Source organism: Mandrillus leucophaeus, unplaced genomic scaffold (assembly GCF_000951045.1).
Source record: "Mandrillus leucophaeus isolate KB7577 unplaced genomic scaffold, Mleu.le_1.0 Scaffold1176, whole genome shotgun sequence".
Taxonomy (NCBI): Eukaryota; Metazoa; Chordata; class Mammalia; order Primates; family Cercopithecidae; genus Mandrillus; species Mandrillus leucophaeus.
The window spans coordinates 555,041-662,455 of record NW_012100054.1 but is presented as its reverse complement, the minus strand read 5'-3'; the positions used below and the strand labels follow the sequence as shown (position 1 = coordinate 662,455).

Here is a 107,415-nt window from a genome sequence, read left to right as displayed (position 1 = left end):
TTTGCACAGTTTCTAAATGTGTGCGGCTGGGTGCAGTGGCTCACACCTGTAATCCCAGCACTTTGGGAGGCTGAGGTGGGTGGTGAGGAGTTTGAAACCAGCCTGGGCAACATAGTGAGACGCCATTCTCTACAATAAAAAAAAAAAAAAAAAAAAGAATAGCCAGGCATGGTGGCGTGCACCTGTAGTCCAACCTATTTGGGAGGCTGAGTCACAAGAATCACTTGAACCCAGGTGACAGAGGCTGCAGTGAGCCGAGATTGTGCCACTGCACACCAGCCTGAGTGACAGAGCGAGACTCCATCTCAATTAAAAAATAAAAATAAAAAATAAACAAAAATAAATAAATAAATGTGTGCAACCCCCTGAGCTTCAACCACTGCAAGTTCAAATGGCATCTGCTCTGCCTAGCTAGTGGGGAAGTGGAGGGGGATGCTGCAGATCTCGGCTCAGCCCCCACACCCAGTGTGGCTCTGTAATTTCTATTCTATACAGTGCGTTCATAACTCATTCTACTGGGCCAAAGCACGAAGAACTAACTCTTCAGAGAGTTTCTACAATTTGCGTTAGCATTTTTCAAAATTATTCCTAGACGAGACACAACTTTATTACCATCTCTAGCTGCCCTTTAGAATTCTAATATTCTCATATTCTGTGCATCCCATGAGGCCCCTTTCCTGACAAAGATATTTACCTTAGATGTGTGTAACTTCCAGGAGTCTAAAATATGATCATAAAGCTATTAGCTAACACAGCGGCTTTTAGCTTCTTGAAAGCAGAATTCACATCATTAATGTCTTTTAGAATATTCGTCTTCGCACGGCTTTTCTTTATCCCCCTATGTGGGGAGAACTTATAGACTATATCATGTATCCACCAGGGTACCCACAGAAATGAGGCCTAAGTGACATTTTATTAGCCCCATAGATTACATTCATGATGGAGGGGGAGAAAGAGCAGGTTAACATTCTCAGGAGGCTCGTAATGGTCCAAAGCTTTTCCTTCAGACGCCTTGGCCTGGGCAAGAGAAAAGTCAGGCTCCTTAGTGTCTTCTCGTAGGGCTCACTTCTGCCTTGAGAGGCCAGAAGACTGTTGCTCTTCTAGAAACCAACCCTGAGAGGTCCCTCTTGGATTCAGGGTTGGTCTAGACAGTGGCTCTGAAGCTTGAGTGCCTGTCGGAATCATCCAGAGGGCTTGCCTGTTGAAACACAGATTGCTGGGCCCTGCCAGAATTTCTGGTTCTGTAGGTCTGTGGGCCCGAGAATCTGCATTTCTAACCAGTTTCTGGGGATGCTGATGCCACTGGTTTGGGGACCACACTCTAGAACCATTGGGGCACTGCTTCAGGACACTCTAAGGTGGCCAATATACAAAGGTTCCTACTGGCCCCCCAGTCCAGCTGCTCACTGGGTCTATGGCCCTCAGACCCCAGCTGGGTGCACTGAGCGCCCCCTCCTTAGGAGCCCAACTTTCCCAAGACTTCAAGCCAACTGTGGTCCATGTGGCTCCTCCCTCACCACAAGGACAAGAACTCATTGGCCCCACCCCGGTTTTCCTCCTGCGGAGATCAGCGATGTAATTTGTGAGACCCAGTGTAACATGAAAACATGGGGCCTCTCTTTGTAACAATAAGAATTTCAATACAGTGACAGTGGAGCATTAGATCAAGCATGGCCCTTCTCCCCAGGGCCTGGCCCCTGGGCCCCTGCAATTCAGAGCAGTGAGTTCTGATTCTTTCTGGGCCCCAGCCTCCCATCTCCCTCAAGTTTTCAAACAAGAATCCATCCTCCCTCTGCTCCAAGCCCCTCCTTGACTCTACAACTTCTGCCCCTCAAGAAAGGGGCATTGGTATGATAGTTTAGGAGGAAATGTTAAATAGCTGTTAAAATTGTAAAATGTTCCTACTCTTTTATGCAGCAATTTCACTCCAAGAGATTTATTCTTCCGTGGATAGAGTCCCCAAGGTGCTCTCCCAGAGCTCAAAGCCTATTCACTGTTATGGTGCTTGTAATAAGAAAAAATAAAAATAACAACAGCTTAAATGTCTCTCAATAGTAATTAAAGAATGAGGCAGATTTATAGGTAATGATCAGGAAGTATAGCCAAGATCTCATAAGTATTAAAGGCAAGTTGAAAACGTTGAGGCGGGTGGGCATGTGTGTACATGAATAGGAAAAAAATTCAGGAAACCTGAACGAAAAATTGTTAGCCATCGCCACTGGGAATTTTCACTTTACAGTTTATGCACTCTACATTTTAAACATTCTTATTACCTCATATTATTTCTGAGTATGTGTAGAATTGAAAAATACTTCAGACCTTAACCAAAGCTGTTTTCCTCCAGAAACATCGACCACCAGTGAGGGCTGCCCCAAACCCCTGCCCTGTTCCTCCAGTCCTACCCCTCTTACACCATCATGGTCTCATTCCTGCCGTTTTCCACCCTCACTGCCGCAGAGCCTCTCGGGTACCTGATCTAAGACTGACTGCAGATGAATTTGTTGCATCTAAAATATGTTGTTCTCCCCAGAAATCGGCTCCTATGAAAACCTAATTTAAAAATAGAAAAGAGGAGAAACATTTATGAAATTTCTTTTAGATCTATTGCCTTATTAATTTTTTCACTCTGAGGTAGCAGATGTATTCTTACTTTCACATTTGGACTTTGGATATGGACTGGGATGCCCACCCGACACCTCAAAGGCAAAGGGTTCCAAGGGAGACTCCAAGCCTAATCTTTATCTTGACTAAACAGCAGCTTAACACAGAGGCTTATTCTCCACTGAACGAGGCCCAGTGTCTATGTTCCTCAGTGGTATTTTTAAATTCTGCACATACTTAATAAGAGATAATAAGAATGTTAAAAATTTAGAGTGTATAAACTGTAAAGTGAAAATTTCCGGTTGTGAATGACCAGTCTTCTGCTTGGTCATCCAGGGCCCCGGACACCCCCTTTTTTTTTTTTTTTGGCTCTGCTTCCCCTCTGGGTCCTCAGCACAGAGAAAAGGAAAGATAAGGGAGATCGTGTGGGCCAGGCCTGAAAAAGAGGTCCTTATTCCTCTGGCCAGACTGGTAACAGTGGTGTAATAGACAAAATAAGGGCTCTCAAAAATGTCCATGTCCTCATCCCCATGTGAATCTGTGAGCATGTTGCCTTAAGTACCAAAGAGACTTTGCAGGAGTGATTAAGGTCAGAGTCTTTGTCAGGCCTCTGAGCCCAAGCTAAGCCATCATACCCCCAGTGAACTGCAGGTATACATCCAGATGGCCTGAAGCAAGTGAAGAATCACAAAAGAAGTGAAAATGGCCGGTTCCTGCCTTAACTGATGACATTCCACCATTGTGATTTGTTTCTGCCCCATCTTCACTGAGCGATTAACCTTGTGAAATTCCTTCTGGCTCAGAAGCTCCCCCACTGAGCACCTTGTGACCCCCGCCCCTGCCCGCAAGAGAACAACCCCCCTTTGACTGTAATTTTCCACTACCCACCCAAATCCTGTAAAAGGGCCCCACCCCTATCTCCCTTCGCTGACTCTTTTTGGACTCAGCCTGCCTGTACCCAGGTGATTAAAAAGCTTTATTGCTCACACAAAGCTTGTTTAGTGGTCTCTTCACACAAACGCGCATGACACTCTCAATATGAGATGATCCTGGGTTATACAGGTGGGCAGAGGGCCAAAACAAAACAAAAACAAGGAAACATGAAGATAGAAACAGGTTGGAGTTGTTCCGGGGTGGGGGCCCCCACAGAGCTCTTAAGATGTTGGCCAGCTGCTTCCAAGATGGTGGCAAGCCTCGTGTTCTCTGACCTGGGGTTCTTGGCCTCAGAGATTCCAAGGAATGGAATCTTGGGCCATGTGGTGAGTGTTATAGCTCTATTAGGAGCCGTGGGTGATGGAAGAGAACCATGGAACCCAGTGACTAGTGTTCAGCTCGATTAGGATGAACCCAGGCACTTAGCGGTGCAGGAACAATGCCAAGCCTTTAGCCTGATGGGGAGCGGCAATGGGCGCCTCCATGGATCAGGAGCACAGTGGACACCCTGCCATAGAGGGATGGGAGTCAGCCGCGGGTCTGCGATGGCGGCACAACAGTGGTGGAGGTGGGGCAAAAGCTCAGCTCCAGCGGTAACAAACACGGACCAGCAGAGTGCAGTTGGAAGATTTAATAGAGTGAAATAGAGTGAAAACAGACCTCCCATACAAAGGCGGGAGGACCCAAAGGGGGTTGCCCTTACCGGTTCGAATGCCTGGTTTTCTATCCTGATCCTTGTCCCTCCCGCTGTCCTCTCAGGCAACAGATGATTGGCTATTTCTTTACCTCCTGTTTTTGCCTAATTAGCATTTTAGTGAGCTCTCTGATTGGTCAGGTGTAAGCTAAGTTACAAGCCCCCTGTTTAAGGGTGGATGTGGTCACCTTCCCAGCTAGGCTTAGGGATTCTTAGTTGGCCTAGGAAATCCAGCTAGTCCTGTCTCTCAGAGTGACTATCCTTCAAAGCAGAAGGAGCTACACTCCAGGCAATGCAAATGGCCTCTTGAAGGTGGAAATAGCAAAGAAAAGGATTCTCTCCTGAAGCCCCCGTGAGAAAGCAGCTCTGCCAGCATTTTCAGACTTCAGACCTCCAGAACTGTAAGAAAACAAATGTATGTTCTTTCAAGCCACTAAGTTTGTGGTTGTTACAGCAGTCATAGGACAAGTGGTCCAGCCACGTGCCAAGGAGGAAAAGGCAACAGAATTTGGTAACCAACAGCAGCCTTTTCCTCCATGGGTGACTCCACCCCATTCTTTCTGCTGCAGCCAGTTCTGTCACTTTCATCCTGGGATATTACTACCATATTACTACCTACGGCCTTTTATCTGGCCTGGCTTTGGCGCCCTCACACTTGTTTCACCTCACGCCAACCTCTTCCCCATTCTACACCAGCGTGGTTCTCCTAATTTATCCGCCAGACCACATCACTCCTTTGCTTTAAAGTTCCTGTGGCTCTTACAGAAGAAAGTCCAAATTTCTTAGCTCGGCATTCCATGTCCTCTGTAATGTGGCTCCTGTCTGCCTTTCCTCAAGCATCATCTCTCCTGTGAGGGTGAAATGCTAGGGTGATAAGCGGAGTAGATGCCAGCAGATGGGTTCAAGGGGACCTGGGTGGGTGCTAGCAGTCCCAGGGCTTCTCTCTCCCCTTCCTCCCACTCAGCTTCACCTCAGGCACCACCTCCTGTCAAGAGAGAGAAATCCAGGCAAAGGCTTCCAGATGTGAGAAAGGATTTGAGAAAAGTTGCCTCATATACCAATAAATACAATCCAAAGGAGCTTGCTCAAAGTCTAGATCATTAAAAGTACAAGCTCAAACAAATTGTTATTGATTCCAGTGGTTACCAAATTCCTTAGCATGCCAGGCCGGACAGTCATCATCCCCAGCAAGCTGCATTTGTTGATGTTCTTGGTGTGAAAACGAATCCACAGTACTCCCCAGTGGGGAAATGTCTGGGATGTCCAAGAGAGAGACTAAGGAACTTTCAGATTCCAAGGCCCTGCTCCTAGCTGAAGAGTTGATGAGCACTGATGAGCATAACAAAGACAGGGAAAACTGCAGGGGAGGCAGAGTCCTGTCCGCTGTCACGCCCACCAGTCTTTCTCAGCCCGGCACTTCCTCCTCCAGTCCTAATACTCCCCAGGTATTGCCCCAGACTTTGAGCTGTGACTTGTACTCTGTGACCCCTCCTTTCCTAAGCCCTGTTCTTTCTAATTGACAAAGGACTGCAAGTCAGTTAATCATGTAATATTAGACTTACAGAATCTTAAAGTACATGTTTTAAGTAATTTTTGGAAAAATTGTGGAAAAGGACAGAGTGTAGGGAGTAATAATCTGTAAAGTCTACTAACCTACTACTATCGTTTTGATGTATTCCATCTTAAACTTTATTCGTATGCATATTTTAACATATCATAAATACAATTTTGCAACCGGCTACATAGTCCTCCCAGGCATCCTTTAATGACTTCATAATATTCCTTGCAGTAAATTCTTAGCAATCTTACAAACTGCTCCCCATTTTTGGATGTTAGAGCTATGTCTAATGTTTACAATTTGCAAATAAGCTCTGATGCATGCCTCTTTTTCTATATCTTAAAAATTGTTTTCTGCCAGGTGCGGTGGCTCACGCCTATAATCCTAGCACTTTGGGAGGCTGAGGCGGGAGGATTGCTTGAGCCCAGTAGTTCAAGAGCAGCCTGGGCAACATAAGCAGACCCTGTCTCTACAAACAAACAAACAAAACAAATACAAAAATTAGCCAGGTGTGGTGGTACATGCCTTGTAGTCCCAGCTACTCAGGATGCTGAGGTGGGAGAATCATCCCAGTCAGGGGAGGTCGAGGCTGCAGCGAGCCGTGTGTGCCACTGCACTCCAGCCTGGGCAAGAGTGTGAGACCCTGTCTCCAAAAAAAAAAAAAAAAAGTCCTTAGACCAGATTTCTAAAAGTAGAATTTCTGGGTCAAAGTGTATGAAAATATTTAAAGAATATCACATTTGGTCAAACTGCATTTAAAACATTGTACCAATTTAAAGCGCAATGCACAAAAGAATGTCACTGAAGTATTTTTTTATTTCATATTAGTGTTTAACAATCATTTCAAATATGTTTGCTACTTTAATTAACAAGAGGAAAAAACAAAACAGTGTTTTGGAGTTGGAAGAACCTCAGATGCCTAGCAGTTCCCAAACGTGGCTGCACATCAGAGTTACCTGAAGAGTCTTTTAATCTAATATGAGTTTCCGAAAGCTCCTTGGAGAAATGGTTGTTTTAGGTGTGGAGTAAAAAATGTACAAGATGAGCCTGGAGAATTTGTCATTTCAGAAAACAAGCTATGAAAGAGTAATGTCATGTGTCAAAGGGACTTCAGGAGCCAACTTGAAGAGGCTCTCATTGGCCAAAGAGGGGAATTCTAAGGATAAAAATTGTGATGGATTGCCGGGCACGGTGGCTCACACCTATGTAATCCCAGTACTTTGGGAGGCCAAGGCGGGCGGATCACCTGAGGTTGGGAGTTCAAGACTAGCCTGACTGACACGGAGAAACCCCGTCTCTACTAAAAATACAAAATAAGTAGGGCATGATGGCGCATGCCTGTAATTCCAGCTATTCGAGAGGCTGAGGCAGCAGAATCGCTTGAACCCAGGAGGCGGAGTTTGCAGTGAGCCAAGATTGCACCATTGCCCTCCAGCCTGGGCAACAAAAGTGAAACTCCGTCTCAAAAAAAAAAAAAAGAATTGTGATGGATTAAAGCACATCAAATACATTAAAATCCATGAGGTTATAATAATACTAAACATAATAATAAAACTTTAGTGGTCACTTTAGAGAATGGTAATAATATCCCAGCATGAAAGTGATGTTGAAAACTGGAAAATAAAGGAAAAAAGCATTGAGGCTGCCTTTCTTATATGAACTGTACTGTGGAGTAAGTCAATAGTAGGTGAGGAAGTTTCTCTGTATTATCTCAAGTAATAAGTGAAAAAGAAATGATAAATTTAGGAATCACCAGTTGTGACCCTAATGAATTGGGAAACTCAGGCAATGATGATCCATGGCTGCAAATGTCACAAAGAGACACGAGCAGACATTATGTGGCCCTGAAAGTGCGCATCATCTATAAAGTAGACGTGACAAAATTTTTGAAGTAAATCTGATCAAACCTCTAGATTAAATTACTGATCTACAGAAAATAAACTTGGGGAGCAGGGTGGTGGGTGTGGTGTTCAGCAAAAATCCAGACTGTGGGAAAGTCTCATGGACAAACTACTGAGTCTCGTAACAAGTTTAAAGGGCAAAAATGAAACTGAGGAACATCAGTAGGTTAAAAGTCACTTAAGAGATATATTAACCAATCATAATGCATGAACTTCATTTGAAAGACTTCAAGCAAACTGAAAAAAAAAAAAAAAACTTGTAAGACAGTTGTGGATTTCAGAACACTGATAGGATTTTTGATGATATTAAGTAGCCACTGTTAATTTTTTTTCTGGTGTCTAATGGTACTTTTAAAGTCCATGTCTTGTACAGAAACATACAAAATATGTACAATTAAAATTATGTATGGAATTTTAGCACAAATTAGAGTGGCTGTGAATGTCATGTTATACCAGTCTTTCTACTTTTGTATATGTTTGAATTTTCCATAATTAAAAGACACTATACATACATCAGGTCCTAGGCCCCACCCCAGACCGGCTAAACCAGAATCTCAGAGGTAGGGACTGAGTTCTGAGAGCATCCCATAAGATTCTGATGTAGCTGGTCGATGGACTGGTGTCTGGGAAACAGTGATTTGACTCAAGGAAACTGAGGTACAAGGACAATAAATTGCCCAAGCTCAGTCAGTTCATGCAAGAAGCCAAGTTGCCTGACTCTGATCCAGGGTTGTTCTCGAGATAATAGGTTGCCCTTTGAATGCAAATGCATTAGCTTCTGAATGTATTCCTGTTAGGTAACATGATGCTTTGACCCAGTTTAAATGCATGTGTCCAGAAAATGCCCTGGAAGTTGTCTAGGATCTTTCATCACCCTTGAAATCATAGTCGCATGGGGCTGCCTGATCCATGAAGACCTCAATGTCTACCACAGAAAGGGAGGGAGCCCTTTAGCTGCACCTGCACATGGGAACTCAAACGTAAAACTTCCAAACGAGATAATACATAGAGGTCACAAACCTTCCCCAGTTGTCCTCCAAAATTCAGAGTCCAGATATCACACCAGAAGGTAATAGGAACATTCAGAAAGGATGAAGATACAGAGACTTTTGCTAAGAACAGGACATGAGAATGTCGGAGGTGAGGTGTAACCTTTGAGTCTGGGCTTCTCGTGGTAACTGGCATGACCTGGGATAAAGGACTGGGTTCATTCTTGGTCAAATGTAGGAAAATGACATAGGAGAGGTTCTGAGAAGCTGAGGAGGGAAAGGAGAGGAGGGAGGGCTAGGTGTCGTGGTTTTCTCATGATCAGTTTTTAATTAGTGAAGGTCTCTCTTCTTGACCTTTGGTGACGGAAGCAGAGGCTTAAGGGAGGTTCACTCCTAACCTGACCCTTGTTGGGAAAGGGGCACACCCACACCAAAAGCCCTGGCTCCTCCTTGGCCCAGAAGGTGGGAGGTGTCTCATCACCCATAAGAATGGGGGTGGGAAGCTTAGGAGAGGTATGATTCACAAGATAAGATTTAGAGGACAAGAACATTAAGGTCCAGTTTCGGATTAACTTCCAGTGCAGGAGGATCCCACAGCATTCCAGCTCAAGAGTCACAGGGGAGAAGAAGGTTCCCCATGACCATATCATATACCAGCAAACAAACCCTAACCTGGTAAAATTACACATAAAAACTGAAAACAGATGAAGATACCCAAAGACTTACATTTAAGTTTATATTATACAATTTCTCTTTTCTAAAAATAGCATAGAGACTTATTTAAAAAAAAAAAAAACTCAGTTACAATAGCTTCATACTGGGAGTCTTTGGCCTTCTATCTTGGTTGTCAAAAGGAATCTATGATCTAGGGACAAGGCTGCCACACAGTATGGCATATGCAGGTGGAATTGCTTTAGACCTACCAATTTCTTCAGACGACTAGACCAGTTACTTCAGTCATCTTTATAGCCTGCCAAAATTTGCCTGTTTTATAGATCCCAGAAACCTTCCCAGCTGGGAGCAAGTAATTGCATCCAATTTGAATTACTTTTTAAAATGACATGTCACAAATTCCCAGTGCTGGCAAAGGTGCAGCAAAGCACCCATTCCTCAACATCAGAGGAAGTCAGAAATGGTGCGTTTTTGGAAGGCAAGTTGGCAACATGCATCACATGAGCTTTGAAATGTTTATATTCTTTGACCCAACAATTCCAATAATTTTTAAATGAATGAAAACAAAAATGTTATGCATAATGATGTTCATCACGGCATTCCTTAGAAAAGAAAAAAATGGAAACAACCCAGTTTCTAACAACAGGGTCTTGGCAAAGTAACCTACAGTAAATGATCATTTGTAGTCATTAAAGTTACATTTTCTAAAAATTTATAACATGAAAGGCTAGGTCCATCAAGTGCCCCCTTCCTAGAACTGGAACCTCCAGATGGACAGAGAGGCTGAAGGCTGAAGCCTGGCCAGACTGCTCCCATCTGTGTTTCTAGCTTCCTTGTCCTGCCACTGTCTCCTGTCCTGCTGATTCCTACATCTGGCTTTCCAGATGCACTGTCAATTCTCTGAGCCTCCATAGGCTTCCAACGAATCCTTTTTTCTTGATTTAGCTACAGATGGTCTCTGTTGTTTGTACCCAAAGATCCTGACACACCTAGCCAACCCATTAATTACATCATCAGACTGAAAAACAAAGTTGCCCAATCCCAGTTCTAAAGTGTTTTCGAAAGTGTTTGTGGAACCTTAGACCTCTGAGATCAGTTACGTTTGGAAAATACGTAATGTCTCCTGCCTGGGGATACACAGTACATACTCAAGGTGCTGAGAGTACTGCTATAAAGAAGCCTATTTAGTCCAGGATTTCCCAACTTAGTTTATCACACAACTCCCTTTTCCAAGTAACATCTATTAACACTCCACAGTGCAGTAGGTAGTTGTGCCAGTGACTACAGAAGCATTAAAGACTGCTTCTGCAGTCTACACAATTTATAATTTCCTCCTATACCAGCCTAAGAACAACAGGAGTGCTACGTCCTGATCATCCACTGGTTTGATTTCTGTATAACAGCACTCAAGTGAAGTTAATCTTAGGGTGAATACAACCTCTGTTGCAGGGAAAGGAATCACAAGATCCAAGGAAATGAGGAGTTAAATTATTAGAGAGCTGCTATGTGCTTGGGACATGTTAGATACTGTATTTATATAATCCCATGTAATCTTCACAGTCAAGAATCTCCTAACTTGTTTCCCTGTTTCTCTTGTCCTTCTCCCATTCTGTCTCTATACAGCAGCTGACGTGTCTTTTGAAATTACATCAGGTCACTCACTCCCTTGCTTAAAACTGTCAAGCCCTACCTAACCTCATCTGATATCAAACCGTCCTTTCCTCACTGCACTTGAACTCCATTGACTACTTTCCATTTCTCAGCACGCCAACATGGTCTCCCTCTAAATGTGCTTACTTCCAGCACCTTCGGCCTGGAACACTTGGTGCCCTATCTTCACACAGCCAGCTCTACCTTCTTACTCAACCTCACCACCAGTGTTTCTCCTTGACCATCCTAAGAAAGGTACCCCTCCTTCACTTTCTATCCTACCACCCTGTTGTTTTTCAGTACATTTTACCATCTGAAATTATCTTGTTCAAATTTTCGTCTGGTTCCTCCCCATTTGTATGTAAGTCACAAGACAGTAAGGACTTTGTCTGTTCTATTCATCACTATATATTTCCCCAGTGCCTGGTGCATAGTAGATGCTCAACTTGTTGAAGAATCCTGTAAAGTAGATGGCACACTCATGCTGCAAATGAGGGAACGGGCTCAAAAGACCTTGGTTAAACATCTTGACTGAGACCACACAGCTGGGAAGTGATTGCCTTGCAATGGCTGAAGGCTGAAGGGAGTCTTTGGGTCTCTGGAGTCCAGGTATTTTATTGTTGGGCAAGTCCCGCTGGGCCACGCAACACAAAAAGCCAGGTTTTCAAGAAGGCACTCTGGTTCTGTGAACCTTGTCTTTTCAAGCCCTGTATGAGCTCATCTAGATTCATTAAAGATGATCAAGGTCCAAAATTATCTACAGAAATCACATTCCACAAAAATATCCGAAGAACTCAAAGATCCTGAGGTTTGGCAACTAGATTTATTTACATATAAGATTATGAAAGTAATTATATCTAATACTTCATCTCTTTGCCCCAGTCTTTCTTTTTCTGGTGGGCAGTGTTTCAGTCAAACGTAAGAATCTGCACAAATTTAACAGACAGAAATACCATCTTACTCAAGACCAGGCAGCTGATCACGTTCACCTTGTCTCCAACACTCTGCAAGGAAAAAACTAAAGGTTGCAGAGAAAGTGGGGAGAATAAATGCATTGCAAGGCAATCAGAAGAGGCAAGTAGGGCACAGCAAGTCCTCTTATTTTCTTCAGAAGTTTATTACATCCTCCTCTGTTTTCATCCAAAGGGTCTGTTTCACCAGAGGTAAACCATCTTCCATACAGTCATAAGCTTTGCAAGACCCTCAAGGGTCCTTAGATGCTCAGTAGGTGCTATGCAAGGACACCTGACAAAGGGTCCAAGTGTGGAATAAAGAAGGGTAGGTATGAGTACACTTGGACACTAAAATAGCTTGAAGGCTTTTTCCCTATAATCTAAGTTATATACGGACATACGAGATACAAAGCTACGAAGTGGTGATCTGTGTAGCTAATATTTTGAATTTCACTATGGCACTTGAAGAGAGTCATTCACTGGGAAGACAATATCAGTATATACACTGATTATTAGTCATGAAGATAAACTATTCTAGAAATACACTAAACTGATCTAGACAGTTGAGTTCTGCAACTTATAAATGGCATGACAGGCTCTGAAATACACATTGGACAGTAATTCTTTATCTTAACACCAAACTGTTCTCTCATTCTTCATAAATTATTAGTCATGGTTTTATTATATAATATAGACAAAATAAATAATATACTTATTACAAAATACATGCAAATAAAGAATATTCTGACTTTTTACAAGTTCCATGTCATGTCAGTCATGAGAACAAACAAGTACAAAGATCATTCCCTGCTTAAAGACTTTCTCTAACATAGCTGCTATTTAAGTCAAATTACACATGCTTTCAGGGCAATCAATTCAGAATTAAAACAGTATTTTTAGATGTAAATGTCTCTGTAGAAATACTTGATATTTTTGCTTTGTGGAACTTACACATATATAGTATTTGGCACAGAATTAGACATGCTGCATATTTTTCTGGGGAGAACACATTCTTAAAATAAGATAGGATGTATCCAAAGTTGAGGAAAGCATCCTATGAAATATGTAAGCTATACATAATAGGTAACTTTGAAATTTACAGTTTAAGTTCATGTTAGCCAAAAGTTATTGTGATTAGAAAATATAAAATAGCTACTTAGAATGTTTTTTGGTTTTTGATACCTTTCTACATCCTGTGAGAGAGAGTGCTTACTTTTCTAGAAGTGAAGGATATGACAGATCCTTTATTAAAATGTTAGCACAGCCAAAAGCCATCTGAAAAGCATTTTCCTAAATGTTCTTAATAAACCACTCACATCCAGTAGCTATTGCACAGTGCAATAAAACAAAATATGCTGAAACAAAAATAATTTTACTAGGTAATTTTGCATCTCTCTAAAGAAATACCCAAGGCTGAGCAAATTATAAAGAAAGAGGTTTATTTTGGCTCACGGTTTTGCATGCTGTATGGGAAGCATGGTGCTGGCATCTGCTTCTGGTGAGGGCCTCAGGAAGCTTACAGTCATAGTGGAAGGTAAAGGGAGAACAGGCATACTGTATGGGAAGAGCAGGAACAAGAGGTGGGGGAGGTGCCACATTCCCCCCAGACCTCATGAACTACCACACCAAGCCAATCATGAGGGATCTGCTTCAATGATCCAAACACCTCCCACCAGGCCCCACCTCCAACACTGGGAATATTACATTTCAACATGAGATTTGGAGGGAATAAACAACCAAACCATATCAATCATCTAATACCACCCTCATGTAGTAAGAATATTTAGTGGCCTAGGTAGCCAAACTATATAGCAAGGCGCTTATTCTTTCCAAAGTCAATGTTTCAGCTATTTGGAGGACAAAATAATATTTCTAATCAAAGTTGTGCTCTTCTAGATTTACGTTTGTGCAGTTGTGAGAACTCCAAAGAACTTCACATGTCCTGAGGACGTTACTACAAAGCGGTTAATTTCTGAATTGAATTTAAACTGTAATTTCCTTTCCAAATTCCATATGGTTTGAACTCTATTCTAAAAGTAATTTTAGGGTACATTTCTTATTCTTGGATAATCTGAAAATACAAACTGTAACTTGCAAATATACAAAAACACAGGAGTTCAATTGTACTCACAATACTAGCCCTCTTCTTAATTCTCTTACAGGATACTGTTTTCTATCCACCCATTTTGTGAAAACTGCACACTGCTGCTCTGCGCTGAAAATCTGTAGATTTTTCTTTTACTTTGAACTTGGACAAAGAATCCAGTGCTTCATCATCCTTTATACTATTCTCCAGGCTTTTTCCACATATCCCCTATTTCAGCTGTTTACATTTAGATTTTCCTTTATGGGATTCCTCCTTCCAGGAACTTTGGTTAGGGGAATTCACAGTAATAAATGACAACTAATAAAAAGTATATTTTAAAATCTATTTAATAGTTTTTCTCATAGGAGATCAAGAATTAAATGCCATCTAAAACACTGGGAAAGCAGATTATGAAGTGGTACTCCATATGCAATAAATATGCCAACATATCACTAACTTTATTTATAAAATCCGTTAACTGAATACAAATCAAGTACAAGGAAATCTTTTTTTTTTTTTTGAGACGGAGTCTTGCTCTGTCGCCCAGGCTGGAGTGCAGTGGCCGGATCTCAGCTCACTGCAAGCTCTGCCTCCCGGGTTTACACCACACTCCTGCCTCAGCCTCCCGAGTAGCTGGGACTACAGGCGCCCGCCACCTCACCCAGCTAGTTTTTTGTATTTTTTAGTAGAGACGGGGTTTCACCATGTTAGCCAGGATGGTCTCGATCTCCTGACCTCGTGATCTGCCTGTCTCGGCCTCCCAAAGTGCTGGGATTACAGGCTTGAGCCACCGCGCCCGGCCAAGGAAATCTTTTAAAGGTATCAGTGCTATGGAATTATAGTGTTATTCTTTATCTTGTTTTCGTTATAAGATGTTCCCACCATTAGTTTTCAGGAATAATGAATATTTATTTAAGCGCCACTGTATGACAACCCTGTGCCAGTGATGTACATGTGATTTCATCCTTTCAATAACCATTCAAGGTTAATATCCCCTCTTTCCAGGTGATAAAAGGGAATGGCTGATATACAAATTCAAATATGACTCCACAGCCCAGGCCTTTCCTCTTCCTTCCCCACTGTGCCATGCCACATCTCGTTTGAAAATCAAAAAGTAAGTTATTTATTCTAAAACAGTTTGACACACTGTTTCCTAAGGATGGGAGAAAATAACTTGAAAAAAACCGAAAACGCTATTTTTCCTTTCTCTGTGAAAAAAATGAATAATCTAATCAGCGAGTTTACTACATGTCAAAATTTTAAGTTTTCTTTTCGTCATGCAATATATAAAACTAAAAAAGCATTCAAGTATGGTCATTAATAGTATTAATCCACTAAAATTTCACAATCAGTTTGTTTCAAGTGTATTTTGTACCCCATTATATGAAGTGTTATCAAAGTACATCATATGTAACCATTAAAGAGAACAGAGAGCACAAAAAGTTGTGAAAATGGTTAAAAAATAAAGAAAGTGGAGTAGTTGGCATATACACTTGGTATTACATGTTCTCTTTTGAAGTTTTTGATCAAAAATAGAAAATACTAACGAACCATTTGGGCTAAATCATTTTCAAATTCCATAATATGGAAGCAAAGAAAAAGTGGGCTTTGTAAAGGAAAACAATATACATGCAATAATATGGATGAACCTCGAGGATATTATGCTAAGTGAAATAAAGCACTCTCAAAAAAAGACAAATACTGTATGATTTCACTTATATGTTGTACCTAGAGTAGTCAAATTCAGAAACAGAAAGTGGAATGATGATACTGAGAGAGAGGGGAGGAAGAGGGAAATGAGTTGTTTAATGGGTACAGAGTTTCAAATTTTGCAAGACAAAAAACGTTTTGGAAATCAGCTGCGTAATCATATGAGTATACCTAACACCATGTTGTTAAGAGGTAAATTTTGTTATGAGCCTCTTCTCACAATTAAAATAACTGTCATTTTTTAAAAGGACCCAATGATTTGTTAATGTGACAGTGACATTGCAGGCATGTTTTAAAAACAAAGTATTTAGAGATACATATAAGTTGTTATCTGCATGTTGATGGTATGTAAGGTTCACTGTACTATTTACTTTTGTAGAATGTTTAAAATTTTCCTCAATGAAATAAACAGAATAAAAACTTTTAAAAAAGGCAGCAATAAGGAAATGAAATTTCCTAACCAAGAGAACCACTAGCATGAAAATACTTGATTATAGTTTAAACATGTAAAATGTAACATTTTAGCCATAACTGATAAACATGTCACATCACTTATTTCACTTGAGAGAAAGCTGCTGAAAAACTAATTATTAACTGGGCTTGCATCTGAAAAACAATATGGAGAAAATTACATGGACAGTCTAAGTTTGCTATGAAAACAATGTACTTTTATTAATTAAAAGTCAAAAACAACAAAAGGGAAATTTCACAACCTTTGTTTGCAACTATATAATCTTTATGTAGAAAAACTATAAAGTGACAGTCTGATCTGGAAAGCAGCTCAACAATAAACCTAATCCTTACATCAAAAGAAAGTAAATTATAGAATCAGTTCACCCAAAAGAAATTGTCTTGCTGTAGAATATTTTAGCCCAACTGATTTCAACTATATTATTCTCATTTCTGACAAACTGTCTTTCCTGATATTTCAAATCACCGGAGATGTAACAGACAAGAACCCGTTGAAGTAAAATAATAAAACACAAATACTCCAAGCACAATTACATGTGACATGATGAGTGCATTTAATCTATAATCTACAAAACTATACAAATTACCAATTATACATATAATCCATTTACATTGAAGCTCCATGAGGTGGTACTGAATAAACACTGAGGCATCAAATTTTCAACAATGGAACAAGGCTCACGGAACAGCAGCACATTCCCACCTTTTAGTCTATCATCTCAACACTTCCCCTGGAATTTGCACTTATTTATATATTATCTAAGTCCTACGAAGTTGGTAACAAAAATTTTAAAAGTCAAAAGGATAATGAATTAAAACACTCCCTAAAATCTATTCTAAAACATGCGTGTGAAATATGAAGACACCAAGCACTTTGTAAATGTGAGATTTTACAGTCACATGTTCCTTTAAACTTATACTAGTATCCTCACTAGTATCTGCACAATTTTCTGTAATAAAGCTTTTCACTAAAACTTAATAGAAGAGGAAAACAACAAAAAAACCTTATTTTTAAACTGTACAGTCTTAGAAAAGTGGTACTATTTATTTTTAAAACCAACTTTTTCTGCTAAAGAAATCACACTGTGTGGTCAGAACAGTTTAAGTCACTTTGGCAATACAGAGATTTATTTACCCTTATTTTGAATAACAATGATGATGATAAACTATTGTCATGGTCATATTTTTCAAAACTTATGCCACCATGGAGGCAAATGTGTACAGAATATTTCTAATAAACCTAAATTTAATCACAGTTAAAATTTCTCAAAAGTATTTTCAAGTGCTCAAGAATATTAAAGTATGGGAGGATATACATAAGTCATAAATAAGCAAGTATTCCCTCCAAGATTCATTAATTGGGATAAAGTCTCAGGGTAAGCCCACAAGAATGGTCTGCAATAAAGAAAAATCAGGTCTGTATAGAGTAACGTCTGCCACCTTTAGCAGAAAAGCCAATAATATTCTGAGCCAAATAAAAGCATCTTTTGATTCAGCACTTTCTGTTGTGTTAGTTTTAATTTCTAACTTCTCAACATGTTATAGCTCAGAAATTCCCATATGCTTACTATCTATAACAAGGAACTATATCGTTAAAGAAAAAACTCAGAGACATGATCATTTTCCATCATAGGTCTGTCTCTCTTTGGTAAGAAACAGACCAACACTTACTTATTTTCTCTCACCTACAGAAGAGAGGGGAGTTAAATGTCATTAACCTAGTAAACAATTCCTGTGTATAAACATTAAGTTGGAGGGTAAAGAGCCTAAATCATGCCCTAAACAACTCTAGCATGTAGCTGTGGTAGAGGACAATAGGTGTCCACAGATAGAACATGATCTTTCCCGTAACTGGAAGACCATGCCTATGAACATTCTAGTGAACCTATAGAAATTTTGCTCTGTAACTTGAGTGTCCTTCGGACAAGAAACATGAATAATGTGATTATAAAAATATGGTAGAATATCTTCCCCCTTATAAGTCACCAACTTCTGATCCCATTAAACTTTCATAGAATCCATGGGGGTATTAAGTAGGTTTACTCTAGATATTCTGTCATGAAGTAAAACTGGAAATAACCTATCTAATAATACCACTAAAAATTCAAGAAAAAAAAATCCAATACAATCTAATACATACATTAACAAATTTCACAGAATATATATTCTATCAGGCCTAAGAAATCCTCACCCACCCAACCAAAAGAAAGTCAGTTTCACCCACTGTAAGATAAACTATGATACTGGTATGTGGATCCAGAAAAAAAGAACTGCTAAACTCCAATGTAGTAGGAAAAATATTACAAATAAGCACCCAAAACTGACCTAAAATTTTCTACTCAATCCTGCAGGATGTCTTTTTTTAAAGAGAGAGAAATAAGCATCCCTTGCAACTTGACTGGAAAGATTATTACCTGACCAATTATTTCTAAGCCTATACTAGAAACCAGTGTAAGATGGAATGCCAAAATCACCACCAACTCGACACTACCGTTATTTTTGCAAAGAAAGGTAGTTATATAAAATTCCATTCTCCCAGGCAATGAACAGGAGAGAAAAACATGTTATTTTTTAAATGGCTACATTTATAGGTTTTTGAGTATCAGCACCAAATGTTCACTTTTAATTATTCTGAACAAATTTTTAGGAATTAATGTTTCCTAACAAAATGGACTAACAAAACAGTGAATAAGGAAATTACTTTCAAGCAATATTTGCATGCTGATAAGAACCATCAAGTAAAACAGCGATTGGTTCATTTCCAAAGCTACTGTGGGTGTGCACCGTTTGGAAATAGTGTATCTCACTGCTCAGCTAATATAGCTACTCTCCAAACCATGGGTACAGCATATCTTATTTTGTGACTAGGCAAGATTAAGTAAAACAAGTTGAAAAGATTTTTTAAAAAAGCAAGTTAAATCAAAATAATCCATTGTTAGAATAGTTTTCTACTTTCTCTTTTAGGGAGGAAAAAACCCATCAAACCACTGTATAAAGTGTCTACATAAAAAATTGAAATCAAGATTCACAAATAATAGTGTCAGTTCAATTCTACATAACCCTTTATTATATTTATAGCAGTATTATGACCAACATTACACAAGTTTTATTTCTTCCTCATATCGTAGCAAATTTATTTTCATAAGAGTTCAACTCTGCAAATGGTTTAAATCAACTTTTTGCACCTTGAATTTACAAACCATTAGATACTAAGTTTCCTGAAATACATTTTATTTTTAAATTTTACTTAAAGCTACAACTAAACCCAAGTCTCTTGGGGGCAGGGGTGGGGGGAGTAGGCGGGGAACCAACTAAGCTGTTTAAACAGAAACTTGTAAAAAATATTCTGATGCCAGTGTTTGAAAGATAGCCTACAGAAGATTATAAAAGGTCAACGATCATACAAGAGAATTCTATGGCCAAACCTTGTTAGAAAATTTGTTTGACAAATAAACTTTTTTCATAATAGAAGAGGAATTGAAAAGATATTTAATTTCCCCCTAAAAGTAAGTAGTTGCTCAGAACATAGGTTGGATATATGGAAATCATATTGCTTCTGTGAAAAAATGTTTCATCCAGGCATTCCACTAACAAAACGCCATGCCATATCTACCTAGTCTTTGATATGTGGGTATTAGTATTACCCAAGAGAAACTTATCAAAGAAAATGGTTAGCAAACCACCAAATAGGAGTCTCAGGTTCCTTAATTTGGATAGTCATCTTAGTAAATATAAAACTTAAGCTACTTGAACACTGGGGCTTATAAAGTGCATCAGGTATAAGAAACACAACAGTAGTGTGAAACTCAGTAGGACTTTAAGGGACTTAATATCACCGGTGGGGCAAAAAAACAACATTATAGTTTTCTGTTCAGATTTTATTTGAAATCTAATTCAAATTGTCAAAGCTACAAAAGGGGGGAAGACATCTGTATTATTTTTGCTAAGTCACAACATCCTAAAACAAAATACTACTACTGTCAGCAGATCCATTATACACATTTCTGATGAAATCCATTAGAACAATAAAAATTTCATCTTGAGAAATAGCCACAATGAAAGTAATTTACACAATATAAAACAATGACATCTACAGATGCAGTTGCTCATGAGTTTACACATGCATACACAAACAAACAAACAAAAAACCCCAGGAATGCTCTTTCATTTGATTTTTTGTTTTTGTTTTTTTAAAAAACAGACCATTCAGGCACAAAACAAATCGCATTTCCAATAAGTGACAGCATCTTAAAAATTTACGTCAGTGTTTGTTTTTCTTTGACTTTTTATGAGACCTGTGTGGAGATCTGGACTGGGATCTGGACTTCTTCCCTGATTTTTTAGGGGATCTAGACCGTGATCGCCTAGACCTCTTAGGTGTCCTTGAACCAGATGGTGATCTAAGGAAACAAAAAAATCCCAATTGATAAAGAAAGAACTCATGTGATCAAAATTGATTATCCTTAAACGATTGAAAATGACCTTTAACAGAGCATGGTGAAAAATCACTGGAATAAGACTATGAACTTCTAAACTTTAAACTCTATTATACATACACACACACGGATTTATTTTGTACTTACTATGCACTGCATCAATGATCATCAGTAGAGCACTTGTTTACAAAGACAGATTTCTGTGCCTTATCACTGCTCTACTGAATCAAAATCTCTGGAGGTTAGAACTAAGAATTTGCATTTTTAACAAGCTCCCCAAGTGACCGATAACCCCCAAATTTGAACCTTTAATCTACAAGATAAAGTTCAAAGTTGCACCTAAGATCATTCGCAAAATTTAAAAAACACAGCAGCTTTGAAGTTTATCACCTTGAAGCAAACAACTACTGCAGTATCGTTCAAGGGCATCATTTAAGACATTATAATTTTGTAAGTGCTGTGTATGAAGATTACTCAAACCAATAAACACACATGTACATATACATACATATATAACACATACATACATATATATGCAAGTGCCATTTAGAAAAGGAGAAAGGTATCTATTCTATAAAGATTTCACTAAAAATAGTTACAGTAATAAAGTATTAGCATATAAAGCAGTTTTAGCTCTTAGGAAAATTCCTCTATGTATCACCAGATAAATAATACATTTCTGAACCATTTTTCTGGAACTAAAGGAAAAAAGTATATGAAATACTAAAATACATACTGAAAAAAATGTATTTATGATATGTATTTCCAAAAGTATCTACCCAAGAACTTGCTAATAATATTGCTATGGGGGAAAAATGTATGTTGCTTTCAGCTTTGACAAAAATCCAGTAATATTCTATAGAAACTAAAGAACAGAATGAAAAGTAAAGCAGCTAACCCTATTCCACAGAAAACATTGGATATGATGTTTAAAATTCTTGGCTGGTCCTCACTTGTTGGAAGCCTTCACTTCAGTCATGAAAGAGATCGAGATGAGGAGGTGAGAAGGAATAACCAAAAATGAAAGTGTACCTCTTTGGTTTTCTAAAATCCTTAAAAAAAAAAATGTATGCCAACCAAATTATTTTCAAAAGCTGATGAAATGACAAGGAAACTAGTATCTGAAATATTAGCAAAAATGACTTGCATTTACCTTTTGGCTTTTTTGCTAACATCTCTAGGAGAATCTTTGTGAGATGACCTGGACCGTGAGCTCTCTTTATGAGATCTTTCTGAACGCTCTGATCGCTCCGATTTTGGTGATGGGGATTTCACTCGTCTACCACTGCTACTGCGAGATGGGCTGGGGGATGTACTGTGTCGCCTCTTCCTATGGAACAAAGCCCCCAAAACATTCCATAAATGAGCAAAGGATCAGGTATTCATTTTCCTTTACTAAATTAGCTATTAATTCCTACCAGCTTACTCTTTTAATCTAACCATGTAATGTTACTTTTAACAATATTCAAAGTCCTTTGTAACAAGAACAAGTAAGTCTTAAAGATAGGTTGTCAAGAGACAACAACTGAATTCAACTAAATTGGATTTTCTCTTTGCAATGAGAGAGGTTATTAAAACAACTGGCAAAATTCAATTAAGGTCTCTGGATTAAATATCAGTTTTTTTAAATGTTAATTTCCTAAACTGATTATTTTTATTGTGGTTAAATGAATGTGGTTAAGAGAATGGGGCATCATGTTGGCAAATTATTCTTAAATGGTTGGAGATGGGACAGAAGAGGAAGAATAAAGCGAAAGTAGAAATACTTTAACATTTGGGTAATGTGGGTAAAGGGTAACTATCAATTATACTATTCTTGCAACTTTCCTATAAATCTAAAATTATGTCATAATAGTAATAAAAGACAAAAAAGTGGCAAACTTTTAACCAATTGGCATAACTTGTTATTTGTAACTATCTGTAGAGTGACTAAGCTAGATTATTATTTGCAACGGCTTGGTCTTTTTATTAGGAAAACCTCAGTTCAGTTAAAGGAAACAATTTTCTTTACTCAATCAGATTTAGGAACTGTGAGAGTAAGAAATAAAAACGGAAAGAGAAATGCTTTTGATTAGAATGAAGACTTAAAGTGACCTATGGCCTATGTAACAATCTCCTTTAAAGATAAGACTAAGACTCAAGTTGACAAGTAGCAGCCTCAAGCACAAATACTGGAAAAAAATGCTTAAATTGGATGCAATAAGGAAGATCTAGCAAGTTGTTTTGTTACACAAGCCTCAGGTTTGATATCTAATACTGTAATTGAATTCTTGCACTGAACTAAGGTTAAGGATACCATATAAACCATGTGAAGGGATGATGCACCCAGTTAACTAAGTGCCAACTAAATGCCCCATTTCTCTGCTACTTCCGCCTTCTGCAAGCAGGACCCAAACAAGTTTATCATGAACAAACATTTCCAGTTTGCTGGCATCAATAATGAAAATATTATAAAACACCACTGCAAATCTTGAAACCACTAAATGCATTAAATATGGGAAATGTTATACCTTTCCTTCCTTGTCGGAGTACACTCATCTTTTTCCTTCTTGTCTTTGGAGCGAGATTCCAATTTTTCTTTATCTTTCTTGTCTCTTTCTCGTTCTCTTTCTAACTCTTTCTCTTTCTCCTGTTATTTTTTATAGAAAATATTAAGTTGTTTAAAAATATCAATCTGGGTTAATCTCATTTATATAACAATATTTTCTCTTATAGGAAATAATTTTTAAAATTACTACTTAAGGTACAATACTGTTTTAAAAAAAAATCTACCCCTCCAGGGAAAACTAGTCATTTCTTTTGCTTATACTAAATAAAACTAATCCTAGCAACAGCAGCTAAACATTTACTGAGTGCTCACCATAGGCCAAACAATGTACTAAACAACTTTCCACAGACCATTTCATGCAATCATTTAAAGCATCCCTAAGAAAATTATTATCCTCATTCTAGAGATGAAAATTGAGACTCAGAAAGATTAAGTACCATGTCCATGGTCACATAAGAGAGTCAGGTCAGAATTTGAGACCAAGCTCTAGAATCAGAGCTCTTCCCCTACTGTCCCACCTGCCGAAAAGTTCGAATCAGAAAAAGCCAACAATGTACTGTCCTATCCATCATAAGTTACAATAAAATAGTCAGTAGAAAGTGATCCCTCTAACTATAAACAAGTTGATTTAATCAAAAAGAGCTCTTACCAAAGAAAAAAGGCTGGAAAAGGAAAATGGTTATTCATAGTATCTTCCATCAAAATTTTATGAGTGGGAAACAAGTACCAATTACACTGCAAATTTTAAATCCTAAATACAAACTGACTACATGACTCTACAATAAACCAAAAAAATAACATATTTGCATGCTACAACTGTCACTTCTCATTTGAAATTCTGATTTCTGCATACAAAGGAGTGGCTACGGACAATAAATCCACAAAACTAACTAAGTTCTTCATTAACAGGAATTTCTCTATGATTTACATGCATCAAGCAAGCTATGTGATAGCTGATTCTTCTAATTTTTAAAAGGTGAAAAAAGCCTATACCAGAAGTTGGCAAACACTTTTTATACAGAGCCAGACAGTAAATACTCTATGCTTTGTGGGCCACATACAGTCTCTGTCACAACTACTCCACTCTGCCACAGCAGAGTGAAAGCCACCCTACAAAATACCTAAGTCAATGTGCATAGCTGTGTTCTAGTACAACTATTTACAGAATCAGGCAAGGATCATGTTCCTTCTCTCCAATTATAATCATAGAGTGCAAGGAGACTAAAGTGGTAATGTAAGTATTATTCATTTTGTGCTTGCTACCATCAGAACAGTGAGCAATCTCAAGGCGTAATAGGAATATGGGGGTATAGGTAAGCAGCATCTTTTTTTTTTTTTCGAAGTTTTTCAAGCTTGTTGCCCAGGCTTTTTCAAGCTTGTTGCCCAGGCTAGAGTGTAATGGCGCCATCTCGGCTCACTGCAACCTCCGCTTCCCAGGTTCAAGTGATTCTCCTGCCTCAGTCTCCTGAGTAGCTGGGATTACAGGCATGTGCCACCATGCCCCGCTAATTTTGTATTTTTTTATAGAGACGGGGTTTCTCCATGTTGGTCAGGCTGGTCTCGAACTCCTGACCTCAGGTGATCTGCCCACCTCGGCCTCCCAAAGTGCTGAGATTACAGGCGTGAGCCACTGCGCCTGGCCATAAATGTAGCATCTTTTACAAAATCTCATTTATCTTTTTTCCAAATATATAGAGTGCAACTTTTTAAAGAGTAGTGCTGAGCAGACTGACTTCTCTGGTGATCTGTAGGATGCATTTCCTGATTGATAATGAAAATGATTTCCTGATTCAGATGTCTACTTTACAGGAACCATAGCATAGCTAAAATACTTATAATGAAGAGTAACAGTAATAACAGTAGCTATTATTAACTCATAATCTTACAAAATTGGGAATATCAACCCAGTTTCAGAGAAAAAGCAGGCTACAGTGACTTGCCTAGGAGTACGCAGCAGAGAACGGCACCACAGTTGCTCTACCAGACTCCTCCCCGACACCAGTTTTGTATATTAACAACTTCATAGTGATTGTAAGTTCCCTTTTTATGGCTCTTTCCTATTTCACTTTCTATATAATCTCATTATTATTATTACTCTTTGCAATGACAGTCAAAATTAATAGCAGTCTCAACAAAATTCCTGGAGTTCCTGGTTCTAAAATTCTCTGCATGTTCCTATAAATTTTGTGATGCATGAGAAGATAAAGTGCCTCAAACACTCAAAGCTCACCAATGAGGTATTCTACCACTTGCTGTCCCTCCTTGGAAACCATGAGAAATGAAATAAACTTCTCAACACCAGAACTTCCCAAACCCTGCCTCCATCTTTTTCTTTCTGTACCACCTCTCAGGGTTGTTGGTGTCTCACCGTCACAAATGTCCTGAAGGGTTTTCCAGTTTCAAAAGCATGCTGTTAGCAGAATTAATCTTCTTGTCCACAGGTAGTACCCAGAATAAAATAGTGTGCTGTTGCCTTTCAGCTCCTTTCCAATCCAAACACTTTTAAAATATCAAATTTCAAATGTTTCTAATTGTCTACCAGTATTCAAAATTTATACAAAGGATATAATTTGAAATCATCTTTAGGTATACCAATATTCTAGGTAGTCAAATAAATAACTTCAAAAAATGTGTATTGTTAGGTATACTTATTCCTTACTCGTTGAAGAAGTTTATCTCTGTAGTGTTCTACTTGCTCCTGAAAACTCTGGCCTGGTTTTTTAGGTCTTTTCCCAGATTCCAATTCATCCTGAAACTTCATAACTTTGAGCTGTGAAATAAAACATTTTAAAAATAAGCATTTTCATCATTCTAGATTCTCAAGCACTGTTTTGCTTCTTTTCTATAGCAAAGTAGTAACTAATTAGTACTTAGTCAAAATATAACCTCACCTGAAGGCCAACTGTCAGACAAGTCCAACTAGGCAAAAATCAGCTGACCAGATGGGAGCCCTCTCTGGTCATGAGAGGATTCAAAAACCATGAGTCATGCTTCATGGCTGTAAGAACCAACCCACTTACTCTCAACACAATTATAACAAATTTGGTATCTGGTTCCCCAAATCAGAAAAGCAAGGTTGCTAAAGGCAAGCACACTGCCAGCAAGATATGACAGTCAGCAGAATGCAGATAAACATCTTTAAAAAACAGGAGGGGGTGGAAGGTGGGAGGGCTGTGACATTCCGGTTCAGCTCATGTAAGACCAAACACACAAAGCTGCACACAGTCTGAAGATCTCACTCACAGTGCAACCACTAGACATCAAAACACAAAGAAAAAGTTAAATCATATTTGGAGGGTACTTTATAAGACAGTAAGAGCAAATACTGATTAAAACAGACCAGGCCAGGCGCAGTGGCTCACGCCTGTAATCCCAGCACTTTGGGAGGCTGAGGCAGGCGGATCACCTGAGGTCGGGAGTTCAAGACCAGCCTGACCATCATGGAGAGACCTCATCTCTACTAAAAATACAAAATTAGCCAGGCATGGTGGTGCATGCCTATAATCCCAACTACTCAGGGGGCTGAGTCAGGAGAATCGCTTGAACCTGGTGGGTGGAGGTTGCAGTGAGCCGAGATGGTGCCATTCCACTCCAGCGTGGGCAACAAGAGCAAAACTCCATCTCAAAAAAAACAACAAAACAGAAAAACTTCCATCTCTTATTACCTATATAAGTGGACAAAGGTATTTGTACAAAATATTCATTGTAGCATTGTTTGTAAAAACAGACCACCTAGATAGATGTTTACCCAGAGATTTCTGGCCAATACACCTACACACAAACACATACATATAATATATAATGGCAATGGATAAAGATGTGAAAAAACTAGTAAAATCAGTTACAGGGAGAGAAAAAACCTGCAATAAGTGAGCTTAATTTTGCTTTTTATTCTGGAGATATAAGTATCTTAAAATTGTGTACTATATAAAAATAGTAAAAAGAATAAATTCATTATTTATTTTGAATTTAAAAATAAAGACTTCACAAAGTAGTTAAAATAAAAACTACCCTAAGGCTTAAAGGAGCTTAAATTACCCAAAAAATTTACAAGGGTGAAAATACCTTCTTCTTAATTTCTAAGGGAGGACTAATAAGGTGGAAAAGTATGAGGACCTGGAAGATCCTCCAAGTGGTAGAAAGCACATGGATCTTGGATGGTACCACTGGGCTGCCAATCTGCTCAATATTGTTCCACTCAAAGAGAAACAGGAAACATTCTTGTCCCACGAAATTGCTGTAGATGCTAACATTTTATCCTATTTTATTCAGACATTGATATATCCTTTAAATGGACTAAATGCTGCTACAGCATTTTATTTATACTTCAAAACAAGACCTCATTTGCTTTTTACCCCCTTTACTACAACTTAGTTTTTACCATTTCTCCCCATTCCAAGTGGTATTTTCTTTCTTTCTTTCTTTTTTTTTTTTATTTTGAGATGGAGTCTTACTCTGTCGCCCAGACTGGAGTGCAGCGGCACAATCTCGGCTCACTACAACCTCCACCTCCCAGGTTCAAGCGATTCTCCTGCCTCAGCTTCCGAAGTAGCAGGGTTACAAGGCACATGCCACCAAGCCTGGCTAATTTTTGAATTTTTTTTTTTTTTTTTTTTTTTGGCAGAGATGGGGTTTCGCCATGTTGGCCAGGTTAGTCTCGAACTTCTGACCCTCAGGTGATCCACCCACCTCGGCCTCCCAAAGTATTGGGATCACAGGCGTGAGTCGCCATGCCTGGCCCCAACTGGCATTTTCACTATTTTTGACTTCATGAATGTTTCTTCTACATTCTCCAATTTTGTCCTTTTTCCACCTGTTTTCGCTTTTTTTTAATTAATTATTTTTTGAGACAGTGTCTCACTCACCCAGGCTGGAGTGCAGTGGCAGTTATCTCAGCTCACTGCAACTTCCACCTCCCAGACAGAGTCTCCCAGGTTCCCGCCTCAGCCTCCATGCCTAATTTTTGTATTTTTAGTAGAGACAGGGTTTCACCCTGTTGGCCAGGCTGGTCTCAAACTGCCCACCTTGGCCTCCCAAAGTGGTGGAATTTCAGACATATTTTCACTTCTATAATCAGGGTCTTTTATAATCAGAGCTTGATGTTCTCTCCTTCTCTTCTTTCAAAGCTCTCTAAAAGTCTACATTTTTTGTGTGTTTTAATCATGACTGCATTTAAAAAGATAAGATGTAAGGCTAAGAAAGCAAGGGGGTGGGGTGGGCAACATAAATAGCTAAGTTCATCACTGTGTGAAACCTCTCGTGACCAAGATGACTCTTCCACAGAATGTATTTGTAGTAAATCGGTTTGGGTTAAAAAGAGTCAAACAATAGACCTGAATGTTACTTAGGGGAGAGGAGGGATTCCTAAGATCATCTTTTTAAAAATCACTATACAATTCCTACTTATAGTTCCTGTTAATATAGTCTAACCGAGGCTCAAGCACAAGTCCAAGACACACAGAAAACAGATGATCAAGGGTCTCAACACAAAAGGAAGTGGCCCATGCAATGGCTTAACCATCCCTCCCTTGTTGCCTTCAGGCAACAGACAGTTATCACCTTCCGACTCAACTGTTCACTCTTTCCTCAGGGACCAGGACAGAAAGTGATCCCTCTCTTCCAACAAGATAGAAGACCCTCCACTTGGTTCCCCACCCACTATTCTACTTGTTGGTAGAAATGGGGACAACAGAATGAGAAAAGGTAACTCCAGCCTAGGCACTGCTCTCAGTGGTATCTGAAAGATTAAGAACTGGCTTCTGGCCACCACCACATCATATAGCTACAAGATTTTTGTGTTTTTACAAAGCATGTTTTATAACACGAAGCATTTGGTTTTTATTTACTCCATGCTAAAAAAAGGTTCAGCTATAGGTATCTTTATTAGGACACATGTGGAGATGCAAAATTATCGTATATATACTATAGAATATAATAGAACTAATTAGAGAAACTAATTTAGAACTTAATTCTTTATTTAATGGTTCTCCAATAAAAGGGTTAGTACTCACTGGATTCTAAATCTCGAAATGGATATCCAAATTTAGGGGCAGAGAAGAGAGCTAGTTGTGAAAAGCCCTGGGATAAAGCTCATGAGCCCTGAGTTCTAGTCCAGGTTTGCCACCTGTTGTGGAACTTTATTCCATATGACTAAATCTCTCAGGGGAAACACAGGAGAAGGATTAGATAATTCTAAGATGAAGCCAAGATACACATTTTAAAATCAGGACTTAGTTCATAGTCCAAATCCCGGAAAGAAAACTAAGTTGTAAGAGGCAGTACCTAAGAAAGCAGGAGAAATAATCACTGAATACATAAAGGAGAGGCTAGATTACAAAAGAGCACATGTAGTATGGAAATGTATGCATATAAGGTGCATGTGTGCAATGTGCAAGCATGTGTATCGCATATACACATATACAAGGTGGAAGAATAAGATTTGTAAAAACCACCTAAGTTAACAAAAAAGCTAAATTATATGGTTTCCTCTCTTTAAGTTAATAAGGAAATAGAACATTCTAAACAGTTGGGGCATTTATATAAGGGAATAGCTTCTATTATCAAGAAAATGTATTTTTATTTAACTCGAGTCTGTTTCTACTCCAACAGTTTCATCAGGTCAGAGAAAGGCAGAGCTTCTCGTAAGGTGAGAGGCGTAAAAGAGGGGCATATGTAGGTTGAAAAGGTGCACAGGTGAGTGTGTTCACTGACACACATCTTATCCCCCTAAAAATCATATTTAAAATGTGTATGAATACATCCCAGGAAAAAATAAATCAACTAATCAACTCTGAAAATCCTTCATGTCTACTTATAAATGACACCACGATGACTCTACGTAAGGTTAAAACAAAATGCTGTCTCTGTTTACTTTTCAGTTCGGTGATGTCTGACAAAGAGGTGGGCAAGAACTTGTATCAGCCCAACAGTGGTTATGTGGAGAAGTGGCAATGAGGTAACCAATGTGATAGGTATCATATGTTAGTAAGGGAGACAGTACTAACATACAGTAGGCATTCAAAAATACTGTTCAATGAATGTATACAGTATGAAAATTCACTCTCATACATTCTTTAGAGGTTTGAGACTGATTGCTAAACTCCTGCTAGCATTTACTGGGAATATTTCATCCCCTTGAGGGCATTACAAAGCCCTTCTCTCTCTGACATGTCTGAAGAGCCTTGGACAAAACAAAAGGCATTTAAAAAGGAGAGGGCAAGACCAGCCTGGGCAACATAGTGAGACGTAAGCTCTATGCAAAAAAAAAAAAAAAAAAAAAAAAAAATTAGTTGGGCTTGGTGGTGTACATCTGTAGTCCCAGCTACTCCAGAGGCTATCTCTTGAGCCTGGTAGCTTGACATTGCAGTAAGCTATGGTCACACCACTGCACTCCAGCGTGATCAACGGAGAGAAACCGTGTCTCCAAAAAAAAAAAAAAAAGAGGGGGGAGGGGGAAAAGGGAGGGAAATGTCTGCCTGAGATAGTCTGGGCTCTTCCATACATTTCCCCATTTTTTAGTATTAAGACCCACTCAATGTCTACTCTCCTCCATACTACAGGTACAGACATTAAAAATGAGCCTAATAAAATGTAAACTTAACTAGAACATGCCAGAAATATTTTACTTTTTCCTAGTTACATACTATGAACACTCAAAATGAAATGGATTTCTCATAGTACCTAACATATAATGTATTACATATGTATATACATATAATCTAGATATTAGAATCCATTTCTTCAGAGGATCTCCTATGTGCCATGTATTAGAGATACAATGATGAAGAGAAAACAGACATGGTCTTTTCTCTTCATGGAAAGTACAGCCTACTGAGGAAGAAAGACATTAAATAAGCAAGTAAGCAAACGAACAAAATACACATTCACATACATAACTCACAATACATATAAAATCACACAGTAATAAATAGGAAGAAGCAAGCAAGCCCAAAAGGGTAAGAAAAGGCTACTGTGAGTGAAAAGATGGTTGAAGAGGCCTGAAGAAAAGTCACCTGGTATGAAGAGTTCTAAGCAGAGAGAGGGAACAGTATGCACTAAGATATAATGCAATGAGGCAGCTTAGTTTGGTGGAGAAAGTGAAAAACCAATAAAGTGTAATTTAAGTTTCACTGCAACACCAACCTCAATTTCACGAAGTTTGGCTCGTTTTTCCTCACTCATTTCAGAGTACTTAGAGAACTTGGACTCAGTCATTTCTTCTTTGATTGGATTAGAGTACAAATGATGTTCTTCAGATTTGGAACTTTGAGTATCTTCTTCATCTTCACTTTCTTCTTCTTGACTTTAGAAATAAGCAGAATACATTATATGTCAAGACAGCAAGAGTGTACTATATTTTATAGTCCACCTATTTTATTTTTCATTGTCTTAGAGCTTAAATAATGCAACCAAAACATAATAGGACAATTCATACCTCAAGCATTTTTTGCAAAATATTTGATCAATATTTTATAGACAATTTTATAAAACACTTCTTTCCTCCACAGAAAATGTGTGAACTTCAACATAAGCATACTTTAATAAATTCTGCTTATGTTATCTGTGTGCCTTCCATTTGCAACAAACTTTCCTTGCAGCAGTTAAATGAAACGAATAATCTAGTTTCTGCATACTTCACAGTTCAGAGTGATTTCAAGAAGCTTCATGTTTTCCATTCCTGAGTTACTTCACTCATATTATTGTGAGTAACAATATTCAAATATTGTATGTTCTCATTTATAAGTGAAAGTTAAGCTACAAAGATGCAAAGACATAAGAATAATACAATGGACTTCTGGGACATGGAAGGATGGGAGGGGGGTGAGGGATAAAAGACTATAGTATATACTGGGTACAGTGTACATTGCTCAGGTGACAGGTGCACTAAAATCTCAGTAATCACCACTAAATAATATATCCATGTAACCCAAAACCACTTGTACCCCAAAAACTATTAAAATGAAAATAAAAATTAAAAAAGCTGTATGTGAGACTTTAGTAACTTCAGCAGAGCCTATAATCAATCTAGAAAATTTACATGAGCTTGAGTCAGTTACTATGAAATAATCAATACAGCCAGTAAAGACCTTACCTGATTAGCACATAACCTTAATAACAAAGCAATGTATGCATTTTATATATTAGCAAATATCAGTATTCACATTTTAGTTGATTCTGAAAGTTGCACTGGTTCTGGGTCAGACAGGAAGAAAATAAAAACCTGAGAGACTATCATGAGTAAGTCACTTAGAATACAAAGAAGAAAAATTCTCCTGTCCTTCCAGAAGCAGTCTAGTGGAAACACAAACAGGAAACTATGTGTAAAGCTGGTCATCAATGCTAGTACAGGATTAACAAAATGTTCTTGAAGCACAAAGAATGAATGGTTTTTTAAAAAATATATTTTACATTCTGGGACTGGGTTGTGTGCGTGTATGTATTATTGGCAAATAAATCTGGGCAAAACAAGATACCCACGTACAAACAAACTCAGAATGTTTATGTATATACAAACAAAATTCCTACAAACAATGTTGACTGTGATAACATTATTACTGGCATAACCTAGAACAAATGCTGTTTTGCCTTTAATACTTGAACCTCACAAGCCTTTCTGTTAGTATTTGGGTACTAAGGACATTCTACGATAAGCAGAAAGATTCCTTTTAATACACATGTAGAATTATTCCTAACAATGTAAAAACGGTTATAAACAAATTCTTTCCAAATAAAATTTAATTAAAGTCTTACGTAATAAGACCTTCCTTGTATGACAGAAAAATTTACACCAGGCAGATAAAAAGAAAGGCTGTCAATTCAGAATCAGAAAAGATATGATACTGAGAAAATTCTGATACTAGTTTTTAAATTTCTCAACCAAAGGTCCTTTCTAGACATTACAAAAATATTTTACTAACTCCATCTTCAGAACCACACAAATCATTAATATCACCATATGGGTACAACTAAATACAGTATTAGTTAAGGAAGAAAAAAGTCCAAACCAACAGTTTAAAAATATTCTTTTTGGAAAAAAAGTTTTACTTAATATTTCTCATTAATTTGTCAGTAATTTCCTAAATATACTTTTTAGTTAATTTTTTTTAAAACACAAGAATTTCCTGTTTTATGGTACACAAAATTTTACAAGTGTTTCAGATGCTTTTAGATTGTTGAAGTGTATGTCTGTTTATGTAAACAGGGATGTTTACTGAAGAATTATTCTAGAAGAGTCAATAAGGACATGACTTTGTTAAACTGAGTCACAGTTACTATAAAATACAATACAGCAGATATTGATTACTTAACCAATTCTAGCCTGTAAAATTTTTTCTAATTTTTTTGCAATTTTAAATATTCTTTGGTAAACATCCTTGTATGCTTACCCAAATATTTGTTTTCAATAATAGATGAACACAGAACAGGTAAATAGATTAAAATGGAATAATACCAATGATACTGAATGAAAAACGTGCCACAGAATAGAATGTACAGTAGTATTACATCATTTACGTTCAAAGAGCTATGCATGTTTTTATATACACAGAAAGGGTCTAGATGGTTGAACATTAACATTTAACCATATTACTTAAGACTTTTTAAATGAGCTCTATTCATGATTTAAAATATGTAAATATTTTAAATTGCTATTATAATTTTTTCAACGCTTAAGCAGTTTTTCTAAACTGGTTTTGGCCTTAGCTTTTAGTCACAATTCGAGGTTCAAATCATATCATAGCTTATTCCTCTTGTTCTTTAAAAAGACATGCAAATTCAAGATTCTAAATCAATACAGTATTCAATACAAATGAAATTGCTTTTTGTAACTTTTCTCCAAAACGTGCTTTAAAAATCACATTTCTGCCACAAATCACAATATTGCCACAAAATACAGTAATTACTAGTTACAAAATCAGCCTTAAGTAAAAAGGCATTTAGGATTCAGCCACTAGAGAGTAGTAGTGAGGCATGAGAAAATTTCAAGGATCAGAAGCTGAGCAAAAGCTTTTTTTCCTTGCTTTGTACTTTGTTATGTTTACATTATTATGATTTACAGAGAATTCCTAAGAAAAATGAAAAATCTAAAATTATACTTCTGGTGATCCAGGCTTCCATCATTGTATGATTATTTCAACATCAATGCTAAAATGTACTCATATTCCAAACATTAACACAAATATCAGTTTTATGCCAAAAAAGAAAAAAACCTAATACCTTTAGAAATAAAACTAATGAAACAATACTTTTTTCAGTTCAATGGCTTTTCTATCCTTCCTTCCCCCTAAATTAAATAATTATTTTATGAGTACATATACTACTTTTAAAGCAGTGATTCTAAAATGATAAGATGTTACTAATCATAGGATCATGAACATAAAAAGGGTTCGGAAAACCACTGTTTTAAAGCAAACTGAACTAAACTATTCTCAATTTGTGTATTCCTAAACAGCCTCAGACAGCTATTTCCATTAGCAAGCCACATCTATATTTTGTAAATATTTTGTCATCATCACTGCTGACTTGTTCTAATCACACCAACATTTCTAAAAAACATCATTGTAGACAAGTTTTCACCATCATATCAAACTGTGTTTCTATAGCCTGCTGACTGATCACATTTTCCCAACAATCCAAATGCCCATTTATTAAATCCACACAAATGCCCATATTGTGCTAGGACACACAGGGGCTTTCTCTTTGCTCTCACTTCCATCTGAGAACAACAGAAGAATGCAAAATTTTAAAAGACAGTAACCTGTGCTTTGTGTTTGTGATAACCATCTCTTCTACTCATTAAAAAAAAAAAAAAAAAAAAAAATCAACTCCCTTTGTAATGATTTTGAAAAGTGTCATGCACTTCCTAAAACCTACCAATATAAACTTGCAGGAGAATCTAAGAGCAGAGTGTCAAATACAGAAACAATTTTGGGGTGATTACCAAACAGCAAAATCAAAATTATTTCTCTATATTTCAAAAGAAAAGATTTTTTTTCCTTTGTATTCATTCTTAGTTCTTCTGAAAGGTTTATATTTAAATTAACACAATGGCCATAATGAAGTATTTTTCTTAGCAATGTACAATCCAAAAGAAAGGAGTATAACCTTTCCTACTCACATTTTAAAAACCACTTTTTGTGGAGCCCAAAACAATATTTGATGGCAAAGATTTGAAACAAATGCAGTTGACCAATTAGTAACTACAAAGTGAGAATGTAACCCAGCGTAAAAATCTCACAAGCAAAATGAAACCAGATCCATCAAGACCAGAAAGCAAAAGTGAAGTTTTCCACTTCACTATTATTTCAACTATATCTCTTAACGAAAAAGGGAATGTATATGAACAAGAAACAGTATATTTGGAACTTAGATTCTTACTTTTGATTTTCTTCTTCTTCTGATTCTTCATGCTGGTCAAATAATTCCCATTTAGAAGTTGTAACAGCTGAATAGAAGGAAAACGAGGATGTAATTCCATGAGGTAAACTAGCATTTTTGCAGCAGCACAGTGGAAGCTCAAGCTTTAGAACTGAAAAGTTTATATTACAGAAGTTTCCTTTATCTATGTTTATCAATTCTCTAAATAGCTATTTATATGCCAATTCTCTTTCCTCACACCTACAGTATAATTCAAATTCATGAAGTGATGAATAATGTCATCCCTGTTTCTGTGTTGAATATTAAGATTTCATTAGAACCTACAAATAGTAACAATTATGGATTATTAGCACTAGGATACAGGTCTAAGTAAGTGTGAGACAGGTCTAAATGGCATCTAATCAGTCTAGGATTATGGGAGGTCAAATCAAAAAGTTTCTCTGAAACTGACCTGTATGTAGATTTCTACGTAGGTACAGCTTCCTATCTACATTTACTACTAAAATGCCTTAACTTGAAAGGTTTTCAGTGATATCTCATTACTCTCAAAGCCTCCAAACTGAAGGACCTAAGAAAATTGTAACAGCAACACCAACCACAATAAAAGTGTACATTAGACACAAAATACGGTAACATTGAGTATTAAGGTTAAAATGTGTTACAAAACATAAAAGGAAAACATATATACAAGCACACCAATAAATAACTTATTAAGTACTTAATGTAAAAAATACTCATTTTACTTTTACTCACCCTGTGCTTCCAATTCAGATTCATCCACAGCTTCCCATTTTGATGGGGCAACTTTAAATATAGGCTCATTCTTCTTTGAGTCTTCAGTTGCATCCACTATTAGGGAAAGATAAGCCATTAACCCTGACGACTAGGGGATGATGCAAAGTATTACGTTCATGGGTGTTCACCATACTATTAAAAAGCAAAGTAAAATAAGGACACGGATGGACCAACCGTAATCCTGAGAACAAGGACTATGACTAAACCAATTCTCTGCATCTGAGGGCAAAATTTTTAACAGTATATATTGTATCAATTCAGAAAATACAGGTTAGTAATATATTAAGCAAGTGAAGAAGTTGAGAAGTAAAACAAATCTTTAACAAATCTCTACAAAACTGCATACATTATTCAATATTTAAACATATAACTCAAATGTACCAAAGAGCTGTGCACAGTTCCTATTTTCAAAATGGTTCTAGGCAGCTAGGAAAACTGAAGTTGTAGGTTAGAAAAACTAATAATAATACAGAACTGATAAAACCAGGTACCCAGGAATATGCATAATTGAACACAAGATTTTGCCTATAATTTCCTGACAATTAAGACAAAAAGAGAAACTTGCTAATGTTATAGAAGGCTGATTGTCCCAGCAAAGAAATGTGACCAGAGAAAATGCTGCTTTCTTGGCCTTTTATATACATAGCATACAAATAAATGTATTACTGGGTATCTGAATTTTGAAAAAATCAGAAATAGTTAACTTGATACCTTCATGAGAAACTATAACCTTCTTCCATATCAGCATGTATGGAAATCAGAGTTTTGGTCACCAAACTTATTAGCTAGATTTAATCAGTTTGAAATTTGAACTTACAAGGCACTCCATCAAGATCATCATCAAGACTTTTTATAGGGACTCCATCAAGATCATCAATGGGAGTAGCATCAATAGGAATTCCATCTACATCTTCCAGAGGTGCACCATCAAGCTCTTCCTCAATGGGGGCACCATCAAGGTCATCTGGAACATCCTATGGAAATGTGTACTATTATAACATTTTCCTTTGATTGCTGAAGTCACACTGCTTCTAAGATTAATTTGTAATCCAGTACAAGTCAACATACCAGGATACCCACAATCCAAGGTACATTGTAAGAACATAGTAAGAATATATATTCTATCATCCAGTTTGCTAAAGAAGCAGTCAGTTGTGCATTTATCTAACATTTACCAAGTGTTCACTGGTGCCAGGTACCATGTAAGGAAATGATGAGCAAAAACAAATTTGGTCCCCCTGTTACAGAGCCTGGTAAAGGTTTTTGTTGTTGTTTTGGGGGGTGGGGAAACCAAGAAATCAGATCATCACAACAATATATACTTATCTGTAACTATGGTAACTGCTACAGCAAAAAGGCATATCATACTATTAGCATAATAAGTTTCACTTAAAGAGGTCACAGAAGGCTCTCTAAGGTTATATCTGAGCTGAGATCTGAAGGATCTCAGGTAAAGATAAGTCCCAGAAAGAGGGAAGGACATGTATACAGGCCAATGGTAGGTGAAAACACACATTTAGGAAACTGAAACAAGGACCATGTGGGTTACAACAGTAAGGTCAATTAAGAAGATCCTGCAGGAGTGAAAGTGAAAATATAGTAGCTTGACTAGTAAGGCAGAATTAAACATTAAGGGTTCAGTAATTATTTAGGAGGTAAAGAAAAACAACAGAACGGTGGTGTATATCTGCTATCATGTGATGCATCTTTTCATGCACATATTTTACTTATATAGCTATCTTTAACAAAATAAAGTCATGCTACATATATACTGCTCTATTACTTGCTTTTTTTCTACTATTAATATCATAAGTCTTAGGTCATTAAATAAAAAACCACTCATCAATTTTCACATAAGGACACAAGACAGAGAATTCCTGTTATATGTGATTTTGACTCCTGGGTTCCAGCAATAAAAATCCACTATTTAGTGGTAAGCAACAGATATTTTTCACAAAGAAATATACCTCGCATATGTAATACAGCATAACTCCAAGAAACCTCCACCCCAGAAACAAATTTTAAAAACAACCAGATAAATACAGAGTGCCTACCTCTGTTTCCTTTTCTTCAATAATATTTACAAGTCCTAAGAAAATATTTTGTAGTTTGATCAAAAATGGTTCTGGATAAATTGCCCAATCTTCCCATGCTCTGAAGCAAGTCATTACCCGTTGCTAAATAAATAGGAAACAGATAACAAATTTTTATTTTGGGCTATATGTCTCAAATTTCAGTTCATGAGAATGACCATCAAGATTTGCTAAATTTGCCTTTAAAATGACATTTTTTAAGAAAATTACTATATATCATTACCATATTTTTTAAGAAAAATCAATGTCACCTTCTAATTAAAAGAAAAAAAACCCTAAAAATAAATATAATGAAAAATAAACAGTAATTGTTTGCTCTTTACCACCTAAGGTCAGCTCCCATACCATTAGTACTACACATGAGCCACATTCAGGAAAGACTTACATAGAAACTTATGAAAACTTAAAACCAAAGTAGCCAAGTTTTGACCTGAATCCCCTTATGGTCCAGTAAAGTACTTCCTAATTCTGGTTAACACTTTACTCTGTATCTTCCCTAAACTTTTTTTAAAATTCTAACTTATGGTCAAAATTTAAGGTCAAAAACTTTAAAAATGGGAGTTGTCTGAATGCCCTAAATGGTGGGGTCACTGGGCATCTTCCCAAACTAAAAATTTTTCGTAAAAGAGTCATCTTCCCATGAAAGCATATTTACTTAGTCAATTATAAATAAAGTACTCCACCTGGCTTTTCTTAACACTGGCCTACAGCTTAAGAGGTTATAAAAAAATTGGTAATAGAGTAGACTTTCTAAATATGATTAAAATGTATGTCTTTAATCCAGCCAAATAGTATTTACCATTACAAAACAAGTGATTCTTCTGGCTGTTTCATGAAAAAAGACTAACATTTATAATACTTAAACAATACTTAAAACTAAAATTAAACACCTGTCAAAATAGTATCTTTTAAATTTTTGATTTTGATAAAAAAAAAATGACAGAATTTTAAAACACTAACTTCTGTAACATCTAAGTTTTAATTTCATGTGTCATACTTGTCTTATGTACTTCTCTAGCCCTTCGAGGCCCTCTCCCCTCACCCATTTAAAACACCAGGGCAAAAATAGTAAAACAATAAACGTACCTTAAAGTTTTCAGATTGCAAATGGCCTTGAATTGTACGATAGGTGGCATTGAGGTCTGAAAATATCTGACATAACTTTGTTTCAAAACTGAAATTCAAATAATACATTCTTTAAAATAAAATCTATTTAAAATTCCTTTCCCCTTCAGCATGCCAGCCAATGAAAACCCCTCCTGAACTTAAAATACCTACAAATTAATCAAGAAATTATTAAAAATCAAAAACTAGGTGTTTAAACTCTAAAACCGTAACTGAATTGCTTTAACTCTTATTACTCTGAATTTTTCTCCTACAAACTCCCCAACAGTCCCTACTATCTCCCTTTATAAGCAAGAAACATTACATCTAGGATATGTTGAACCATCTCATCCAATTTCTTTATTTTATAAAACAGAAAACTTAGAAAAGGGTGACTCATCCAAGGCAAAAAAAAACTAACGGCAGACATAAGAGTAGGACTCAGATCTCTAAATTTCTTTTCAGAGCAACTTCCTAGGGAAAAGCTTCCCTTTGCCTAATTCAAAAAATAAACACAGAAAGAGAGCTCTGGGGAACTGAGAAAAAGTTACACTTTTTTTTTTTTTTTTGAGACGGAGTTTGGCTCTTGTCACCCAGACTACAGTGCAACGGCGCAATCTCAGCTCACTGCAACCTCCGCCTCCCGGGTTCAAGCAATTCTCCTGCCTCAGCTTCCTGAGTAGCTGGGATTACAGGGCTATACCACCACACCTGGCTAATCTTTGTATTTTTACTAGAGATGGGGTTTCACCACATTGGTCAGGGTGGTCTCGAACTTCTGACCTTAGGTAATCAGCCCTTCTCAGCCTCCCAAAGTGCTGAGATTACAGGCATGAGCCACTGTGGCCGGCTAAGTTATACATTAATTATAATACAGCAACATAACTTCCTTTTGCCTTAGGAAACATTAGCAATGAACTAAAATCAATATGCTGAGGATCAGAAGAGAATGCAGATTCTATAGTTAATAGTATGTCTTTGGTTTCTTATCTCTGCCAGTATATACACTGTTTCTATTTATTATATGAATAGCTAGATACACAATAAAGTTCTCTTTAACACACACCTATTTGTTCTACTGTCAATAACTAAGAAAGTGATACGATATAAAATCTTTCCAAAAAAATTGGTAATTTAGCTTAAGTTTAAGCCAATTTTTTAAAAAAATTCTACAAACCATGAAGAAATTCAAATTAGTCTTCCCTCAGTATCCATGGGGGGACTGGTTCCAAGACCTTCCATGGACACCAAAATCCACAGATGCTCAAGTTCTTGATTGAAAATGACATAGTATTCACCTGTAACCTACCCACATCTTCCCATGGGTTAAATCATCTCTAGGTTACTTACAATACCTAATACAATGTAAACGCTATGCAGAGTTTTCATTACTGTATTGTTTAGAAAACGACAAGGAAAAACGTCTGTACGTGTTCGGTACAGATACAATTTTTCTTCTCAAATATTTTCAATTTGTGGTTGGTTGAATTCACGGATAAGGAACCCACAGACATGGAGGGCTGGCTGTATTTCTTATTCTTGGAGGACGTTAACAAAACAATCCTCTTTTCTGAACTCCTTACCCTTAAACACTTTATTTCAGGAATATCAGTTATATCATTATACTTACAATTTTCTATAATACGAAGCATTAGCAACTTTGGCTGAAGAGTTGTACAAAACATCAGAAACCAAATATAATCTGGCAATCTATAATACCAAAAGATAACACAAAATAGGTTAATATAAGGCTTATGTTTAGCTATAATTTAATAATGGCTACTAATTAGAAGAGTTAAATGAAACTATCACCACAACCATGACTTTGGCAGGGATGAAATTTGTTAACTCATTTACATTTCAATTTGTTTGCAACCTGTATGTTAATGAACCTAAATTTCCAAGCAGAAGTAACATAAGACTGCATGGGAAAAATTTCATCAGTCAAGTTCTTTGTGCAAAAAGGAAACCACTTCTAATCCCAAAAGACATTAACTATCTCCCCTCTTCTTAAAATTCATTCCCATACCTTTTTAGGAAGGGGTGTCTTTAAGATGGACAATGACTCAGTAATGCAATCCACTATTTCTTCAGCAGCTTCAGCATTATTAAGACAGAAAACCATTGCATCTCCAATATCATTTTTCCTTGGAGTTAATCCCCGCAAGATTTCTTCCAATTTATCCCTCTGTCTGAACATAAATTGTTTTAACTTATAAATATTTAGATACAATTTCAAATGCCATTGTAGTTTTTGCTCACAAACTAATTTCTTTAAAACCTACTCACATAAAATAATTCTGAAGACTGTAATATGTTAAGTCTGATTTGTGTTGTGTCCCCCAAAATTGTTATAATTTTTTGAAGAACTTATATAAGAAAGAATACTCCGTAGAACTAATAAAAGATACCAATGATGTTTTCAGCTTACAAATTAAGTAAATTTAAAATCATGGGCATTTCTTCAAGAGTCTTTAAAGAGCACCCCAGTCTTACTATCCCATGATACTAAAGAATTTTCATGTTCTTTACTCCCCTTCTTTGAAGGAAGTCTATTACTTTAGCATTTCTGCCTAGGATTAGGACAAGCTAATTTTTCTGTAAAGGAAAAGACTGGCTGGGTGCAGTGGCTCATGCCTGTAATCCCAGCACTCTGGGAGGTCGAGTTGGGTAGATCATGAGGTCAAGAGATCGAGACCATCCTGACCAACATGGTGAAAACCCATCCCTACTAAAAATATAAAAATTAGCCAAGCACAGTGGTGGGCGTCTGTAATCCCAGCTACTCGGGAGGCTGAGGCAGGAAAATAGATTGAAACTGGGAGGCGGAGGTTGCAGTGAGCCAAGATCGCGCCACTGTGCTCCAGCCTGGGTAACAGAGCTTGAAGCTGGGAGGCGGAGGTTGCAGTGAGCCAAGATCACGCCACTGCACTCCAGCCTGGGTGACAAAGCAAGACTCTGTCTCGATAAAAAAAAAAAGATTATAAATATTTTAGGCTTTGAAAGCCATATGATCTCTACCCTCCTGCTGGTATAGCACCAAAGCAGCCAGACAACATGTACGGAAGGGGACTGACTGCATTCCAATAAAACTTTATTTTCCAAAACAGGAGGCAGCCATATTTAGCCTATGAGCTGAGTTTGCAGATCCTAGGATTACAGTGATTATGAACATACATCTTCAGAAGTAAATACACTCAAATAGTATCGCACTCCATTGGCAAATGCTCTCACAGACAATGAACCAATGCAGCAAGTATTAAAATTTATAGACTGCAGTGAAGTACATAACGGCATATGGATTCAGTCACAGACCATTGCAATAAAGCAAATATCGCAATACAGCGAATCACACAAGTTTTTTGGTTTCCAAGAGCATGTAAAAGTTATGTTTATACCATACTGTGGTCTATTAAGTATGCAATAGCAGTATGTCTAAAAAAACAATGTATACATTACTTTAAAAATACTTTCTTGTTAAAAATGCTAACAATCATCTGAATTCTCAGTGAGTCATAGTATTTTTGCTGGTGGAAGGGTTTTGCCTCAATGCTGATGGCTGCTAACTGATCAGGGTGGTGGTAGCTGAAGGTTGGGGTGGATGCAGCAATTTCTTAAACAACAATGAAGTTTGCCGCATCAACTGACTCATCACAGGGGATTTCTCTGCAGCACAAGATGTTGTTTGTTAACATTTTAGCCAGAGGAGAATGTCCTTCCAAACTGTAGTCAATCCTCTCAAACCCTGCACTGCTTTATCAACTAAGTGTATGCATATTCTAAATCCTTTCATTTCAACAATGTTTACAGCTTCTTCATCAGAAGTAGATTCCATCTCAAGAAACTACTTAATTTGCTCATCCCTAAGAAGCAACTCCTCATTTATTAAAGTTTTATCATGAGACCACAGCAATTGAGTCCCATCTTTGAGCTCTACTTCTAATTCTAGTTCCCTCGCTATTTCTACCATATCTGGAGTTACTTCCTCTATTAAAGTCTTAAATCCCTCAAAGTCATCCACGAGGGACTAACTTCTTCCAAGCTCCTGTTGATGTTGATTTTATTTTATACACAAAAAAACTGAAACTGATTTTTTTTCATTTCTTTTTAATAGAGATGGGGTCTCAATATATTGCTCAGACTGGTCTTGAACTCCTGGCCTCAAGCTATCCTCTTGCCTCGGCCTTCCATAGTGTTGGGATTACAGATGTGAGCCACCACACCTGGCCCACAAATGTTCTCAATGGCACTTGGAATGGTAAATGCTTTCCGCAAGCTTTCTAACTGACTTTTTCCCAGACCCATTGGAGGAATCACTATTTATGGCAGCCACAGCCTTATGAAATACATTTCTTAAATAATGAGACTAAAAGGTCAAAATTACTCCTTGAACAAGGGGATACAGAATGGATAATGTGTTAACAGGCATGAAAACAACTTAATCTCTTTTGTACATCTCCATCAGAGATCTTCAGTGATCAGGTACATTGTCAATGGGCAGTAATATTTTGAAAAAAATCATTTTATTGAGCAGGTCTCAATAGTGGGCTTAAAATATTCAGTAAACCATGCTGTAAACAGATATGCTGTCATCCAGGCTTTGTTGTTCCATTTATAGAGCACAGGCAGAGCTGATTTAGCATAATTCTTAATGGTCCTAGGATTTTTAGAATGGTAAATGAGCACTGGCTTCAACTTAAAGTCACCAGCTGCATTAGCCCCTAGTAAGAGAGTCAGCCTGTCCTCTGAAGGTTTTAACCCAGGCAGTGACTTCCCCTCTCTAGCTATAAAAGTGCTAAATTACATTTTCTTACAATAAAAGGCTGTTTTGTCTACAGTGAAAATGTGATTTAGTGTAGCCACCTTCATCAATGACCTTAGATCTTCTGGATAATTTGCTACAGCATCTACATCAGCATTTGCTGCTTCACCTTGAACTTTTATAGTATGAAGATGGATTCTTTCCTTAAACCTCATGAACCAATCACTGCTAGTTTCAAAATTTATCTTCTGGAGCTTCCTCACCTCTGTTTCCATAGAATTGCAGAGAGTGGGCCTTGCTCAGGATTAGGCTTTGGCATAAGGGAATGCTATGGCTGGTGTGATCTTCTATCCAGACCACCAAAACTTTCTATCAGTAATAAGGCTGTTTTGCTTCCTTATCATTCATGTGTTCATTGGAGTAGCACTTTTAATTTCCTTTAAAAACTCTTCCTTTGCATTCATAACTTGGCTCACTGTTTGGTGCAAGAGGCCTGGCTTTCAGCCTACCTCATCTTTTGACATGCCTTCCTAACTAAGCTTAATCATTCTAGCTTTTGATTCAATGTGAGAGAAGTAAGACTCTTCCTTTCACTTGAATACTCAAGACGCCATTGTGGGATTATTAACTGGCCTAATTTCAATAGTGTTATGTCTCAAGAAATAGGGAAGCCTAAAGGGAGGGAAAGATGGGAAAACAGCTAGTCACTGCAGCAGTCAGAACACACATTTTTTGATTAAGTTCATCTTCTTATAAGACCACAGTTTGTAGTGCCCCAAAACAATCAAGGATCACTGATCACCACAACAGATATAACAATGAAGAAGTTTGAGCTATTGTGAGCATTATGAAAATGTGACAGAGACACGAAGTAAGCACATGCTGTTTGAAAAATGACAACAGACTGGTTTGATGTAGAGTTGCCACAAACTTTCAATTTATAAAAAACACTCTATCTGCAGAGCACAGTAAGTCAAAGCACGATAAAACTACATATGCCCATATTTAATTATATATTCTAAAAATGCTTTTAGCCAATTTTTTTCCCATGAGGTATACAGGATGTCCTCTGAACATTTAATATGTTTCTGCTTCTTCAACCAGCTAGGTGCACTGTACAATTGCTAAGTGAGACTAATAACACCACATACTTCCATGGTGGCCATCTCACAGCTCACCACATAATGCAAATGAAGTGTGCAAGTTACCATGAAGGGGCTTTGCATAGCCACGATATGATCCCACTAGCCACATAATAGTTTTTCCTCTTTATGCTGCATTCAGAGAATCAAGAATTCTAGGAATCCCTCAATAATTTCTGTAAGAATCTGAAGTACTCCAATGCTAAAGAAAGAAGTCAACTATGTTTAAAAGATCATCACTAATTTTACTAGCAGAAAAGTCAAGGACAATAGAATACATACCTATACTTGTTAAGATGTTTAAAATTATAAAGCACATGATGAAAGATGTTACTATTTTAAACATTCACAAGTGAAAAAAATTTATTTTAGGGTTAACATCTTAATAAGACCATTAATTAAAGCAACCATTACAGTGACTTTTCTGAATATATAATAGAAAGGAAAAATATCTTACTCTTCCTTAAGTGCTCCCTTTTTACTAGGTTCCTCTACAAAAGCTTCTGTTTCTTGCTCTTCTGACATTCCATGCAAGTATGGATTTAACGGTGGTGGCCTCCAAAAAGATCCATTTTTGAACATACGAAAATCTTCCGTCCGCCATTTAGTTGGAGAATCTCCCTAACAAACATTTAGAGAGTTATTATAAAGGTCTAATTACTCAGAGTCAAAATTAACAAAATAATTGATTCTACTTGCCTGCAGAATAGAATAAAGCTTCCACCTATAGTAAACATGGGCTGGTGTCTGGTTTTCAAATAAGAACCTAAACAAAACAAACAAACATTAAACATCATATTCTTCAACAGAGCTATCTTCAATTAAATATAAATAAATGAGAAGTATTATTTGCCTGTTTAGTTCAAAATAAAACAAAAATAAATATCCCTCAAGAGAACCTCACCCACTGCCATCCACTACCTATCCCCATTCCCTTACTCCAGTCCTAAACTGCCTTACTGACTGACATTAATAATCAGAAGGCACGCATCATGCTGAGTCTTATGATCATTTTTATTGAACACTTACATGGCAGATACTGTGTCTGGCAATGGAGAGATTTTCCCAATATATAATTACAAAAGCAGTGATTTTATACTATTTAAGTGTTAAACTAGTGTTTTAGAATTCTGTAACAATTCAGAGGATAAGCAATTTATTTTAAAACTCATTTGTTCAACTGTATCTCACTTATGATTCCTTCACTGAAAAGCATAATGAAATGTATTTTCCTCCTAGAGAATGCTAAAAACAATACTATTTAATTAACCAAATCAAAATCTAATGGAAAATTGGCCTCAATACATTCTACTCTGATTACTAAAACTACCTTCCCATCCCATTGCAGAACTAATCCCATACTTTTAGAACTTTATTCTTGGAAATATTTTTAATTCTAATAAATTAAAAGTAGTTTTAAGCTGCATGCCTGAAGATAAAACACGGCAAATACAAACAATGGAATATTATTTGCCCTTAAAAAAAGAAATCCCGATACATGCTATAATACAGATGAATCCTGAGGACATTATGCTAAATGAAATAAGCCAGTCACAAAAGGGTAAATATTATATGATTATACTCATATGAGTTTACCTAGAGTAATCAAATTACTAAGAGACAGAAAATAGAATGGCAGTTGCCAGGGCTAAGGGGCCAGAAGACTGAGGAGTTACTGTTTCACAGGTAAAGAGTTTCATTTTGGAAGATGAAAAAAGTTCTGGAGATGGATGGTGGTGATGGTTGCACAACAATGTGAATGTACTTAATGACAATGAACTGTATACTTAAAAATGGCTAAAATGGGAAATTTTATGTTACATATATTTCAACACAATTTTTTAAAAATGCACACCTGAACATAGGATTGTTGATTTCTCTGTTCATAATCATAGCTTCAAACATTGGCCCTTCACGTACAACAAACTCTATCATTCGATGTATCAGGGCGAGCAAATTCCTACAACAACAACACAGTTAAAGAAAATGGATTCAGACCTACCACTATATAAAACTACATTTGACCTAAGTTACTATAATTGTGCAGAAAATGATTATTCTGCTGACTAACACCAAATTTAATACCAAAACAGTAACCTGGAGCATATGTTAATGCCTTGTGCATTAAGAGGGTGTGGGGCAGTGGGAGTAGGGAAGTGGGAGGGGATGGAAAGGTGAGGGAGGGTAGGAAACCACAATATAACCTCATAGTAATATTTACTTTTCTAAATGTCACTTAATTTTATTTTCCAAAAGTAAAACATTAAATTATAAATCACAACTAATTGGAAAGTTGCAAATATTGATATATAAAATCAGTAAGTTTGAGCCTGCATGTTATTACAGCCATCTAGAAATTCACACACTATCTCAGTTAAAAAAAAAAAAAAAAAAAAATTCCTAAACCAAGCACTTTTGTGGTGCTACTGAAATGTTATAACCATGACTATAATTTATAAAAATGCAAAACTACCTAACAAGTTTAAGGCCTGATTTAATAAAAAATCCATCCAACTCTTGTGTTTTTCTGGTACACATACCAGGTGGAGTTTTTATTAAATCTGACCTTTAATGAGGCAACATCCCTTTGGACCACACTTCAAACTAGTTCACGATTCATGAAATGGATAATTCTGCCTGTATATTATCTTTTTTCCCTCCAAAACAAGAGAGATTGATATGCCTATACACTATAAATCAATGAAGAAATTATGTTGCCAAAGCCTTATACTACTCTTTCCAAAATATTGCAAAATGGGGCACATGGTGAGATGCCCTTCCCATTTTCTGTAACAATTATTTTCCAAATACCAAAATAAACATATGTGAGTAATTTTTTAGTACAGTCGTTTTATTGACTGAACTCATAGGAAGTCTTTATCTGAAGCTAGGTCCTAAAATCATGTGATATTTTATTAGACTCCAAACACAATTTTGGACATTGATTATGGCGTCGGGCTCAAAATGACTCAGCTTATTTATAAGCTGCTTTTGATTTCTCATTTCACCAGTCCCCCAGCATACACAGTTGGCAAATAACAATCGGGAAAAGCAAAAGGATATTGGCTCTTGGTACATGGCACACACTAAATTACACCTTTAGCATTCCCAGCTCAAATTACATTCATATAACTGCTAGAATGTAAATAAATATATAGTTATAGAATAAGACAGACTTTTTTTGCTCCATAATGCCCTATTTCAGAGTACATAAACAATAAAATAATCTATCTCATGGTGGCTATAACTGTTTTCTCATAGCTTTCAAACAAACCTACTTAAAATGAAATCTCTACACAGTGAAAAAAATTTAACCCTAAAGGAAGTAAAAAAAAAAATGTATCACCGTTTAAATCTTTACAAAGGGGAAATTATGCATTTAAAACTACTAATTCAACCCTAAATTGTTAAAACAAAAAACTAAAAACATTGCTTAATTTTAAATTTAAAAATTACTTTTCTTTCACAGAAGTAATTGCTCTGCAAATACGCAGTTCCTCAACATTCATATGGTTAATGACATTATTTTGAAGGAAGGGAGATAATGTCAAGTTATGATTCAATTCCAAAACTCCCCACTGATATGAGCCAAATTAAAGCTAAGGGAAATTTTATGTATAAGACTAATTACTAGGTGGACAAATGTTATACACCCAGAAACTTGTGTGAATTAAGTCAAAAGCAACTTGACTTTAGCATTTAAGATAGAGGAAAATTGTTTAGCAAGTTTAAAAACAAAGGATTCATCTGAATGGTGAGTGAAGACTTCCGGCAAAACGCACACTCAAAATTGTTTAGAAATACGGTGAGCCACATACATGTAAAGCTACCACTAGATATGTGCTTTTTTTGAATGCTACAAAAATACTATCCTGTGAATGCTTTTATCAGTGGGGAAAAACCCACTTAGTTTTAAACAGGCTTGTAACTGATAAAATTAAAAGTTTATAAGTATTTTTTAAAATGTTTCATGATTATTTAAAATCAAAATCTGACAATTAATTATTAACTTGATTTCAAGATTACTAAAGAACTGTAATCACATTCTTCTTCCTTAAGGATTGTGTTTATTTTAAAAATGGTGACTTTTCTATTAAACAGTGTAGTACAAAAAGATGATATATTTAAAGTGCATTATTTAATTTTAAAATGGTAATTATCTTATTCTGGGCAACAACCACCAAAAAAAAAAACAAAAAAAAAAACAAAAAATTGTCTCTCAGTTATAATAAAACCACATTTATTGGAGTCGATCGTACCAATGTCTGGTCAAAAACTGTATACTTTCCCAATCCATCCCATGATGTTTTCCTGGTCCCCCGCTGCCGCAGACAGTTCAGCTGGTGTTGCTCACCAAGGCCAATGTCAAAGAGAATTTGGTATTCTTTTGTGTTCATTTATTATTCAACCAGTGTTGTGTTCCTGTGTTTGGGAAAAGGCTTAGCTTGACTGAGCAAGAGCATACCTACAGCATGAATTCTTCTGCTTTAACAGTGTGTTGAAAGAGAAAAAAAAGGAAGAAAGGAAAATAAAAGAATTCCAAATACCTTTGTTATCATGAAAAGAAAGTTTCGAGTATGTCCAGTGTTCATGACAATAATAGGAATTTCTTCTTAAAATCAATTGAAAAAAAAAAAAACCAAAACAAAACAAAGCTATGCCATCAGTAAGGAGAACTCAAACCAACGTTATATATTAAATGCAGATAATTCAGAAAACAAGAAAAAAATAACAACAGATTGAGTCAAACTGTAATGTTATCTGAAATTTAAGACACATTTAAAACATCTATTTTCCCATGACAATAGTCTATTGTCTGGCTCCAAATCAGAGCTAATAAATACATTCTAACTAGTCAAAGTATAAACATTCCCTACAGTGATAACAATAAAAACAAAAAAGATATTGACATAAAATTGCACAGTATACAAAAGTTAGTTAAATTTCACACATCCCCCCAAAAAGTACTGGGAAGGAACCATTGCTCAGTCAAGATACTACCTTTTCCTCAACACCATTTCTTTTTAAATTCAGAAGGGGATATTGTCTATATTTAGATCAGTAATAATAAAGAAAAACATGTACCTTTCTGTTGGGATAACCACTTTGACTATGGCTTGCGACAGAGTCTGTATATGAAGTCACATCAGATAATAAACATAGAATATGTGAGTATTGTTAACAAGTAACAAGCAAAAATATACATATGCATTGAAAATACTACATATCTAATCACAAGTTTTGCAGGCAATCACTGCATTTGAAGTCATTATACACTAAGCAATTACATAAATGCAAATGGATGTGTTTAGTGAACAATAATGTTCACTAAATGCAAAGAATCAGAACATTCCTGCCAGAATGCACATCAATGCACTGAAATAGGTACTACACTGAGAATTATCAGATAAAGATTTTAATTTGTGAAATAATTAACTGTTTGCCTCTGACCATACAGTTCACTACTTTGTTCCCAAGCCTTTAAAACCAGCCCTGTCGTTTTAAGTGTAATTAATTCATAATAGAACCAACAAATTCTTATAACTTAAGTTGGTTTTTGTTTACTAAAAAGAAAATACTCACCCTTGGCTTTTACTAGATTAACTATTTTTTAAGAACCACATAAATCTTCTCAAATATTCTAATACCTCAGACCTAGCTGCCATCCAACAATAACTACTTAGGAGGTCTTTCTAATTGAAATGTCACTTAACCAAATACAAAATATCACTTTCTCAGAACAAAGTAAATTTAGATACTACACTTAAGCAAATCTGGATAGAACACCGGACAAAGGAAAAAAAACTTAACGAGTGGTCAAAAAAGGAATGGTAGCCACAAATAAAAACATGACCTAGTATTTCAAATATAGGGTTTCCATGGGCTAAGGCAGGGAACACATCTACTTATTTCTTTAAAAGTTGCCAAACAGAATTACACACACATTTTCTTTAAAATTGTTGAAAAGAAATACTACCACAGTTTTAGTATTTACAAATTAGATGCGGCCTTATGTCCATTTTTAAAATTACCTTCTCAAAATCCTCTTTGTTTTTAGGTGGCGGTAACATAGGAGCATTAGGGTTTTTTAACCGCTCTCTAGGCTGCGCATTAAAAGGCAGTCCGGATGGAGGTGGGGGAAGCGTATGTTCCATCATAGAAGGCGGAATGTATATTGGATGTGGAGGAATAGGTACAGCTTTACCCCAACCTAACTTCATTTCAAAAGACATAATCATTTTTCCTACAAGAAAGAAACGAAAGGTCACTTTGTTAACTCTCAAAAGTTTCCAAATAAAATCTTTCTGGTGAGTTGAAATAATTTTCATTTTAACCTCTCCATTTCAGGTCCAATCCTTCCTAGTTTTTATAAACACTTTTCCAAACCAAAGAAATATCTGAATTGTATAAATGAGTAATAAAAACATTCTCACCATTCAAATTTTTTAAAGCTCTTTCAGCATCTCTTCTATTCATAAAGGCCACAAAGCCACAATTTCTCTCTCTGGCTCTTTCTTCATCAGTTCTAGGCCACATGATTTTCACACTGGCTAATGGTCCAAATCTTCCAAATTCTTGGCACAGCATTTCTTCATTCATCTATTAAAAAGGGTAGAAGATTTTTATTATGCAAAAAAGGGAAAAGAAAAAATTATTTTCAGAAAACAAAGTAGTTTTTTACAAAATGAAAAGCAACATAGCAACATGCTTCAATTTTCCATTCAAGTACCAGGAACGCTACACAAGTAAAATCCCACGTGGGGCATTCATACATCATTTCATACTATAAATATTCTGGTTTATTTAAGATGCCAGGGTGGGCAAGTTCAGCGGATAGAGAAATCAAAATCACTTTTACTCCCTATCTTCCTTTGCTTTAAGGTCCTAGATCTAAGATAGATGTTTTATAGTGATGGTTTGTTTAGGCATTTAGGAACATTTTTCAAGCAGGCGTGGTTAGTACATTTAAATTAAGGAGGAAATATTTATTGACAATGAAGAAAAAAAGGATCTAATCATCTGTTCTCCTTCTAACAATCAACTACCCATGTAATCAAATGCAGAGAAAACAGTTAACAGTAAATATGCAAAATATAATTTTTAATAACAGTATATTATATACTACTGCTACTACATTCGCCGTAACATAATTAACAGCATCAATGTAGGAAAAGAATTAAAATGCAAAAGACAAACCACAAACAGTAGTTTGCTACTATGAGAAAAGGGACTCCACAAGGAAATAAGTATGCATCAAAAGTGGATAGTCTCAAAAATAATAATATTCATCAATGGTCATACCCTGATTTAATAATAAAACTAGCACATAGTAAAACATTTCAAATTCCGAGTTCAATCTAGTTACTGAAAGAGAAAATGAGAATATGTCGCAAAACAATTTGGGCCATACCAGTAAGTCTCAAGTTTACAAGACAATTCTAAAGACTATCAAATTCCATCAGATTTGTCAGCTTCAGAATCCTGATTTTTTTTGACTGACAAAGTAGCTTTCTTCCAAAAACATAAAGCGTATCACTCAACATTCATCTTACTTAATATTACCTGTGGATTAATGTTTCCAAGGTATAAATTAGTAGTGCTTGGATCTCCTACATCATGTGAGCCAGGTGCGTAATCATCAAGAACTAGGGCAGAAAGAAAAAAAGAATTATAACCTGCAAAATACAAAGTTTGGAAAATTTATCAATTAAAAGAGCAAAAAACTGTATTACCACCAGATGATCTATTTCTTCTTGAAGGTGCGTCCACTTAAAGGGGAGAAAAGAAAACAATTATTAGTTTTTATAATACAGTAGTCCCCCCTTACTCTCACCTTTGTTTCCCCCAGTTTGTTACAGTAACAATTTCCGAGAGACAAAAAGAGACCACATTCACATAACTTTTTTTTTTTCTTTTTTTTTTTGAGACAGACTGTTGCTCTGTCACCCAGACTGGAGTGCAATGGCATGATCTCAGCTCACTGCAACCTCTGCCTCCCAGGTTCAAGCAATTCTCCTGCCTCAGCCTCCTGAGTAGCTGGGATTACAGGCATGCACCACCACGCCCGGCTATATTTGTATTTTTAGTAGAGACGGGGTTTCACCATGTTGGCCAGGCTGGTCTCAAACTCCCGACCTTAGGTAACCCGTTCGCCTCGGCCTCCCAAAGTGTTGGGATTGCACTTTTATTTCAGAATATTGTTATAATTGTTCTATTACTTATTGTTGTTAATCTCTTAGTATGCCTAATTTACAAAATAATGTTTACCACAGCTATGACTGTGTAAGGAAAAGGATAGTATATACCCATGGTTTCAGACACCCACTGCTGAGCCTTGGAATGTAACCCCCCATGGATAAGGTGGGAACTACTGTAATTGATCACAAACATACACATTAAAATAAATGCCACTTACTAGAACGACGCTGACCATCAGAATCTGACTGAGGAGGTTCAAATCGACTTAATCTGCCTTTTGTTTTATGTCTCTCATCACGTTCCTCTTGAATTCTGTTGAAAATATTTACAATCACTTATAATGAGCCAAAATTTGTTCCTTCACATTTAAGAATAGCGCTTATCAAATTACTATCATCAAATAACTAGAAATAGCTGTAATTAAATACTGGTACTGAGAACCGAGATTAGAGAGTCCCTCAGCTATAATAAAACCACGAGCAAATTTCTAATATATCATACCAGCAATGGAACACAAAGCCTACTTTAAAGGTGAGGAGGAAATTCAACATTAAAACCACTGAATTTGTTTCTTGCTAAGTCTGGCTGCCCCTCACTCCCACCCCAGTGAGTATACTGTTTCCACTGCAAACAGGACTCTGGACATTAAATAAATCAATTGAACTGAATATTCATAATGCAAGCAACCCAGGTGCTGGACTAAATGCTAATTTATTTTCAAAGATACCCCACCAAATATTGTAATATCTAAAACAATCTCATAACAAAGTGGTTAGTAATAACTAACTGGTACAGTATATTCTTTATACTTGCATCTGTTTATGTATCAGCTCAATATACCTATGATAGTTATTCTCCACACTATAAAACTTACTGCTTTAATTCTTCTTTGAAGAGTTCCAAATTGCTTTTTTTCTTTTCTTTCTCTCCTTTTTTAAGTGGCTATAAAGGATATGACAAGTTATACTTCAAACAAAAGGTTAAGCAAATCTAATGATTCAATAATAAGAGCCTTTTTACATCATTTCAGTACAAATTGTATGTTCTAATTAATTAAATTAAAAAGAAAGAATGCTTTTCTTATCATTTAACTTCCCTTCCCCTTCCTCCAAAATAACAAATTATTAATACAATTAGACAATTAAAATGACAACCAGTAGTCAGGGAAATTAATGAACATGAAGTAACTGAACTGCCATGGAAAGTAACTGCCAAAAATACGCACTCTTCAAAACAATCACCTTTGGAGGACGTGAATTACTGGAACAATAAGTAACATATTTGGAATCCTCTTTTAAAACTGCTTCTTAATCTACTTTTGGAATCCTTCTTTTAGAAGTGCCAACATAATTTAATAGGGAAGAATAATATTTTCAACAAATGGTGCTTGGACAACTGAATATCCACATGCAGAAAAATGAAGTTGGACTTCTACTTTACACCATATACTAAATGTACAAAATAAACTCAAAATGGTTCATGGACCTAAATGTAAGAGCTAAAACTATAAAACTTTTGGGAGAAAAACACAGGAATCTTCATAATCTTGAATTAGGTGATGGTTTCTTAGATATGACACCAAAAGCGTAAGTAACAAAAGAAAAAAACTGATAAAATGGACTCCATTAAAGTTTAAAACCTCCATGCTTCCATCAAGAAAATGCAAAGACAACCCAGAGAACAGAAAACATTCCCAAATCATATAGCTGATAAGAACCTTGACAAAAGAAGATGTAAAATACTCTTACAATTCAACAACAAAAATACAAATAACCCAATTAAAAAGTGGGCCAAGTATTTGAATAGACATTTCTCCAAAAGAAGCCTATAAATGGACAATAAACACAGGAAAAGATGCTCAATATCATCAAGTAAGTGCAAATCAAGACCACAATGAAGTACAACTTCACACACACTAAATGACTAAAATAAACTTTTCAAACAAAACAGTTTTGTGTTTGTTTGTTTGTTTGTTTTTGAGATGTAGTTTCGCTCTTGTTGCCCAGGCTGGAGTGCTATGCAGTGATCTTGGCTCACCGCAACCTCCGCCTCCCGAGTTCAAGCAGTTCTCCTGCCTCAGCCTCCGGAGTAGCTGGGATTACAGGCATGCACCACCAAGCCCGGCTAATCTTGTATTTTTAGTAGAGACGGTGTTTCTCCATGTTGGTCAGGCTGGTGTTAGTGTACGACGTGAGAAAACTGGAACCCTCAAACATTACTGGTGGGACTGTAAAGTGCTACAACCACTTTCCAAAAACTGGCAGTTTCTCAAAAGGCTAAACATAGTTACCATGTGACCCAGCAATTCCACTTCTCCGTGTGTGTATATACATGTATCCAAGAGAACTGAAAACGTAAGTTCACACAAAAAAAGCCCACACGTGAATGTTTACAGCAGCATTATTTCTAACAGCAGAAAAGCGGAAACAAACCAAATGTCCAGCTACTAAATAATGCACAGATAAACAATATATGGTATGTCTATAAAATGGAGTATTATTCAACCACAAAAAGGAATGAAGTACTGATACATGCCACAACAAAGATGAACTTTGAAACATTATGCTAAGTAATGAAGCCAGATACAAAAGACCAAATGTTGTATGATACCATCCATACAAAATGTCCAGAATAAACAAATCAAGAGACAGAAAGTAGATTAGTAGGTTGTCAGGGACTGAAGTTAATAGGGAAAAAAAGAAAAATGGGAGTGACTGATAATGGTAGGGATTTCTTTCCAGGTTGATAAAAATGTTCTGAAATCAGAGTGGTGACTGTTGCACAACTTTGAATATACTTAAAACCACTCAATTGTACACTTTATTTAAATTTTTTTTTTTTTTTAATAGATGGGAGTCTTGCTATGTTGCCCAGGCTGGTCTCAAACTCCTGGGCTCAAGCAATCCTCCAGCCTCAACTTCCCAAAGTGCTAGGATTACAGGCACGAGCCACTGCACCTAGTCAACTGTATACTTTAAAAGGATAAATTTTAGCCAGGCATCTGTAATCCCAGCACTTTGCGAGGCCAAGGTGGGCAAATCACTTGAGTCTGGATGTTCGAGACCAGCCTGGGCAAAATGGCGAAAATCCGTTTTCACAAAAAATACCAAAAAATTAGCTGGGCATGGGACTACATTGCCTGTAGTCCCAGCTACTCAGGAGGTTGAGGTGGGAGGACCACCCGAGCCTAGGAGGTGAAGGCTGCAGAAGCTGTAATCACACTACTGCACTCTAGCCTGGGCAACAGTGAGACCGTCTCCCAAAAAAAAAAAAAAAAAAAAAAAGGTAAATCTTATTGTATTGTACGTGAATTGTATCTCAATAAAGCTGGATTTTTTTTTCATTGCTTTTAGAGACATTTTTTAAGCCAAACAAAAAAAACCAGGCTTACTATTCAATGCAATCACATTTGTTCACCACATGTGGCTCCAAATGACATGACCCACATCTGTCTGCCATCTCCCATAAAAACCAAACTCTCAAAGAAAAAGAATTTTTTTTCTAACACTGAGAATATTTTAAGTGTCACTAATTCTGACAGTAATTCCCAAAATGTTCTAAAAATGTTCTAGGAAACAGACACTACACATACTAGTAATTTAAATACCTCAGTTCATAAATGTTTAAAAAGACAACCCCATTGCATGTCAAATATAGTCAATTTTTGACTTGCAATATATGATGAGCATAAATAGCAAATGTTCACTGCTCAAAGAGCATAAAAAGAATATCATCTATGTGTCCTAATTCATTATCTCTCATCTAAGTAAATTACTGGGTTAGAAAGCATCAAAACTTAACATCTACCACTCCTGCCCCCGCCAAAAATGAAAAAAAGCCAAAGTCTTGCTTACAGTGGAAGTATCACTGGCAGTGTCATCTCTGAACATAAACGGTCAATTACTTAAGCATGACTTACAGGTTTTTTGGTTTCTATCACAAGAAGAGATGGTGGTCTTTCATTGGAAGACTGATTTGGAGGATTTTTTTGATCTGCAAATCTTGAAGATGGCTTATAGATTTTACCTCTTTTTTCATCTGTTTCATGTTCTTCTGAAATTTAAAATACTAAGTTTCAAAACTAATTTCGCATTTTCTTTATTAAAAACAAGTAAAAATTAGTAAAATGCCTTTAGCATTAAAATGTATCACTATTAACAAATATGAAATTCAAGTATCACCTCAATAATGCTAATTTAATCATTTTGTAGCAAAACTACGACACACATTAAAATCTATGACAAGTGCTCTGCTGTCTTAAAACTTGAAAGGGACTAAATATGTTTAAAATCTGTCTTCAGTATCTCATTAATTGACACTTGGCCATTTATTCTGCTAATATAACCACTAGAGGGTGCCAACAGAAAATATAAAATTCAAAAGCAACCAAACTTCCTTCCATAATTATCTACCTGCAGTCATTCAACCAAGATGGAGTTTGCTCAAAAACTGTAATAGTTATACTTTATTAGCAGTTACACTTATAAACTTACCTTTAGCTGCATTAACAACACCCCCTCGAACAAATGTTTTCACCTTATTACCATCACTTCCTTCAAAAGCAGCAAGAAACTCCTCATATATCTCAGCAGCTGCCTTTTCATCCTCCTAAATACACATGAAAATATTAATATCACGCAATACAAAAATTGTTAATGTACACAGGGCTAAATTCATCAAGGAATAAGATGGAGGAAAACCCTCCCTTCCCAGGTTAAGCAGTCCTAACAATTAATAACATCTAATCTTTAGTAGATATTAAATATTAATTAATGAAACCAAGAGAGGCTTTGCTCCTCTACCGGCAATTTGTAGAACTAGAAAAGAACCCCTAAGTACAGATTAACTAGTAAATTTGTCTAGAGACTACTCAAGCATCAAATTGCATGACAACTGACTATATGAAAACGTGTTTTGCTACTAACGTTTACCAAGTTTCCAAGGCATGATGATTTAATTCAGTGAATATAAATATTTTTCAAATCACCAAAAACATCTGTATTAGAAGTTGAAGCAGCAATATCTACCGACAAGTGGCATTAAAGAAAAGAAAGCTCAGAAGAATCTTGATATAAAGCAAGCTCAGAAGAAATTTGATAGTTTCAATTATTCTAAATGTTCCCAAAACATCTACGAACAGAAGGCCAACAGAATATAACAGAAAATACAGAATAAAATCAAATAGCATGTGGAAATTTAGTGTTCAATAAAAGAAGCATCTCAAATCAATGGGAAATAAAACTTTTCAATAAATGACACTAGGATAACTGAATATATTATTTGAAAAAAGACAAAAATGAATCTATTCTTGACACCACATACCAGAATAAACTACAAAATAATCTGATTTAATATTCTTAAAAACGAAACCATACAGTAGTAGAGGAAAACATGAGGAAATTCCCTCATAAGCTGATAATGGAAAAAACTGAAAAACTAGAAATCATAGGGAAACACTGATCTGATTGTACAACAATAGTTTCTGCATGGAGAAAAACACCAGCAGCAAAATAAAAAGACAATCAACAAAGTGAGAAAAAAAAATTGTACCTTGTATAACAAAGTGTTAATACAACTTATAGAAAAAAATGAGCAGACAGTTCACAGAAACAAACACAAGAAAAACTGTTAAACTTTACTCATAATGAGAGAAATCCAAATGTAAAACTACACGGAGATACCATTTTTCATGCAGGAGACTGGCAAAACTCCTCTACTGGCAGTGCTATGGAGAAACAATTCATTCATACACTACTGACAGGCATGCAAAATGTCACTGCCCCTACAGAGAGCAATTTGACAATGACAAATACAGAAAAACTACATTTATGCATTTACCATTCAACCCAGTAATCTCACTTATAAGAACATATCCCAAATCTCACCTATAAGAATGTATCCCAAAGATAACACTAGCAAAAAACCCAAACATATGCATAACATTATCCCTCACAGCATTATTTGTAATGACAAAAGAACAAAACATAAATGCCCGCAGTAGAATTTTAGTTGAATAAATGATTGCATATCTACACAGCCATAGCGAAAGAATAAGGAGTATTTCTATATACTTAAGGTAATTTCTGAGATATAATGTTAAGTTACAAAAGCAAGTTGGAAAAAAGTGTACTGTATAAAGCATACTATCATTAATCTAAGGGGAATGGGTACAACGTGCACACACACACACTTTACTTATACAAAAAGAAGATTAGAAAATAGCCAAAACTATAACAGAGAAAAAAGAAACAGGGTGAGGGAACAAGGATAGAAGCTCGACTCCTAGGAATATATGTTGTATTACAGATTTGACTCAGAGGTGGAGCTGAGAATATCCTAGAGGTTAAGAATCTTCAGGAAACATTCCTCTAATACACTTAGACACATTCATTTCCAAGGATAATTCAAAATACATTTTCAACATTACCTTTTTCTTTAATTCTTCCTGTTCCTTTTTACTTAAAGTTCGTTTAGCTGTACTCATTTTTCCAATACTGAATGCTTTAAGTTTGTTTTCCAGAAGAGGCTAAGAAATAAAAAGTATACCTTTACATATACATTCCTAGTGCTATCTAAAACTTTAATACACATCAACTGATAACTAAGTCTTCAGAATAGATTGCCATTTTTAAAAATTTCATTGTAAAGAAAAGCTGGGGCTACTCTATACGTCAGGTGCCTGTCTTACTTGACTCTGACGTTAAGTATTCATCAAAGAATGCCTTCATTCACTAGCTCTAGGTCAAAAACATGCAAAAGGCATGTTTTAAAAAAAGGTAAAAATAGAAGAGACAGACACTAATGCTTAGAACAAGAATAAAAGCATTTGAGGAGGGAAAGTACAGATGTTTCTGGGGAAAAGCTGCAATGACAGAAAACAGATCCTGAAGTAGGCAAAGGGAGACAAACATTTCCATGGTCCCGGGGCAGGAATTTACCATCTACAACCCTCATTTTACATATTATAAATATCTTCTTTTTTATAATTTGGTAAATTACCTCATTCTTCATCAATAATACTGATATTTATGAACATAATTTCATTCTTTGCTGGGATTAAAATATCACCTACAATATTCAAGGTTTCAGCTCAAGTAAAACTATATCAATTTTAAATATAAGAAAACAGTATTTTAATGAAGTCTTCATTTATGCAACTTAGAGGCAACTTCCTTCTGAAATATAGCCTGAATATACTGTCTGTAGACCTTTTTGTTCAATCAGTTACTCATTTGATTTATAAACTTAAAAGGTAGGAAATGTTTATTAAATACAACCTAAAATACTGAAATCTGAAGGCTTCTCTCTCTACTAAAATGAGAAGCTAACCAATTACAAAATTAAGACTTTAAATTCCCTAGTCATTAAATAGGCTTGCCTTTGGGAAATGCAGAATAGAAGAGTAACATTGTTGCTAACTATTTTAAAGTTAATTAAAATCCCTTTGAGAAAAATAAAGCAGTTTATAACCTAAAAGTCAATATTGGGTTTCAGAAGCAGATTCAAAATACATTTTCTCAAAACAGAAAATCATTTTGCCATCATTCAGTCTCTCCGGTTTCAACTTCAAAAGTTTAAACAAGTGGCAAAATTATATATGAATTAAATGAAACCCAAAGAAAAATCACCATGCTCAAATTTTACTTATACCCTAAGAGCTAAATTCAGACACCCAAGAGAGATATGGCTAAGGAAACTATGGAGTATTTATTCAAATAAACAATATAAGCAATCATTCAAAAGTTTGTTTACAGAATTTTTGCAGAAATGAAAAAAAATTTGTAACTAAAAACAGGGTATTTTAAAATGGGTTCTTGTAAAATAAATCTAGGCAAAGTAAAAATATATTTATACCTAGAAATATTAAACAAGAAAAATAATTTGTTGTCAGTGGCTAATACTGGCTGGTGATGACTGTGTTATGCTACAAATTTAACCACAAGAAAAAATTACTTGACATAGAATAAAAGTCTAAAAGAGTCTGAGAGCACTTTACAGATCTAAAAGTGAGGAAGTTCCTTCTCTGTGTTCCTGTATTACCCTGGGCACTCCACTTATTAGAGTGAATAGCACCTGCTCCTGTTTGTTTTCCAAAGTGAGCCTACAAGCTCTCTGGAAACAAGAATAGTGTTTCAATGATCTGTGCATTTCCAGTAACTGATATTTGGCACTTGGTTCAATAAATTTTTGATATAAGTGGGGAAAGATAAACTTGACAATTAACCATTTTAAATCCAAACACCACTTTTCTTTTTGAATAAAATTTAAAACTCTAAAATGAAATATATCTCACATTTGAGCTAAAAGGATGTCCCTATATAAACGAGTTTACTGTTATCCCAAATACAAAAAGAATGCTATTTTCAAATAGAATAAGATGAAACACATACAAAACCAAATATTCAACCACTAAATTCAATCAAGGACAGATTAACACCATTAACTATCCTTTCTTATCTTTACCTTATCTTATCTATACTCACTCTTGAGAGATTCTGATGAGGAGAATCACAAAGGCTTTCACGGGCACTTTCATTTCTATAATTATGTTTTCTTGGGCTCTTAGGTCGCGTCCGACTTGGCATGTCACTATCTGAGGGTCCAGATGCATCCATCTTCAGGAAAAGCAAAACAAGAGAAAAAACAAACCACACATACATACATATACAGCACTGAAAACTAGAAATAAGCCATGTCAGATAGTCACAAATTTCATTGTACATTATCAAAATATCACATCCCTTAATATCACCATTGATTTCATCAGAAGAGTTCTTTGTTTTTTTGAGATGGAGTCTGGCTCTGTGGCCCAGACTGGAGTGCAGTGGCACGATCTCGGCTCACTGCAAGCTCCACCTCCCAGGTTCAAGCCATTCTCCTGCCTCAGCCTCCCAAGTAGCAGGGACTACAGGCGCCTGCCACCACACCTGGCTAATTTTTTTGTATTTTTAGTAGAGACGTGGTTTCACCGTGTTAGCCACAATGTTCTCGATCTCCTGACCTGGTGATCCGCCCGCCTCAGCCTCCCAAAGTGCTGGGATTACAGGTGTGAGTCACTGCACCCGGCATAAAAGAGTTCTTAAGAACAGGGGAAGTTTTCAATAACTCTAACTCACAAGCTTGAATTTTATATTGGTAACAGTTGTTTTCCTTGAAGTAACAGGTTCATTACCTTCATTTTCAAGAAAATGTCTGCCAAAATCCCCAAGTCTGATTCACCATAGTTTGCCTGTCAGTCACTCCCAAGTAAAACTGGTGTTTCATGAAAAAAGCAACTAGTTTCATTTCTCAACTCAAACAAACATCACATTTTGGTAAGCATAAGTGTTATACATACTTCTTATCACATAGAATATTAAGACAAACTATACAAAATCAAGACAATGGTAAATTTTTACTGCTTGATGAAGTAGTAAAATAGTAGTAATTTTTACTGGTTCACCAAGCAGTAAAAATTATTTCTAATTATGCTGGTTTCTCAAGTGAAATTATTGTGCCTGCTGGGGAAGAATATAATGACTACACGTATATTCTGGTGTCACTGCCTTGATTTGTGCTGAAGTGCCAACAGTTTACCCACCGAATGCTTTTGCACCTCCAGCTATATTTGCATTAGTCCAAGTGCCAAAATGGTGAAAAAGGCATAAATAACGCCTTAGTATTATTACAAAATAGTTTTGAATTCACAGACCCTTCTCAGAGATTCTCAGTGACTCCCAGGAATCTTCTGACTCCCAAGGGTCTTCAGACTACACTTTGAACACTGCTGTAATAACATATATATATAAATACTTATTGCAGTATTATCTATCCAAAATGTTACTCGAAAGCTTTTAACAAAAAATATATGCCCATCAACAAACAAGTAACAAACAACTGCACCTCCTCATCATAGAACATTATGATGCCTTAAGAAAGAACAGATTAGAGTTATAACAGTTTACCTGCAGCGATTTCCAACACATGTTCTGTGCAGTAAGAAAAGCATGTGTATAATGCATTCCCATAGTCAAAGTGTAAGTACACATACGTATGTATGTACAGATTTTTACACAATAAAAATCATAAGGAAATATACATCCTAGGTCTCCAACATGGCTTGAGAGGGCTAACTTATGCAAGTAGAACATAAAAAAAAGGAAGGCACCTAGAAAAAAAGAGTAAAAGGAAAAAAAGCACACACAATATAATTGTACTTATTTGTGAAGTAAAATCATTGATGTAGGGAAACATATGAGAAATTAAATTTTAAAGGAAAAAAGACAAAGATTGCCTTTTATACTCACATGTGCATCTGAAGATCCAGACGAATGAACATCTGATGATCTCGTCTACAAGTATTAAAAATAAAAGTCAATAATTTAAAAATGTCTTACACTAACAAACTATGTCTCTCATGTTATACAAACTTAGTATTTCCTAACTTCTGGCAATTTCTCCTCAGTTAATTAAACTGAGCAAAGGCAGTCTCTGACTTAGGAAAAGAAGATGATACAAAGTAAACGTGTAAGTCATTTCTTTAAAATTCAGCCTGCATATTTCCAAAAATATAATATAAACACTAGTGGAATATGTATGAGGCACAATTACCTCTTTATAGTATACACTGGAAACCTAACCACCATTTATACAACAGAAGTTTTAGGCAAAAGCTCTTCCTAATCATAGATGCATCATTTATTGCCACAGTACTGCCCAGCAACTTCTTGGTTCACAGTACAAAAACTCTCTTCCTTTCTCTAACCACCCAAAGCCACATAAAGAAATCCACATATAAATGCTTGCTGTCTATTAAAAGGTACAAATTCTGGCCGGGCATGTTGGCTGACACCTGTAATCCCAGCATTTTGGGAGGCCGAGGTGGGTGGATCACCAGGTCAGGAGATCGAAATCATCCTGGCTAACATGGTTAAACCACGTCTCTACTTAAAAAATACAAAAAATTAGCTGGGTGTGGTGGCAGGCACCTGTAGTCCCAGCTACTTGGGACGCTGAGGCAGGAGAATGGCGTGAACCCAGGAGGCGGAGCTTGCAGTGAGCTGAGATCGTGCCACTGCACTCCAGCCTGGGTGACAGAACGAGACTCCATCTCAAAAAAAAAAAAAAAAAGGTACAAATTCTGCAGAAAGTTCAAGAAAATATTATCAAATTTCAATACAGCACCATTTACAACTCATTTTAAGGGAGATGATTCTATAGCATGTCACAGGCTGCCTGGTGGCACGAGAAAGAGTTCATATGGTATCTTCCAGCAATGTCAACTGTTAAAACTTCAATTTTTCTTAACTGATCAGATTATACATGGTATGCAATAATTTGTTTCCACTACGCATGTAAAGACAGAGATGATAAGCTGCAAGGCTATTAACTAAATATATGCTATCCTTCTGAAAGAAAGATTCTCCAAGAATTTTTACTTGGGGATCCAAAATATAACTGTCACTGAGCTGTTTTTATTTTTGAGGGTACAGGGTAGTGAAATTTTACTTGTTTTTATTTATATATTTAAGTGTTAAGTGTTCAAATGAAATCAAAAATATTGAGATCACAAATATCTCACCTGACCCCAACTCCCAGTCCAGATGTCATATAAAGCTCAAGACAAAATTATTTTAAGAGAAAATTGAAGATTCGTATGTTATTTTAAAAAGAGCAAATCAGGAAGATTAATAGAGATCCACACAGTATTGTTTTATTTATGTTGTCCAAACATAAGGCTAAGAACAGCTGGTAAGAAGTTTGCACTGAATCAATTTACTCCTCTGAACTCCACTGTATTGCACATTAGCACAGGCAAAAATCAGCCCAGGACAACCAAGCACTGGGACGCCTCCCATCTCATTCTTTCTTTTGTTCTTTTTTTTCCTTCAGACAGAGTCTCACTCTGGAATATAGTGGCAGGACCCTGGCTCACTGCAGCCTCCGCCTCCCAGGTTCCAGTGATTCTCCTCCCTCAGCCTGCTCGGTAGCTGGGATTATAGGCACGCGCCACCATGCCTGGTTAATTTTTGTATTTTTAGTAGAGACAGGGTTTCACCATGTTGGCCAGGCTGGTCTCAAACTCGTGACTCAGGGGATCTGCTCGCCTCTGAAAGTGCTAGGATTACAGACATGAGTGACTGCACCCAGCCCCATCTCACTCTTTCTGTCCATGGTTTTTTTGTCCAACTTTTGTCTCCACCTTCATTTTCTTCTTGCAGCTAATCTTTCTTAAACGTCAAGATGGTATAAAAGAAGAAAATTTTTAGTATTAACTATGAAACACACTCTGAAACATATCTTGAAACTCATCAATTTACAAATATCTAGAAATTTAAAAATCCAAAAGAATAAACAATTACAAAAGTAGTTCAGGCAAGAGGCTGAAAAAAATCAATGTCCTGGGCCGGGAGCTGTGACTCACACCTGTAATCCCAGTACTTTGGGAGGCTGAGGCAGGTGTATCAAGAGATGGAGACCATCCTGGCCAAACGTGATGAAACCCCATCTCTACCAAAAATAACAAAAATTAGCCGAGCGTGGTGGCGGGCGCCTGTAGTCCCAGCTACTCGCTGAGGCAGGAGAATTGCGTGAACTCAGGAGGCAGAGCTTGCAGTGAGCTGAGATCGTGCCACTGCACTACAGCCTAGGCAACAGAGTGAGACTCCATCTCAAAAACAAATAACAACAAAAACAAGTCAACTGCCTTCCAATACACCAGTATTAACTTGCTAGGTAACAAAAACATCCTAATCATAAAAGCAACAAAAAATATAAAAACATCTAGAAACCAATTTAATAAATGTATATAACCCTTGTGAAGAAAAAACAAAAACTTTAGGAGAAATCCAGTTACTCAAGTCACCTTTTCAAAAGATTCATATTACTGGATGGGAAAATTCAATATAAAGATAATGTCAATGATACCTAAATTTCTTTACATATTTAATACAATTTCATTCAACAGCTCTAAATTCCAAAGGGAAATATCTGCAAGGGGGCAAAGGAATTGCCAAAACAATTCTAAAGTTCACCCAGAAAGAACAAGCACCCAAAAGAATAACTAAGAAAGTGCTACCCTTTCTTTAGTCTTTTATGCCATCACATCCAAATCATCATTTCTAGGATTTAAAAACAAAAGATACAAGAACCTAGACATTCTGCCTATTTCCATACAGTTAACTCTTCCCTGACTCCAAGTCGTCATCAAAAGATGAAGCTCTATAATCTTTAAGAATCTCACTTGCATAACCATTAATCAAATAAAATAATCTCTTAATACAAAAATGAGTTCAAAAGTAACAATTTTGTCAGCTTTCAAAATAATACAATTTGATAAATTTGCAAATAGAGCAATAACAGCATGGTGTAGGACAATGCACTGGTGTACGATGTAGGACAATGCACCAGCTGATTTCAATTAGCTTAAGATGTCACTAATCACATTTATTGCAAACCAGACATTTTCCACTGATACACACCTATAGCTAAACAGCTTTCAGCACAGAACTTTTTGAGGGTTAAGAACAGTTCAAACAGCAGTTAACACAATTTTTAAAAGAATAATCAACTTCTAAAGATAACAGTCAAAGTAAACAGTAAATATAGCACTACTTCAGAAGCTAAGCCTCTCCCTCTTCTTAACCTGGAGCTGAACTGGATTATTTGTCTTGAGTTTGGCTTTTTATTGTTAACTGAAGAACACAAACGAATGATGCTTAAAGATCTCCTGAAGTCTACAGCACAGCTCCTTATCCAAATGAAAGGACCCAAAAGCTGCTGGATGGAGTGGCTCACGCCTGTAATCTCAGCTACTCAGGAGGCTGAGGTGGGACGACTGCTAGAGGCCAGGAGTTTAAGACCAGCCTAACAAAGCAAGAACCCCGTCTCGGGGTGGGGGGGCGGGGGCAGGAGGGAAGAAAGAAAGCAAAGAAAAAACACACAAAAGCAAGAAATGAAAAGGAAGACTAAGGGAAGTTTGAGACAATAAAGTAGCATACACAAGAGAAATTTTGGAGCAGAGAAACCAGACAGTACAAATGTGGGGAGGGACAGCAAGAAAGTCTAAAAAGAAAAAAAGATCATTCTGATGGCTGCTAAGGGGATAAAAGTGAAGCCAACTATACTACCTATTGCCCTATAGCTTGCTGGCTGAGAACAAAACTAATTTTCTTCCAGCTGCTCCAATTTTACTTCAAGTGAAAGCCCCACATCTGAGTTTCCAAATTAGCAAGCTATCCACAGCAACGTTCCTCCAACACCACCATTCTACCTAGTGAGCTCTCCATTCTCGTATCTGTCTCCTAATCTCCCACGTTTCTCCTCTCACCCTCTAAGAGCAGTAACTTTCATTTCCACAAGTGTAACAATCTCTCCTGCAGGAAGCATAATAACACCTTAATTGTACTATCTTGACTCTCTTCTACTAGACAGCATGCTCCTCAAAAATGGGTAAAAATGGGTACATTCTTTTTTTTTTTTTTTTTTTGAGACAGAGTTTCGCTCTTTTTGCCCAGGCTGGAGCGCAATGGCGCAATCTCAGCTCTCATGGCAACCTCCACCTCCCAGGTTCAAGTGATTCTCCTGTCTCAGCCTCCCGAGTAGCTGGGATTACAGGCATGCGCCACCAGGCCCGGCTAATTTTGTATTTTTAGCAGAGACGGAGTTTCTCCATGTTGGTCAGGCTAGTCTTGAACTACTGAGCTCAGGTGATCCACCCACCTTGGCCTCCCAAAGTGCTGGGATTACAGGCGTGAGCCACCGCGCCCGATCGCGAAAAATGGGTACATTCTTAATTTAACATTGTCTAACTCAATATCACGCACAAGATCTGGCAAGTGACAGAGTCTCAATATACTTGATTTGTCAGAACAAGTACCTACCACCAAACAAAATTACACTCCACACTGTCAACATACTAGGCTGTCCACTCATTAACCACAGCTACCTAGCTTAATACCACTATCCAAGCCAAATCAAGGTATCCATCTTTAAAAAAATAAATCACAAAATCATTAATACAAGCACTATGTAAATAAAGTTAAATAACAAATGTAAGATGATTTGTTAAATTACTCAAAACACTACCAATACTATATGAAAAGTTGTAAGTACACTCTGAATAACCTATAGCTTATCTAAACTGAGGAACGGCCTTGTGAAAAACTTGAACTCAGGGAATAGATGCCTAACACTACCATTAGCCTCAAGTGCTACTGACAAATGTATCTTGCTTTCAAAAACGTTATTTCAGCAAAATACACAGCTCACAGCTGATGTGCAATAAAATGTTAAAACTACCTATACTAGAATAAGAGGCAAATAGTTTGTAATATTACTATTTTTGATTTTAATATCTTGTAGCAAGTTTTTTTTATTCCAAAAATGACGGCTCCTTGTAAAAAAGAGTGGGGAGTAGAGGGGTAGATGCCTTCAACTTGCATGCTAAATGAGCTCTTCTCTCTATGATACCTAGTAAGGCAAATGGGTATCTTTCTTAGAAGGTTTACTTTCCAAGGAAAACAAAGTTTCAGAACTAAAAAACAAAAAGTGAAAATAAAAACTGGACTTTCAGAAAACAATCAATTAAATCCAGAAAGATAGGAATTATTTTTAAAACCATACCAACAGGCATATTCTAGCACCAGTGCTGCAGGTTCAAGTTTCAAGAAAGCATCAATCGAGAAAATGGAAGGAAGTTCAGTTCTACCTTCCACACCAAACGAAAACCTTCTACCAAAAAAAACTACCTTATATTTTAAAATAAGGTTACAACCATATCATAATAAAGATTCAGTTTGAAACTGGCAAACTGTGAAAAGCCTAATTTTCAAGGTACGTATTTTGTTTGGACTTTTTCATAAACTTTCAGTTACCACAAAAAATGAAAACTGGCAGTAATAAATACCTAAGGTTCATAAGCCTTGAATAGATCCTCATTTTACCTATTTCTTAAAAGTGATACTTTTTGTTAACCAGCAAAGGCAGTCAATCAAAACAGTTGCCAAAGCAATTCAGCACTGAATGTGCAAGAAAGTCTGTAGTTTTTTCTGTTTTATCCATTCACCTAACTCAATTTTTAGCGATACGGCAAAAAAGAAAAAAAAAGTCATAGTCACAGAGTGAAATAGCAGGGCACGGAGTTCCATTACATTAGCAATATTACCAGCACAGGAAATTGCAGAAGGAGAGAAAATACTAAATTTTCTTCATATCCTAATTTTGCTAAGTAAACAACTGACAGTCAAAAATAATAATTTTTTATAAATTAAATTATAAGAAAATATGTTTAACAATTTTATAAGCAATTACAGACTCGCTCTCTGTCCTCTCAAAATCAAAGCTACAACATAACGTCAACACCCCTCCCCAGCCAAGCAATATTTTAGACTAGTGATAAACAAATGCACAGGAAAATTTTAGCTCATTTCTAGAACATTTATTAAATGTCTACATCTGCCAGTCTCTAAAATGCAGAGAACAACAAAATTACACAGAAAATTAAAGTGCATAGGGGTCTCTTCATTAGGGACAATTATGAATAAAGATAAGTCATTCAAGTATACATTCATAAAGTATCATTTTAAAACTAGAGGCCAGGAACGGTGGCTCACTCCTGTAATCCCCGCACTTTGGGAGGCTGAGGCCGGGGGATCACAAGGTCAGGAGTTACAGACCAGCCTGGCCAATAGATGAAACCCCGTCTCTACTAAAATACAAAATACTAAAATACTAAAATACAAATACTAAAATACTAAAAATACAAAAAATAGTCGGGCGCCTATAGTCCCAGCTACTCGGGAGGCTGAGGCAGAAGAATCGCTCAAACCCGGGAGGCAGAGGTTACAGTAAGCTGAGATTGTGCCACTGCACTCCAGCCTGGGCGACAGAGCAAGATTCTGTCTCAAAAAAAAAAAAAAGCAACTAGAAGACCTGTAGAGGTTATCTAATCTAATCTTTTTATATTAAGAAATGTTAATAGTTTTGCCATACTGTGTATTTTAAAATTACCATTTTCCCAATGTCTAGAAATATAAGCATCCCTATCCATATTAATGGGAATTTAACTACCAAAGAAAACGACGAAACATGAAACAGAAGTATCTGTTCACTCCATCTGTATTGTAAAACATAAGCCACTCATCTGTTCTTTCCAGGGGAAGGGAAATCAAACCAGATATCAAAGGCTAGAAATTCCAAATACTGTAGTATTAGCCAAAATGATCTTACACTTTCTCTAACAAATTTTGCGTTAGAAATAAAAAGCAGTGCTGGGCACAGTGACTCACGCCTGTAATCCCAGCACTTTGGGAGGCCGAGGGGGGTGGATCACGAGGTCAAGAGATTGAGACCATCCTGGCCAACATGGTGAAACCCCGTCTCTACTAAAATACAAAAAATTAGCCGGGCCTGGAAGTGCGCGCCTGTACTCCCAGATACTCAGGAGGCTGAGGCAGGAGAATCACTTGAACCCGGGAGGCGGAGGTTGCAATGAGCAGAGATTGTGCCACAGTACTCCAGCCTGGGCGACAGAGTGAGACTACTTCACAAAAATAAAATAAAATAAAATAAAAATAAAATAAAAATAAAAAGCAGCTATCTGGGCAGTCATTATGACGGCTGATTACTTAGATTCCAAATCACAGGATTAAAATTTATCCTGACATTTTGAAAGTTAAGAACTTATTTCCTCTAAAAACAAAAAAGGAGAGGGGAAAGAAACTACAATTTATTATGTTGTACTTTATAGACATTAGCTCATTTAATCCTTATATCAACCTTGTAAAAAAAGAATTATATCTACATTACAAATGAGGAAATTGAGGTTCCAGAGTTTAAGCAATCTGCCTTAATATTATCGCAAAATAATTAATTACCAAGTCAGGATTTAAACCCAAATCTCTTTTGCTAACAAAATTCATAATCTTCCCACTACATTATGCAGCCTCCAAATTAGTTAAGATATTCTGATTCCTTTTACAGACATCAGTAAGAAATCTGTTAACAACATCAAGAGATTATAATCTAAGGCAATATAAACAGAAAAGATTACTAGATAATCCAATAATTTATTTATAGGTAACAGCCATCATTCACAATCATGAAAAGTACTATTTCAGAAGGAAGCCTGAACACAGACATTGAAATGTTTTCAATGTATCCAAGACCTCAAGTAGGGAATACCTAAAATATTACTTTGAGAAGAAACAGAAATTGTGAGGCTTATGCATGACTTGTTATGAACGTAGCTAACTTTAGTAATAGCTCCTTAACGGTATGTTCTTGTCATGAGTCTGTTGAGAAGAGTTGGTAGAGCGAGTTACCCCTGTATTCCCCTCGCCCCCAAAGAGGGGGAGAAGACGAAATGTACTGAGGAGGGAAAAAAACTGACAAACACCTTGTAAAGCAGCCGAAACTGGCCCCTTATCAAAGTTTCTATGTAACTAAAGGATGTCTGGTAAGACCATTACTAATTATGAACTAATTATTTTGGTGTACATCATTCACCAGGTGGCATAAACAGTCGGATTAGAGAACGCAAGTAGAAAACGAGTTGATGTTTTTCAGAACTGTAAAAGCAAGCTTCTCTCCTACAGTAAATTTAACTTTCTAATAACTGATTTATAGTCACACATACTCTTCAAGATTTAACAGTCCCCAGCACCTAAAAAAGTGTTATACACCTTTTTGCATCAGCATCGGGAAGTTTAACTACCTAGTGGCAGTACCAATTAATATATTCGAGACCAGAAAACCAAGGCAAACAACGATTAAATGTCCCGCCCAAGATGGCAACTAAGAACCCAACCTTACTAATGCTGAACTACTACCACAGCTCACTGGTTTCACAATACGTGCACAGGATTCTCTGTAAACACAAATGCAATTTACTAATCGTATGTAGCTTAAAAGTCTACGGGGCTTCTCTTTTCACTGTGTTTCTTCAACATGAAGAAAGAGACCACGAGTCCTCTACCCTAAAAAGTGCTTTCTACTTCCCCTTAAGGTAAAGACCACGTGTAGAGTGTACATTAACCTTGGCTATGAAGCACTGCAAAGGAGAGCTTGCTCCCGCCTCTGCATTTCCCACTTCGCGTCTTTGCCCTAGTGGTCCTCCCCTCACAGCTGGCGACCCTAAAGATTATTTATTCCTTGGAGGGAAACTGAGGGAGGCCGGAAGTGAGTGAGATCCAAAACCGAGAAAAAAGCAGCACTTAAGCACCGGGAAGCGATTCCCGCCTCTCTCCCAGGCGCTGTCTGGAGGCCTCAGGGCGCAGGAAGCTGAAATACAGGAGAGCGTTTTCACGACTTCGGACCTCAATCTGAATTCCTGATTTCACTCCAACGCCAAGCGCGGCCCGAAGCACTCACGCCACCACCCCTTGGGCACGCCAGTTTCGAGCTGAATCCAGGCTGGGAATAAGGGGAGATACCAGGCCTCTCAACCTGCGCACCACGGTGCGGCGGCGCCCGGGCCTACCGTCGCGACCAGAACGCAGACCCCAATCCCAATCGCCTCTCACAGGCCAGAAGCGTCTGTGGGCCCCAGACGACAGTGGTAGATCCGCTGACTTACGAAATTTTGTCAGAAATTACCTTTGAACTGGCCTTCTGAGATCCGCCTGGCGTTTTGTCCGCCATCTTGAGCTTTGCCCCTCCTTCGGCGGCAGCAGCAGCACGGGCGAGTCGAGCACCGAAACAGCGGATCTCAGCGTAGCCCGCCAGAGGAGCCTGCAAGGCTGAATAGTCGACTGTCGAGATAGCGACCTTGGGGGAAGCCGCTCACGTGACTTCCGGTGTCAGTAATTTCCTCAGCCGCGCTCACTACGCTTGTTTTCCTGGGAGTCACGGTGTTTGGTCACGTTATTGGGTCCGGGAATTCAGAGTATCTCCTTGTCCAGGGCCAGCTGATATTTCACTCTCTTATCCCAACGCCAACCCTTGACAGATGCGAACCAGTCGTATTTCCTTTGTGGGAAGGGAGCCGCTTTTTAAAGACGTGCACTGGCCATCTAGGGAGTAGCTTTTACTTCAACTCAAAATAGGACTGGAGCTGACCGGTGGCCTGGCGCTCGATCGACGGAAACGCTGTTCTCGCCACTTCTGCAGCTCCCACGCTTGCAGTCTGCTCATCTTAAGATGGTGAATGTTGACATACGGTTGCGCCCGAAAAGCCGAGAAGAGGAGCGTTTGACCCAACCTGAGGGTGATCCAGTAGACACTGTTAAGGGCGTCTGCAGAGTGGGTGCGCGTGGAGACAGTCAATGAGAGAAAATCGTAAATACAGACGGTGTTCTAAATCTAGCATGCATGTAAAGTTGTGTGACATTTTTAAAGATTACATTTTACACTTTAGTATTGTTTTCATTTTTAATCACATAAATGGGGGAGCATCATATTAAACTTTTCTGTACTTAGTACTTTTTTAAAAAGTTATTAATCAGGACCTAGATTCAAAGAAGGAAAGCTTGTTTGAGAAGACTATGCCTGAATCAGGCCAGGCAAGGAAAGAAAGGACATTCCAGAAAGAGGGAGTAATTGAGGTAAAAGCCTGTGGCATAAATTAGTACAGCCGGTCTTGCAGGTCACCTAAGCAGTCATTTTATTAGATCAGGTGTGGAGAGGAACGTGGTTGGACGGGGTGTGGGTGCAGGTTCACACAGCGCCCTGAGGTCACCATCGTGCTTAGGAGTTAGAATTCTATTCTCAGAATGAAGATCGGCCTTTAACAAGGTTGAAATGGTCAGATTTTTATTTTAAAGTATTGCTCTGAGGACTAGGGTGGGAGCGGAGGGCGTTCGTGGACCTCTCCCTAATTCATTTATTCAAAATATTTTTGAGCCCCGTTTTGTGTGTAAAAGCCTGCCCAAAGTGTTGTAGGGCTTACAGAGACAGATAAACATGCACTGTCTTCATATGCTTTAAAACTTAATGAGAAATGAAGGAGACAAGGAAACCGCAAACTAATACTATGCATAACTAAATTGATGCTGCAAGGAAGGATCAATAGCTGAGGGGCCTCTGAAAGAAGTAATTAATTCTGAGAGTAAGAGTGAGGAAAAGAGACGGGGCGGGGGAGGGATTGTGGTCATAGAGAATAAAGCATTTGAACCGGCTCTGAAGAAGTAGAATTTTGTTGAATGGCGGGGGTGGGGAGCGAGGGAAGCACTTAGAACAGGATCCGACACAAGGCTGGCCCCTCAGGAAAGATTAACAGACTTACGTGCCAGTCACTAAGGAATCAGCAGGCCAGGCCTCCTATTCTGTATGAGGGTATGAGGGTAGAAGAACAGACAGTAAACAAGAAATGATCAGAAACTGACAAGTGCTACACATGAAATTAGAATGACTTGCACCCTCCAACGCAATTGAATTTACTTCCAGTGCTGGATTCTGTCATACTTTTTCAGTTCTGGGCCTCTTCCCTCAACCTTGCCCTGACCTCTCATTGAAGTATAATCCAATTCTACTCTTGGTGAAGATGTCCCTTCCTCCAGGAAGGCTTACAGTCCTCCCTCCCCACCAATCCTAAATGAGAGACCCTTCTTCTGTTCCCAAGGAACCTATACTTTCCCACTTTGAAGAGCTCAGCACACTAGATCTTAACTGGGTTTTGTTTTGTTGGTTTTTTTTGTTGTTATTTTGCTTTTTGGTAAGAAGTCTCGCTCTGTCGCCCAGGCTGGAGTGCAGTGGCACAATCTCAGCTCACTGCAAGCTCCGCCTCCTGGGTTCACGCCATTCTCCTGCCTCAGGCTCCTGAGTAGCTGGGACTACAGGCGCCCACCATCACGCCCGGCTAATTTTTTTGTATTTTTAGTAGAGACGGGGTTTCACCATGTTAGCCAGGATGGTCTCGACCTCCTGACCTCGTGATTCACCCGCCTCGGCCTCCCAAAGTGCTGGGTTTACAGGCGTGAGCCACCGCGCCGGGCCTAGATCTTAACTGTTTACAGTATAGGATTAGAAAGTGAAATCATCAACTGAGATGAAGAGAAGTGGGACTGGGTATGCCTTGTGGTGTTCTAACAATGCCGCAGGCTGATTTTGTTACTAGAAAGTGAATATATGCGCCTGTAATCCCAGCACTTTGGGAAGCCGAGGAGGGCGGATCACAAGGACAGGAGATCGAGACCACTGTGAAACCCCGTCTCTACTAAAAATACAAAAAATCAGCCGGGCTCGGTGGCGAGCACCTGTAGTCCCAGCTACTCCGGAGGCTGAGGCAGGAGAATGGCGTGAACACGGGAGGCGGAGCTTGCAGTGAGCCGAGATGGCGCCACTGCACTCCAGCCTGGGCGACAGAGCGAGACTCTGTCTCCAAATAATAATAATAATAATAATAATAATAAAAAAGAGTGAATATATGCAGCTTTTCAGGCAAATCTCCAAAGTTCTACTTATTTTTAAAATAATTTTTACTAAATACTCCTAAAGAATTAAAAACAATGCAGACTTCTTTCTTTTTTATACCATAAGCCCCAAAGCAAGTCAGACAAATGTGATGTGACTAGAAATAATACATAGGCCTTTATTAAGGGTTAAGTACACTTTTAAAAGTTCAAAATCATGACCAGGTGCGGTGGCTCAGGCCTGTAATCCTAGCACTTTGGGAGGCCAACGTGGGCAGATCAAGGCAGGCAGATGGCTTGAGCCCATGAGTTCGAGACCAGCCTGGGCAATACGGCAAAATCTCATTTCTACAAAAAAATATTTAAAAGTCAGCCAGATGTGGTGGCACACATCTGTAGTCCCAGACAGCAGGCTGAGGTGGGAGGACCACCAGAGCACTGGGAATCTTACCATTGCACTCCAGTCTGGGCAACAGAGTGACCCTAGCTCAGGAAAAAAATAAATAAATAAATTTGAACATCACAATTATGAGCAAGAGTTCTTGATACATGAAATTCTGGCCCTATTACTCAAATTACAAATTCAGGAAAGTGAAATAGCATGAAAATAATCCAAATGGAATTTTATGCAATCTGAATAATTAGATTAACAATTATTAGTGCTAAGGGACTACACATAAACAGTAAGAATCATGCAATTTACTGCAACTAGTATTACCTTTTTACAATTACACTAAAACCATGCCATTTTTCTCTTCCTGATGTGTTGATTCTCTGGTGCCCACACACCTGCCATTTGTTTTTAAGGCTTCTTCCTGCAGCAGATACATTCAAGAGAAATTACAAAGTAGTGCCATATATATGCAATACTGAGATGTTTTGTTTGATTCATTCAGGGAGATTTTTGTCTTTGAAATTTCAGCTAGCATTTTAAAACAGAGAGATTTTACATAAAACTCAGGGTTTCTAGCCTTTCTTGAAAAATGGGGAAGTCTGGCAACACTGGGGGACAATCCAGGTGATGTGGCCTGTAGTGACTTCTAGGGAAGGGAGCTATGCACACCAATTTAGCCACCCCCTCATCATACACAGTGGACAAATTCCCCATACCCAACCTGCTTGTAGGCATTTCAGTTTTCTAGTTCTGATGTACAGTGTAATTCTTAACTGGGGTGTTGATCAAAACATTACCAACCAGTTCCCCCAGGCATCAACCAGAACTGACTTATTAGTCAGGTACAGGAGGCTCAGTGCCTAGGGCTCACAATAATTTTTAGACCTCCCCACCAAAAATGTTTTGATTTCTTCAAGGAGGAAAAAAGTGGAGTGGAGAGAGTATTTAACAATACAAACAGCTGTAGAACCTGTGCATGCTAAAAGATAGAGACCTTAAAAAATGATTGCCCCAAAGCTACAACCTCCTGTATTGTGCCAATGGACTGCTCCTACTTGGTGGCATTTTCATTCTAGACAGTTTTTAAGCAGCTTTTCCCTGCTCTCTGGGCTTCAGGATATAGGTTGGTAAAAGGGACATTCCATTTGCTTTTTTGGCATTTATTGAGTTTCTAGTATGTGCTAGGCTCTGAAGAAAGAAGATAAAAAGAGAGACAACTAAAAATCAGACTTAATGTCTTCTGCTAAGAGAGATCCTAGCTGCTTCTAGGAATAATTAGGAAACAGGCTTTACAGAGGTGTGGTCAATGTGGAATGGAAAATTCCTTCTGATGAACTTGACTGCCTGCCCCACACCCACCTCACAATGTAAGTGTTATGAGTAAGGTTTCAGTAGCAACACCAGCTGCTCCCCCTTTCACACACACACAAATTACCTGACTCACTTATTGATTATATACAGATTCCTTTGACAATAATAATTAGCAGTGGCAGGCAGGCGCGGTGGCTCACACCTGTAATCCTAGCACTTTGGGAGGCCAAGGCAGGCCGATTGCCTGAGTTCATGAATTCGAGACCATCCTGGGCAACATGTGAAACCCCTTCTCTACTAAAATACAAAATAAATTAGCTAGGCATGGTGGCGTGCACCTGTAGTCCGAGCTACTCCGGAGGCTGAGGCAGGAGAATTGCTTGAACCCAGGAGGCAGAGGTTGCAGTGAGCCAAGATTGCGCCACTGCACTCCAGCCTGGGCAACAAAGTAAGACTCTGTCTCTACAAAAAATGTCAAAAAGTACGTAGCCCAAGAATACACTGGCGCCATGATGAAGATATAGAAATTGCCATTCTGACTATGATCCTAGTGAGAAGGAAACCTTTACTGTGTAGGAATTATTTTATCAACAAGGTTAATAAAATCTAGGAGGGTCCAGATGGCGTACTGTGGAAATGGAAATTAGTGTTCCTGAGAGTGTGTGTGTGTGTGTGAGAGAGAGAGAGAGAGAGAGAAAGGAGGACTCAAGGTGCCTGTGGCAGGTCATGAGAACCAGCACACAGCAAATCTGGGGAGCTCTCTCTTGCCATGGCCAGGCAACCCAAAGGTGGGCTTGACTTGGACCACCAAAGATAAGGCCTCACTTAACTTGTGACCTGGCTTTGGCCAGTGCGAAGCCTACATATCCCCATATTGACTGAAACGCATGAGACAAGACCCGGTAATATTAAAGGCGGGTGGATAATTAAGTTATGAAAAGAAAATGAAAGAAGACTTTCCCTTATCAATTTCATCTGTTAATAACAAAAGTTGTTAGTAACAGTGGTCTTAAAACACATAAGGCTTTATTTTGACATTGCTATAGTGGTAAGATTCTATCAAAACAACAGGGCATACCTTTCTTCTTTTTCAAGTTTTGTTCCATTTCCTTCACATTAACTTTGCGTATTTTCTGTTACTTTGTTAGGCATTTTGTCTTTTCTGTTGTTACTGTGGATATAGCAAGTTTTTGTATTTATGTATGTCCTAAATAAGCTGTTTATTGACAAATTAATGTTGTGTAACGTGTCTACCGAATTCTTATATTATTTACATAGGTTTTCAGTTTATTCCCTTGAACTTTCAGGTATACAATCATATTTGCAAATAATTACCAGTTTGCCTCCTCCTTTCCCATACTTTATACTTTTTTCTTGTATAATTACATTAGCCAATACCCCCGGAATAATGTTAAGTGTGGTGCTAATGAACATGCTTGTCTTTTTTTTTTTTTTTTTTGAGACACAGTCTCGCTGTCGCCCAGGCTGGAGTGCAGTGGGGTGATCTCAGCTCACTGCAAGCTCTACCTCCCAGGTTCACACCATTCTCCTGCCTCAGTCTCCTGAGCAGCTGGGACTACAGGCGCCCGCCACCAGCTAATTCTTTGTATTTTTAGTAGAGACAAGGTTTCACTGTGTTAGCCAGGATGATCTCCATCTCCTGACCTTGTGATCCGCCCGCCTCAGCCTCCCAAAGTGCTGGGATTACAGGCATGAGCCATCGAGCCCGGCCAAACATGCTTGTCTCATTCCTGACTCTAATGAGATGCTTTTAGTATTTCTATGAGGATGAGGATAACTTTTTGGGTTGTACATTGAATTTTATATATATATATATATTTAGCTAACTGTGGAACTGAATAGCATTTAAAATTCTCTTAAGAGAACTCAGGGATTGTGAGGATACGCCAAAGAATGCCCTGTTAGACGGTCAGACAGCCCTGTTAGAGGCACATTGTTAGAGGCTTTTGTCAAGAATAACCAGGACATCTCCATGACTTGGGAAAATAAGGGAACAAAGTAGAAATGTCCCACTCTGCACACCAGTGAAAATGGGCAGTGTGGAACACAGATTAGGAGGAGGACAGGTAGAAATCTGTATAGGTTCCTATTGCTGCCGTAGCAAATTATCACAAAGTTAGTGGCTTATAGCAACACAGATGTATTATCTTACAGCTCTGGGGGTCAGAAATATAAAATGTACCACCAGGCTTGTGTTCATTTTGGAGTCTCTGAAGAAGAATCCTTTTCTTTCCCCTTCCCGGATTCTAGAATTTACCTGCATTCCTTGGTCTGTGGCCCTCTCCTCCATCAGTATCTTCTCTCTGACGCTTGCCTCCACCCTTATCTCTTCTCCACCTCTGCTCCCTCCCTCTTATAAGGACCCTTGTGGTTACATAGGCTCTACTATGACAATCCAGGATAATCTCCCATCTCAAGAGCCTTAACTTAATCACAGCTGCAAAGTCCCTTTGCCATGTAAGGCAATATATTTGCAGGTTCTGGGGATTAGGGTGTGGACATCTTTGGAGGGCCATTATTAAGTTTACCATGGGATCTATAATGAAGTTTCTGTTTTTGTATTTTGTCTCTGGCTGAATGGACACAGCTTTGATCCCACCAGAGAACTGAGTTGGGAATGGTCCTAATAAATACAGTCATCTTTAATCAATTTAGTTCTGAAATTGTTATTGGGGAATTCAATGGGTAGAAGGTGTGGTTCCAGTGAGGATGGGATAAGACAGGTCCCTGTTGTCAAACGACTTGCGGGGAATAAAAGAGACAGATGTATCACAACAAGATTCTAAGAAGTACAGGCTGAAATTTTAGTTTGATTTGTTCACTGCTGCATCTGCAATGCCTAGAACAGAGTAAGCACCATGCAGGTACTCAATGAATATTTGTTAATGAATGAAATCAGCACCAAAAACAGTTTTATGGAAACACAGGAGAAGATTGGTTTGGGAGAAGTAAGGACAGACCTAATGAAGGATACTCTAGAACCACTGGGAGTGTCTGTCCAGCTCTCAAGATTTCACCTCCGGGGTTAACTTCTGAGAGGGCAGGATGAAGACCTTAGCACAGTGTTACCTCACTTAAAAAAAATTCCAATTATGCTAATTTGAAACAGACTTAAAAGTCTCCCTTCAAGTACCAATTGTGAAATAATACAGACCCCCTTTCATGCCCAATTTTTGCTTTTTTTTTTTTTTTTGCTCTTCAAGAATTGAGTAACTTCTATGCAGGCAGGCATAGAAATTACACACATCATTTACTATTTTGCCACGTGGTGTCGCTGCTGCCACTGGTAAACAGAACACCCATCTTCTTTGGTACATTTTCTGTGAACACACAGTGATCTTGGTGCTCTTGCCACATTTGTTACAATTCAGACTCTAATTTCCTGTTGTTGTCAACCAAGCTTTCCTTGAGCAATTATGCTTGTCCTGGTGCTGAAAAACGTGCTAAAAAATAGAGAGGAAGTTAAATGTAATTTTTAAAAATCATGGCATACTGTGTTGTTCATTTACTAGAAAACAGTATGCAAAATATCAGGTCTAACAAAAATATGAGAAATAACTTTAGAGATCTCTCTACAGTCAGGTTTGCTCTGTTTCAGGAGGTCAGGGATGCCACTGAATCCCAGCACCTTGCACAATGCCTAACACAGAGTAGACAAAAAATAAGTATTTGTTGAATAAAAAATGAACATGGAAAAAGATGACTGCCCTATAGCTCCCAACCATATTACCTCACCTTTACCCCTACACAGAGACTAACAGTAAGTTTCTGAAATCGAATTCCAAATTCTTAGGATAAGGTTCTGAATAGTCCAGCTGTGGCTAACCGCTCATTTTTGGTCTCATCAGTTGTGCTCAAAGAAAGTCCAAATGGCCCTCAGAGGCTCGCTGTGGAATAAGTGAAGATTTCAACGGTGGGGCAAAACTGTCGATTCTATGAATAATAGATTTCAGATATATATACAACTACTTTTCAAATGTTTGGAGATGCTGCTGTGATTGATATGCCATAATTTCTCATTGTGATAAATGTATCTAACTTAAAATGTACTCTTTTAGCAATTTTAAGTGTACAGTTCAGTGGCTTTAAATACATTCACATTGTTGTGCAACTGTGTCTGGAATTGGTGGGTTCTTGGTCTCACTTCAAGAATGAAGCTGTGGACCCTCACGGTTAGTGTCAGAGTTCTTAAACATAGTGTGTCTGGGGTTTCTTCCTTCTGGTAGGTTGGTAGTCTCACTGGCTTCAGGCGTGAAGCTGCGGACTTTCGCGGTTAGTGTTACCGTTCATAAAGGTGGTGTGTCCAGAGTTGTTCCTCTATCCCTGTGCATTCGTGGTCTCCACAGGGAGTGTTACAGCTCATGAAGGCGACATGAACCCAAAGAGTGAGCAGCAGCAAGTTTTATTACTAAGAGCAAAAGAACAAAGGCTCCACATCCTGGAAGGCGACCCAAGTGGGTTGGTACTGGTGGCGCCAACAGCCTGATTTTATTCCCTTATCTGACCCCACCCACATCCTGCTGATTGGTCCATTTTACAGAGAGCTGATTGGTCCATTTTGACAGGGTGCTGACTGGTGTGTTTATAAACCTTGAGGGAGACATAAAAGTTCTCCAAGTCCCCACCAGATTAGCTAGACAGAGCAGTAATAGGTGCATTTACAAACCTTGAGCTAGACAGAGAGTGCTGACTGCTGTGTTTACAAACCTTGAGCTAGACACAGAGCACTGATTGGTGCATTTACAATCCTTTAGCTAGACATAAAAGTTCTCCAAGTCCCCACCAGATTAGCGAGATACAGAGTGCTAATTGGTGCATCCACAAACCCTGAGCTAGACATAGAATGCTTATTGGTGCATATACAATCCTCCAGCTAGACATAAAAGTTCTCGAAGTCCCCACCCGACTCAGGCGCCCAGCTGACTTCGCCTAGTGGATCCCTGCTGGGGCAGCAGGCGGAGTGGCCAGCGCAATGCCCCCGCACTCTTCAGCCCTTGGGCGGTTGGTGGGACCCCGTGGAGCAAGGGGCGGCACCAGTCAGGGAGGGAGGCGGGGGAGGAGGGAGGCAGGGGGAGCAGAAATATTGATATGGAAGAGGGGCAGGAAAGTGCTGGGAAGGGAAGGGCAGGTTCCTGGTGAGGGCTTATCCCCCGGACCTGTAAACTCACGGACCTAGGTGAGGACAGGCATTTTTGTTTTCCTGTCCAAATGTTGCATTTCCCACGACCACCTTGGCCCCACCATGCCCCCATCCTGTGCCTATAAAAACCCCCAAGACCCTAGCACCAAGGCACATAGGCAGCTGGATGTCAAGAGAAGCACATCAGCTGAGGAACACACAGGCGGCTGGACTTTCAGAGGAAGGCACCGACAAGAAGCAGCATGCCACCAACTGGCAGAAGCAGAAGGGCCTGGAGTTTGGCTGGGGCAGCGGGAGGAGAGCCCAGGCCACAGAGCAGCCTGACTCCAGGGAATACTTTCCCACCCCATTCCCCTTATAACTTCCCCCTTCTGCTGAGAGCTGCCTCCACTCAATAAAACCTTGCACTCATTCTCCAAGCCCAGGTGTGATCCGATTATTCTGGTACACTGAGACAAGAACCCAGGATACAAAAAGTCCTCTGTCCTTGCAACAAGGTAGAGGTCTAATTGAACTGGTTAACACAAGCCGCCTATAGGCGGCAAAACTAAAACAGCACAGGGTAGCACACTGGGACTTCAGGAGCTGTAAACATTCACCTCTAGACACTCCCATGGGGTTAGAGCCCCACAACCTACATGTCTGTATGCTGCCCTAGAGATCTGAGCAGCGGGGCACTGAAGAAACGAGCCACTCCCCCCTCACACGCCCTGCAAGGGGGACAAGGGAACTTTTCTCATTTCAGTATCTTCAGAGGAGAGGAATTCGTGTTGTGGTTCATTTGTTTTGTTTTGTTTTGTTTTTTGAGTCAGAGTCTTGCTCTGTCACCCAGGCTGGAGTGCAGTGGTGTGATCTTGGCTCACTGCAAGCTCCGCCTCCCGGGTTCACGCCATTCTCCTGCCTCAGTCTCCCCAGTAGCTGGGACTATAGGAGCCCACCACCGCGCCCAGCTCATTTTTTGTATTTTTAGTAGATCTGCGGTTTCACCTTGTTAGCCAGGATGGTCTTGATCTCCTGACCTTGTGATCCACCCGCCTTGGCCTCCCAAAGTGCTGGGATTACAGGCATGAACCACCGTGCCTGGTCGTGGTGTATCTTAAAATTATTTTTTGGGAAAAAGGAATGATGCCAATTAAAATCATCCTCCTGGATAACTTAAGCCCAGGAGTCTGAGGCTGCAGTGAGCTACGATCACAGCACCGCACTCCAGCCTGGGCAACAGAGCAAGACCCTGTCTCGAAGAAAAAGAAAAAATACTACTCCTGGAGAAGAGCAGACCTGAGGAAGCTATGGGAGCTGTTGACAAGGAACAAAAACTTTTTCCTTGTGACCACTTAGAGAAGAAAGCTTTGGCAAGAGACACAAAGCAACAGATTTTTTATTTCAACCCAAAGTACAAAATAATTTTTTAAACTCTAAAGCTTTTTCCTTGTTTAACAAGGGAACAATCTACCTTAATGAAATGAGTATTTGTGTATGAAAACACATAGACGCTGACTGATTGTAGAAAGGATTTCAGAATTTGGGGAAAAGCTGCAGCATTTAAGCTAAGTGTGAGTTATAAGACTTCTTTTTACCCCCAACATTCTCTGTTTTTCTAATGACTGAAACATCAGTTAAAAAAAAAAAAGTCAAAAGTGGCCACAGTTGTAAAGTTTCAAAAGTAAGTAATTAATCAGCGTAAACTTGCTTTGCTATCTGTTTTAGTTTGTTTTCACACCGCTGTAAGTAACTTCCCTGACACTGGGTAATTTATAAAGGAAAGAGGTTTAATTGACTCATAGTTCCACATGGCTGGGAAGGCCTCAGGAAACTTACAATCATGGCAGAAGGGGAAGCAGGCACAACTTACAGGGCACCAGGCGAGAGATTAATGCTGCAAAGGGGGAATTTCCAAACACTTCTAAAACCATCAGCTCATGTGAGAACTCCCACACCATCATGAGAACAGCATGGGGAAAACCTTCCCCATAATCCAGTCACCTCCCACCAGGTCCCTCCCTCAACACTTGGGCATTACAGCTGGAGATGAGATTTGAGTGGGGACACAAAGCCAAACCATATCACTATCTATTAGTGCCATATCCTCCAGATGAAGTTGGAATCTGATATGCTATCTATTGAATGTTGTTAAGAAAGCCACACAACTCTTAGAGGGGGAAACATTATCTAAGAGTGTAGGGACAGGAGCCACAAGAGATCACCAGGCATACTTGGGCCTAAACTAAAGGGTCCCGCCTCTCATTTGTATATTGAACTAGGAAAATACCCTGATAAATCCAGATCAAAATTATGCAGATATCAGAGCCTTGTTCCATTTCTGGTTAATAAGAATTAATTACTCCAATTTGTCCGGTTTACTGGACTTTGAATTTTAGTTTTTCTCCTGTGATTTCTCTTTTCCTTTTTCATTAAAACTTGTGGGAAAATGCTTCAAGAAGCTGTGGGTAAGTAGACAATTCTTATACTTCATAGTTGGAAAATAAATTGGTACAACCTCCCTTGAATGTCTATTTGGCCATAGCTATCCAAATGTGAAGTGCTCATACCCTTTAACCCAGCAATTCTACTTGTAGGAATTTACCTTCTAGATGCACTCTCACACAGGTAAAGAAGGTGTGCAGCAAAAGACCAAAAATGCCCTTAATATCCATCAATATGGGACTTTTAAGAAGGTTTGGTATGGCATGCCCGAAGAATGCTCTGTGTAGAGGTGGGGCTGAAATGCCATGCCACTGTTGGAAGAATGAGGGAGCTCTTTCTGTACTGACTTAGAAATTGCTCCAAGATACACTATCACATGACAAAAGCAAGTACAGAACCTTTTTTTTTTTTTTAAGGCATCTATAGATATATCTTACACAAGTATGTGGCAGGCAGCTTCTAAGATGGCCCCCAGTGATCTCCTGCTCCTGGTGTCCATGCCCGTATTTAATCCTCTCCCCTTGAGTATGGTTCGACCCAGGAATTTGCTTCTAACAAACAGAACACAGCAAATGTGATAGGATATCACTTCCGAAATTAGATTACCAAGAAACTTTGGCTTCTAGTCTTGCTTGCCTTTTCTGGCTCGTCTCTCTTATTCACTTGAGGAAGCCAACTGTCATGCTGTGAGGTGTCCTATGGAGAGGACAGTGTAACAAGAAACTGAGGGAAGCCTCAGGCCAAAAGCCAGTGAAGAAACGAGGCTCTCGGCCCAACAACGTGTGAGGAACTAAATCCTGCCAAGAACCCCCTGAGTGAGCCTGACAGCAGATCCTCCCGAGCTGAGACATGAGCTGACTGCAGCACCAGTTGACAGCTTGACTACATCCTTGGGAAAGCCCCAGCGCTGGGGGCCTAGCTAAGCTGCTGCATTCCTCACCCACAGAAAATGTGAGATAATAAATGTTTGTTGTTTTGAGCCACTAAGTTCTGGGTAATCTGCTACGTAGTGGTAGATAGCTAATATAACGTGTATTTGTTTATGCATATACACAATATATTTCTTTAAAAACTGGCAACTGTGCTTGCCACTAGGGAAGGCGTCTTTAGCTTCTGAGGGTCGGGGGTGGGAGGAAATTTACTTTTCACTCCCCCATTCTTTCGTCTATTTTAATACATTGTTTATTCAACAAACAGACAAATAGGTCAATACTTTTTCGTTTTTGCAAATAGAGAAAAATCATTATTTTATAAGATGAACAATTTTTTTGATATGCCATGGTTTCATATGAGGACAAAAGCCACACTGAAACAACCAATTAAGTTATCCACATAACTGAATCTAGACTTTGAAAAATTACATTTGATCTGTGTATTTGGCTCAGGAGAGGTGGATTGTAAATCATTTTCTTTAACCACTAGAGGGCACACTGCATTTGGTTGTCTTTCAATTTCATGTCACTGAAATGTGTACTACAAGAGAATGTCAAAGAGTAAGAGAAATGTGCTTTTCTGCTTTTTTCTTTTTTTTGCTGGAGTGCAATGGCGCAATGTCGGCTCACGACAACCTCCGCCTCCCCCTGGCTCCCCCTGCCCTGGGTTCAAGTGATTCTTCTGCCTTCATCAGCCTCCCAAGTAGCTGGGATTACAGGCGTGAGCCACCATGCCTGGCCGAAATGTGCTTTTTAAATGTAAATATTTTAGAAAAAAAACTTCCATGAATGTAATCATAAACATTTAAGTATGAAGAAAAAGACAAAATAGAGGGAAAAATAATTCTTCAAACCTAAAAACTGGTAAATCCAGATACTGTAGTTGACAATCATATAAATGAATACATTTTTCTTTTCAGTTACTAAGTGGAAAGAGAGTAATTCTGAGTCTCTAGGAAGCAAAAACAGTTGCAGCAACAGGAAGAGCTGTATCGTGAAGTGCAGGCAAAGACACCGTATGGAGCTGTGATAAGAGGAAATTCATACATAAAGAGAAGTTTTAAAACGTCTTATTTTATTTGGTTGGTGATATATTTATATCATAAAATTAAAAAGGCACAAAATAAGTATACAGTGAGAGATAGAGTCGGCCTTCTCCCTACAATGCATTTGACCTCCTTTGAAGTTACCACTGTTCCTGAATACATCCTTCAAAAAAAATCGATACATTTGCAAATATATAAGTTGGCAAATATATTGAGTTTTTTTGCCCCCACAGAAATGGCAGTGTGCTACATACATGGTTGTTACTTTCTTTCTCTTTTTCTAAACTTACCAATAGAGATCCTTCTACATCTGCACTTAGAGACCTGTCTTATTATTGTTAGCAGCTGTCTGCTTTAAAGTTATATTATTTAATAATTTGATTGAAATGATACCCGTAATTTATTTAATCAGTCTCTATAAATTGACATTTAAGTTGACTCCAGTCTCTTACTTTTGTAAACACTACTGCAATGGATGCCCTTTTACATATATCATTTTGCCCTGTGTATATCTGTAGGATAAATACTGGGATTGAGTCAGAGGATATACACAATTAAAGTTGTCACAGACACTGCCAATTTGTCTTCCATAAAGGTTGTGCCAATCAAATTCCCAACCCCTTGTTTTCCCATACCTTGCCCCACATCGTTTGAACCTGATTTTTTTTTCTTTTTTTAATCTTGGCCAATCTGCTAGGTGAAGAATGGTATGTCCTTATATTTGCTTTATGTTTCTCTTATTATAAGTTAAGCACCTTTTCATGTGTTTAAGAGAAGGGCTTGTCTTAATCAGGCCAAACTTTACTATAAAAAGGGTTAAAATGTTAAGGTATTATTAGCCAAGTTAAGACCAGAGGAAGAAGTACATTTTAATGAGGGAAAACAGATCCAGGGAAAGTCCTGAACTATCCTCATAACAAGGCCCTCTGCATCACTCCTCCACCCCTCTACCTGGCCAGGCCCGTACTACCACCTTCTGGGCTGGAACCCTAGTCCCTTGGCAGAGCCCATGACAGTTCTCCCCATCAAGCTTAGATAAGAACAAATGCCACCTGGGACCAAAATGTTTAAATGTGAGGCCATCATCTCCAAAATGCCTTTTAACCTCATAATCCTCAGCCCTGCTTTGACCTGATGCCCCTCTCAACCTTTTCCCTGTACTTTTATAGATCAACTCTGTCCAAAAGGAATATAACGTGAGCCACATACATAATTTTAAGTTTTCTGGTAGCTATATTTTAAAAAGTAGAAACAGTCGTAATATAAATAAAATATATAGATACACTATATCTAAAACATTTCAACTTCTAATCAGTATTAAAAATTGACATATTTTACACTCTTTTTATACCAAGTCTTTGTAATCCACTGTATATTTATTTATACTCACAGCACATCTCGGTTCAGACTAACCACATTTCAAGGGCTCAACAGCAGCATGTGGCTAGACCTGCACTGTCTAACTGAACTTTCTGCAATAATGGAAACATCAGATCCTTGTCTCCACATATATTCAGTCTGTCCCAGGAGCACTTCTGCCTCATATACTCAGTCTGTCCCAGGAGCACTTTTCCTCGTGTTATGTCAATAGGATCCTGGCACTCTCCTAGGATCCAAAGGTCACTCTGCAACCTTTGGGCATTTCTAGTGGAGACCACTTATTCTTCCACACCCCATATTACCAGTCCCAGTTCCTCAGGCGCTTCAGTTTAGATCTGAGACTATGAGAAACATAATTAAACATGTAGCTATTTAAATTAAATTTAATTAAAAATTAAGTTCTTCAGTTGCACTAGTAAAATTTAAATGCTCAATAGCTGCATGTAGCCAGTGGCCACTATTGGACAGTCCAAGACTGGACTATTTGTCTTGCACTATCAGATAAAAGTCCTCTCTCCTGCCATGCAGATCAGCTCTAGAACCTCCAGCCATCCCTTCTAGAAGTCATAGAGCTGCCTCAGTTGATACAGAATTCTAGAAGCTCCCCTTCATTATTTGTAGCCTTCAGAGCTGCCCCTCAGTGTCTTACCCCAGCTCCCAGCATCACACTGGGGCTTTTGAACATCTGTGTACATCTAGGTAACAGCCTGGCTGAACATTTCTTGTACGTCCTGAACTCTAACCTCACTTTCATTCCATTTCAGTCACCAACTCCCAGAATCTGGGAGTTGATCTGAACCTTGATCTGGTCATCGCCAGACAATACCAACCCCAGAAAGCTTTTTTATTCCTTTTTTTAATAAGTGATTAACAAGTAGTGCATACTACATTCTTCTTGGGGGAAAAAAAAATGAACCATGCAGCTAAAGGGAAAGTCCCTCTTGGCCATCCTAACCCCACCATTTCAGGACCCCTCTCAAGCCCTTCTTCTGAGCCCATTCCCTGTGTTTTTCTAGACATAGATTGAGCATGTGCACACTGTTCTGCTATTTGCTTGTTTTTCTGAGCAATATGTGTTGCAGACCTTTTCATGTCAGTATATGCAGATCCACCTCTTCCTCACTGTATGCATATGGTGGGTAATACATTTATATGGTTAAAACCGGAAGAAGAATAAAAAGATGTGCAATGAAAAGTTTCCCTCCCCATTCCTGTTCCTTGTCTACACAGTTCTCATACTGGTTTCCTAGGTAACCACCGTCATTTGTTTCTTATGACAAATAATTATTCTTCATGCATTTCCATCAAATATGAATATAGGTTATTTTTCCCCATTCTGCACACAATTTATGCATATTTTATGGCACTGTTCTGCAGCTTGAAGTGCCTTTCCACATCTTTCAGAGCATCTATTAGAGCATCTTTGTCCTGTTTACAAAGGCATGGTATTCCCCTGATGGCTATACTATAATTTAACCAGACCCCTGTCAATGGAGTCTTGGTTTGTTTCCAATGTTTACTATTACAATCAGTGCTATAATAAAGAACCTTGTGCCTATGTTACTTTCCATGTATGTAAATACGTCTGCAGCATAAAGTCCCCAAAGGAAAACTGCACCGTCAAAGGGTATTTGAATAGCTAATTTGGATAGATTTTGCCAAACTGCCTTCCACAGGAGCTGTGCCAATTTATACTCCATCGGTGCATATCTTGGTCTTTTTTGTTTGTTTTAGAGATGGAGTCTCGCTCTGTCACCCAGGCTGGAGTGCAGTAGTGCAATGACAGCTCACTGCAGTCTCAAAGTCCTGAGCTCAAGCAATCCTCATCTCAGCATCCCCAGTAGCTAGGACTACAGGCGCATGCCACCACATTCAGCTAATTTTTAAGTTTTTTTGTAGGGATGCGTCTTGCTATGTTGCCCAGGCTGGTCTTAAACTTCTGGCCTCAAGTGATCCTCTTGCCTCAGCTTCCCAAAGTGCTGGGATTACAGATGTGAGCCACAGTGCCTGGCCTATCTTGGTCTTTTTAACTGCTGCATAATATTCCCAAGTACAGAGAATACACCCCAAAGTGTCTAGGGCCCTCCTAGATGCAAGACATAAGGTTATTTTCAACTGTTTTATTACAAGCAATGCTACAATAAATTCTCCTATATGTGCTTCCTTGTGCATGTATTTCTCTTGAATAATTAAAGAAAATGAAGAGAGCAAAGGAAGCAGCTGGTGGAAAGGCTTTCAGGTGGAACAGAGCTCAGAGAGAGAAGCATGAGGGAGCCTTTGTGGCTAGAGCCAGGGAGTAGTGATGGGGAGGTCAGAGTCTTCAGGGCAGATGTAGGGGCAGGGGTTGGAATAGGGCATGGAGGCCATGGTAAGGTTTTGCAGTTTATTCTAAGGTCAAAATTATCTGATTTACATGTTAGAAGACCACTGGCTGCTGCATGGAAGATGGTTTAAAGGGAAGGGGTGAAGGCAGGAGACCAGGCAATCTGAGAACAGGCACCAGCGGCCTGGCTGAGGTGAAATGAATAAATCCTTAGCAGGTTGCACCAAATGGGAAGTAAATGTAACAGGAAGTGTCCTGCTCCCAACAGAGACCACTGAGAGGAGTCTGCAGAGTGAAATGATGGACACAAGAATCAACAAGACAGACACAGCCTCTGCCCTCTTACTCTCTAAGAAGGGATACAGAGATTAAGCAAATAATTGTAGGTATAAACAACAGTCCACCTACAGTGTGACACGGAATAGAGAATAGAGGCTTTGAAGTCAGATTGCTCTACATTTCTAACTCTGCTCCCCAACTTGCAAGCTGTGTTCCTTTGGTCAAGTCAGTCTTTCTCTCTCTCTCTCTCTCTCTCTCTCTGTGTGTGTGTGTGTGTGTGTGTGTGTGTGTGTGTCCCTCTCTTTTTCTCCCTTCCCCCAACCCAGCCCTCCCTCCTCTGCCTCTCATCCGATTTCTTCATCTGTAAGGGTTAGCGAGAGGATTAAATGAGATCATTTTTGAAAAGCACCTAGCACTGGTAAAAAGGAGATAATTATATTGGGTGAATGAATGGAAAAAATCTTCCCCTTTATTTACCATCTGTCTTCATGTGCCCCTGTCGGCCATTCCAGGCAATCATTTTGATTCTAAATTCCTACTACCTCCTCCAACTACAGAATGTGGTTATCAGTGGAGTCAACGGGTTCATTAGCTCCTTGCATGTGGTTTTGCCAAAATCATGAGTTACCAACTAATGCAAATTAATTGTTTACACTCCTTTGGGTTTATTCTTTTCCCAATGTTATTCTTTTTAAAAATAAACAAAATTATTTCTTTTCCCTTTTCCCCCCTTTTATTATCAGGAAATTTGAAATAGACTAGGAACAGTAGATGGAAGAAATCATTTATTTGATTAATGGATAACAAATTATTATGGTTACGTTTTTTGTTTCAGACCACAGCTCCATGGGGACATTAATAAATGTGATTGCTTTTGCTAGAATATTCGTTAATCCTGTGGTTTAGTGCGCTGATAATGGGACACGCTGCTCCACTGACTTTTAATGAGCTTATTCCACTGGATAGCAGAAAAGCAACAAAAATAATTTTACAAACATATACATATTTAGAGGAGATTTTAAAACTCTATCTCTTTATGCTTTCAGTATATTTAAATTTCATCAAGGTGTGCGTAAATGTAACTTCTTTTTCCTTTTCTTACAGGCTTTTTTGGATAGATCTTTTTTAAATTTTTTTTTTTTTTTTTTTTTTTTGAGACAGAGTCTCGCTCTGTCGCCCAGGCTGTAGTGCAGTGGCCGGATCTCAGCTCACTGCAAGCTCCGCCTCCCGGGTTTACGCCATTCTCCTGCCTCAGCCTCCCGAGTAGCTGGGACCATAGGCGCCCGCCACCTCACCCGGCTAGTTTTTTTGTATTTTTTAGTAGAGACAGGGTTTCACCGTGTTAGCCAGGATGGTCTCGATCTCCTGACCTCGTGATCCGCCCGTCTCGGCCTCCCAAAGTGCTGGGATTACAGGCTTTTTTAAATTTAAAATAAAAACCTGAGGAATAGTTGCTATGGACTGAATGATGTCCCCCACAAAATTCCTGTGATGAAGCTCTAATCCCCATGTGGTTGTATTTGAAAATAGAGCTTGTGAGGAAGTGATAAAGGTTAAATGAGGTCATATGCGTAGGGCTCTGACGCAGTAGGGCTAGTGCCCTTATAAGATGAGGAAAAGACCCCAGAGCTCTCTCTCTCTGCCATGTGAAAAGGCAGCTGTCTGCAAGCCAGGGAGAGAACCCTCCTTGGAAACCAACCCAACCAGACTTTGATCTGGGACTTCTAGGCCCTAGAACTGTCAGAAAATAAATACCAGTTGTTTAAGCCACCCAGTCTACGGTACTTTGTTACGGCAGCCCTAGTGACAAGTCCTAATATGATTTAGTCTGAGCTATTGGGATGTTAAAAGACTTCATCTGGCTTGAATGCCTTAATTAAGATAACTTGTTTTTAGCAGTTATGGGGCTCTGCCTCCTTTGTGAGTATATAATTCAAAACTGACAAAGTAGTATGATGACAAAAGACAGAGTGCCTTTTGATTCAGGTTTTATCCACAATTGTAACTGAAACAATGTCATTTACAAAATCATTAGGGCTTTCCACTCTAGGACAATAGGTTTCCTAGTGTCAAATCAAATGTTAACTTTCATATTTACCTCTGATATCTTCCTCTTCCCTCATGCAAACCTATATAAAGTAATGCATGCATATGTAGGGCTGTTTTTTCCCTGTTTCTTATTTAACAACATGAAATTAAAGCCTTCTGGCTCAAGAGAGTGAACCGAGCATACGCATTTGCCCCCTGTTGTTCCAGACACCATCACTGTGTAGATATTTCTGATAGTTTTAAAAGTGGTAGGGGTGGATAAAATTAAAACATCAAAGAGAACAGAAGAGAAAGCAACCAATGGACAGTATATTTCTGGAAGACAGATAAAACAAAGCAGAGAAAGCCAAAGCCCAGGATATACCCAGGAGGAGGATGCAGAGAAGGTTGACAGAGAACCCTTGCAACAGTGTTTTACAAGGACACCACATCTAAATGGTTTAGCATGGTGTAATTGCTCAATAAATGTTAACTGTTATGTCACTATTCTGGAACTGGTTTTTGTCACTCAAGGTCAACACAAATATACATGTAATTTATTATTTAGTAGAGTTATATAATATTCCATAACTTGTTCATCCATTTCCTTATTTAAGAACCCTTCAATACAAAAATTAGCCGGGCATGGTGGCACGCACCTGTAATCCCAGCTACTCGGGAGGCTGAGGCAGGAGAATTGCTTGAACCCAGGAAGCCGAGGTTGCAGTGAGCTGAGATCATGCCATTGCACTCCAGCCTGGGCAACAAGAACGAAACTACATCTCAAAAAACAAAACCAAAAACCCTTCAGATTATTTTGTGGGTTTTTTTCCTGAGCATGTGGTCTACAAAAAAAAAAAGGAACAACAGCAACAACGAAAAAAATTGCAAGAAATTTCTTTATGCATCTACCCTTTAATTGTTGGAATTTTTTATTTCTGGATTTTCAAAAGTGGAACTGCTGGCTCAAAAGGAAGGTGCAAGTTTAATTTTATTGATTTATCTACTGATTTAACTTTCCCAAGGATTGTGGCAGGTCAAACTCTCACCAGCAACGCTGAGGAAAGCCTGTCTGTTAGTCCACTTGCCGTGGACTGTCTCCAGCAAACTGAGATTATATATCTACCCTCAAGCTACGAAGATACAAAACTGAGATGTGAGCCCAAGCAATCTCACTCTGGACCTCACTCTTCTAAATATTCATACAAACAGCTAATTATGCCAACAGCATTTAACAAACATCCTTTTCCACTTAATTGAAACACAAACTTCATGATTGTCTTAGCCCATTTGTGTTGCAGTAAAGGAATACCTGAGGCTTGGTAATCTATAAAGAAAATAGATTTATTTGGCTGACAGTTCTGCAGGCTCTACAAGAAGCATGGCGCCAGCATCTACTTCTGGCAAGGGCTTCAGGAAGCTTTCACTCATGGTGGCAAGTGAAGGGGAGCCAATATGTGCAGATATCACACGGCGAGACAGAAAGCAAGAGAGGAGGAGTAGGGGCTAGCTTCTTTCTAACAATCATTTCTTACAAGAACTAACAGAGCAAGAACTCACTCATTACTGTGAAGACAGTACCACACCGTTCATGAGGGATCTGCCCCTGTGACCCAAAACATCTCCCAGTAGGCCTCGTCTCCAATATTGGGATCAAACATGGGAATGAATATCCAGACTACATCAATGATACAAGTTCTCAAATACAATCAGTCTGTCTCTGGATTCTATTGCAGTTGAGTCGCAATTATATTGTTCTGATTTTAGTAGTTTTATAGTAAGTGTTATTCTCTCTCCAGTAAGGCAGGAGCTCCCTCACTACTCTTCTAAATTTATCCAATAAACCTTTGCATATTTTTATTCCATACAAACACTTAAATCATTTGTCCAGGTCCAAAGAAAATATATCTGCATGTCTTGACTTGGATTTCATTAAATGTGTTTGTTATTAAGAATTGATATGTATGTATTAAATCTCTCTATCCGTGAATATGGTGTAATGTTCTATTTATTAGGTTCTTCAATAAAATATTAAAGTTTTCTTTTAATATAATTCTTGTACCTTTATCATTGAATTTGTTCTAAGTTATTTTATAATTCTGTCACTATTGTAAATGTGTCATTTCCCACCATATCTATTTAGACAATTGTTAATATAAAAGAAAGCTAACAATTTGGGCATATTTATCTTGTACTCAGCAATTGGGCTGAAATCTCTTAATTGTTCTCATTGCTTTTAGTGAAGTCTTTTACATTTTCCAGGTATAATGCAAAAAGTTTATCCTTTTTTCCAAAAATTACACCAGTTGTTAAATTTATGGAAAGGAAGTCTTATTACATTAGTTAAAGCCTTCAGAAGATATTGAATAATAGTGGTGAATGCAGACATTCCAGCTTTGTCCTTGATTTTAATGGCACTAGCTTTAATTTTGCATGCCGTCATATGATGTTGCTGATTGTAATTCATAGTCTTTAACAGGTTTCGGTAGTTTTCTTCTGTTCTTATACTTGGAATTTTTATTTGAAAATCTACTTAATTTTGTTTTATTTTTCATCTGTTGCCATAATGACATTATCACTTGGCAATATTCTAGATGGTGTTGATATATTTCCTAATGTTACAGAACACTACAATTCTTTTTTTTTTTTTGAGAGAGAGTCTCTTTCTGTCGCCCAGGCTGGAGTGCAATGGCCAGATCTCAGCTCACTGCAAGCTCCGCCTCCTGGGTTCACACTATTCTCCTGCCTCAGCCTCCCGAGTAGCTGGGACTACAGACGCCCATTACCTCGCCCGGCTAGTTTTTTGTAGTTTTTAGTAGAGACGGGGTTTCACCGTGTTAGCCAGGACGGTCTTGATCCCCTGACCTCGTGATCCGCCTGTCTCGGCCTCCCAAAGTGCTGGGATTACAGGCTTGAGCCACTGCGCCCGGCCAGAACACTACAATTCTCGATAAGCACTACGTGATCATTCCTATGCGCCTCGAACCATTCCAGACCATAGAAAAAGACAGAAAGCTCTTTAGTTCACTGTATGATTTTGCCATGTCCTTAATACCGAAACCTACCACAAAATACATAACACAAAAATGGTAAAACAATCTTACTTGTAAAGATCAAAGTAGGCCGGGTGCCGTGGCTCATACCTTTAATTCCAGCACTTTGGGAGGCTGAAGTGGGAGGACTGCTTGAGCCCAGGAGTTCAAGACCAGCCTGAGCAACATAGCAAAACTCCATCTCTACTTTCTATAATTAAAATAAATTAAATTTTAAAAAGATAGAAGTAAACAATTTTAAATAAAATATTAGCAAACAAAATCCAGCGGTGTGTTAAAAAATGATATGAGAGCATAATTAGAAAACCAAGAGATTCAACCAAGAAAAAATGAAAGAATTTGAAAAAATGGCTCGATATATGATACATACCAAAAACTAACAGCTTTTCTACACACTAACAATAACCAGTTAGAAATGGAAATATATCCTATCCATACAACAGTTTCACATTTTAAGAGAATTTTTAGAAAAAAAATTATTTTGTTATGTGAAACATAATCTTGAAAATGGAAAGTTAACATGGGTGGAGCACTGCCTGCTGTCTAATGATTAATTCATGGAAGACCATTTGGAGATAGAGCCCTGGATGCATCACTGACTCATCAGGTCTCCATTCCTTCAGCTGGGACAAGTGCACCAGCTGAATTCAAAAAACAATCCTGTAATTTCCCAGAAAATATTAAGTTTCATTTCAAAAAAGAATTCATGGGCTTAATTTTGTTCAAGTGGCTGATGTTCACTTTAACAGTCTGTTAAAAGTTGGGTGGTCAGGCCGAGCGTGGTGGCTCACACCTGTAATCCCAGCACTTCGGGAGGCCGAGGCGGGTGGATCACGAGGTCAGCAGATCGAGACCATCCTGGCTAACATGGTGAAACCCCGACTCTACTAAAACTACAAATCAGCCGGGCATGGTGGCGGGCACCTGTAGTCCCAGCTACTCAGGAGGCTGAGGCAGGAGAAAGGCGTGAACCCAGGAGGCAGAGCTTTCAGTGAGCCGAGATCACGCCACTGCACTTAAGCCTGGGCAACAGAGCGAGACTCCATCTTAAAAAAAAAAAAAAAAAGGTGGGTTATCACTGTTAACTATGTTTTAAACAGCTGCATGTATAGCTTGGATTGAAAGTCCCCTGGAGAGAAAGAACTAGGTTGTTTCATTTATTGGAAGTTTCCTATTTCTAGGAACACATTCATTCATTTATTAATTTAACAAATATGTATTGCACACACACCACACGCTGTACCAGGTGCTGGGGATAGAACGGTAGCACAACAGGACAGGGCCCTGCCCTCATGGAACTTATAAACTAGTGGGATGAGGTTAGTGCTGCACAAAAATTGTGATTGACTCATTTGCTTTCCTTTGGAATAGCAAAATAGAGCAAAATTGTTATCTCCAAATCTGATTATCTGTACGTCTGAACAAATAGAGTCTTTTACCATAAAAAAAAAAACTAACAGTATATTCAGTAATTGCTAATGCTACACAAAGAAAATTCCTTTTCCAGTCCAATTCTACATCTGCTCCCCTCTACTACTCTACAGGGCACACGTTTTCCAAGCAGAAAGAGAAGCAGCATTTCCTCTCTGCCTTCTCTCTGGGGCTGAGGTCAGCCTTGGGCTGAGGCCAGCATGAGTCAGCTTGCCCAGCACGGATGCTTGCCTCTGCCTCAAGGCAGGCCTTGCTATAACCTTGATGCACACAGATAGTGTGTGTATCCAGGGTCCAGGGCAGAGGTCCATGCATATCTGATGAATCTCTATGGAATTGGAAGTATGAGACCTACTCTGGCTTTGAGTTGACAATGCAGTAAGGAGAAACGTCTCAGTCTTTTTTTTTCCCCCCCCAAAAGAAATTTGTTAATTATAACAGGAGCCACCAAACTGTCCATATATTTGATCTCGTAATTCTATTTGGGAGAATTTATGTCAAGAGAACAACCTGAAAGAAAACAAAATCCAAAGGTATTTTCATAATAATGTAATTGATAATCATGATAAATTCTTAGCATCCCGAATACCTCCAATGGAGAACTATAATGTGATCTGTATTAAACATCCTAAAAGTATTAAAAATGTAAAGGACGTATACAATGTTATCTCATGGAAGTATCTACACTTAAAACAGAACATAAGATGGAATTCACATATGGATTACAATTTTATGAAACATCCATAGGTATATTAAGAATAATTGGAAGGGAAACTAGAATATTGTCAATGGGCTTAGAGTTTATTAGCTTTTTTCCCCTAAAAAGTCTTTTTTTTTTTGAGATAGAGTCTCCCTCTGTCACCCAGTCTGCAGGGCAGTAGCACGATCTCGGCTCACTGCAACCTCCACCTCCTGCGTTCAAGCGAGTCTCGTGCCTCAGCCTCCCAAGTAGCTAGGATTACAGTGCACGCCACCACACCTGGCTAATTTTTCTATTTTTAGTAAAGATGAGATATCACCAAGTTGGCCAGGTTGGTCTGGAACTCCTGACCTCAAGTGATCCGCCCGCCTCGGCCTCCCAAAGTGCTGGGATTACAGGCATGAGCCACCGCGCCTGGCAAAAAATTCTTTATTTAAAAAAATAAACAACACCCTCTTATGAAAATAAGAAAAGGCAACTGTCATTTCAACATATAAAAGGTATTCTTGCTAGACTTAAAAGGGCAGCGCGGAAGCAGTTGACTGCATGTTGGAATTTGTCTGTCTGTCCTCTGCTCCAGCTTCTCCAGGTCCTGAATATGAGATCAGGTTCTGAAGCCCCATCACCTCCTCATAGACCACCCTGATAGACCTCCTGATACCACCCTGATAGACCTCCTCCTGACATAGACCACCCTGATGTCATTTATTGAGACCAAGCATGCATCTCAACTTTGAGTTTCTGGTTGCTATGCACTCCGTGTTTCCCATTAGATATGGCCACCCTCTATGCCTGAGGCTGACTGCTTGCCTCTTGTCTCTTTTGTGTTCTGCCACAGGAGCTTCCTCCCAGCACCTTCAGGTGGAGCTGTAACTGGATTATACCCAGGTATCCACCCCATTACTAAAATTCACCCCTTTAAATCTCAATGGCTTTTCATTTTCAAGGATCCCTATTAAAAAATAAACACCATTGAAAGTTGTACCCTGTTAAAGCCAGTGTTTTATGATATCCTGGCTGGATATCGAGTAAAGGCAGCATAGAAATGGTTTTTATTAATACCTATTCTTTGGCACTTTTTTCTTTCTTTTTGAGACCTTTTGAGACAGTGTTGCCCTGCTGCCCAGGCTGGAGTGCAGTGGCATCATCTCAGCTCACTGCAACTTCCACCTCCCAGGTTCAAGTGATTCTCAGACTCCCAAGTAGCTGGGACTACAGGCAAGTGCCACCACCTGGTTAATTTGTGTATTTTTAGCAGAGACGGGGTTTCACCATGTTGAACAAGCTGGTCCCAAACTCCTGGTGTCAAGTCATCCGCCCACCTTGGCCTCCCAAAGTGCTGGGATTATAGGCATAAGCCACCCTGCCCAGCCTGTCTGGCACTTTCTGTACATCAATCTTCACAACAACCTTGCAGGAAAGCATTATGGTTTCTCTTTACAGATCAGAGAGGTTAAACAACTTGCCCAAGGTCACACAGCTGGTCTATGACAAAGTTAGACTTCAAGCTCAGGCCTATCTGACTCAAAGCTGGGGCTCTTTCAGCCACCTCTAACTGTGCACCCTGTGAAGCCTCAGGGAAAGCACTGGGCTGGGAGTCAGAAGCCTAGCTGTGTGACCTTGAGCAAGACTCTTCAATTCTCTGGGCTGAGGAAATGGGCAAAAGGGCCCCCAAACGTCCTCCTTTCCCATTTCACCCCAGGGTCCACTGCTAGGCTGTCACAGATTCCTGTATGGCACAATTCTAGGCAATTATTCATTCAAGGGGAGAAGAGGAGAACGTATCAAGGGTAGCCACCATAGTCAATTCTTCCCCAGCTGTCACATGAGGAAACAAGCACAGGACTCCTTACACACATGGAAAGAAAATCCTTTCTGATGTATACAGCTCTCAGGTAGCAATTTCAAGCTCTGTAATATAAATACTTTTCCACATGATGTGCAGAAAGTGTGGGCGTGTTACTGGCTGCCACCATGGGCACAGGATTAGCAGTAAGGAGGTCCTCCTGGGACAGGGTTAGGGGAGCTCTGAATTTGTGGAAAGGGATGGAAGGATGAAATACATCCAGACGTAGTTTTTGCACTCAGGGCTAAATAATTTAATCACGGGCTCTGTCACCGAAGAAAATACACTGAATGCAAATGAGAGGAAGCATTACATTTGCAATAAAAGCTGCCTGAAAAGGTGAGGCAATAAGGCATAAATTGTTCTTTCCCCGAGAACTACAACTAGGTGCAATCTTCCTGTGTCATCATACACAGATATCTAACCACCTCTCTTAAAAATACAAGACTATATTTTCCTAAGTGTCTTATTGAGCACATTAGGTGAAATGAAATCCAGCCTCAATCAAGCGGGATGCCATTCGAAGTTCAACTTCCACCCATTGGTTATTGATGCTGAACTCCAGTCTTCCTCCACCTCTCATGTACCCACATTTCCCAGAGCTCTTTTCCTTCCTCAGTGTCTGCAGCCAGCACTGGGCTAGACTCCACACTCCCTGGGAGACTGTCAGGTCACTTGGCACCTACAGGAGCTGCCAGGTTCAAGGGAGGGCATGTGGAGAAGGCCTGCAACAAACCTGGCGCAGCCCCGAGGCCTGGCTGCTCTTTCTGTTCTTCTTCCCAAACAGGGCCAGCCATGGGACTATGTGTGTGCCAGTGAGATGGGCCATCCCAAGCGTTAGTGCCAGGAGTAGGCATGGGACCCTGTGTAAACTAGAGTTTCTCTCTGCAGCTGCACTCTCACCAGTGGGTCAAAAATTAGTGTGCAGTGGTCTTAAAAGCTCTTATGGCTTTCCCCCCCCCCCCCAAAACTCTTAAGCATTTTCAAATAACGCTTTCAGGAGAAGGATCTGTTAAGTTCCAAAAGTTCCACAGGCAAAGAGTGTAACTGTTTGATACCTGTATGGCCCTATATCTGCACTGACATTTGCTTCTATTTCAGTTAAGGTGAAAACATGGTGAGATAGAATCCTAAACAGACTCTGCTGAGCTGCAGGGGTGCTAACTGATGCTATTAATAGAAGAGATTTGAGGAATTCTTTTTGATACAAACTACTTTGTTAGAATTGACCTTTAACATTCAAATCAAAGCACTGAAACCCTTTTCTATCATAATGGCCCATGCTATATGTTGTTTCTTTCTGGATAAATTACTAGTACAGCAAATTAACATGCCTCATTCCAGAGACTCAGAGGAGTGGGGATGGGGGATACAGCACACATCATTTTTGTTGTGTTTGTAAGGTCCCCATCCAAGTGATTGATTCTGAAGTGCAGAAACCACTGCCCTAGTCACTGAGGTTCACAGCCAACAGCTTTTGTGTTTTCTATTTTTGGTTTAGCATTTCTGGGTTGTGGAGGTCAGTTAATTAGAGAAGATTCTGCCAGCAGGGTCAATACACATAGTGTGAGCTGAGCCTAACTCTGGGCTTAGAAAGCTTGCAGTGAGGGGGATCTTTTAACAATTCCACAAATGTTTACTAAGCGCCTACTATGTGCCAGGCACTCTGCTAGATGCTGGAGATGGAGCAGCGGGCAAAGGCCTTGCCCTCATAGAACATATATTTCCAAAGGAAAGAAAGAAATGAGTAGCCGTGTATTACAGCACATATTACACAAACTCAGATCATGAAAATAATGAAGAAAATAAAGCAGGGTGTGGAGGCAGAGAGTGAGGCAAGGTGAGGGGCTGTCAGTTTAGGACAGGATGGGCAGCAAAGCTTTCTGAGAGGTAGAGAGACTGAGCAGAGAACTGAATGAAGGGGAAGGTCTCAGAGGAAAGCCTCCGAGGCAGAGGCAGGTAGAGAGAAACAGCAAATACAAGGGCCCTGGGGCAGCTGTCAGCCCATCAGTGAATCAAGAAAAGGCGCCCCTTCTTCTGAGCAGACAAGCCAGGCCTGGTCTTAAGAGTGTGGCCGGCAGAGTGTGGTTTGCCTATCAGCCTCACTCTGCCCCCTCAGCTGGGCCGCTGTACAGGGAACAGCCTGTGCACAGCCACAGGAAGCCTCTCCTAGTGGCACATGCTTGTGAGTAAGAGGAGCAGCGGGAAGGCTGGTGGAGAGGAGAGAGGATAGAATGAGGGAGAGTGGTAATTAGCAATCTCAGTCTTTAAAAAGTCTTTTCTTACCTGAACTAACCACTTCCAGTCATGCAGGACAGAAGTCAAAGTCAGCTCCTTCGCTGGGCTCTCCCTCCATCCCCCATTAGGAGGACAATTCTCTGCCATCAACTATGAGGCTGAAGTAGAATTTTAAAACCACATCAGCCCTGATGACGACAACATTCCAATTTGGAAACTTACCACTGGCTATTTCCACGCCTGTCTCGCACATCAATTTTCTCCTCCTTCCCCTTTGTATCCCTTCCTTTACTGTATTTGTACCCATGCTAGTCTCTCTTGAGACAGGCATTTTGTGCAGCCAAGTCAAAAGAGTCCAGCATGTGTGTAAAAACACAGATATTTTTTAAATGATCAAAAAACCCCAAGTAAAACAGATTTTCCTCACCCCTTTTCCATTCCTAATCCCTTTCTTTATAAGAGACTTTCATTTTCTACTTTATTTATGAATTGTTTAAAATGCTTTATAACTCTATCGCTGGCGATTACTCTGAAAGTAATTGTTCAATTGCTTGATATTTGAATTTTTTTTTCTTTTTGTGAGACGGGGTCTCACTCCATCACTCAGGCTAGAGTGCAGTGGTGCAATCGTGGCTCACTGCAGCCCCTGGAGCAATCATGACTCACTGTAGCCTTGACCTCCAGGTTCCAGTGATCCTCCCACCTCAGCCTTCTGTACAGCTGGGACTACAGATGTGTGCCACCACACCTGGCTTTTACATTTGTTTCTGGAGACGGGGTCATTTACAACTATGTTGCCCAGGCTTGCTATGTTCTCACTTCAGCCTCCCAAAGTGTTGGGATTACAGGGGTGGGCCACCACACCCAGCCCAAAAATTGTTTTGATAATTTGAGGAAACAGAGTGTCGTGTGGTGTTGCGTTTACATCTATCAGACCTGGGTTAGCTTGTGTCCCTCTAAGTGGTTATTATAAAAGAGTTTGAAGACAATAGATATAAGGTATGTACACTGCTGAGGCAACTGTTAGAAATGATACATGAAGATTTCCACTGCACTCGAGCTGGGAATATGGAATGGAATTGTAGCCCACAGAGTTGTTTCATTCCCATTTTCCTTCCCTCCCCACATACACCCCATTAAACAAGGTTCGTATAATCAGGAAGCCTCCAAAATGCAAAAGTGGCCATTCCATTCTCCAGCAGCCAAACCTATGTGTTAATTACAAGTAAGTGAACGTAGGCAGTTACTGTAAAGAAGAAATCAGAGAATGTGAGATGCAAGCCAAAGGACAGACAAATTATTCAGGACTGATGGTTCTCCCAGAGATGAACAAGTGTGGTTGGCTCGTGACTCTTAGTTCTACATGGTTTGCCTGCCAGAGGGTGCTTTAACCCTCACCCCAGCCCTGATCCCTGTAGGGCTAAGGTCAGGGATGGGGTGCAAATGTCTGTCTAGCACATTAGTTAAAAGTAAAAACATCATAAGCTAAATGTTTAGTGCAGCATTAAAATGTTCCTAGTTGCAAAATGGCTGCACCAAATTTAAAAAAAAAAATCACAAAATGGTTGCATTTAAACATTGTGGATCCATTTCCCTGCAACTGAGAACAGGGGCGAGTCTGACTTAACTTTGCTATGCTCCAATTCACTTCTCTGCTCTTCCATGTCCTGAGCGTCTAGTATCAGCTTTGGACACAATTGGTGTTCACTATTGCTTGTTAAATAAAAAGCTGGGTTAGTTATGGTGGGCACCTGTGATCCTAGCTACAGGGAAGGCTGAGGCAGGAGAATTGCTTGAGCATGGGAGGCAGAGGTTGCAGTGAGCCACTGCATTCCAGCCTGGGTGACAAAGTGAGACTCCGCCTTAAAAAAAAAAAAAAAAAAAAAAAGGGCCAGACACTGTCTCCTGGATGCTTACTATAGATTTACTCAATAATTCCTACCCAGTACTATCTCCAGACAGGGAGTTAAGTGTGTATGAGAATGGGGCATCTAGAGTTGAGATTGGTGGGGAGAGGGAGGGAGGTTTGAGGAGCAAGGCAGGGACCAAGAATGAAACAATACTAATGCATTTAGACCACGGAATTCTCAGAACACAAGATACAAAGGACTCATGCCACGCCAGTGGGTGCCCACGAGAGTAAATACCTTCCTAGAAAAAAATGCTCCTTGTTAAGTGGGTAGAAATGACAAGTGCACTGAGGAGACTCATCGGTAACCCCAAAGTCCAGTGGTTTTCACATGAAAGGGGCATATGATGTGAGATTACTGAAACATACTCTTAAAAAATCTATATATATATAGGATATATATATATAGATTCAATTAGTTTAGAGATTGGCACCTAGATAATCAAGTTCATAAATGTTTTCAACAGACAGATATTGAATCTCAATGAAAAGGAAAATCATTACAGTAAAAAACTAAAGGGAACGAGCAGCAGGTGAGTTTAAGAGCCAAACAGAGCCCAGTGACTGAGATGCCTTCTCCTTGATGTTAAGTAGGCAGATCATAGCACAATGCTTTCTTTTGTGTATTAATCAATTACTATAATCAATATCATTGTGCTAAGTGCAAAGACCATCTAGGAAATCACAGAATCTTTTATTTGCTTCTTTGCAGTGATCTAGGGTATGGCAACCCCCTGGGGATTCACAGCTGTTATTTGTTTGGAGGAAGATGTTCTTTTAATAAATGTGCCTAATCAATGTCCAGCCATCACATTCCACATGTACTGTACATATGCCTAATTTGGCATCATTATTTTTGGGGACTTTCTAACCAGATCTTATTGGTTCTGCTCAATAACACTTATGGCTGAGCTTTGGGCCAAGATGCAACAGGGTGTTTTTCTTATCAGTTATGTTCATTTAATTATTTACAAAGTTTTCTAACGACAATGAAAAAATCTTAAGATAGAAGGAGAGGCTGTGTAAGACAGTAAGTCTCTTTACTTGAGACGGTCAAGGCTGGCTACACAACAGCTTCTCAGGAGGCAGCACCCTATAAAGAAAAGAGTAAGGGGTTTGGAATGAATAAAGTTTGACTCCAGTTCTGCCACCCAAGCTGCTTAACTTCTTGGAGCCTCTGTGTTTTTTATCTGAAAATGGGATTAGTGCATTCACCTTTCAAAGAATGTTCTAAGAATTAAGTATATTTAAACTCCTATCACAATACCTGAATATAGTACATTATCAATAAACCAAAACAATTATCACGAATGGGAAGAGAGTTGGACTAGATGACTTTAAGGATTAAGTGGCAGTCCTACTCTAAGGTTCTAGGACTCTTGTTCTAACCTTTTAAAAGCTTACAGTACTGAAAAGATTTCCCAGCCACAATGTGTTAAGTGCTTACTATGTGCAAACTGCTTCGTTTCAAGGAGAACTGTTGATAAATGATGGGGAGAAGGAACTCAGTAATCTAGCTCACACACTTGTATAAGTGTTTCTCAAGTTAAATGGAAGCTATCCAAAAGGCTCTATCAAAAGCAAGCAACAGCCTACGATAAAATGAGTCTCCTCCCTAAAAGGTAACTCTGAATTATGTTCAATATAGTAAGTTAATACAAGGCCTTTGTAGGAAGATGATATAGGCTCCGGTGAGGAAACAGGAAGGGCAGACCTGGGAAAAACAGCTCCAGAGCAGAGACCACCATCCTAGGTCAAGGAAGCTGTGGAAGGGGCTGAAGGCCTGGGCACTTGGGCAGGTCTGGTCAGAGGTTGGGGACTGTTGGTCTACAGATGGTGACCCCAAACACCCTTTCCAGCCACCTGAGTGGCAGGAAGGGGCATCCATCTTGGATCTGGGAGAGGGGATGGAAGCAGGCTGGACAAACAAGAGCAATGAACTATCGAGAAGAGGTGAGCAAACAGTTTGGGTCGCACATTCTTAACAGGTGAAGTGTTTTGGTTCACCCCCATGTCCCAACATATTATTTATACATTATCTTCATGGACTACATATTAGTGCATCATAAAACCTTCACAGAGTATGCGCATGGAAAAAGGATGACATCTATTTAAGCAGAAGTTATAATATTTTATTCTTCCCCTTTATTAGTCTTGTGCAGCCACTCTAGAGACCCCAGGAAGAAAACAGGTGAATTTGCTGAGGGATGGGGGTGTAGCATTTTCACTCCCTCCATAAAGCCTTAAAAGACCAAAAAAAACCAACCCCCTCCCTCCAAAAAAAAAAAACTAAAAGAATCCTCAACAAGTTTCCCTTAGCTTTTCTTCAAAGGAGATGCCTGTCGGCTGGGTGTGGTGGCTCACGCCTGTAATCCCAGCACTTTGGAAGGTCAAGGTGGGTGGATCACCTGAGGTCAGGAGTTTGAGATCATCCTGGCCAACATGGTAAAACCCCGTCTCTACTAAGAATTAAAAAATTAGCCAGGCATGGTGGCACGCGGCTGTAATCCCAGCTACTAGGGAGGCTGAGGCAGGAGAATTGCTTGACCCAGAGAGTGGAGGTTGCAGTGAGCCGAGATCATACCACTGCACTCCAGCCTGGGTGACAGGGCAAGACTCCATCTCAAAAAAAAAAAAAAAAAAAAAAGAGAGACAGAGAGAGAGAGAGATGACTGTCACCCAGTCAGTAGCGGGCAGGAACCCAGTCAGTAGCAGGCAGGCACGGTGCCAGATAACTCAGTCTCCCACTGCTCTCTCCCAGCCCTCTACCTGGCTTTCTGTACCTGGCTTTCTGATTGCACTTGTCATTACAGGTTGCTACAGTTACACCTGATGCCATAAGATGTTCCACAATTAGGAAGCTCAGATCTATGATTTGGTAGTGACTATATCTGACCTGTCAGATCACGGCTGTTTCCCATTTGGGGAAAAGGGAAACACTTTGTTTAAACTATATATAA

At 38.6% G+C, this 107,415-nt stretch overlaps 1 protein-coding gene across 1 annotated transcript; it reads right to left on the bottom strand.

Moving 5' to 3' along the window:
* Positions 1–16,393: 16,393 nt before the first annotated feature.
* On the bottom strand, positions 16,394–73,391 carry U2SURP (U2 snRNP-associated SURP domain containing). The gene is made up of 28 exons (XM_012001317.1): positions 73,248–73,391; positions 63,959–64,003; positions 62,156–62,287; positions 60,100–60,198; positions 58,166–58,280; positions 57,592–57,725; positions 54,547–54,614; positions 53,890–53,984; positions 53,207–53,242; positions 53,037–53,119; positions 51,908–52,073; positions 51,506–51,717; positions 50,559–50,602; positions 47,329–47,433; positions 46,173–46,239; positions 45,931–46,094; positions 41,599–41,761; positions 41,200–41,279; positions 39,552–39,639; positions 38,427–38,549; positions 37,190–37,346; positions 36,331–36,426; positions 35,578–35,644; positions 31,345–31,504; positions 25,862–25,972; positions 23,165–23,283; positions 21,808–21,984; positions 16,394–20,618 (listed from the first exon to the last, which is right to left on the bottom strand). The coding sequence occupies exons 1-28, from the start codon at positions 73,290–73,292 to the stop codon at positions 20,480–20,482; spliced, it is 3,090 nt and encodes a 1,029-aa protein (XP_011856707.1). The 5' UTR covers positions 73,293–73,391; the 3' UTR covers positions 16,394–20,479.
* Positions 73,392–107,415: the final 34,024 nt, after the last annotated feature.

Coding starts and splice junctions, on each gene's coding strand:
- U2SURP (XM_012001317.1), bottom strand. CDS start 73,292: ATGGCGGACAAAACGCCAGGCGGATCTCAGAAGGCCAGTTCAAAG. Junction 58,281..60,099: donor AGGAAGAATTAAAGAAAAAG/GTAATGTTGAAA, acceptor ATGTGTATTTAG/GAGGATGAAAAGGCAGCTGC. Junction 25,973..31,344: donor CCAAACTTCGTGAAATTGAG/GTTGGTGTTGCA, acceptor TTTATTTCACAG/CTCAAAGTTATGAAGTTTCA.